The following is a 144,179-nucleotide window of genomic DNA, read 5'->3' as shown; positions in this document are numbered from 1 at the left end:
TACATCAGTCATAACCAAGTGAAAATAGGTCGACAATTACTGGTAGTGTATACTTATCTTTATCTAGCACTATTTTGAGATTATGGTCTTAGTTTGTAAATGCACAATGTTAAAATGGGCTAAAAATAAAGTTTTAAAAAGCCCTCATAACTTTAGGATGAATCAAGATTTCTTTAAACGGTTTGCGGCATTGTAATCAGGGTAAAAATTTAGTTCGAAATAATAAGTCACAACCCCACCTTTACATTTGAAAAAAAAATTTTGCATCCAATATGGCGGATCCAAGATGGCGGCCGGAAATGGCCACCTTGTCAAAATGAAGTACTTACTACCCAACAATGTTTGGAAGTGGTCTGGGATTGATAATTGAAAAAATGTAGAAAAAAGTTGGGGGGGGGGACAATTAAAACTCACCCTGTATAGTATAAGGATGTTTACATATAGTATAAATAAGTCAACCCTAAGTATGTCTTTACATTTTTATCCAAATGCTGAATTTGTGACACAAAAGCTGAATGTTTACAGCTGTTATGTTAAGCAAATTATTTTATGCCAAAAGCTAGTTTAGAATCTTAGCGTCGGCTGCTAGACTTTTTAAAAATTAAAATTTAATTTCAAATAAACTGGGACCCTAAACTAAATTTTTGGCTTCGACATTCCCTAGTTCTCAAAATTATCTTTCTTTCAACACAAAAATCATGAAAATCCGTCGAGTGGTTAATTCAGAATCGTGAAATAAAAAAACACTGTTTCGTTTTAATATTATAGATAAGGTTTACCAACACGGTAGAGCACTATTAGCACTATTATTTTTTTGCATTTATTACAACATCTAATTTGAACCAACTAGCAACAAAAATCTGTAAAATTAGAATCTAACTTTTTTAGGGGCAGTGGTAGAACATTATGGCTATGGTAGATGTTCTATAATATAGCATACCGTAAATTAAAAGAACCAAATTTTCTTAAACCGTGTCTTCTCCCATTGCAAACGCAAAGTATAACTGCAATAAGCATTTTATACATATACGCCAACCCCGTACGAAGGACGGGTTCTGCTTTAAAACCCATATTATAATGACAAAATTAATTTTGCTAATTTAAGTTGTTAAGTTTTATGGGAAAAGTTATTTTTTAGTTTGCCGAGAGCGTTTATTTTAAATGGAAACATTTTATTTATTGTCTTTTATTTTATTATCTTATGATGAGCTCCTCCTCATCATCGTTAACATAAAAACAGGCCAATGACTAAGAATATGACTTGAAGGTGTCAAATTGTTATTTGTACATATTTACAGACAAAGTTAGTGAGGGATCACAATTACGGTATATTGACTTATAATTCGATTTATTATGGTTTATTTCCCGTCTCATTTATATACGATTCGAATCCTGGTTGGTTTTCTTTGCCCTATTCCTTCTCATGGTGATAAAAGTATTCTTGCATTGCACCACAAAAAAATAAAGTCGGGATTAGGACTGAGTGTGGAGTGTTTCTTTCAGACATGAATATCTTAGAGTATGTAATACAATTTATTGGACATGTCTTTGTTTTTTTTATTAAACTAAACCGTGTATATATTTCGGGTGTTCTAATCCGTACAATATTTTTTATGTTTTTTATACATTATGTGTTAGGTACTCACAAAGCAATGCAAAAGTAGAATAGAATTTGTTGTCAACTTAGGGGGTGTCTGGAAAATATGGGAAAAGAGAGAGCTTTGATTCCCTTGTAAAGGATGTTTACCGCCTACAGGCAGGCGGATATTTGACGATAATTTCCTGATATTGTGACTGAGACGTTGCCATTCCTTCAGACATTCCGTTTTATTTACACATGCACAATGTCGATATATACAGAAATATATTACATTCGGCCACCATTTGTATTGATCAAACGTGTCATTTTATTAACCCTCATAAATTACGAATTCTGTGTTCCGAATTAAATCCCTTGTTTCTAGTAAGTTATGACTGTAATTAAAAAAACATAAATGCATCCTTACCCATCCCAACGCCTAAATCACCTAATCGGAAATATTAGCTGCTACCATTGACTATAGGATACAGAAGGCTGCTACCGCAGACAAGCTACTACTAAACTTAAATATTTTACTTGAGAGAAACGTATGGGGAAATATTTGAAACTTCATGAATAATCCAAACCCATCATTACAAAGAAATCAGAATTTCTTTCAAGATATTTATGTTGACCACCATTTGCAAAACGGAAAGGTATCACAAACGGAAGATGCATTTATGTACTCAATGGCTAATAGCATTGACTATTAGAAGTCAACGCAACGATCTTGTAAAGATAGTCATTACGAAACAAGTAGAAAATTTAAGGCACGAGCCTTTGCGATTTTTTTGTAATAAAATGTATAGTATTTGAAACAAGACGTTAAAAAATGTTTTTTTGTTCGTAAAAAAATATTGTTAAATTAAAAAAATATAGTTCCTATTTTACTACATAAATTGTATGTATGGAAACACTGGTTGCACTTACATTACATTACAAAAATCTGTAATGTTAAACAAATTAATCAAATTACCCTAGCTGTTATTGAACGTAACAAATGTCTCTGTGGGGGAGAAACCTCGAATATGAAACTTCCCGACGAAAGAATAGAAGTTAAAAAGTTGGAAATCGGCCTAATAGCGTCACTTCATCTACCTTTACGACCAAATAAAAGTCTTTCTACGTGAAAGTTCTAAAGTTTTGTCATTTATCTTAGAAACATACAGTGTCTCACAAGCCACAATATACGCTCAGCCTTGTAAATCTATATACAACAGTAAAGGGGGCATAGAAATATTATGCCGTACTAAATCAGTGTAATTCAGATGATTTATTGGCATTAAATTTTGATACTTGTAACTAGAAAACATACTAAAATAACTTTTGGAAGAGGGGGAATTATAAGGGGGGGAATTATAACCAGACATCAGACACAAAAACAGCATATAAATTAACTATTATATCTCATACTTAATTAGCCTGTTTGTTTAATGTGACATTTTTACCCAGACGACTTATCACTTTTTTTAACCCTCACAACTATAATCACATTCACCATGGTACACACAAACACAACAGATATTATTCTCGTAAACCATTCTTGTCATTTATCAAAGAATTTCCCCCTAGGGAAGTAGCTTTTACCGTAGGTGGCACCGTAAGACCTAGATACGGGATTGATTTACATTTTTATTTCGATGTCCCCAGAGGTCAAAATCACACTTTGGTCCGATTTTGATAAAATTCAGCGAGAATGGGTAGAACTGGATAAACTAGAATGAGATCGCGAACCGTTGAGATCGGGTCATGGGAATGGGGTGTGGTGGGATTCATCATTTTTTAAAAATTGTTATTTTTTAAATTTGTACCATTAACAAATTTAAATTCCTGATTTTTATTAAATCCATCGTGTGGATCCAAAAAACAAACAATATATTTTCTATTGTGTATTAAAAAGTTTTTTGCAATTTAAAGCTATGGAGAAATTGAGAAAGATACTGTTCATTTGAAACAAAATGGTATTGTTATGGAGAAAAAGAAAATGTTGCAGTTTGCTTGATTATAGACATATTTTCATCTAATTTGGGAATTTATTTATTTCATCGCTTGTGATCAAAACCCCTCTTTCCCCTTCCCTGTAGCAACAAGCCTTTTTAAATATAATTATTTAAACTAAAAAAATATAACATGTTTATGGGGATATTTTTGTAAAAATTCAATCAGACCGATTGAAATTCTCTTAGTCTGCAGGTTTGCTGTGGCGGGAGTGTAAAGTGGACGAAATACGTCACAAATTCAAAATGCAGTACTACTTTAAAGGTAACAGAAACCCCAATGGCATTTTTCACCTATTCTTCTTCAAGCTCAATTTAACTTCGCTTGCTCTGGATTAAAGAGTTAATTAAGTTAACACTTTCTATAAGACTCTCATGCTATCAGCAGCTTAGACCGTCACCTTTTGGGGTTTTAGAATAGATTTTTCGCAGTTTACCGTAGAAACTGGTTTAAGGACATAGAAAAGGATGTAAGGACTCACAGTATAGTGGTGTCCTGGGGAATGGCAGGCACCGTCTCCAGAGACAAGAACATACATCTGACCGTCGTCCTGAAGCAGAGACAACGAGACGGACAAACACTCTGACAATTACATACACTGACGAGGCACACACACACGCACACGCACAGCCACCGACACACGCGCCACATCTCACTGACGCGGTGATACTGACTGAGACTGATCAGCTGATCACAGTCAGCTGTGCTGCTGACGGAGCGCGCATGCGCACTGACCAGCTGACCATTGTTATTGTTGAGCAACATTGTTGGACAAAAGAAGATTTTATAGAATACGTCTGAATGTAACCCTTACACGTTGTTACCTAAAGTTAAATCGTGAGTGTAAAATACTACAGATCGACAAATAAAGGGACATTTTGTAAATCTACAGCCCCATATTTTAATATTTTATTTCACAAAACCCCCTAGAATTCCTTTCTCAGTGTAATTTTATCTTTTTTGACGTTAAAGTTCGCTTATTTATGCTAACGGAGGATAAATAATATGGTTTATTTTTATTTTAAATACAAAATATTATTACAAACTTTAATTTAAACAAAGTGAAAGGTCAGGAATTGAATAGGCATTAAGTTTACACTACCCGAAAAAAAACAGTAGTCTTTTACATGTGGAATCAAGGCCCAGATACCATTCAACAAAGAGATTTTGGTAGATAATGTTGAATAAAGTAACAAAAGATCTTGGTAAAAAAGCTGCCTAACACATCTCATTCCACTCTACTTGAATTAAATACAGCTGCGTCCCCATAAGTAGAACCATGATAACAAGACTCTCATAGGGATTATAAATTGAGACTTGTTATCAAGGTGGACTTCGTATCAAGGTTTTCAATAACATCTTATTAGGGGTGAACTAATTACAAGGGGATTTGAAAATGACCCTTGTTATCAAAGGGTGACTTGTTATCGAGGTTCTTGTTATCGAGGTTCTACTGAGTTACGACAAAACACTCAGTAAGCTAAGACAAATACTGAGAACGATATAGTAAAATAGAATCTTACAGCAACGAATTATGCAATAAATATAATCCTGACGCAAAACAGGTAACATAGAGCACCGTGATGTAGCATTACGCCTTAATAACATCCACCACAATCACCGTGCATAATTTATTTTATTGTTATAAACAACGGGAATTCCTGTTGAACACTGCAATTTTATTGGACTCATAAATCTTGGTAAAAATAATCTAATGACTACACGGAGCATACTGCAGGCTGGCAGAGGTCCAGACACATTCCACGCAATGTACTGTGGCCATTGTTGCTGCGTTTGTAAATCGTGCCGAGTTGTGAACTGTGGTTTATACATCTGGAGTGGATATTGTAGTGCGCTTGAGCAATTAGGTTAATTTTTATCATAGAAGTTGTGTAAAACTATTTTTTAAGCACTGAGAAACATGTAGTTGGAATCTAATTCATTAAAAGAGTTGGTATATTAAAGTTTATTGCGAGATTCATCTAGCACTTATGGTCGAAAATATAAACCCACTTTCACTTTTCACTACTTTACTTTACTTTCACTAGCGTTACTTTTCGCTACACTACAAAGACTAATTATTTTCATAATACAACAGACATTGGATATTCCTTTTTTACAGTTATGAACATTACAAAACGCATAGCATTTTTGGGTTAAGCCTTCAATTTAAAGTTAAAATTTACATTGATTGTACAGTTTGGGCTGCTGCAAATTGAAACAGTTGATGAAACAAAAACAAATCTTTGTTTGTTCACGTTGGAAAAATCCAAAAAAGGTAGTAAACATTATTTTTCCTTAGTAAACAATGTAATGATGAATTTTATTTTTAGTAACGGTAAACTTATGTTGTTGTGATGTTAATGGAAATACTCCATCAATGATTACTATTTCAAACATGCGTAAAGATTTTATGAGAAAATAACCAAGCGGTTTTCACCCATGTTTACAAACACGAATCAATCGCCCACTAAACTGACTAATATTGAAACTGTAATTTTGTATTTAAACTATAATGTAGATTTTGTATGTAGCTCGTACTTTCAGCACTGTAATTTAAAACATCACTTGACCTTGTTTGCATTTCGAAATCATTCAAGAAAGCTAATAAATCGTATAATAGTTAACTTAGACTGAGGAATAAAGAGGTGTTATAAAGGGGGGTTCCCAAAGAGCTAATTTCACTTTATTGAGAACAAGGGTTTAATCCAGCGTAACCCAATGGTCAAAATGAAAGGTAGAGGGGAACCTTAACAGTTTATTTGACTACGAAGCGAACAATTCTTAACGAGAAGTTTGATTTCACTTCACATATTTTCGGCTACTATGGTGAAACCAAAAATTACGTAACTGGTCCGAGTCGTATACTAAAAACATTAGCGTATGGTTTAGACAGCTCCAAAAGCAATATTAAATTATGTTTACTTTTGGGCCAGGAACATTATTTGCTTATGTTTATGATCCATACCAGGTCTGTTATAGTATTCGTCGACGAAACTAATTGTTGCATATGGTTAGGAACCAAGTAGAAAGACAGTGGATGAAGTAAGGAATACGGCGTAGTAGGTTTGCTTGATAATTTAAAAAAAAATTATATTCTTAATGGTTTTACGTTGTCTGCTTGGGTTCACTTATTTTTATATATACTAAAATCCAGATAACAAATCCCTAGAGTAAACGTGTGTGTGTTCAGCTTTCAATTATTTGGCTTGGATACATAATTTAGTTTGATTTTACCCACTTTCCCTCCGTCACCACTACGGCTCGTAGTGTTTACATAAACCCAAACAAACTTTACTTCACATTCCAGTGAACAAACATTGTTGGTTTTCAAACCAATACAAAGACGTTTAAACATGCGAGAAATTTAAATTGTATTTATACATAAGTGTTGTGAATTGATATTCAATTTTTCTGTGATTCAAAATACGTTTTACAGTTTGAATTTTCATACTTCGCAGCTAGTTATTTTTCTACATGTGTTTCTTAAGAGATATAGTATTTTGGTTTTCAGTTATGATGCAAATTTACTTTTTTTTACCTTAAAAACCGTTTATTAAACCAGTGATTGCCAAGTTATCTTTTTGTCCTTTTAATTGTTGATTAGTGTATTATTTAGTGCAATATAATATATATTAATTATTTGGGAAGTGGGAAGCAAGCATATAATGTATCACTTAAGATATCTTCAAACAGTAAGATTCATAAGTTTTTTTTTTTTTTTTTTTTTGTGTGATATAACAAAGCTTAGTTCCTCTTACGTTTAAGTTTTCAATAGGCATTACCCAGTTACTACCAATGATAAAAAAAACTGAAGGATGAACTTATTACGTAATACATATTTAATTTTTACATCAATGCAACTGGCTTGTAAAGGTGGATGGCATACCTATAAAAATCTTATGTATCCAAGATATGACTTTTAAGTAGCCTATACAAATAATCTATAAACCAAAAACATATTCTTACCTGTTTTAATCCATCAATTTAACACAAAACGTAAAATTATTTACCACCAAATACTTCGTGTACCCGTGACTAATGAAACAACAAAGTTTTGTCTTTTGAACAGTATCAACTTTGTACATCTCCTTAGTTTACAGCTTGGCTAATCAAATTAAAATAAAGTAACAATAAAGGGTCAAACAACAATTTCTACATTTTATTGACTTCCAAATTCTTGGTTCATTTATTTTCAAGCGCGTGTTAAGCCACATCATCTAACTGTGTCATAGGCTGGAAATAACCAAAAACGAGGTTGTATACTACTGAGATTAAATGAAGAGTTACAGTCAGTACTTAAGCCCGGAGTCAATATGTTACAGAGGCTTATAGAAGTTTTGCTCAAGTCGGTTTTCAGAGCTCACTGGACACTGGCCAAATGGTAGACCTATCAGCTATCGCACTTTCAGCAGCTGAAATACTATACACAGACCACCTTTCAACAGCTTGTGTTAACAGAGCTTATGATAACAGATAACCCAAATTCCTCAACAGCTTAACTAAAACAAATGTAGTAATGTGTACGAATTAGTTAGTATTAATTTAGTTACTTATGCGTATTTGGTATTGAATGGAAGTAATTTGTGCGTATATGCACCTTTTAGAGTAAAGAATCATACAGTTATTTAATTTAATATTTGCCATGTTAATGTGATAAAGTTTTTTGTATGAATTCACTAATGGCTTCGATTGATAATGTAGTTTTTTTTGTAAATCCGCAAATTTAAGCCTCATTGAACTATGTAAAACTTTAACCAAGTAAAGATTTTGAAATATATTTCCATTACACTTGTGCTTTGTTGACTCTGATATTGAATTTTTCAATGCCGTGTTATGGTTATGTACACAAATTGATATGTTCAATTTTGTCCAGTTTGCTTTACTTTTAAACACTTAACACTACGTTCTTTGAATATCCCTCATCTAAGAATTCTCTGAAAACCCGGTTAAAATAAAGTACAGTATGTTAATGTTTGTAAAAAGTGAACAAACTCTACTGCCTAAATTACGTTTTGTAAAAGAGTAAAATTTGAATGAGAATCGTTATCAAGTCTTAAATGTATATTAAAACTATAATGTTTTTTACTGTACGGCATAATTCAAACTATCCCCGAAGCAAAACTCAAATTTCCTACCCAACTTCCACTGATTACTTTTACTCTACGGATTATGGGAAGTGAGCTAGGCTAGTGGGAGAGCGCGGGGCTTCGGTTCCAGAGGTCCCGAGTTCAAATCCCACCAAACACCAATGGAATTTTACTATGTGATAGTGCCGCAACTCTCTACTATGACAACTGAAGTAATGTGTAAAACAGTTCCGGGCTAGAACATAGGAAATACATAAGATGCATAAGATAGGAAATTCAACACTGTAGGTACAGAATTTAAAGACATTTCTTTGCTTCAAGCGTAATCTTTCGCAGCCCGATGAACAAAACCAAATTTTTTTCAAATTCTGTAAGTAAATCTCTTGGTTAACTGAGCACGGTTTGTTTAACAAACTGTAGAGCAATATTTTGACTCGTGCCACAACCATCGGTCCCAATATATCCTGTAATTAAATCAACATGCAAATTAAAAAAAATAATTAAGATATTTAATGCTTTAACAAACTAACATTTTCTACACATCAGAACAATCCAACTCTGGAAAATATTGATTTCTCCTTGACAACAAGAATCAATAAAAATCCTCCAAAGATAAACAAATAAAAATGTTCACAATATCAAACAGCTGATGACTAATTTATATCACAAGCACACGCCCCCGTGGTGTCAACACCAGCACGACGAACATCAGCAATATGGTGTGGCATACCATCAACCTCTACACTGGTTTGTTAGAGCTGCCGTGAGACCACACCAGGCTTCCATCTCGTAGTACATAAGGAATTTTTAGGCTTGACAAACACAGGTTCATCAGGTGAAAACTCAGTTCTTAGTTGCTCGTCACAATTTACAGATTCGCCCTTACACCTCCACCTGTAGCAGAACAATCTAGAGCTTGGTGTCGACTCTTCATTCAAATCTTCTTTTGGTGTTAGATTATACCAATATACCATTTCTTGGACACTTCTTCTGGTTCTTGTTGCCATTCTCTTTATCGTTCTATGGTTTCGTTCAACGATTCCATTGCCGGACGGACGGTTCACACACCTAAAACGACGGATAACCCCCCATTCCTCACACAGTTGTTCAATTTGTTCACATCTGAATGTTGCACTATTGTCCATTAATAGTTCTTGGGGTGGACCTCGTTCTGAAAACAGTTCAAGTAAGATTTTTACTACCTGTTCTTTAGTCTCACTTGGGATCCGTCGCCAAATGCAAAACCGACTTGGACCACAATCTATAATTGTAAGAAATTTATATGACCCATAATGAGTCACATCAATCGCAAGCCTGTGCCAATTCTTGTCGCAATCCAAGTGCCCCGGCTTCCATTTGATGGGGGATGGATCAACAGATAAACATTCTTTGCATGATTTGACTACGCAGTCAACGTCCTGTTTACTAAACTCAACGGCCGGGTAACAACGCCTAACTGTGAAAAGAGTTCGATTAACACCAAAGTGATGCAGACCATGGATTCTTTTGACCAACTTTTGTTTATCCTCATCCTCTTCTTCACCCATCATTGCAATACTGGTCTTTTCCTCCTCTCTTGCCAACCACTTTTTAGGAACTCTCGTCAGGCGATCTGCTTTGTTAAATTGCGATTTAACCAGATCCATCCTCACCTTAAGGCCACATTCTGATATGAGGTCTTTTAACAAACCCAACCGTCTTCTTACAAGAGCTTCACCCATCCCATGTGTTTTAATACGTCGGTCTCCTGTTAATATGGATGTTACCCAAGCATAAACGGTGGCCGAATCTGTGACCAAGTATAACTCCTTCAAATTCCATTTCAAAGCTAAGTTCACTCCTTTCAACAAAGCCTCTAACTCAGCTAAGTTAATATGCGCCGAATCATCTTCTTTCCTTAGCCAAGACGCGTCCTCAACTATTTCACCATCAATTTCAATGCAAATACCGATCGCCAAGCTGCTAGCATCACACCACACAGTTCCTTTGTCACTAGATGACACTGCCCATTTTCCAAACACAGGATCCTTTTCTTTTACGCTTTCCATTATATCTCCTAACATTATCTTGATTCGGTTGCCCACCACATCGTCCCATTTCAAATCTGTCAATTGCCTCTTAAGAAAACTGCATGCTGGTCGAAGCCAACCAGCCACCGGGAAATGTCCGATTAACTGCCCACACAAGGAGTACACATCCCTCTTGGTCTCAATTTTATCCAAAGCTTTTATCTTGTTGTCTCTGGTCCACATCAACTTGCCATCTCTTTTTGAGACGTTAAGCCCCAAAACCCTACTTCCATCAAGTGGCTCCACTGGTTTCGCTGACAGCCCATATTTTTCCAACAACTTCTTTACTACATCACCGTCAACAATGTTCTCATTCACCACTATGTCGTCAACATAAGAGTCCGTAGCACTTCGGACTATTGGGTCCATTGACAGCACTTTATTAACAATTTTGCTCATTATTTTCGGTGCGACATTTAGACCAAACCCGAGTCGTGTTAGACAATAATTCTTATCCTTAAATCGGACCACTTGGAATTTCCATAAATGAGGAGCAATATGGATTTGGAGATATGCCTTACGAAGGTCGATAGTGCTCACATGTTCTCCTAGCTTTCTCCACATCCTTAGCTTTTCCCCACAAACCTCACTTTCTGCTGTATGGCTTGAGACATACTGATTTAATTCCCTGTAATCCATTACAGGTCGCACTTTGTCCTTGTTATGTTGCACGACCGCCATTAAAGGAATTAAGCCATCAAACTCCCCGTCATAAGGCTGGAGCCAACCGTCTCTTATCCAATCATGCACTTCAGCGTCAAACGCCTCCCTTGCCTCTTTTGAAATTGAGTATGAAGGTACTTGGTTATTTATCTTAGGTGTTTTACCGCCATCTTTCCAATTCCATTCAACAGTCCATTTTCCATCAACAAATTTCGCATTAAAGTCACAATCATTAATAGCGATCTCATCGTTGCCATTCTCCGAGGTTTCCTTCATGCACAGCTCCTTCTTGGCCTCAGCCATCGCTCCGATACCAACGTCCCTGAACGTAATAGTGCCATCTCCATCAATAGTGACACCTCCCATTGCAGTCACTGCATCCATCCCTAGAAGCATCTGATACCTTGGCAATACACTGGCAACCAAGCAACTCAGTTTGAGCGGAACACCTCTTATCAAAACTTGTAACATACATGTCATGTTACACTCAACTGATTCTCCATTCATCATTATAATCCTTTGACTTACTGGCTTCAGTTCTACTCCATATTTCACTAAACTAGGTGACACAATGCTCCTTGAACAACCTGAGTCCAGCAAGGCACAGCATTTAAAACCCGACACACTTATTGTTAATGTAGGGAGTTGCGCTGAAGAAATTGGGCCACCCGCGCAACATAAGGCAGCCCCATTCACTCGTTTTTTGGAATTTGTGAACATTTTGAGGCATAATGTCCTACCTCCCCACACCGGTAACAGGTTACTTTTGACTCACGATTTAGATGGGGACACGAACGTGCTACGTGGCCTTCCCTCTCACAAACAAAGCATTTTTTAGACCACTGTTTACCAACTTTGAAAACTTTGGCATTAGCCTGTGCAACCGCCCCAAAGTTTGACTCACTGCCCAACAGATTCCTAGCTCTTGTCATTACATCCGACAACTCCATGCTTTGAAGAGAACACGCAGCTTTCAACTGGGTTTGAGTATCTTCTGGCAAGCCATGTACAACTGCGCTCTTAATCCACTCATCAGATACAAAAGGGTCCACCAATTTTGCCAGTCTCTTCAAATCAGAAGCATATACATCTAGTGACTCACCGGGAAGTAGACGCCTAGCTGTAAATTCTGCATAAGCCTGAAAACAGTTCGCAGAAAAGGCCTGCAGCAATGCATTGGTGAGAGCCTCATAGTTACTCTTTACATTTTCTGCTAGCCCGTCATATACAGAAAATGCTCCTCCAGCCAAAAATAGGGGGAGAACTGTCTGCAAGTCTTTCACCTTTTGGAGCTTACATACCAATTCTAGTTTCTTTAACCACTCACTAAAATCACCACTTCCATCATACTGCTTAATCAAGTCTGAGAACTTAACACCAGTACCTGACATTATGCCGAAATAGCTTGTAATTAAATCAACATGCAAATTAAAAAAAATAATTAAGATATTTAATGCTTTAACAAACTAACATTTTCTACACATCAGAACAATCCAACTCTGGAAAATATTGATTTCTCCTTGACAACAAGAATCAATAAAAATCCTCCAAAGATAAACAAATAAAAATGTTCACAATATCAAACAGCTGATGACTAATTTATATCACAAGCACATATCCGAAGCAATGTTTAATCCATGCAACGTGTGCAAACTTTACTTCGCTGTAAACCAACATAAACATTTCTAGCCTTGAAGTTTGGCTCGAGCTGTAAGTACATCGTTACTGGACCGCAAGAGTTTCAGAATAGATTCCTTTTTGAAAGAACAGTATTTTTAATTTTCTTAAATTTATTATGCTATGGTTTATGCTTTCAGTGGAAAAGTTGAGCAGATCAAGTTGTCTCTTGGGTTTACAAGTTGTGTTTACAAGTTGGGATTACAAGTTGGGTTTACTCTTGTATTTTACAAGTTGATACTTGATGAAACATTATGTAGTTGTACCGGTTTCAAATACATGTTCGAATAAGAATCAACATAGTTTCAATCAATATCGTTCCACTCACATTTCAGACAGTGTTCAAATTCATATTTCTATTCAATATAATAGATACTTGAACACAATTTGAACACACATTTATGTGTGTTCGATAGCACGATAACTTGAGGAAAAACGTTACACTTTGTACAAAAGTGTAAGCCTATGTTTTTTTGTTTTTTTTTATCGAGTTCACTAACCACCATGACTGGACTATGGGAACGGGTGTTTTTAGGCGTTTAATGGGGCAAATATTAGGTTTTCCCAAATTTCACTCTTGAAGCATAAAATTTAGAAATTTCTTTCTAACCCATTTTATAGTTTACAAAACAATATAATAGCTGAGGTAACATATATAATAAACAATATAATATATTGAAGCATTTTTGTATGCCCAATGGTAACGGAGAAAATGAAAAACAGAAAATTCTTATGTTATTTTTGTGGAAACTAATTAAACTGTTGTAGTTTTATTTTGATAACATTTGGCGAATTATTTTATTTCATACTAAGCTATCAACATTTCAATTGAACAAACTCATTATTACCTTCCCTGTAGCAGCAAACCAGCGCTAATGAAAATTACTGTTTTTTTAAATTGTAAATAAATCTGACTATTTTAAGGGAATATTTTAGTAGAAATCCAGCCAGGTAAATGGAAATTCGCTTAGTCTGCAGGTTTGCTGTGGCGGGAGTACTTTTAGCGAATTTCCCATATAGGGAATAAGCTATTACCGTAGTACTCATGGTAAGACCTGGACCCGGGACCGATTTATTTTTTTCATTTTGAGGTCCCTAGAGGCCAAAAACACCATCCGTTCAAATTCATATATATATATTTATATATATGTGTGTGTGTCCGTCAGCACGATAACTCGAGCAAAAATTATCCGATTTTGATGAAATTTGGTACAAACGTGTAAACTTACATTTATTCGAACGAGTTCGCGAACCAGCATGATCGGACTATGGGAACGGGGGTTTATGGGGGGTTTTATGGGGTAAAAATAGGTTTTTCCTATTTTTGACCCTAAAAACACAAAATTTTACAATTTATTTCCAAACCATTTTGTAGAGCTTAAAAAAACAAATAATTTAGTATTCTGAAGCGTAATTGTGCGCCTAATGGTTACAGAGAAAATTCCAATAAATTGTAAATTAAAAAATCCCTATGTTATTCTTACGGAGAATAAGTCAACTGTTGTAGTTTACTTGTTTATGAACATATTTTGATCGAATTTGGAAAATACATTCATTTCTTACTAAACTATTAACATAAAAAACCACCTTTTTACCCTCGCTGTTGCAGCAAACCTAAGTACTCGTTAAACTAATTCTATTTAAATAGGGAATAAATATGATATTTTTAAGGAGGCATTTTAATGTGAAATCCTATCAGGCTAATGGAAATTCGCTTAGTCTGCAGGTTTACTGCGGCGGGGGTATTTTAGGATGAAATTGTTTCAAATCCATTCGACTTAATTAAAAATATAGTTGACACCAGCTATAAGTGTTTCCGGACAATCCAGAAACAAAAACTCACTCAGCTAAATCATTGGCAATAAACCCAATAAGGGATTTGATCTATGGTAAAACTCGAGTAGATTTATTGGTTGGATAAAATATCAAGTGATTGATTTCCTAGGCATTTGCATAACCTCGGAACATACATGGTTCGGAAGAACATGGTTGTATCGTGACTCTTGCAATTGCAAATATGGTTGGTTTACTTTCACCGTACACTACATGCATCGCCATAAGAGAACCCCTTCTTTAACATGTGTGCTGTAGAGGTCATAAATTAAACACTACTATGATTTACCATTCTTTGGGTTAAATGTAATAATGGTAATAAGTGTTTTATTGCCACCACAGTCGTTAGTTTGTGTTTTATTTTGCAAGTAAATAGTTAATTTTGTAACTCTCGTGTTAAACATTATATTTTTCTTACAGTTACTATCAATCATATTAAGTCTTTCAAACACCTTACAACACGTTTTTAAGTTAGGTTAAATCCAAACATTGAACGAAATGGGAAACGCTGCACCAGCTGATCGTAGTCGTAATATCTTTTAAGTGTTGCCAATTTATTTTAAAGCGTACGTGGATTACAGGCATAATAAAAGCACGCTGTTGTGTGTTGTTTGGTTGGAAACTGGTGTGGGACGAAGTAAAAACTGTGCGCCAAACGCTTTATCCTATACTCTAATACGAGCAATGTTTGCTTGTATGTATGTATGTATGCTTGCTTGCTTGCTTGCTTGCAAACAAGATCTCGAAAACGGCTCCGACGATTTTCTTCAAATGTTGTAAATAGTTTATTTCTGGCCTAAAAACGAGTTTACTGCAGTTAGAACTGCCAACAAAAATCTAATTACGTAGAAAAATGAAACTGAAAATCACATTTTTTTAACATTAGTCTTATGGGTTGCTAGGTAACCATGTTGGCTGAATTAAATAACAAGGAAAAAGTAAACAAAAAAGACTTGAAGTTGTAGCATGTGTTCATAATAAGCCAACTACCCACAGTATACTAGCAAATTACAAATACAGTACAAAAGGAAAAACATCGCTTGTTAATATTTAGCAAAGATTATACTGAAGATTGCTCGATACATTGTGTAGTCAAGGGTAGCAGTGCGAAGTCTGGAATCTGTTTATGACGAATAGATTAAGGTATCTGCAATCTTAAAATGCTATGGGAAGGGAAGGAAACAGGTCCGCGTCGTAGGAAGTGGTGAAGAAAGTAGTAAAGGCAATCATAAAATAATATTGGAATAGAGGGAAACAGGTCCGTGACGTAGGAAGTGATGAAGGAAGTAGTAAAGGCAAGCAGTCCGGAGTGTGGGAACTGTTTATGACGATTGGATAAGGGTATGGGCAATCCTAAAATGCTATGGGAAGGGAGGGAAACAGGTCCGTGACGTAGGAAGTGGTGAAGGAAGTAGTAACGGCGAGCTGTCCGGAGTGTGGGAACTGTTTATGACGATTAGATAAGGGTATGGGCAATCCTAAAATGCTATGGGAAGGGAGGGAAACAGGTCCGTGACGTAGGAAGTGGTGAAGGAAGTAGTCAAGGCGAGCTGTCCGGAGTGTGGGAACTGTTTATGACGATTAGATTAAGGTATTTGCAATCCTAAAATGCTATGGGAAGGGAGGGAAACAGGTCCGTGACGTAGGAAGTGGTGAAGGAAGTAGTCAAGGCGAGTAGTCCGGAGTGTGGGAACTGTTTATGACGATTAGATAAGGGTATGGGCAATCCTAAAATGCTATGGGAAGGGAGGGAAACAGGTCCGTGACGTAGGAAGTGGTGAAGGAAGTAGTAAAGGCGAGCTGTCCGGAGTGTGGGAACTGTTTATGACGATTAGACTAAGGTATTTGCAATCCTAAAATGCTATGGGAAGGGAGGGAAACAGGTCCGTGACGTAGGAAGTGGTGAAGGAAGTAGTCAAGGCGAGTAGTCCGGAGTGTGGGAACTGTTTATGACGATTAGATTAAGGTATCTCCAATCTTTAAATGTAATGGGAAGGGAGGGAAACAGGTTTGCGACGTAGGAAGTGGTGAAGGAAGTAGTAAAGACAATCATAAAATAATATTGGAATAGAGGGAAACAGGTCCGTGACGTAGGAAGTGATGAAGGAAGTAGTAAAGGCAAGCAGTCCGGAGTGTGGGAACTGTTTATGACGATTGGATAAGGGTATGGGCAATCCTAAAATGCTATGGGAAGGGAGGGAAACAGGTCCGCGACGTAGGAAGTGGTGAAGGAAGTAGTCAAGGCGAGTAGTCCGGAGTGTGGGAACTGTTTATGACTATTAGATAAGGGTATGGGCAATCCTAAAATGCTATGGGAAGGGAGGGAAACAGGTCCGTGACGTAGGAAGTGGTGAAGGAAGTAGTAAAGGCGAGCTGTCCGGAGTGTGGGAACTGTTTATGACGATTAGATAAGGGTATGGGCAATCCTAAAATGCTATGGGAAGGGAGGGAAACAGGTCCGTGACGTAGGAAGTGGTGAAGGAAGTAGTCAAGGCGAGCTGTCCGGAGTGTGGGAACTGTTTATGACGATTAGATTAAGGTATTTGCAATCCTAAAATGCTATGGGAAGGGAGGGAAACAGGTCCGTGACGTAGGAAGTGGTGAAGGAAGTAGTCAAGGCGAGTAGTCCGGAGTGTGGGAACTGTTTATGACGATTAGATAAGGGTATGGGCAATCCTAAAATGCTATGGGAAGGGAGGGAAACAGGTCCGTGACGTAGGAAGTGGTGAAGGAAGTAGTAAAGGCGAGCTGTCCGGAGTGTGGGAACTGTTTATGACGATTAGATTAAGGTATTTGCAATCCTAAAATGCTATGGGAAGGGAGGGAAACAGGTCCGTGACGTAGGAAGTGGTGAAGGAAGTAGTCAAGGCGAGTAGTCCGGAGTGTGGGAACTGTTTATGACGATTAGATTAAGGTATCTCCAATCTTTAAATGTAATGGGAAGGGAGGGAAACAGGTTTGCGACGTAGGAAGTGGTGAAGGAAGTAGTAAAGACAAGTAGTATGGAGCGTGGGAACTGTTTATGAAGATTAGATTAAGGTGTCTGCAATTCTGAAATGCTATGGGAAGGGAGGAAAACAGGTCCACTACGTTGGAAGTGGTGGAGGAAGTAGTCAAGGTGAGCTGTCCGGAGTGTGGGTTCTGTTAATAACGATTAGATTAAGGTATCTACAATCCTAAAGTGCTATGGGAATGCAGGGAAACAGGTCCATGACGTAGGAAATGGTGTAGGACGTAGTAAAGGCGAACCGTGTGGAGTTTGGGAATGGATTTATGTATCTCCAATACTAAGACTGCTTTCAGAGTGAACTAATGATTTTCCCCGAGCAAAGCTCGGTCCCCAGGTACTGTACTATAATCTGTGCAAGTAGGCTCACTTTGTCCGGGGACTGTAGGAAAAATAGTATAATAATTGTCTTAAAATATTTAAGTCATTGGCGGGGGTACATTGTGATATTCTTGTATTTTTAAACATGGTGAGTATTGTGTATTATATGTTCTATCAATCTAACACTACTGTATAGGCCACATTTGTTACGCTCTGTTTTTGAACTCTGATAAATGACAAAACTTCAGAACTTCTACGTAGAAAAACTTTCATTTGGTCATAAAGGTAGATGAAGTGTCGCTATTAGGCCGATTTCCAACTTTTATACATCTATTCTTTGGTCAGAAATTTTCATATTTAAAATGTTCTTCCCCTTTAAGAGATTGTTTTAGGTAACAGTGAATGATGGTTATTCTATTGAATTTTATTTATTTTTATTTTAAACACTACAGAATTTGTGTGATAAATAATAAAAAATGCCACGATTCGTAAGTGGGTTGTAGATGTATGTTTCCAATTCCAACAGTCACACAAACATTTTTCATTATATACTTCCATGAAGATTAATCCCCAAGTATTTTTATACAAGTTTCTTTCATAAATATTTTTTTTAGTTTTACAAATTGAAAGACATTGGATTTTCACGTATATTATTAGATGTTAGAAATGTAATAATGGTCTAGGCCTACTCTAAAAACAATGAAATCCTTACTATTACATTCAGCACATTTCTGTGGTGCTTTCAATATATAAATTTTAAAATAAGTAGAAACTCGTCAAAATAAACTGAAAGTGATGTGTTCTTGTAATTTAACCTTCTCTGGGGGTCACATAATGGTAAACACTTGCAAACAAATCTGTATAAACAAACAGGTAAACACTGAACAGATGCAGAACTGTTTTCAGAATGGTGATGGCCGCAACTTTGTATTTTGACGCTCAAAATAGAGTGAGGCGATTTGATAACACACATGACCAACAATCGTAATGACATCATAAACGTAATTCAAATAATACAGATTTTAAAATGAAGTTCAATAAACGAATGTTGTAGATGACAATTCAATTCAGAAAAATTGGTGAATATCGTTTAACAACAGGGGAAAATGCAAGTTAAATCTACAACCCAACAAAGAAAGATTCTGGTAGACTGATGATTGATTTTACCATCCAACGGACAATTTTCGGAACTCTGCATGATACATTTTTAAAGTGACGATTTTTTAAACGTTACTTAGTAGAAAACTACATTTGATATTTAACAACAAACAGATATTTTAACAATTAGTTTGTCAAATTTAAAAATATTTTAATTTATTACTAAATTGTGTGATATGTTTGTCAAAAACTAAAAATATACACAGACCATAACACACTAGTTTAAATTACATTTTATTAGCTCAGGTATTTTATTAAGACTGCATTTAATGTCTCTAAAATGCTAATAAGTGTTGGAATATTTTTTAAGTTAGTTTATGTTTCAAGTATCCTACAATAAAATAAATTTCTCTTTGATATGTTTCTTTTATCATCTTCATTAACTAAAAATCATGAAAACAAACTTATCGTTTTTGAGAACAAAATTTTGAGGAAGATTTTCGGACCTATAAATGAAGAAGGTATGTGGCGAATAAGAAAAAACCGAGAGCTCCGAGAACTGTACAAAGAACCGGACATTTTAGCCATAGTGAAGAGTAGACGACTGAGATGGGCAGGCCATGTAGAAAGAAGGGAAGAAGATAGATCGCCAATGGACAACCACGAGGCACTCGCCCGCTAGGTAGACCAAAGTGGCAGCAGTGGAGGCAACTTGTTGGTGAGGCCAAAAACCTTCTTAGGTTTGAGTGGCCAAGGAGGTAGGTAGGTAGTATGTTTCTTTTATCGTCATGGTTAAGAGACAACAAATTCATTAGGGAGGTAATAAATGAAAAATTGCAACTTTTAAATTGTGGCCAAATTTTGGGTCAAAAGTCCTGAAACCGTGCCAAAATTTAGTTATTAAATTGAATTTACAGACTTTTACACCTGGAAGTGGTTTATAATTTTTATTTTCTAAGTCAACCATTCAATAAACAACCTTCTAACAACCTTCTATATTGTAATTTTACAGCAAATTTATTTACTAAAGAGTTAATTAGTTTAGTTGTTACATGAACCATTTTGAATTTAATATTTCATACAAAGGCTTTCTGAATTTCCTACAAAGGACGCTGCTTATCCATAGAATATATCACTGTAAAATTCACAAACAGCTGGATTAAATACAGATGTAACCGCCATAACAGTGAATTATACATTACTATGTCCGTATACTGTTGGCTTAGCGCTCCCTACGCTACACGCAGATTTAGTATTTACTGGATCAATAGTAATCATATAATCTGCAATAAATAAAGCAACGAATATACGGGTTTGCTATACTGTTTATATATACACCGTGTTTTATAACTCGGTATAGATATTGAGTCTAATCGTCCGAAGTCACTTGTCACTTCAGTCAGATGATTCCATTTATGGAAAAAAGTATGCAGTTTTTTATGCAAATTTTGATCCCTAAAACATACAATTTCGCAATTTATTTCGAAACCATTTTGTAAAGCTCAAAAAAACAAACAATTTAATATATCAAAGTTTTTTGTACGGTTATTCGTAACGGAGAAAATTAAAAAAAAATTCAATTTTGAATTCCCATGTTGTTCTTATGGAGAATGAGTAAACTTGTAGTTTGCTTGTTTGTGAACATATTTTGATTAAATTTGGAAAATTCATTTATTTCATTCTAAACTATTTACATTTGACTACACCTTTTTTACCCTCCCAGTTGTAGCAAAACTAGAGTACTCGTTAAACTAATGCTATTTAAATAGGGAATAAATGTGATATTTTTAATGAGATATTTTAGTGTAAATCCAATCAGGCAAATGGAAATTAGCTTAGTCTGCAGGTTTGCTGCAGCGGGGGTATTTAAACGTTATGTTTGCTACTAAATATATAAACCTATCTCTTGAAAGTTCCTCGACTTGGAAACCGTTAGATATTACGTGTATTGTTACCAACACAACGTACAACCACAATTACAATAGATTTAAGCCTCTTCATACACAATATTGGACTATACAACATCTGTGCCTGACTGAAATCACTAGTATCATAGCTCGTTATGAGCTTCTGAATATGACAGTAAGCTCAGCGGTAAACTGAACGCCTAATAATGCATGAAATGTGAAACCAGCTCTGTGAAATATAGAGGCTATGTCCTGTCTACTGGACCGCTGTTGATAATGGATAAGTTGCACAAAGCTATAAACATTCGTAATTAGTTTTTTTTCTGTTTTTAAAAATTATCTGTCACTGCATCACTAACTTCGCGAATTACACAATGTTTGAGGTAACATTGTGTGGTGAAGTTAACAGTATAGTGTGATTTGTATGATGAGTATGTAAATTAAAGCTATTACCGTAGGTGTATTGGTAAGACCCGGGACCAATTTACTTTTGTTTTGAGGTTACCAGAGGCCATAAACACCTTGTTCAAATTCATATATATATGTGTCCGTTAGTGCGATAACTCGAGCAAATATTGTCCGATTTTGATGGAAATTGGTATAAGCGTGTAAACCTACGTTTATTCGAACGAGTTCGACTAAGTGAACTTTGTGGAAAGAAACAATACAAACTCATGGGGTTTATGGGGTGCTTTATGGGGTGAAAATTAATTTTTCCCATTTTTGACCAAAAAACACAAAATTTCATAATGTCTCTCCAAACAATTTTGTAGAGTTAAGCAAAATATATATATAGGCCTATAAGTTTGTATCTTGAAGCGTTGTTTTATGCCCAACAGTTACGGAGATAATTTAAAAAATGTTAAATTTAAAGTTTCCATGTTGTTCTTACGGAGAATAAATAAACTCTTGTAGTTTGCTTGTTTATGGATATATTTTAACCAAATTTGGAAATGTTATTAATTTAATACTAAGCTATCAATATTGCAATAAAAAACACCTCAATATGTTCCTTGTAGCAGCAAACCTAATTTCTCAAAATTAATGTTATTTAAATAAGAAATAAATCTAAAGATTTTCATGAAATGTTTTTGTACGAATCCAGCCAGGTAAATGGAAAGTCGCTTAGTCTACAGGTTTTCTGTGGTGGGGGTGTATACGTTACACCTTATTATTCATAATAAATGTTCTAATAAGCGTCTACCATTCAAGTAGCAGCCCAAACACAACAACTAAGCTTTGTAACCAAGCCTTTAAGCAACAAGTTCCTTAAGCCTATCACGGTTGCGGTGACCCACAAGCCTATTAGAGTTTCCAAACTTGGATGTTAACTGAAAATTCCAAGTATCTGATTAATATATTTAGGCTATAATATATAGAGGATTAAAATCGGCTTTCATAAAAACCAGGGTTTTATTAAATTATGTTTATATAACAAGGCTTGGGCATAATTGTTATAGTTTTGGGACAGTAAGTAACACCATGTATAAAACATACTTATTTTGTGTCGGTTAGTCTGTGGTAAAACCTTACTTGGGAAGATTAAGCTTAGACTTGACACAAACAATAATTCCTGTAACAAAAATATGTCATAGATATTTATTTAAATGGTTAATAAGATAAATAACCCCGCCGCAGCAAACCTGCAGACTAAGTGAATTTCCATTTACATGACTGGATTTCTACTACTAAATACATTCATTAAACATTGTCAGATTTATTTCCTGTTTAAATAACATAAATTTTAGTAAGTACTTAGGTTTGCTGCTACAAGGAAGATATTGAGGTGTGTATTTTTATTGTAGTGTCGATAGCTTAATTATTAAATGAAAAAAAAAAACCAAATTTGGTTTAAATACCATAAACATTTATATAATAACATTTGTATAAACATTGTATAAACATTTGTTGGGGAAGCATTCATTGCACGTTGCAAATGATTATCCATAATCAAGCAAACTACAACAGTTTATTTATTCTCCATAAGAATAACACAGGAATTTTAAATTTATAATTGTTTAAATTATCTCCGTAACCGTTGGGCATACATCAACGCTTCAAGATACAAAATTGTTTCTTTTTTAAGCTCTACAAAATTGTTTGGAGATAAAATATGAAACTTTGTGTTTTTATGGTTAAAAATGGGAGAAATCAGCCCATAAACCCCCGTTCCCATAGTCCGATTATGCTGATTCGCGAAATCGTTCGAATAATGTAGGTTTACGCGTTTGTACCAAATTTCAACAAAATCAGATCATTTTTGCTCGAGTCATCCTATCAACTCCTATCATCACATACACGGATTCGCATAAATATTGACTTAACATATTGTCATAATTAATATTGTAATTGTTTTATTTGTACCTAATACTTTGTTTAATTTGAAATTAATATTTCCCTTAAACAATTAGCAATAAAGCTGGGTGATTAATCGTAGAATGCTTTGTCTACGAGCTGCTCGAGGAAACCCTGAATTGTCTGCGATTTCTATCCCGAGGTGATTTAGACACCAGACATTGTGTAAGGTATTACAGCAAGTATCCTCATGTAATCATTGTTTCTAATAAAATAAATGAATATTCTGGGTTGTAGCATTGATTTTGCATAATGTGAAAACGACAGGGGGTATCGTATAATACAACGGAATCGTTTGGCTGTTGTGCAAGTAGGCTGCAAGTTTTCAGTAACTTATTCTACTGACCTATTTGAGGATGTGGTTTTCAGTATGGTGTATTTTATATTCGGTCAGTCTGTAAGAAGTGGTTGTGTCGAGCTTTTTGGGAGATATAATTCTTTAAAGTTATTTTATGTTTTTCATAAAATGTGTTCTTTTTACATCTTGTTAACGTTTTCCAGGCTACTTTAACTTTTCACCACACTACGATTTTTTTGACGTTTCACAAACGTTTATTAGAGGCCGAAAGCTACGTATTGCTGTCAATGCCAGCTGGCATCGTCATTTGGGGACCGAGCAAGTTTTTACATCCCTAGGGCCGAAAATCAGCTGTTCGATTACTTTCCTAAAACATGTTTAATGCATAAATACACAACCAGTATCCATAGCGTTGCAATAGACTTGTTTTATTGTCACCGCAGCCTAGCAACTATTTATTATTGTTGCTGATTGTTCCAATTATTTCTTCACATAACCTTAAAGTTGTCGATGCGTTAACTGTAAGTGTGCATTATGATTGTGGAGAATAGTGGTAATAGAGTATTTCCGTTTTTATTCTGTCTAATTTACAGCTGGTCAACAGTGGAGACCGTTTAAAAATGCTTAAAGTTTTATAAGTCTCAGAGTGTGATGAGTCTAGTTTTATCTATGATTGTTGTCGAATTTGTTAATCTAAATAAATATTGTAACTTAAAATTGAAGTTTTTGGCTACCTGATGCAATTTACGAGGTTGGCCAACTCAAAAACTCCCTCTTTTCCCAAAATCATCCCGTATGACTTCTTATAGGGTTTATTAAGTACATTGCCAACCGGGCGGGAAAAACCCAGTTCATGCAAACAGAGTTGATGAAACCAGTTTGATGAACTAAGAAAGACAATAATAAAAGCCTTTCTCTAGGGTTCCAAAGAAATACGAAAAAGTAAATTTCACAAATGGGTAGAAATGGAAAACGCATTTGATTGTTATTTGGAAAAACCATAAAATAATTGTCCCTTTTAGTTCATCAACTTCCATATTATTGCTCTGAATACAATGTCCTTTATTCTCTATAAGAAGAAATCACATGTATGTGAAAACGAGAGATCCAGTGTTAGCCAACGTTGTCCAATTGTTGACTGTATCTGCTAGTCTACCATTTTAATTTTAGGTCACAATATGCATTTAGGTTAACAAAATTCGCAGAATAATGAGAAAAACTAAGCTTTATTATTTGGCTGACAACAAAAATAGTCGTTCGTTGAAAAGTAGTGGTATTTCTAAGAAATTTTACTAATCTTCTTTGAACACCCTGTACTTAATTTACACCAAAAACTGCTGTGTTCTTTTAACTTAGAACACAGTTTTAAGCTTCCATTATTAATTCTTTAGCAAATCTAAACTGGTATATTCTATACGAAGATTTACAGGTGATAAACTGTCCTAGCAATCACAACCAATCACGTAGTTTAGTTATCGTCTATAAAATCTTAGACGAGAAATCTAAATAGGGCGTGAAAGCCACTTGGAAAGCTAAGACGAGATTTATGCCCCAATTTCTGGCGAACGTTAGACTCAGAAGTGCAATATATCTCGATACGAGAACAACCCCTCTAGTTTAACCCTTAACTGCCTCTGTGCCTTTATTTAGATTTTCTTTGTCAACATTTACGACGACCTACAGTCAATCAAGGAAGATTAAAAATTGAAAATTTTAACCATTCATACATTATGTGTATGGATTAAGTTAGGTTAAATTTAGGATAGCTAGTAATAGATCTTCAGAATTTTAGGAAATGACTACAATCACTAAAAGATTAACTTAACCGAAGTCAGTGTACTTTAGCCCACCTCGTTTCGCCAGTAATATATATTCTATAGTTATTTAATACGCAAGCAGATTTTTTGGGACAATTACTCCTCCGAACCTACTGAACCAATTGACATGTTTTTCGTGTCATTGAAAAGAGCGTAACGTGAAGTTGGGCAGGAAACATTCTTTTTAGGGTAATAATTAGAGAGTGAGGCCCTGGGGCCCTTTAAAGTTTCACATTTCTCCACAAGATTAACATCTAAAACAAAAATTGTTATGAAACTCAAGCTGTTGTCAGAAATTAAAAGTGAGAAGAGGAACATACGTTAATTGTAAACAGTCAATAAGTTTTCTAATTTAACAGGTTGCTACAAACATTTACTGACTTGGTTGAAATGAAATATTTACTATTTTTATTAGGGTTGGTGTAAATATTAAAATGGAAAAAAGCTAGAGAGCTTGAATGATTTTATATACTAAAAAGAAAACTTAAATAACACTGAGCTGCATTTCTCAGTAATTATTAAAAGAGGCGATTTGCAGTCTATGGAAACATAGGAAAGTCATAGAACACCACCATGGAGAAAGAATAGAAATAATGTTTATTTTTAGAATTTATATTCGTTATTATGGTATTGCGGCTGAGTAAGGCTATTTGTAGAAAACACTAAAAAAACCAGATCAGCTTTTGAAAAATTATAAGATATTTACAAGAAATGTTGATTATATCAATCTGTTATGTACATCTTGAGTATTTCCATAATCTTTTAGTCGAATTTTTTTAAAGTCATCAGAAACTATGACTGTTATTCGTTTTAAAATAACGCCAGTAATACTTAGCAATTGCTCGAATTCTAGCAACAGGTACACTAGTATCTATCTATATATTAATAGGCAAGCATGTTTCTTTAAAACCTTTTTTCTCAGCTCGTGTGCATCGTAGGGAAAATTTACGCATACTGTTAGAAAGCTATTTTCCTGTAGGTGTGCAGAATCCCTTTATAAATTAAAATAGGCTCAAAAATAAGCACAAAAAATAATTTAAAATTTTGAAAAATTTAACATGGATATTATGAGTTGCCATGCTGGTGACGAAATAACAACGAAATATAAACAGAAAATCAAAACAAATGGAAGAAACTCCAATCACATGTTCTATTCAAAGTGTGGAATAAAAATAAAGAAGTCTGTACATTAAATATTTTTGGTCGAGTTTCGACCACTGGACGACCTCTAGAAGGAGAGGACACGCTGTAGTTTCGTTGAAGCCAGCGTACTGGGGAGGGGGGAGAGGCAGCGCTACTCTCCCGCCCCCCTCTCATACTGCGTGTTATGCGTTACTGGAAGATTTGGTAACAGAAATATCAATTGACTATTTTAAAATTAGACTTCATCATGCTACAAAAATTAAAAAGTTAAATTCTAACCGTAATATTAGGAACCTATTAAGAGGAAAGTCATATTTATTTACCAATAGTACGTTCAAAGGTGAGTAATTTACACAACGACGACTTGTATTTTAGAATTCGTTGTCCTTGTTTTTATTTTTTTCCATACTTGTATTGTGTATTATTTATAATACTCTAACCAGAGCGCGGGACTCCGGTTTATGGGGTCCCGGGTTCAAATCCCGCCATATCACCAATAGATTTTACTGTTCATAAATTAAAACTCAAATCATGAGTAGTACTGTATGTGTATTTGAACATTTTCTTAAAGAGAAATAAAATAAGTTTTAATCCTTTAAAAGAATGATAAACGCACTTTAGCGTCAGAAGACGCGACGATTGTTGAACATTTACACTTTACATCGAAGTTTCTTTAGGCAAACAGATCAAATATAGTTCAATATGATATTAAAAAAATCAAGAATTTGATTGCCAAGAAATTGTTTTACTTTTTATGATTGTAATTTAATTGTAACGGCTGTTGGTGTAAAAAAAAGTTAGAGCGACTTTGCATTTTTTCTTAACTTTGGCTATTTAAAATCACCTGGCTAGCACATAAATGACTTAAAACTAGTAAAATATGATATTAACAAATCGAGAAAACTATGAAAAATGCAAATTTAAAATGTATTTCACCACCCGAATTAAAAGTTTCATTTTAACCTATTATTAGTAAGATTGTTTTATAAACTGGAAAAATAAAAATAAAATGTATTGTAATTATTTTTCTAAATACCACTTTTAAATATAGGTAAATATATATTTTTTATTTCGAGAATCTCTTAAGGAACACGATTAAATTGTTAATTTGTGTAGATACATCATATTTTTTTCAAAAACGTAATTATAGTAATCATATGTTCAAAGTCCAGGTCAATTCTTTCAACTTTGATCTTCAATAATAAATAATAGTTTTTATAGGAATGATTGTCACCGTTCGATACGAAATTTAATTTACTTTAAGGATGCCATCGGTGAATAACACAGGTGTTTTAGTTTAGCGGCAATTTTAATTCGAAACAGCGCGCGTCGCGTTTTTCCCTATCTCTCCCATGTTGTAGCCGAGGCTTTTTGCCACTCTACGGCTCCGCGTGCCCCTCTTAGTACAGGTAAAATAATACAAAAACACTCCATATAAACAACAAAATTTGTACATTCATGAAATTTCACCTGTGAGTTACTAATAATATGAGAAATGAAGATCCGATGAGTCCCCAAAATTTTGGGTGTGCTAAGGCCCTTTTTGGGGCCCTTTTTGTTCCGAAGGGCCCTTGTTCCTGAATAATTTTGTTTTTACGTTTAAGGTCGAGGGAGGTGTGGTTTTCGATGGTTTAAGTTTTTTTAAATCGATTGAGACTAGTTTTAAGTGTATTAAACCACTCTATACAGAGTGTTTCGAAATATTATTACTTTTTACGTTATTTGAACATTTATTCACAAAGTGATAAAATTAGTTACCTCCATGCTCTATATAAAAGGGCTATTAAGACCAATTTCAAATTGATATGTATTTTTCTAAGGTAGTTATTTAAGTTATTTTTTTACATTAATTAAAAATTAAAACAATTGTATTTGTATAAAACCTTACAACATTACATATTAAAATGAAGTACTTAAACTAAAGCTATTTTTTCTACAATTTATGTAGTATCTCTCTTTACAATTTCATCATCACAATAATTATTCTCAGACGACTCATTAACAATTTTATTATTCTTAGCAACTTGTCCATCTTTACTGATTTTGTCCAAGTTGGTGTTCAAGCAGGATTCCCCTTTACAAACCTAAAACCTTGCATATTGCAGAACAGGCAACACCAATCTTAAAGCACGAACAATGTGGTGCAAAAACACCTTTCATACATACTGACGTTTGCAACTTGTATCTTAAATTCCTCAAACTTATTTTCAATCAATACAAGTACGGGTATTTTTCGTGGTTATGACGGCCAGGACAGCACTCAGACATCAGAGCAGCATTGTCGGTACAAGCATTTTTGTCCTGAACAAAATTCTGTAACTAATTTTATTACAACCCTGAACGAGGTTTATGGGGTAAAAATTGGGGTTTCTTATTTACGTTACCCTCAAAACACAAAGTTTCCCAATTTTTCTCAAGTACATTTTAAATAACTTAAAAACAAATAATTTAGTATATTTTTACGTGTTTTTGTATGATTATTAGTTACGGATAAAAATTCTAAAATTATAAATTTAAAATTCCCGTGTAACTCTTATGTAGAATAGTGTAAAATGATTTTGTTTGTTTGTTAAAAGATATATTTTGATCAAACTTGTCAAATTTATTTGTTTTATACTAGGCTATTAATATTTTACTATAAACACACTTTATTAGCCTCCTTGTAGCAGCAAACCTAAGTATTCATTAAACGATTAGACCTCATTTCATTAAACTATTAGATTTAATTGAAAATCGGGCAAATGAAAATTCGCTTAGTCTGCAGGTTTGCTGTGACGGGGGTATTTAATATTTTCTCTTACTCCTTGAGATCCTTCCCTCTTAAATAGTAAAGAATTACAGTTATTTTCAATGATCCCCTTTTATATAGAGCATGGAGGTAACTAATTTTATCACTTTATGAATAAATGTTCAAATATCGTAAAAAGTAATAATATTTCGAAACACCTTGTATAGAGTGGTTTAATACACTTAAAACTAGTCCCAATCGATTTAAAATAACTAAAACCATCGAAAACCACACCTCACTCGACCTTAAACGTAAAAACAAAATTATTCAGGAACAAGGGCCCTTTGGAACAAAAAGGGCCCAAAAAAGGGCCTTAGCACACCCAAAATTTTGGGGACTCATCGGATCTTCATTTCTCATATTATTAGTAACTCACAGGTGAAATTTCATGAATGTACAAATTTTGTTGTTTATAAAACCCTATTTTACCTGTACTATCTAGTGTTCTGCTAAAGCTGGCTTCACCGCAACACGTGTATTCCTATTCGCGTGCCCTCTCCTTAATGTTTAATCCTCCTAGCCTCTAGTATATATTAATAGGCAATCATGTTTCCTTAAAACCTTTTTTCTCAGTACGTGTGCATCAAAGGAAAAATATACGCATACTGTTAGAAAGATATTTTCCTGTAGATGTGCAGAGTCCTTTAAAAAAAATAAAAATGTGATCGATCACTGGACGATTACTAAGAGGTCTAAGAGGTCGTCCAGTGGTCGAAAACTCGACCAAAATATGTAATGTGCAGGATTCTCTATTTTAACCCCGCGCGGTAAATGAAACATGTGATTGGAATTTCTTCCATTTGTTTTGACTTTCTGTTTATATTTTTTTTTTTCGTCATCAGCATGGCAACCCATAAGGCCCATGTTATTTTTTTATTTAAAATTCTTTTTTGTGCTTATTTTTTGCCTATATTAGTTTGTGAAGGGATTTTGCACATCTACAGGAAGATATCTTTCTAAATGTATGCGTAGATTTTCCCTGTAATGCACACGTGCTGAGAAAAAAGGTTTAAAAAACATGTTTGCCTATTAATATATAGATTGAATTTGTATTTACTGTAAATAAATTATTAAAACCAACCTATGGAATGTATCTCAGACACACATGACAACGCAGTCGTTTAGGTGGCTAACCACTCATTACAGGGGCTTCCTTTGAGACAAAGACTCTCCATTAATTAAATTTACGTCAAATACGCACTGACAAAGGATCTTCTGCACGTGTAATATCGGTGTTCGCGTTCAACTGAGGAAACCTGCTTACTCGTCGTTTGCGTTCTAGAGATGTGGAAATGTTTGCAAATTATGTTATGAATGTTGAAATGTATGAATGTTGATATTACAAGTGGGTGGTCTTTTTTTATTTTGACATCCACATGGGTCTTAACGAGTACACGTGGACAACACTTTTCAAATTTTCTTGTAAAAAGCAAATTATAGTACAATAGTTAGCTGTATTGGTAGATTTGAAGAGGCGGCTCACGGCATCGCTAAGAGTTTTCTTTCCGTACAATATACTATTCCATAGTCCTCTTCCCGTTGCAAAGCACGGGTATAGCAGCTAGTGGTAATAAAAGTTGATAAAATCTAGGATTTCGTCAACCCAAAAGGCTTAACCTCTAGTTCCGAACAAAACGTTCGATAATAATCGGATGACATATCCGTTCGATATAACTTATCGAATACAGTTTTCTCGTGGTGTATAGATTGTATGTTTTTAGAGAATATTTTTTTCATACTGGCTGGATATCGATTGAAATATTTCCATCGATTACATATAAAATCATTTTGCGCACATGTATATCACAGCAAAATAGCGTGAACAGTTCTGAACATAAACAAAAGCTTATCTGTCAAATAAAAAATATTCTAATGCTAAAATGTTGTAATTGTACAATTATTCGAAATCCGAATAATATATCGATTTATTCTAAATAATGTATTGTAGGTACTCTGTGGAACCTTGGATTCCTTATAAATCAGGAACATTGAAGGGTTTACTGTTCTTTGTATAATTGACTTCTTATCGTAATGTACATTAAGGTAATGTACATTGTGTACATTATGATCACGTTCTAATACAACGATGGACGAAGCACGTGACTTTGGTACAATATGATCACGTTCTATGACCCAAATGACAGTTTGATACATTAGATGAAATGGTGACGCAGAAGCGGAGTATTACAATATGAGTAAGACGAGAGGAATGCATTAGTTTTGACTACACAGAACTGTTTTAGTCCTAAAATGTTGTATTCTACAAGGAAGTATATAACGGGAAACTGTTCGAACTGGATAAAAATTATTCATCTGGATTAAAAATATATCCCAAAAGATCTACTGTGTTAGTATGACTACAAGATTCAAATAGAAACATGTTTGAATGAAGAGTGTTTTCAGCTGTTTCGCAATGTTCAGTTGGACAACCGTTTGGAATCGAACCAACGACCTTAAGTCTTTAAGGCGAGCACTATAACCAATTGGAGACCTAACAGACAGGGTAAGAGGACACGCACGGTTAGGATGACTAAAAAATTATTAGTACTGTGCAATTAGCCAGAAAAAAGCGTAAGAGTTCTTGGAGCCTAGACGTTGGGTAACTCATTAAACAATTATTAGTACTGTGCAATTAGCCAGAAAAAAGCGTAAGAGTTCTTGGAGCCTAGACGTTGGGTAACTCATTAAACAATTATTAGTACTGTGCAATTAGCCAGAAAAAAGCGTAAGAGTTCTTGGAGCCTAGACGTTGGGTAACTCATTAAACAATTATTAGTACTGTGCAATTAGCCAGAAAAAAGCGTAAGAGTTCTTGGAGCCTAGACGTTGGGTAACTCATTAAACAATTATTAGTACTGTGCAATTAGCCAGAAAAAAGCGTAAGAGTTCTTGGAGCCTAGACGTTGGGTAACTCATTAAACAATTATTAGTACTGTGCAATTAGCCAGAAAAAAGCGTAAGAGTTCTTGGAGCCTAGACGTTGGGTAACTCATTAAACAATTATTAGTACTGTGCAATTAGCCAGAAAAAAGCGTAAGAGTTCTTGGAGCCTAGACGTTGGGTAACTCATTAAACAATTATTAGTACTGTGCAATTAGCCAGAAAAAAGCGTAAGAGTTCTTGGAGCCTAGACGTTGGGTAACTCATTAAACAATTATTAGTACTGTGCAATTAGCCAGAAAAAAGCGTAAGAGTTCTTGGAGCCTAGACGTTGGGTAACTCATTAAACAATTATTAGTACTGTGCAATTAGCCAGAAAAAAGCGTAAGAGTTCTTGGAGCCTAGACGTTGGGTAACTCATTAAACAATTATTAGTACTGTGCAATTAGCCAGAAAAAAGCGTAAGAGTTCTTGGAGCCTAGACGTTGGGTAACTCATTAAACAATTATTAGTACTGTGCAATTAGCCAGAAAAAAGCGTAAGAGTTCTTGGAGCCTAGACGTTGGGTAACTCATTAAACAATTATTAGTACTGTGCAATTAGCCAGAAAACAGCGTAAGAGTTCTTGGAGCCTAGACGTTGGGTAACTCATTAAACAATTATTAGTACTGTGCAATTAGCCAGAAAACAGCGTAAGAGTTCTTGGAGCCTAGACGTTGGGTAACTCATTAAACAATTATTAGTACTGTGCAATTAGCCAGAAAAAAGCGTAAGAGTTCTTGGAGCCTAGACGTTGGGTAACTCATTAAACAATTATTAGTACTGTGCAATTAGCCAGAAAAAAGCGTAAGAGTTCTTGGAGCCTAGACGTTGGGTAACTCATTAAACAATTATTAGTACTGTGCAATTAGCCAGAAAAAAGCGTAAGAGTTCTTGGAGCCTAGACGTTGGGTAACTCATTAAACAATTATTAGTACTGTGCAATTAGCCAGAAAAAAGCGTAAGAGTTCTTGGAGCCTAGACGTTGGGTAACTCATTAAACAATTATTAGTACTGTGCAATTAGCCAGAAAAAAGCGTAAGAGTTCTTGGAGCCTAGACGTTGGGTAACTCATTAAACAATTATTAGTACTGTGCAATTAGCCAGAAAAAAGCGTAAGAGTTCTTGGAGCCTAGACGTTGGGTAACTCATTAAACAATTATTAGTACTGTGCAATTAGCCAGAAAACAGCGTAAGAGTTCTTGGAGCCTAGACGTTGGGTAACTCATTAAACAATTATTAGTACTGTGCAATTAGCCAGAAAACAGCGTAAGAGTTCTTGGAGCCTAGACGTTGGGTAACTCATTAAACAATTATTAGTACTGTGCAATTAGCCAGAAAAAAGCGTAAGAGTTCTTGGAGCCTAGACGTTGGGTAACTCATTAAACAATTATTAGTACTGTGCAATTAGCCAGAAAAAAGCGTAAGAGTTCTTGGAGCCTAGACGTTGGGTAACTCATTAAACAATTATTAGTACTGTGCAATTAGCCAGAAAAAAGCGTAAGAGTTCTTGGAGCCTAGACGTTGGGTAACTCATTAAACAATTATTAGTACTGTGCAATTAGCCAGAAAAAAGCGTAAGAGTTCTTGGAGCCTAGACGTTGGGTAACTCATTAAACAATTATTAGTACTGTGCAATTAGCCAGAAAAAAGCGTAAGAGTTCTTGGAGCCTAGACGTTGGGTAACTCATTAAACAATTATTAGTACTGTGCAATTAGCCAGAAAAAAGCGTAAGAGTTCTTGGAGCCTAGACGTTGGGTAACTCATTAAACAATTATTAGTACTGTGCAATTAGCCAGAAAACAGCGTAAGAGTTCTTGGAGCCTAGACGTTGGTTAACACATAAAACAATTACATAAGTATGAAGGAAATTTATAATCTCACAGTGCACTAGATATTTAAATTACAATCACTTTCAGCGGCTGTTTGAAATTAACAAAATTAACATTGCTCTTGTGGCAGGCAAATCCAAGATGGTTTCTGCCCTCCATGGACTTCCCATCTATGTAATAATAACTCTACTAGATATTATACATCGATGGGACTGCCTTGGAAAACAATTACAAAACTACGAAGCACATTTCTGATTTCACAGTGCACTAGATGTTAAAACTTCAATAATAATATTGGTAGCCAATTTGAAAATATATTTTTGGATTATATATATAACCCTTAGAAAGCTGTTTAAAGTAACCCAAGATGACCGCTGCCTCCAAGGGCTCTTAAAAATACTATACACTTTTCAATAATTCTTAACGCTTTAAACATCCCTAGACAGCTAAATATTAAAAATAAATAAAACAAAGACAGAGCTACAAAACTTATAACAAAGTCACTGGTCTTAAAAAAAAATTTTAAAACATTTCAGTGACACGCTACCTCTTCGGGGGGACGCCCGCTAGGTATCAGAAGAGATCTTAAGGTAAGCCTTGATCAATATGCAAATAAAAATACAGGTATTTATTAGTAAAAAAACAACGCCGCAAACCCGAGCTCAAACGGACAACCGAGTCAAAAATGGCAGCATTGCGAATACAGTTATTGATAAAATAGCAACAATAATTATTGAGGTAGATTTTTAAACATTTAAAGAGATAACGAATGAATGAGATGTTCTCAGTTATCTTATCGGTTAAAGGTCCCTTATCGCCGAACGCCATTCATTCGCGACATCGTTCCAACGATTACGTGCCGGAAGCGACCGTGCCAGAAGCGACCCAGCAAATATCGTGCCAGAAGCGACCCTGGTAGTAGCGTGAGTGCCACTAGCGACCCATTGTTTGATAATGGATTTTACAATGTTTTGTTCAAATCGGTGTTGGTGTTAATGGCTTATAAACAAATCCTATTCTTGTTATAGTAATATGTACCCCCTGGAAGAGCCCAATATTCACCTAAAGAGCTATTTTAGCATCTCTAGTTTCCAGCTGCTAGCATAGGCTCAAGTTATGTGTGCTAACTTAATCAAAAAGTTTTTCTTGAATTTTAATAATTTTATAAGAGCCAATATAACAATTACCTTTTCTTTATTTTTCAACTAGTGTACCTGTTGCTCGAATTCGAGCAATTGCGAAGCATTACAGTCGACTCACGAAGATTATGGAAATACTTACGATCCACACAACAGTTAGATATAATCAAAATCTTTTGTAAATGTCTTATCTTTTCTCAAAAAGCTGATCTTGTTTTTTTAGTGTTTTCTACAAATTTTTCCCTCTCATAGCCGCATTAGGTTGTCTATGATAACGATTATAAAAGAAAAAAAAAAACATTATTTATATTTCTTCTGCTTGGTTGTGTTCTATGACTTTTTCTATGTTTCCATTGTTTACAAATCAGTTATTTCAATGATTGCTCAAGAAATGTAGAGCAGTGTTTATTCAGTTATATTTTTAGCCTATATCTAATTGTCCAGGATTTCTGGTTTTTCCATTGTAATAATTTCACCAACCCAAGTTTCGTCGACAGATGCAATAACCTACGTACAATCTCCAAGAAGTGGTAAAAAAAAGCAGAAACCAAGCCATACAATAGATATAAGTTAACCCCTTAAGAAATAATTTTAAGAGTTACTGTGATATTAGGATTTTCCACTGATTTGGTAATAGAACATTATATTGCAAAACATGACACGACGCAGAATAAAATCAATTTTAAAATCAGAACTGTACTTCATTTTGAAAAATTCAATAAATCACAGTTTAAATATTAACAGCTGTTTCATTAAAAAGTAGGGTTGAATTATGCATATGGTAAACAAATTTGAAGAGGCAACTTTAAAGGCTTCTGGGGCAGAGCCCCAAGGGAAGTTACCTCGTTCCTCTTTTGATGGCTCATCTATAGACCAAGACCTTTCTTTAGAGACCCCTACCAAGTTTCTACGCCCAGCCGTACTCTCAAATTAGCTGGGACAAAAACCCAGTTTTTCCTCCATAAGAATAACATGGGATGGGAATTCAAAGGCCACTGGGGCAGAGCCCCAAGGGAATTTACCACGTTTCTCTTTTGATGGCTCATTTACAGACCAAGACCTTTCTTTAGACACCTCTACCGAGTTTCTACGCCCAGCCGTTCTCTCAATTTAGCTATGACAAAGAAAAACAGTTTCAAATTAATATATAGATTTATTATCTAAATATGTAAATATGAGATGGTGGATGTGTGTTTGTTTGTATACTACTTAATCGCACGGGAACCATTCAAAAGATTGAAATAAAACTTCACATGGAGGTAGTTTATCAAATATACCCCCGCCGCAGCAAACCTGCTGTGACTAAATGAATTTCCATTTGTCTGAATTGATTTTCAATTAAATCTATTTAAATAACATTAGTTTCTAGGTATGAGTATCTAGGTTTGCTGCTACAAGGAAACTAATAAAGTGTATTTTTTTAGTAAAATATAAAATAGCTTAGTATAAAATAAATATACATGCCAAGTTTGATCAAAATATATGCATAAACAAGCAAATTACAACATTTTATAATATTCTCCACAAGAATAACATGGAAGTTTTAAATTTACAATTTTTTTAATTTTCTATGTTACCAATAACCGTACAAAGACACTTTGATATAGCCTACTAAATCATTTTTCTTTTTTTAGCTATTTAAAAATATTTAGAGAGAAATTGGGTAATTTTGTGTTTTGAGGGTCAAAAATGAGAAAAACCACTTTTTACTGCATAAAACCAAACTCCCATGGTCCCATCATGCTGGTTCGCGAACTCATTCCAGTCTATCCCGCCTTACACGTTTAAACCAAAATTCATCAAAATTGGACAAAAATTACTCAAGTTATCGCGTTTGCGGACATATATAAAAGGATATATTAAAATTTGAACGAATTGTGTTTTTTAGCCTCTGGGGACATCAAAATGAAAAAGTAAATCAGTCCCGGGCCTAGGTCTTACCGTGCCACCTACGTTAATAGCTACTTCCCTATAGGAATATTCGCTAAAAATAAAAAAATAATGTTTATTTCAGTATGTAAAATACTATGTTACAATAGGTACTTTGTCAGTACAAATTTCATAGTTATGCCATAGTTATGTAATAATATACTGTCATAGTCATTAAATGAAATCCCTCTCACATAGGCTACTGCCCGTGCGTGAGAAATTTACTTTATCAGTAAATAAACATTATAAATATAAATATAAAAAAATATATATATTTATAAAATGTGAGATGAAAGTTAATTGGTAATAATTTGGTTGAAAGAAAAAATAAAGAATAACTAAAATAAAAAATAAAAGGTATACAAAATAACTGGAAGACAGTTTTATTATTTGGATAGTTAGTGCAACTTGGACTAATAAAATCCAGACAAAATTCAAAAAGCAGAAACCATTCGAATCGTCAAACTTTTGATGTTTGCTACTAGCCTGTTTGGAGATAGTGGCTTCGTAGAATTTAATGAAGTAAACGCGTTAACAATTAATTGTTAATATATTATGTTTGGATTAGGATTTGAAATAGATACTTGGACTCTTTCTTCAAAGTCCTGTCAGTTGCAAAGTAAAATTGCAACAGCTTGTTTTCATTTAATTTTTTTTTCTTATTTCATTACGTTTAAAATATCCCCCTTGAATTAGTAGAGACGTCTTAGTAATTTTTCGTGATAGCAGGTCAACAACATCAGGGGTTGTAAGCTGTCACTATGACTAGAAACCTCAAAATATTCTTTATTTAGTTGTGCTAGTATACTCTTTTCCATATAGGGAATAAGCTACTACCGTAGGTCTCATTGAAAGACCTAGACCCGGGACCTATTTCATTTTTCGTGTTGATGCCCCGAGAGATTACATTCGTAAAAAATATGTAATTGGTAACTTAAGTAATTTGGTTTTAATTCATTTCCATTCTAGCTCCTGAGCTGTTATATTCAATGTGCTAAATAGGTTTACATACCTTATAATCCGACAAACAGCTCAAATAGAAGGCTGTTTACATGTTTCGGCTTGTATACGCCATTGTCAAAACATTACAGTTGGGAAAAAAAATTATCATTGTTTACTAATGTCCATAAGCTTTCACACACACATACCTACAATAACGAATAAAAAATAAATAGGCCAAAAATAAATGCACCTGGAGTCTACAAACAGTTATAGTTTGCTTATTTTATTTATGGATATGTGTTGGTAAATGTGTATACTCGTATGAATTATACGGCGGGAGTATTTTGTTATGTATTTAATGTAGCAAATCGCTTTCATGGTTTTTAATTCGGTTTAGTTTTTGTTAAGAATATAAGTTGAATCGGCGATAGTTCATATCTCGCCTCCCGCTCCAAATTCTTGGGTCGCTAGCGGCACGGTAGAAAATTGGTGGGTCGCTTCCGGCACGGGTCGCTTCTGGCACGGTCGCTTCTGGCACGACACCGTTCCAACGATGTTGCATCGTTCTTGGGTATCTCTACCATGGAATGTCATTGATTTAATTTATACTTTTAAAAATCGTAACTTCCAAACGAAACATGCTATTGGAGTCGGGTTTTCGCCGTTGTGTTCAGCTAAGTAAAATCTTCAAACCAAAATTTAGTTTTGTATCATAAAATATTCCGGATATTTTAAAAATACACAAAATTACTCATTTATCTGGTTTTAATCCTAGTTTTTACTGCAATGTAATTATCTTCACGTTATCAACTAAACCATTGCCAAACTTGTTTGAATTATTTTCCTAATACCTCATTAAGATTCATTAAATGTATAGAAAGGCTTTAAGAAAAGGTTTATGGGCAAAACATTATTGATGAAAGCACTCATGAAGTAAACCATTGGAAATTAAGAATTTTAAACAAAGATATAGAACTACCCTAGCAAAGAAAATAATTATAAAGAAAAATTATAAAAATATACAATGGCCAAAATGGAACAACATCAATTCAGGCCTTTTCACACATAATAAAACAAAATTAATTTAAATGCATGCACGCTTCATGGTCGTGGCACGTGCTAGTTATAATTAATTTGTTGCTAACTTGTTGCAATACATATACATAAAGTCAACACCGGTAGCACAAATTAAATTAATATTTACATATTTATGGGTTTTTTTACCAAGCAACCTGGTGTTAATTAGTTTTGTGAGTACACATCTCCGTTTCTTATAGTCTTGAGTTCATAAATTCTGTTACTGTATTCTTTGGTGGATTTTGGGTGATTATTTCACTCCCTAGTAATCATACATACATTGAGGAGAGCAAGCTGGTCTAGTGGTAGGGGTTTCAGTCCTAATGGTCCCGGGTTCATATCCCGCAAACCACCAATGGATTTTACCTATTTGAAAATGCCGAAACCCTGTAGGATGAAGTAATAGGATGTTCCAAACTAAGAAACCCTGGCCAAATATAATCTAGCATTGAAATAAAAAGATAATTTTATCAAACATTCCTATGATAAATCTTAAATGTTTGGGGGGAGCGGTACGCAGGTATGTTCATTTGGCAAATTTTATAATTCCTGTAGCCTTAACACAAACTTGTTATTAAAAACCCCGTCAAGAGACAGAGCTCAAAATTATATTTTCTTAGTACTATAGGAACATGTCACTGAGTTTAAAAAATGCAAGCTTTTCCTAGCCTACCACATAGGAGAATTACAAAAACTTGTGATGTTTTTCAAACCCCCAAATACAAGACCTATACAGGGTGTCTTGCAGCCATATGAACAAACTTTTGTCATGGTATTCAGCATGTCAAAAGAAACAAAAAATATAATATAACATGTGTCCTAACTCATTCAGTTTTCAGTCTATCTGTCTGTATGTGATTTTTACAAAAACATGTTCTTAACTGTTTAAGCTACAGCGTTGAATTTTTGTAAAATTGTTAACCCCCATTTTTAATCGGTTCAAGGGATTTTATTCATATTTTGCACGAAAATAGTGGTCAATAAGATAACAAATTTTACAGAATTTCAACGCTACAGCTTTAACAGTTAAGGAGATGTGAATGTCTTTGTAAATATCACATACAGACAGATAGACCGAAAACGGAACAAGTTAGGACACATGTTATATTACATTTTTTTGTTTCTTTTGACATTCTGAATAACGTGACAAATTTTGTTAATATGATTGCAAGACACCCTGTATATGTAGTACTGTCATGCTGTTTTGGGAAGCAATTAGCACTAAAGTGTAACCAATATTAGACTTAAAAACCATATCTTTGAAAGGACATGATTCTTAAGTTTAGGTAATTTGAAACACTACAGCACCCACGATCTATCCACCCGCGTGAAAACTCCTAACCCCTTTTCTTTAATCAAAGTCCATAAACCGAGTTGCTATACCCTTTGAATCATAATGCTGCCGGTTCGAGCCTGAGCAGACACGATTGTGGACCCAGATGACATTTCTCGTTCAGCTATTAATTAATTGTGCAATTCAACACACAGTTGAAGTTAGATAAGGCCAGAGATAAGACAGTTTTCACACAAAAATCCGAAAAACGTGACACACCAATAAAAACCCCAAGTAGACCTCAAAAATTGTAAAAATTAAAAAACATCTGTTTGGAATTTAATGTAAAAACCTTGCAACTATACACTGATGAAAAGCACGTTTCATTATTATAGCGTCAAAATGTGGACCTATCAATACAGCATCAGTTTACCAACACAGCCTGTATTGTGAGAAGGGGTTAGATAGGTTGGGGGGTTAGATATTGGGGGGGGGGTGAATTGGTTAGTTGAGCTTGTCAGTTATACTAATGGACCAGGATCCAATTTTCAGCTCAGTTAGTCACCTGGATAAGCGGCTCGATTTTTTCGAGAATTGAAAAATTGAATCTACTTCGATCCAACGAGACTGGCGTTCGTCAGTGTCAAGTTTGTATCTTGCAATAATTGCCTAATACTATGTAAAATCAATACTAAGAACTGACATTTTCCATTTAATATTAACTACGATAGCGTAAACATTTAGTGGTGTAATTCAAGTTATTATGAAACTATAATAATGTTGAGGGGGCTTTAAACAGTTAAAATTATCTAAATTAAATGTCTGCTACAATTGTCACAAATCAAAACTTTTCTCTTAACCCTTTTTTATGTTTAAGCGCTGTATTTAAGATGTTTACACCGAATGATTTTTATTTGGGAGATTATCACAGAAATTTAGTTTTCTTCTTTGAAAAAACTTTTCGATTTCTAGATGAAAAGCCGAAAAGAGCACTGCGTGATCAAAAATAAAGTCTTCAGTTTTAGCCTGTATACCAACTACTGACATAAGTAATTAAGGTCAAATGCACAACTATTAGTAAATATATATTTTAACTAGTATGATTGGACAATAATTGATTGGGCCAGTCTAATTTACCCGAATTTTTACAACCAATCATAATTTCAGGAAATTTTTTTATCGTAATTTTTAAGTATAAAAATCTCTGATTTTTGCCCGGTAAAAATATATTTACTTCTTACAAAAAACCAATCACTGGCAACAGATATTGTTCTTTTTATCTACAGTTATAGATTTAAACTTAACTATATTTTATTTTATTTATAGGAAACAAGACTGCTATGAATGCATACTATTTTGTGCGACGATTAATGAATCTATGTTCAACCCAATACCAGTTCCAGGTGGATTAACGTGATATTTCCGTTCGGACGAATGGTATGATTGAAACTGCATTCAGGCGTTCAGCGTATTGTTCGCCCTATAAAATCACTACCGTATTCAAAAAAACATTTGTTTTACATGCTCTTTATATAAATATATAACCAGAACGGTTAATCAAATTTTTTCTAGACTGCAACGTCTCAAATTTTAAACAAAAAGGTCAAATCCAAACAACCATATAAAACCAACACACAATTGTTCATCAAGAAAGTCCGTTTTATATATATATATATATATAGAATACATTGAACGCCTTGCTGCAGTATCTATCACAACATTCGTCCGTACGGAAATATCACGATTGTCCACCTGAAACTGTTATTGCTTGAGATACCACACAAAATAACATGCATTCATAACGGTATTGTACCAATGAAATGGTACCTGGGATCAAGCCATGGCTCGGTAGTTTATTTCCATTGCACCCCTTTATCAAGTAATCTTCAGTGTAATCTTTGTTCAATAGTAACAGCTGATGTTTTTCCCTTGTACTGTATTTTGTAGTTTGCTAGTATACTGTAGATGGCTTGTTATAAACACATGTTACAAGTCTGTTTTTACCTTCTTGGTATTTTGTTCAACCAACATGGTTACTTGGTAACCCATAAGGCCAGTGTTAAAATGTTTTGAATATTAATTTCATTTGTTTACGTTATTCGGTTATTGTTTGCGGTTTTAACTGCATTAGACATGTTTTTAAGCCAGAAATAAATTATTTATAACATTTGGAGGAAATTGTTGAAGTCGTTTTCGAGATCTTTGTACAATTAATTACATAAAAGGATACATAAAGCAAAAATTGCTCACATAAGAGTTTAGGATAGTATATAGTTTGCATAGTAGCAGATTATTAATAAAGAATATTTCATGTCTTGTCGGAGATTCCAGATTCGTTAATTGAATGATTAATTCCTGGTAAACCATCTGTATAAAGTACTATATCGACTCTTACTAACCTTACTACTTACACTTATGTGCTTACTATTTAAGCACATAACTCTTCTGTTCGAAAAACGGATCAATAGTAAAAAACCCCACTTATTGGATCCAACCCCCTTTACGTAGTTAATAAGAGTTAAGCCTCAGGTCTGAAGATATTATAACTGGCCGTAACATTCAAAGCCCTTTAGCCGTTTGTAAGGGTTGATGCCATTAGTTAGGTCTCAAAGCACCGGCTTAGGCTAAGGCGGTGAAAATTGTTTACGCGGGGCTCACTTTAATGTGGCTCATAAATTCTATTTACGCGTCTTCGCCCCTCATACGCCGGTTTGGATCGCGATGCTTTTGAGGCTTATGATTTATTGGGTGTTCCATGACATGTTCTCTTGGAAATTTTATTTAAAAGTCCTATGTATAGAAATATGCATATTCTAAGCCAGGGTTTTTAAAAACTTAATGTCAATCCACAACAGTGATTTAATATTGCCCCAAAACTCTTTTACTTACATACAAGGCAGATTATGATAGTTTATGATAAATAAACGGTTTCAGAAAACTGACTTGTATTATCTCCAATTAGTTTCTCAACGGGCGGGCATTAATTGCGCCAACTGATCTGAGTCAGGTAAACGGGTATTCATGAATTGCGCCAACTACTCCAGAGAGCCACCCGATAGTTCCTTAAGCCAAGTGGCGGCCATCTTTGACTGTATAATTGAGTAGGTTGGGTTAGGTTGGGTTTTAGGTTAGGTTTGGTTAGGCTAGGTTAGGTTAGGTTAGGTGATTGAGGTAGGCAAATCACTCTTTTAGTAGTTTCACTGATCTGATAACTGTCTTAGCAAACATATTATTTTATAAACATATAATTTCAGACTATTTTATGTAAAAATGTATATGTAATGTATCCTTTTCTGAATAAATTGAATTGAATTGAATATTATATTTTCATCATGACATGTAAAATGTCTTCAATGTAAAATTTTCCAGGTACGAATCTATTTTTCAAAGATAAAGATACATTGCATCATCGCCTATACATCATAGACGAGTTTTAAACTCTTTTAAATCAATTTTCTGCACCGGTCCAACTTGTTCATTTTAAAATCTCCAACTTGTGTCTTACACTATTTATGAAGTCAATTAATCAACCGGTCCATGAGTTATAGCTCATAGACTCATTACTGTGTCATGTATGAGGTGTAAATTGGTCAATTATTCACCACAGATTACCCTGTATCGGCATCTGGGATGAGGTCTCACAAACTGATAGGTTCACGCTGTGTGGTCCATTTCAAATATGATTCAAACATTTGCTTTTAATCCTTAGGTTAGGCTCAGGCCCGGGTATTGTTTTAGAAAATTATTCAGGTTAGTATGTAATAAAGGATGAAAGTTGTCAATGCCAACGTCGTTTTGATTGAATTGAAATATAAGCAATTTCTAAATAAATTTGGGCATATTCATAATGTTTCCGACATAGCAAAATTCCAATTTTGTTTCTTAAACTAAGAATGCTAAGGGGAGTCCAACGTTCCTATACCACGCATGTTAAATTGACAAACTTTAGGTAAATATAACTCTTAGAATACTTGACTTATCTCAATGAAACTTTGCATGCTTGTTTATTATGGTCTATTAACAATTGGGTAAACTATAATTATACTCGTACGGACAATAATTTTTTTTGTATAAACCACATTTTGTTTTCTTTCAGATGATTTATCGATTTATTTGTTATTTCTAACACAAATTTTGCCTAATCTTAAAAATTTTAGGTCCAAAGCTGTATTAAGTAATGACCAAGTGGCAGTGAAAATTCCATAATTAATATCTAATCATAAATGATATCTCAAACGGTTTTAGAAATATGCGTACCTAAGTGAAAAAATATGGTTTTTCAGAAATCGCAGAAAACCTGTTATTGTCAGAAATTGCAGGGCACCAGTAGCCCTGTTTTGATGGGCAATTGCAAAAAAGGTGTCTGAAGATAAACTTTTAAACATTAATCTATGATTTTCAAACATTTCAAACCTTTATAATTTTAGTATAAAAATTCCAAATTTACAAAAACTACAAAAAATAAATTTGGATAAAAATACTTTTTTTGGTGGATTTCCCACAGTGTAATGCACCAACTCCGTGAACCAGCATCCTATAAATGAAAGTTGAATTAGTTTTGGTTAGAATAGGTTATTTAGCATAATTTATTTTGAATCTGTAATTTTAAATTACCATACACATGAAATTAAAGGAGAGACCTATCCTAACCTAACCCAAATTTCCTTTTAAGAATTTGGAGGCAGCTATCCATTTTATGACAATTTACTGCGTGATTGGTTTCGACAAATAATGTTAAATAAAGTATTCTAAAACTAAATAGCACAGTAAAACGTGGCCAAGATTAATGTAGTCAAAAATTCCAGATTTTTCGAAAAATATCGACAAAACGTATAATAGTTAACTTTCTTCTGATCTATACTGATCAAAAGATGTGCGTACTTTATATTCGTTTCTTGCCCACTAAAATGTCTTCCTACTTTAAAAAAGCAGTTAGAAAAACTCACTTCGACTACTCTTTTTGTAAATATAAATAATACAAACAACACTAATATGTTAGGATACTAATTAATTAATTACAACACTGCTACAAACAAACAAAAGTAGATGAATGTAACCAAACTAGATGCACATGACGCGACCAAACAGGCACGACTAGACAGTATTGTTATAACAGTGGATCAGCTGTTAGTTCAATCAATGTGATAATTAAACAGCTGATTCGTCTGTACAATCTCCTATGGTGTGTTCTAATTTTACAGTTAGTTAGCCTATTTACATTTATAGTGTCAAAATACATTTATGGCATATGTTAAGGGATTAAAACCTTAAGATTAGTTGGATATTACTCATTGATATTTGCTTTACTAAATTACGTAACTAATCTAAAAACGATTTATTTCGTAAACAAAAATAGGTAAAATACTTAAATATTAATAATTTTTTATTAATACTGTACTAACATATTTCCACTATTACAATTTAGACATTTTTATGGTTTTAATAGGGCTATTGAAGAAGGAAATGTAAACTCAATTTTCTGAATAAAGAAAATAAAGATACTACCAGAGACTTTAGGGACGCCCTGGTAGTAAGTATATTAGATATTGAGATAGGAACTCTAGTTCCAATAACATGGCTCATTGGATGGAAGCGACCTGTTGAAAATCTGCATTTTAAGTCCCTCTGGAATTGGAAAACGTATGGAGTCTATGGTATAAAGTATACTATTTTTGTCAAACTATCTTAATGCGTGTAACTAATTTGTGTTTACGTATTCTCCTTTTTTTGTTCGATTTCTGAAGGATACATTATTATCATGCAAAACTCAAAACGGACACTGTAGGCCTTCACGAAAATATTATTTTAGCAACAAAGGCTAAAAAAACCTATTTTTGTGGATTGAAAGAAAAGTCTTCCAGCTTAAAGTTGAAATAAATTTTTAAAGAAACGTTTAGGCTTACTAGATGGATGTAAATTGTATTAGTAGGCTACAAATCTATTATTTTTATGTGGCAAAAATGTGACAGCTCAAGAATATTAGAGAATAAAAATAAATTGTTTACGTTATAAGAAGACACATGTCTTCTTATAGAACATTTTAAAGCTCTTTTTAATATACAAGCATTTTTATGCAATCATTGTTCAACTATTTCTACTTCTTTTTCAATGATGGCTCTTCAAATGGAATGTTTTTTACTATTTTGAGTTCTCGTTTTTTCCCTTGAAAATACAGATATATCAACAACTCACATTCCTCATGAGCTAAGCTTTTTGATATGCAATATTACCATATTATTATAAAGCATAAATTTAACATTTTTTAGGTACATAAAACAATCTAAACATTCAAATGGGATATTTTATATACCAGTGCGTCCTGCAATTAAATTATTTTACATTTTTCTTTGAGGTTGGTTTAGAGGGACATTTTTAATTTCCTCATTGTAGGATGAACGATTTGTCTGAAATCAATAGTGAACACATTACACGAACACCGTTCGCCCTGTTAAATCAATGGTTATATCTAGTAAGTCCATGCTGTGTTCCTGTGTTCTGTCCCTCATACGATCTACCAACGACACGGTTCTCTATTGCAAAGCTCGGTCCCCACAGAGGTCAGTGCCCATATTCCCGGAGAGAAAAATACGAGCGTACATTTCGCAGCGGTCGCTGCTTTATGGGCAATAATCCACCAGATTCCCTCGCCGGGCTGTCTACAGCTGGCATTAACTCATGCGGATTAAATCAGCTCTTGGAACAAAATTTTGTTAATTATTAGTAGGCTACTTTTCTTTACGTATACGTGTTATTTTATGAGATGTGTTTGTAAATTTCAAAATTCCCCCATGCATTATGATATATTTTTTTTAGATCAGATGCCAAACAAGTCACAAAACATCACAAAACGAACGCTGTCTGGTCATGCAATAGCACTGTCATATTCGTGTCCAACAACATGGACTTTAGACTTCTCGTAAGATTTACCAAATCAAAATTGGGCCTTCATTCGAAGCGAAAGACGATTGAAAAGTTCGACAAAATTGTAGTCAAAATTTCTTCGAAAGAAAGTAGTGGAATTACGAAGAATCAGTAGATGTAATGCATTTTAATATGGATACCTGGAGGTCATTGCGGATGAGATAAAGAGAACATTTTTTTAGGAAAGAAGTTTCTAAGATGTAAATAAATAAGAAATTTCAAATATGCTGTTATATTGTCTACTGTATGATAGGCTCATTGAACTATGTAGGCTTCAACCGGTGCACATAGCTACTCCAGCATCCAAAAGACAATGGAAATACCATATCTACCCAAAAATCATAAGAAAGTTAGCTTAGACGTAGTTTTATTTTAAGAACTTTACTAGATTCCGATCACAAAGTACACTTAACAGTGGCATTAAACAGTCAGACCACCTAGTTAGCCTCCCTCGTTTGTATTCAGATGTCCCACGAAATCAGCACTTGACACAATGTTGGTGAACCATCCAATCAGCATAATGTTGACTTTGGCGGCAAAATATCCTCGAGCAAACAGCTGATTGGACAGTGACAACACAATCAGCTGGGAGCGACGATTTAACACCAACACTGTGAAGTAAGATCAAACCTAACACTTGCTATCATTCATTTCATCATAGTCTTATCTCATTCTACGACGAAGGTGTAATCAAACTAAATGACGTTCAATATATTCACTGGACTGTCTAGTTGGGCTGGTTATTATTTTTGTAGGTTGTGAGTTGATTTACTTATTTTAGTTTCATAATCAAATGCCATTAAGTAAACTTTAAAAATTTAACAACCAAAATAATGAGATAACTTTTGAGTCTTACTGTACTTGAATATTGACCCAAAGTTTATCTTTCATTAACCTAAAAATTTGAACTAAAATATATGTCTAACTAACAAAAAAATATATTAATACACATATTATAAAATTGCTTGCATGAAATGGTTTTTCTCAAAAACTCAAAAATATATTTAAATTTTAAAAATTCTTATTTAAATTTTCTTATATTCAAAAGTTGTCAGGTCTCATTAAATATGATGATTTAAAAAAAAATTAAATCAGAACATTTAAACATTGCCTTTAAGGAACTAAATAGTACAATTATCTGGGATTTTATTTGGGGACTACTATACTACGGTATGAAATGTATACTGCAAGAGAAGGAGATTTAGTATGATTGTGTCTCAAATGTATAGATATTTAACATCATGTTAAATCATATCAATACCATGAAATCGTTCAAACCAAATATTTGATATAAAATTGCTTGTAACTCATTTTGTAAACAAAAAATATTCTACGTATTTTATCATGCCGCTCAGGTGGAGTGGAGATCTACAAACAGCCTTAATAACACGCTCCGTTACCATCTAGGCCGACCTATTGGATCCGAGCATGGATATCTTCTTTATCTCGAAATGCAAAAATGTCACGTGAAAAATTATTATAGAAAAAAGTTTTGTTAAACTTAATAGTACTTTGTTTTAAGGAGGATAAGCTATGTCTGAAATGCAAAATCGATGGAAAATTCATTTAAGCTGTTTATATCAATTGTAACGTGTTTATAAATTGTACTAAAGTTGATTAACTGTAGAACTTCGTCAAATATAGATGTTAAAAGCAGTAAAAAGATCCATTTATTGCTGTAGGTAGATTTAGAATAAAAATTAGCTAGCTATATTTAGCCTAGGACAGAGTTTTCTTGTACCAATAATAATGATTCTTTTACAATGAATTAATTTAATTTATCGTAAATTAGTAGTTTTATTAATCTAACTGTCTTAAAAGGACATAATCTTTGAGGGGTAAATGAAGTATTAGATAATTCGTTTAGACTGTGGAATAGTTTTTTACTCCTAAAATTCACAATTCGCACATTATATGAATAGTCAACTGGTTAATACAATTAGATGAAATTTGTACAGCAATTTAAGATGGACCCTCGTTATAACTCTACCTTCAGCTTTATTCAGAGGATCCTACGAAATTGACTTCCCCATTCCTCATTTGTAAGGTAATTTCATCTTAATTAACCTCCATACCACTTAATCACACATTAATGGCGGACAGAGGCAGGGCATGCAAATTAGTTGGCGTGTAAATTACACAGCTATTATGACAAACCGACACAATCCCTTGTGCGCCTCCCCTGCAGCTCTCTCCGACCCTTCCTCTTTTGTGGCTCGTTTTATAAATAAATTAAATTTTTGTTTTGATCTGTTTTGTATTCTTTATGAATGCGATGTAAATCTCAATACAATTGGTGCAGGGATTTTCCAATATGGAGACAAATAATCTATTCTGAAAACGAACAGTAAAGATAGTAACAAAATCGTGGACACTAAATTACTTTTGAACAGGGAATACTATTACTGCGAAATTATTCCGTTTAACTCCAAACACACTTATACCTAAATGTAAAGTTGTTATAGCACCTAAACCCTTATAATTTGTGTTAATACTCTGTGTTCAGTACTTATAATCAGTTCTACATCATCTTATAAAACTCTTTGATTTCCAGATTTATTAATTAACTAGCTGTTGTACCCGTGCTTTGCAACGGGAAGAGGACCTGAAATCGAAACATTTTGATCTTTACATCTGTTGTATAAAATATACACACTCGCCTTTGGCTCGCTGGGGGCTCCGCTTTTGGTTGGGGGTTAAAAGAAATGGGCCATGGCGCAAGACTGCCCCAAGGTAAACAAACCTATCCATACCCTTAACACATTTGTTTTTATATATTTAGTACTTATTATTTAATTTACACATGAAATTGAGCATTTAAGATGGCAGACAAAACTGATGATTATCAAAACATCAAGATCAAGGACGAATAAAATGTAGTAGTAATACGGTATATGTTTCATTTCATCTATAATTTTACCCTACAAAATATCAACGAACAACATAATATACAAACCAGTTCTTTCATTTAGTCAGATAGTCCTTTTTCATTAGGTACATTTTCACACTTACCATTGAGTAAACATAGTAACAGACATAATTGATTTTAGAAACAAAAGAACACTGTGTACAGCTAAGTTTTATGATATTTTCCTTAGTTTGATTTAATCATTGGTGTAGCAAAACACAATTACTAAATTTACCTAAATAAAAAAAATCTATGTGAAGTGTAAGTTATGTTAAGTTTATCCAACACATGTTGAGCAGTTCGAAATTATAAAAAAAAATGCCTCCAAATTCATACAAATCATCTAAACATTGTAATTTCCATACTGTTTCCATGAGTACATACCAATAACATTATTTTCATAACTACGCTTTAAAAAATCCAAAGCAGAGCCGGAGTTGATACAGCAACGGTTATAGAATCTTTTCTATACTCATTGACATAGTTTTAGAATAAATAATCCATGATAAAACTTGAGATTAAAAAACCTACCTCATAGTTATGGAAAATATTATATTTAATCTCTTTCTATCAGCTGTCTGAAATTGTGAAATATGCAATTTAGCAGTTCTTCTTGTTTACATTGAAATGTCAAAGCAAATGTAAACAAACATTATTAGTGTTCTAATCGCAGCCATGGAGACCAATCAATATTTACTTTTAAAATCCTCACCTCAGAACTTTTAAAGCTAAAGGGGCAAAGCCCACGGTCAGTATCAAAGTGTGAAGTCCTATAATGGTCCTTGGTATGGTAACTATATTTTTGTAAAAGTTAAGCCCAGTTGGTTCAGTAGTTTTTGCACCTATTAGTAATACACATACAGACAGACACCATTAGATTTTTATATAATAGTATAGATATAGATTATTACTTAATTACCAGGTGTTTAGTTGTTTATATTCTCGTTCAACATGTTTCTTTCATTAAATGCAGTTCTGCTATTTTTTTTATCCAAAATTATTTTGTTCTTACCTATAAAATGCATTCGAATTATCAATTTACCCACAGTCTGTTTCACGTGATAATTAATAGTGATGTCACATTTATTGTGTTCGCTACGGGGAATGTGGCGTCGTCCTATATCCAGCTACTAGGTGGTCACGATTTGTGGATATTTATAGGCAAGCACCGTGGATGCGATGCTCCCTGGTGTGGATTAACGTCCGCACTAGTGACTATCCGCAGTACCTACTATCCTGATTATTAGACCAATTCGTTAATTACAATGGAAAAATATAGTTCGGATTCCACTATAAGCTGTAGGTCCTGGAAAACTTTTTAATAGCTACGCAAATTTTAATCTGTAAAATAAGATATTTCAAAATGTTTATACAAGCCATAGATTACTCGAAATTCACGGACGAATCATTTCTACAATCTAATTTTTAAGGGTTGAGGGTTAAGGGGGGGGGATTCATAATATTTAGAAACAATATTTATCTTAACAACATAACGTATTTGTTGCAGCAAAAATGATTTGTTACTCTTAGGTACTTGTTGGTAGCTACTTAGTACTTTAAAAAAAATTCTTGTTTTACCCAAGAATATACGGACGAAAATAGCCTAAGATGATTAACTTAATTTGTCCATTTAGTGAGTATAAAGTTGAGTTAGTGCGCAGCTGCCCATAAAGTGTACCAAGTCGTTGGCCTCTATTAGTTTAACGGCTACTTCATCCGAGAACTTACGTCAATAAAGCAATGAAGGTGAAGTCCGCCATTAAACTGCAGTTACTAGAAGTTGCAGCTTCTTCTAGACTTAGAAGAGTGGTATTGTTATAAATTGGTACAGTTAGTGAGATTGATTTCGCCATAGTATAAAGCAATATCTAGACCATTCCATTCGATAGTAATACGACAAAATGCCACAATTATCTAGTAATTTTTTTTGAAATGTTCAAATCTGTCAACACAATAAAACATAGAATATGGGAACTAATGCAGCCTTTTGTTTGGCATCATTAATCGATAGCCCATTGACAAATAACATAGCCTAAGTTATGGGTTTACAGTTTAAGTTTATCTGCACACTTATTTGCGCTAAAGTGAGCGCATGGATACAGGGTGTCCCAAAACTCTCTGCCAATATTTTTCAACATTGCTCATGGGTAAGAAAACATATCTAAATATCGTATTTAAATTGTTTTCGGAAGTCCTTAGTTACTCACGGCTGTATGAGTAACTAATAACTTGACTTAAAATAAGAATAACTTTTCAAGGCAATTTAATTACAAATAGATTGAATAACTTCATGATCAGCATTGTAGGTTACGTGTTATTAAATTCACGTAAATAGATTGACACCTTATTTTTAAGATTGTACAAATATTAACTGATTATGGCAGCTTTAGTGGTACGTGATCGCAATCTCTCAAAAAAATTAATAAGTGAAAAAAATTGTAGCTGTGTGAGTAACTAAGGACTTACCGGACAATTTAAATGTGATATTTAGATATGTTTCTTACCCAGGAACAATGCTCTAAAATATTGGTAGAGAGTTCCAGGACACCCTGTATATCTTAAGAAGATAATATGTCAGAATTGGTGTAAACGTTGAGCAGGGTGCGTGCTCAGGATAGATAAATTGTGTGATTGAGTTTATCTACTGCAGTCCCTAACCTCCTGAAGCTGTAAAAACATCTGCTGCAACTTCTACTTCACTAAACCGAGTTGCTTCAGTATGTGTTTGGGATTTCATTTTAAACATTCCATTGACTTTCATACTGTAAAAGAATACTTCCCCAACGGATGTGGGTTGGTGAATTTCCCGTTTATGGAACAAACTATCACCGTAGGTCTCATGGTAAGATCTAGATACAGAAACAATTTATTTTTTTCATTCTTGTGTTTCCAAAACTGTCTCAACAAAACATCCTAAAAAAGGAAAATTCTCTCCAAGAAAACTAAAATGTAGGTATATAAAACTATAATATTACCTATAGTATACATATGGATCATAAACATGGGTTTCGTGCAAACATGATAAAAAGATATTTATAACTTTTGAAAATAAAATACTTAGAAGGATATTGGGACATATAGTGGAATATGGAATATGGAGGATAAGAACAAACAAAGAATTGAGAGACGTTTATAAGGACCCAGACAAGCTTTAATGAAAAGCCAAAGACTAAGATGGGCAGGACACATCTATAGAAGACCAAGGTGGTTAAATTTAAGAGTGGTTTTAGACGCAGTTCCTCTAGGCAGGCGACCACTGGGCAGGCCGAGATTGCGGTGGTGGTACGAAGTCCGAAAAAACATTAGAAGAATTAATGTTACGGAATAACTGATGAAGATAGCGATAAGCTGTTCGCGAGACCAAAAACCTGCTTAGGTTTGAGTGGCCAACTAGGTAAGGTAATTCTGATGTTCCCAGAGCTCAAAATCGGCTCAAGCAAAAATCCTCCGATTGATAGCATAAGGTACAAACCAAACGCGTACACCTACAGTACGTTTAGTCGAGCATTTCAAAAACCAGTATGATCGGATTATGGAAATAAGGTTTTACAAGGGGTAATGTAGGTTAAATCGGTTTTCCCATTTTCGATCCTTCACATTAAAACATAAAATTTTGCAATTTCTTTCTAACAACTTGTTAAATTAATAGACTACTAGGCCTATCTGACAATTATATATGACAGGAAAATCTGACAATTATAAGGGAATATTCTGGTGAAATATCTAGCTAGTGAAATGGATATTCGTTTAGTCGGCAGGTTTGCTGCGATGGGTTTACAATACCTACAATACCTATTGTCACCGTTTCATTTAAAAGTATTATAGTAAATCTAAAATCGACTTTATGTTTTATGGCATAGCATTTAAGTGATAGCTTGAAGAAAAAACTGAGTCCATTATTTAATAATTAGTGGGAAGTAAAACCAAAATATCTCCCTAGCAAATTTATCTACTAAGAAGCCATCTTAAAGCTGCAACTAAGAAGAGAAAACTAACCTATTAAAATTAGTTAAGTAAACTGTAGTTACCGGTGTATCAATTTAGTTGCTCTTCTATCAGGTTAACAATTCGTTTCTCCAAACACATGACACAAAAAGTACCAGTCACCAGCAAAATCTGTCCTAAAACAGCACAAAGTGCACAAACAACTAAATCAATCAAACTCAGTAAAACATTACACGGAAAATTAAATAGACACTTTTCATGTCACCACATGACCACCAACTAAACTAACTGAAGCACAACAATAATTAATCAGCTGAAACTCGACAGCTGATAAGTGCTGCATCACTGTTTTGTGATTGAAAACTAGTAATCAAATGGTTTTATTAAACGATTATTTTGTTTAGTTTGTCTAAATTACACGTTTATTATCACAAAGTAGTGTGCAGGTGAATATGAGATAAATAAGAGTAAATAATAAAATGATAGCTTCATTTATATCTGAAATAGTTAATTGTTATGCAAATGCCAATTATTATAAACATTTCAATGGCTATAAATATAATGTAAACCGATTGTATGGTAAATTCTATACCACTAACTGTTAAGTCTTAAAGTTTATTATATTTTGAATATCATTTTTCATTTAATTAGAAATTATATCTATAATGCACTTAAAATTTGTAACGAATAATAATTTTATGTACTTTTGAGCCTAGGTAGGTTTTGTTGTTCAATAAAGGTAAAGGCTGTTATGATTCTTTCTTTAAACAAACTTTAAGCTAATAAATTACAATAATTACAAGATTGTTATTGAACTAAAAACCTGACAAGGTTAATAAACAATATGGATATAGGCCTACTTAACTTTTGTACGTTTTAGCGAATTACCCTATAGCTATTACCGTAGGTCCCATGGTAAGACCAAGGCCCGGGACTGATTTACTTTTTCATTTTGATGTCCCCAGAGGCCAAAAACACCATCCATTCAGAATGTTATATATGTATATATGTGCCCGTAAACGTGATAACTAGTGTATTTTTTGTCTGATTTTGATAAAATTTGCTTTGAAGGTGCAAGGCGGGATAAACTTGAATGAGTTGCGAACCAGCATGATCGGACCATGAGAACAGGGTTCTATGTGGTAAAAACGGGTTTTCCCATTTTTGACCCTCAAAACATAAAATTTCCCAACTTCAGTCTAAACCATTTTGTAGAGCTTAAAAAAACAAATAATTTAGTATATTGAAGTGTTTTTGTACAAATATTGGTTACGGAAAAAATTCTAAAAATTGTAAATAATTTTAAATTATTATGTTATTCTTATGGAGGGTAAAATATAATAATAGTCTGTTGTAATTTTCTATTTATGGATATATTTAGAACAACTTGGCAAATTTATTTATTTATTTTTTTTCCTAGGACGCTAGGCACGAGCCCGGAATTGTTTCCCACCTTACTTCAGGCTATACCAAGGGTATACGACATTATCACTTAGATCAAATCCATTGGTGGTTTGGCAGGATTTGAACCCGGGACCCCAAAAACCGGAGACCCGCGCACTAACCACTAGACCAGCTAGCTCCCCTAGACCAGCTCGCTCCCCCTATTTATTTTATACTAAGCTATCAACATTTCAATAAAAAAAAAAACGCCTCAATACCTTCCCTGTAGCAGCAAACCTAAGTAATCATTAAAATTATTGATATAGGAAATAAATCATCTAACAATTTTGAGGGAATAATTTTGTGGAATTCCAGCCAGGTAAGTGGAAATTTGCTTAGTCTGCAGGTTTGATGCGACGGGGGTATTGTAGGTTACAATCTTTTAAGGTGAGAAAACATTGGCTATTGGTCTCACGTTTAAAGAGTGTCAGTTACATATTGAACTACCCTTTGACACAAGGGAAATGGCACTAGCAGCGGGGAATTCTAAAATTTCCCTTACTTCTGACTCGTAAATTGTTGAGAGTTTCTGAGGATGTTTATTTCAGTAAATAAACTAACTAATTACTACTTCTTGTGACTATAAAATTTGGGTTGAAGATTTTTTGTAACCTTACAAAAAACATTTACTTTGAAGGTAGAAAGTAGATTTATCACTATACTAAAGTTGTTTTGATATGTTTGCTTAGTTTGTTAACACTTTGAGTGTGATGATGTTTCCAATTTTTTTTGTGGTTAATTTTCAATGTGCAAGGTCATTTTTTCAGTGTTTTCCTTTACTTTTTCCCAAAATATTTATGATAAATGATAGATTATTTATAACGTAAGGCCTACAAGTAAATATAGTTAAAATCGTCAAAATATCAAATAGTAACAAATTATAAATACATTTTAATCGTAACCCTTCAATCAAATTGATATCCAAATTTTATATCACGTAAGCAAAACAATTTTTGCTAATATTGTTTTCCCACTTTCTCTCTGATTAATGTGAATCAAATTGGAACCAGGGATATTTTTTATTTGTGTATTAACTAGAGTTTCAAGTTTGTAGTGTACTTGATAACTCTGGCATATTATAATTCATAAACAGCAACACCTTACATACATACCTACTCTAAAAACATATAATTTTGAATAACTGTTTCGCATTAAATTTATTAGAGACTGCAATTTAGGTGGTATAGAGGAATGAGATTAATTTTGATAACACTCAGGGGTTTTGAGACTAACAACAATTGTATTTGTTCAGTGTTGTGTGTGTTTAATAACAATAAACTAAACAGAAAGACAAAATAAATCACTAGTGACAGAAGGTCAAATACGTGAGAAGTTAACTTGCTGTAATAAATCCAAGCTCAATAGCTAACCAGAAATACTTTTCACTTTTCTTTGTTTTTAGTCAGTATTTGTTCTGTAGACAAATAATAAAACTAACAATTAAATCAAAATTTTAAAATTCACTATTGATTGCCACAATTATTAATACAATTCTATTCATCAACAAGTCATAGAAAATATACCAAAAATTTGCGTTTTCACCGTCAATATACCAAAAGTTATAACACCCAATTGACTAAGTCTAAATTTGATCCTAGACTAGGACCTAAAACTAGGACCTTGGCAAAATTTTACAATATTTATATATTTGAAGTGAATATTTTTAAATGTCTCTATACAGCAGCCTTTTATTTTGTAATAAATTTATTCAATATATCTTCTTATTTATGAAAATGTTAATTTTTATAATCGAATTAAAACCTTACAGAAATTTTCTAATCCTTTAACTTAAAAATATTCCATCTAAATTGCTAAACTCCCATGATATTTACCTCTGAAGAGAATATATTCCAAGTTTTGATTAAAGAATAAAACTGTTGTTCAGAGTTTGCTGCAGCACAATATCCCCACATTTGAAAGTCAGATTGAAACTGAAGTAATATTGCAAAAATTTAAATCTCAGCTTTTCTCAACAACTCTCAACTTACATTCAGTTTTATATTCTTCGACTTTTAACCTAATTACCAGGACCTGTTTATGGCTTATTTTTTTTTTAATTTTACAAAATTGCGTTTACTTCGCAGTACTTAACAGCTGGAATATTTTAATTTTACACTTTAATTGTTGTAAATTGTGTGTTTTTTTAGAAAATGTTAGAATTTACTAAATTATCTATTAATTATTATTATTTAAGTAATTATCTCTGAACAGAGGTATGACCATAGACAAAAAGAATTAAATATAGATATAGACCGACTGCAGTTCTGTGGTTAGCATATGTTCCGGCGCCCACCGCTAGGAGTGCCGTGTAGTTACGGCGCACACCGCTGCAGCGTCTGCTGGTCGCATACGGCAGTGCGAGGGGCCGACGACAGTAGCAAATCGAACACCGGTAAGCTCTAGCGGCACATCGCGTAACCTTCCTTTGACAGTCAATATTAAATATAGGTAATAATTTTTATTTATTATTTTTATTATTATTTTTTTAATTATTATTATTATTTATTATATTATATATATTAAATATTTAAATAATTAAATATTTAAATATTAAATATATAAAATATTAAATATTTATTATATTATCTATATAAATAAAATTAGAGTTTTGTCTGTACATTGCTCAGAATCATAAACTTTAAGGTTATTTTTACGTTTTATACATTAAAGAAACCGAAACAAGTCTCATCTAAATTTCTGTCTGTCTTCCAGTCTGTTACGGTCCAAGAGCCATTTTACGCGGCCTTCTCCTGAAAAACGAGAGTACCTATCAAGTTCCAAATCATTTTAATCTATTAACTGGATTGGCGAGATTGTCTTTAGCCATTAAAATATAGCGTCACTACTTTGTAAATAAAATGACGGACGTTTAAAAACCCTATTTTGTGCGATTTTTTGTAAAGTTTTCTCCCAATGTTTATTCATCTATGAAATAACGAACAGCTGTTCGAATCAAGATTATTTCTTCTAGCTGTCACTGATATGTTTACATTGAATGTTGTTTATAAATACCGCAACCATTTCCGATCACGTTTTGAAAGCAAATCCAAACCAAGTAAGATTAAAAACGTGTTTCCTTACATAACGGATTTAATTAATCGCAAGTGCAATAATTTGTAGGGTAACCGTAAATGAAAATAGAGATTCTTTGTGTATGAAATTGTTCTTGAGTTTTGATAACCGGGAAAAAGACCTTGAATCAGTGTTGTATATGGCTGGGAAACTTACATTTTTTAAATGAGCGTTTTCAGTCGAGACTCGGCACACTACCGACGCGCGTCTACATGTCCATAGTAAAAATAAAAGTAGGCATACCGTGTACTTATGTTTTATTCATCATGTGTATAAGTGTACAGTTCGTGTATGTGTTTTAAAAACTTCAAGACGCACCTAATGGGGAAGCTCAAGACCTTATATTAGGACTGATGATGGCGATTTAATTTCGCCGAAATGCATCTCCTGTAATAAGATACATTAGGATCGACCGGCGGACACAGGTAATTTATTAACCTTTTATTGACTGTCATACCGTACCGATTCGGAAAAACAACAAACAGCATAAAAGAAGTTATGTATAATAGTTTTGCCAGCATATCTGAAAATATGCAAACCAACTGCTGTTCTTTATATAAGAAGGTTTCAACTGAATACTATAAGATCCCCGTGCGTAGAACGGGTACACAGCTAGTATATTATATTATTATTATATTAATTATTATTATTTTAATTATTATTATTTTAATTATTATTATTTTAATTATTATTATTTTAATTATTATTATTTTAATTATTATTATTTTAATTAGTATTATTTTAATTATTATTTTTTCTCTATGGTATGACCAAGCTTCTCAAGAGAAACATTGCAATTGCCAGTGATTTTTAATTTATAGTTATTGGATGCTAATCCTACCTATTTATTCATCTTGTGAATTTTCAAATTTTGCTGACGGGCTACTTTACCATAAATCAAGCTCAAGTCACTTTCAGAATCAAGCATACCATTAACCTCGAAACCGTTATAAGTGACAATCGTTTAACTTTGGACTGGTGTGAGATAGAACAAGACATTTTACACAGAGTTTTGAATGAGAAGCAGCTTTTTTTATTGTGACAGGAAAATCCACCACAAAAGTAGCATTTGGAACGCACAGCTACAGCAGGGTAGTGACTAACACTTGTGGTTTCATTAATAACCAGAGTCCTTGGTCAATAAGTATTTTGAAACAGCATTTGTTGATGCACAAGGAGAGACATCCTGCAATGTTGTTGGGCCAACTCCAAAACTCGAGCTTGAGCATGAGCTTGAGCATGAGCATGAGCTTAAGTCAAATTTTCGTTTTCATGTAGATGTATTACAGGACTTAGTAGATCTCTAATAAATTAGTAACGAATACAGTCATCATGATTGCTTTCGGCTGTAACTGCTTTGGATTGGTCACGACTAAGTATTCTTGATTCTAAACACCGGTCAACAGACTCATTTGGTTCTTGACGGCGAGAAAACAATTTTTGGCTAGGAAAAACTTTGTTTACAGGTTTAACAGATACATTTTTTAGGACAGCTTTATTGTAAGAATTGCATTGTCTTGCGTATTTATAAAATGTTGTAGGTGATAAATAATTGATAAGAAGACAAAATTTGTCTTTCTCATAAGCATTGGTATTTCTAATATAATTTTAGAACCTGTTTTGCCAGTGATTCCAAACTGCAGATGGATTTTTATTCTGGATTTAACTCTACTACATTTTTGTGAATAAATTATTATAGAAATGGGAATATTTACCTGAACAGAATGAGGCTGTTAATTCAATAAAGAATCACACTCGAAACATGATAGGAGCTATTTACAAACAGTCAATAAATAAACAAAATAAATTACATGTGATTGACAATCCATAACACAAAGTAAAGAAGGAAAGGCAGAGTATAAAATATTATATCTACAGTATATTATATATTCATAAAAACCTGATGGAAAAGGGACATTAATATTGTAGAAATTCAGTGCAACAACTTATTATAAAAGTTTGCTTGATTTCTATAAATTGGGTAATCATTCCTAATCACAAGTACGGTAGTAGATCAATATTGTTAAAAATATAAAACGTGTTATCAATTAAATTGTGGCTTACACTGTAATATCATATCAAAGGGTAAAAAGGTATTTTGAAACTGTTGATATCAAACTTTCTAATACCCTTACTTTTACATATTTCCAAACTAATGACATTTTCAGAATAGTTATTACACTTATTAACTAACTAAAAGCACCTAGTGTTTTCTTAGTAAATTTAAGTTTTTACTTATCAAAGTGAATCAAATCGTGGATCAATTTTTATCAAAGGGATCTTATCTCTACCTTACTTTAACTTTCTTCTACAAAGTCCTAAAACTGTTCAAATCTTAGAACAACTACATTCTTACCATAATTGTTCATAACAAAAGTTCACGCTTAATTTAAATTTGTGTACACTAACAGTTATTGCCCAGTTTTCCGAAAACTAAAACATTTGCTTGGCAATTTAGCTTCGCTCACGCTTTTATGGGAAATCAAATCTTGATAAGACATTTAATGGTGTATATGTGATAATATATTGGTTGGTTGTTTGAGCTCACCTCCCTTTTTGAACAATGTTCAAGTTAGTACTTGTACTTCAAGTACTTGGGCTTTCCTTCTGCTCAGTTCGAGGTATTTATGTATTCTAAACTCTCTCACATTCTATTTTGCTAGATTTCATAACAGTGTTAAGAATTACAATACCAAGTGTTGTAGCTCTACCTTAATTATTTTTTTTTATATTTAACTGTACAGGGGCTGTTTTTCTACCCTGGAAATACAAAGACATCATGTATGTATATTGATAGAAATGCAGGTGACATCCCTTTCCAGTGTTCACCTTGCAATCAAAAGGTCGCCAGATCAATCCCGAGAGAAATCAGTAGCTTTTTGATGGTTCAAAACTGGACCCAGCCGTCCCTGATCATTATGGGCTTTAATAATGATCCTGACTAATGAAACAGCTGATCTTAGTCAGTAACAAAGCTACAGATTATCCCACACTAATCTACACTCATCCTTCATTCATAATTGGGTTAAAATACGCGCCTAGATAGCATCCTCATCTCAATGATTGATACTATTGATTATATTGATAATGATATAAGCTGTAACTGTCAGCCTCAGGATGAAGATTAAATTAGAGAAATTGAACGAAGTAAAACTGAAATACCATTGTATTGTATACTATAGCATCAACTATCACAGAATAAGTTTTTAAAGAAGATCGAACTTCTACAGAAGTGAGAAATGAGAAGCTCATTTAACAATGCTTAATTTGAACCAGAAAATGCCATTTTTGGCCATATAGTTAAGATTTATAGTTGAGCATCAATGTTAATGATATAACTGTAACACTATAGAAAGTTTTTAGTATAGCTTTATACCCCTGTTCCAGGATGTAGAGAAGATGAGATCCAATGCCCCTCTGGTCATTGTATCCTGGGGAAAGCTTGGTGTGATGGTTATATTGACTGTCCTGGAGGAGAAGATGAACGTGACTGCAATCTAGGTGTGTTTTTGTTTTTATAAAAAAATATGAAATTGATGCAAGAGATAATTGTTTAAAGCCTTAAGCTGGGTTTTCTAGGCGAGGAAGCAGAGTGCAGAGAGCGGAGTCATTTCTTCTCTTGTCTTAGGTAATTTAATGGTTTTCCCAGAAGTGGAAACCGCCAAAAATCTATTCTCAGTGGCACAAATGTTTGTGAATAGAATGTAGTTTATTTTGATGTAACTCTCAAGATGCCACACAATATCATGAATTGTGCGTAAATAAATTAATTGGGTTTATACACAAGGTAACCAACAAAATGAAAGGTAACTTAATAAAAAAGTTCTTGAAACCGGGTATTTTGACCAAGCAAAGCTGCTGCTGTGAAAGATTCTCATCTCTTACTTTTGATCCTGATGGGAGGAGCAAACAAAAAGAGGGCAAACGACATAAAACTGTTCTGGCCGGGGAAAGATTGTTGTTAGGTATCAATCGTTAGGAAATCCCCTCATCAGCTGCGTAAATTTGAAAAGACAGTTTTGTAGTTTCCCTCTTAGGAAGATAAATTGAAAAAAATTTCTCTGTTGAAAGTAATCAGTGATAACTGAAACTTATAAAATGTTGAAACCCTTATTGTGCTGTGATTGTGAACATTTATTCTTGTTTATCCTTTTCCAAACTGTGGTTGATTAGTGATGTCTCGTATTATTCCCACCCAGGACCATGTAGAACAGCAACAGACCAGTTTCAATGCACATCTGGCCACTGTATCATGAAGGCTGTTGTATGTGATAGATATCTTGATTGCCCTGGAGGTGATGATGAAAAGGACTGTCATTATAAAGGTATGTTTGGTTTTGGTAACCCTAAAAATATTTTTGTTTAAAACACCTCCCCTTACAATACAGAGTTTCTTCTCATGACATTACAAGAACTTTCTTGGAAAACTAGTTGAAATACCTGCATCAAATAAAGCCATTTTTTTATTTTTTTTATTTTAGGAGGATGAGAAAAATCGGGTTTTTCAGAAGGTTGTCATTTTTTAACATAAAAGAATAACCTACGCAGAAACGAGTTCAAACAAATTTTGTCATTCAACGTGATTCGGATGCTACATTGAAAAATTTATCTTCCTATTAGCACATTGATTAAATAAAATTTTTAACTATAAACCATATTTCTGCTATGCATGAAGGTTGCCTTTAACATTCAAGATTTTAAACTACTGAGGCCTTTATTGCTCTAAAGATGTTTGTTATTGTATGTACGTTTTGTTTAGTTGTGAATGTTTCAAGAATAATTTCCTGCAAGCAGACAGTGAAGACATTTTCTTTCAGTCAACCTCTCAAAAAGGTAGGTCTAACCCTTATTCAAACCACTCACCACAATATAAGTTGCAAGTCCGTAGACTAGACTAGCGTCTAGACTGCCAGTGCAAGTCCGAGGATCGGACTCAGATCAGGATCGTGGATCAGATCAGTGGATCACCCCCCACCACCGCACCATGTCGTACGCTTCCGAATCATACCGGCGCATCAGCATAGCTTATCTAACTGTTCGCGGAAAATTGTTATCTGTATCACTGTCGCTGTCAAAACGTATAATTTTTAGATTAAATTTGAACTAAATATAATTAAACTATCATAACCTAACCAAACTTGCTGATAATGATAAACTCGAATGAAGGTTTACTAATCGAAAAATAGCTCTGTTCTAAAAATAAAATTATAAATGTCTCAAATTCAATTTTACAATCTTTTAATTATAAAATTAACTGTCATAACCTAACCAAACCAACCAAACTTGCTGATATGAAAAAAATTGTTGACAAAAAGTTAGTGCTCCCGGTGGGATTCGAACCCTGCACCTTCAGATTATCAGCCCGACACGCTATCCACTTCACCACAAAGGCTCATGACTCAGTTCCGTATCGTTGCAGAAATGGTTGACGTCACGCCATCGGCACTGAGCGGTGGTGGGGGGTTTTTCGATCTGATCCACGATCCTACCGATCCTAGGAGTTGCACTGGCAGTCTAGATGCTTATGTAGACTAGTGTATAGTCTCTTCAGCTGAGAAGCCTTTTCAGCTGATTTGATTGGCATTTAAATCAGGTACTGGGATTTACTGACTTTACTGAAGCAATCAGATTTATGGTATAAACATAAATTTACTGAGAGTAATTCTATAGAATTATCATCTATACTGTATGTTCTGACTGAGTAATCCGATATTGTTTTGCACCACTCAGAGCCTGAAGTAGATGAAACATTCAATGGTGCACTTAAGTGGTATCTAGCACTAGCCGCTGGTGTCTAGCACTAATGCCTTTCTAACCCCCCTTGCCCTCATTTACTACTAACTACAAATACGTTTCACTCATGCAAGAGGAAGACCTTTGTACCCGTGATGGGAACTTGCCAACTTGTGCACTATTCTCGTTACTCTGGCTCTTCCATATAGTAATAGTTACTCCGGCACAACATACTAGAGCTGAAAGAGCACGGTCGCCCCACAAGCATGGTTCCTCTGTGACTAGAGTAACATAATGCTAAGATTGATGCAAAATATTGAAACAGTATTAAGACAGAAATTGTGTTTACATTGGTTTTTCAGGTGACTTGGAATGCTGCTAAAAAATATTGTGAAAGTAAAGGGAGGAAAATGGCCACTTTAAAAAATCAGAATGAACAGGATCAAATTGAACGATTGATGATTACAAATGGTAAGTTACACAGATTAAGTTGTGGCGATTCAAAATAGTTTGTCTCCTTCATCCTTCATGGCACTTTAAATTAAGCAAAAAAAAATTTGAATACCACCCTATATTAGAGACGAGAGGTATAAATAAGAAGATTGAAGATTGGCAAAATTAATTTTGCCAATGTCTCCCCAGTAAAGATTTATATACAAGTAGCGTTGACCTTCTGTAGTGTTCTACTAACACTTGTTCAGAGAAACCATTTTTCAATCAACAAACTAATTCTATTTGGAAACATTGATTTTCAGGTTTGGCAAATGAAAACGTTTGGCTTGGACTTTCAGACATAAAGGAAGAAGGATTTTTTAAATGGGAAGATGGAACAGACCTGAAGTACACAAAATTTGAAAACTGGAAACCAGGGGAGCCAAACGATTTTCATTACTGGAGAAAAAATCCATTAAACCTTGAGCATTGTGTGCAAGCCAATGGGAAGGACAATTTTTGGCCGGGAAGTAACAAGTTTCAATGGAATGATATGCCTTGTGATCAGTCAAATAATATCCCTGGGGACCATTTAAGTTACATTCTCTGTGAAAATATAGAATGTGCAGAGTAAACTCATATACATGATTAAAGTTTTATAATGCATTATGTTGCACTGGACAGCATACATTTGTTTTAGTGTCAATAAATTCCACTTGTTCTGTTTTATTATTTAAAATTGTTTCCCCAGTCTCTGGTATAAACGATGCATTATTCAGGTCTATACTACTAGGGGTGACGAGAATCTGCAGTTGACGCGGCAGCCAATAGCAAGACTGGACTAGCGCGACGTTGCAACATCGCCCGTTCACTAATTATTTTTGACACTAATAAAAATATACTAAACAGTATTTTTAAATCAGCTGGTATTATTAGATTTAGCAACACCGCACTGACCTCATTGGCTCCTTCGAAGTCACGTGGTAAATATGCTCCTCCCATAACTGCAGACTCTCGTGGACCGTACTGTAATGATTTAAGACTATACAATAAAAATTGTGTTTTTAAATATACCAACAACACTAACACCTAACTTACCTGGCCCTGTCCTGTCCATAATATATATACAATCATCTCTATATCACACCTATATTCCACCTTCCAAATTGCACTGACCAAGTGAACGAGGAATGGAATGATAAACTGTGGTGTACGGCGAAGCTTCATGTGTATGGCTCTACCGCTGAGCCACAGTGAAAGTACGGCAACGAAAGAGGGAACAGACGACATCAAAAAAGTGTAAATATGTCATTCATCCTGAAGTGAAGTGTTTACTTACATTAATTTTAGAAATTCGTACCATTTCTTTTTTTTATTATTAAAATGAATCGTTAGCGAATTATATTGTCAGCCAACAGTGTTATTTCTCTATAACCAGCCTTCTTGAAGTTTATTCAGTATGATGTTTATCATACTGAAGCTGAGTGAAGAATTTTTGGGAGAAGTTCAAAAGAAAGTTTGCTTGAATAGCCTGTCTCCAAGTTTCTAATTATTCACAGTACTGTTCTGGTAAATCGGAAAATACAAGTTCATTTTATTCTCCGTAAGTTCATTATAGTAAACCTAACATTCTAATTTGCATGGTTTATAAATAATTGCTGAGTCAAAAACTAAGAGGTTAAAAAATATTTGTCATTATGTAATCCATTCTCGAATTACAATGTAGGCCTAGTTATACAGGTATTGAAGTAAACTTATATAAGGTACTGTATTCATTAAATGATTGACCACTAACAAAAAAATTGTGCAATAGGACCTAGCCTAGGTTGTGTAAAGGCATACCGTAACTTAACCTGCCGGTTAGAACTCATACATAATTAAAGGTAGTTTATAAATCATCAGAGATGTTTCCTACAGTTTGCCTGATAGGCCTCTAAATAACATTGTTTTCAAAATTTAACAATAAAAAGTTAAAAATTACCTAACTTATGTCTTGAAATTGCTAGCAGTGTTGTTAAGATCCATATTTACCTGAAAGTCATTTTACTCAATCGCCTTTATTAGGCCTTAATTCAAATGTAAATTAAAGACTCGAAAAGCATTATTTTATTTTATAATAAATTAGTTTGGGTCCCACCATAGAGAAGTGAGGTACAGATGAAACTTGCTTATGGGACAACCCTGAGCTTTCAACTTGTGTGAACCTGGCAATAACTTGGCAATAAGTAGTACGCCCGCCCGCTAAAATCTATTGCTGGCCGTTTTGCGGCAAAATGCGACCGCGTAACATGAAACCGATGATGTCACCAGATAGAGGACAGTTTAACGGACACAACAGTATCAATATCATGTACCTGAGGAATAAGAAAGGGGGGGTAAAGTCAGCAATAAGTAGTGGGCGCGCCCAAAAAAATCTATTGCCGGCCGTATTGCGGAAAAATACGTCCGCGAGCAATAATAACGACGATCCCAACAGATAGAGGACACTTCAACGGACACGACAGTATCAACATCATGTACCTGGGGAGTAATTTAGGGGGGGTAAAACCAGCAATAAGTAGTGGGCGCGCCCGAAAAAATCTATTCCCGGCCGTATTGCGGAAAAATACGTCCGCGAGCAATAATAACGACGATGCCAACAGATAGAGGACACTTCAACGGACACGACAGTATCAACATCATGTACCTGGGGAGTAATTTAGGGGGGGTAAAACCAGCAATAAGTAGTGGGCGCGCCCGAAAAAATCTATTCCCGGCCGTATTGCGGAAAAATACGTCCGCGAGCAATAATAACGACGATGCCAACAGATAGAGGACACTTCAACGGACACGACAGTATCAACATCATGTACCTGGGAAGTAATTTAGGGGGGGTAAAACCAGCAATAAGTAGTGCGCGCGCCCGATAAAATCTATTGCTGGCCGTATTGCCGAAAAATACGTCCGCAAGCAATATTACCAATGATGCCAACAGATAGAGGACACTTCAACGGACACAACAGTGTCAATATCATGTACCTGGGGAGTAATAAAGGGGGGGTTAAACCAGCAATAAGTTGTGCGCGCGCCCTTTCAAATCTATTGCTGGCCGTATTGCGGAAAAATACGTCCGCGAGCAATAATAACGACGATGCCAACAGATATAGGACACTTCAACGGACACGACAGTATCAACATCATGTACCTGGGGAGTAATATAGGGGGGGTAAAACCAGCAATAAGTAGAAGACACATACATTCTAGGCCTAGCTTAGAATGTATGAAATTAATTACCTAATCAACTACAGCTACAACTTATTGCTTTAAATTCAAAAAGGTGTAACTTAAGTTACCTACTTACCTCATTTCTCAAAAAAAATTCTGAACGTGGGTTAGCATTTAAGTTAATAACTTACTTTCAAGGGTTGCTGTTTCTGACCTACACATCACCTAGTACATTAAAAAATCTCTTATTTAAACTATTCTTTGTCATTAATAAATCCGTTGAAGTGTCCCCTATCTGTTTTACCCCCCCTAAATTACTCCCCAGGTACATGATGTTGATACTGTCGTGTCCGTTGAAGTGTCCTCTATCTGTTGGCGTCGTCGTTTTTATTGCTCGCGGACGTATTTCTCTGCAATACGGCCAGCAATAGATTTGAAAGGGCGCGCGCACAACTTATTGCTGGTTTTACCCCCCTTATATTACTCCCCAGGTACATGATGTTGATACTGTCGTGTCCGTTGAAGTGTCCTCTATCTGTTGGCATCGTCGTTATTATTGCTCGCGGACGTATTTTTCCGCAATACGGCCGGAAATAGATTTTTTCGGGCGCGCCCACTACTTATTGCTGGTTTTACCCCCCCCCCCCTAAATTACTCCCTAGGTACATGATGTTGATACTGTCGTGTCCGTTGAAGTGTCCTCTATCTGTTGGCGTCGTCGTTTTTATTGCTCGCGGACGTATTTCTCTGCAATACGGCCAGCAATAGATTTGAAAGGGCGCGCGCACAACTTATTGCTGGTTTTACCCCCCCTAAATTACTCCCCAGGTACATGATATTGATAATGTCGTGTCCGTTGAAGTGTCCTCTATCTGTTGGCATCGTCGTTATTATTGCTCGCGGACGTATTTTTCCGCAATACGGCCGGGAATAGATTTTTTCGGGCGCGCGCACTACTTATTGCTGGTTTTACCCCCCCTAAATTACTCCCCAGGTACATGATATTGATACTGTCGTGTCCGTTGAAGTGTCCTCTATCTGTTGGCATCGTCGTTATTATTGCTCGCGGACGTATTTTTCCGCAATACGGCCAGCAATAGATTTTTTCGGGCGCGCGCACTACTTATTGCTGGTTTTACCCCCCCTAAATTACTCCCCAGGTACATGATATTGATACTGTCGTGTCCGTTGAATTGTCCTCTATCTGTTGGCGTCGTCGTTATTATTGCTCGCGGACGTATTTTTCCGCAATACGGCCGGGAATAGATTTTTTCGGGCGCGCGCACTACTTATTGCTGGTTTTACCCCCCCTAAATTACTCCCCAGGTACATGATATTGATACTGTTGTGTCCGTTAAACTGTCCTCTATCTGGTGACATCATCGGTTTCATGTTACGCGGTCGCATTTTGCCGCAAAACGGCCAGCAATAGATTTTTTCGGGCGCGCGCACTACTTATGGCTGGAAAAAGGCTGGAGTTATTGCCAGGTTCACACCAATGAGCTTTCAGCTCTATTATGGTGCAAGAAATACAGTGGCGGCGAGCTAGGGGGCCCGTAAGCCCTGACAGGGATTTTTCAGGAAATTTTACCAGGACACGGACCCGCGATTGTGCGACAGGCTCAGCCACACGGGCCCCAACCTTCCATAACAATATTTGGTACTTCAGTATTAAACGGAGGCCACATTTTGTCAGCGCGCTGCGGCGGTTATGTTAGGTTGGGTTATCGTAAATATTATGTGTGTAGGACTTTCCTCGCTTCGTTATGAATCGAACGATACTTTCTATTATGATAACCCAACCTAACATAACCGCCGCAGCGCGCTGACAAAATGTGGCCTCCGTTTAATACTGAAGTACCCAATATTTATATGAGAATTAAGTTACCATATGTTTTTTATGACAAAAATTTGTTAAAACCAGTAAGGGCACTAGAGCAAGTAGTTTACAACAGCTCAACTGACACTATTATTTGACCGATCGATATACATTACCAACCTAAGTAAAAAAATTGTCTTCAGTCATGCAAGTTGCATCAACTGTCCTTGTTGACTGTGTGAAGGCGCCATAATAGGGCTGTATTTAGAACCAATATGGCCCCCGGCCTAGGAGGATAAAACATTAATGTTATCCTCCTAGCCCCCGACGGGTCACACCAGAAAGGGCCCTCTCCCTCTATAATGATTAAACTAAATGAACTTGATATTTTTTTTACGTTCAAATCGGCGAATGAACCTAGGTGGCTAGGGCACTAGCTAAATAAATAATCCCCCATTCTTTCATTGATGCTAATGAAAGATTTTCATTTAGGCCTAATTTCATTTCTTACTATTAGGAGGCTGCACTTTGGATTTGTTTACTTCGTAGGCTTGCCGTTTACTTGGATTGCCTAATAGCAGGTATTTGAACCTTTTTTAATATTATTTGGCAATCCGGAGGCTAATGTCCACAATAAAAGTAAAAGCTTTTTTTCTGCGAGGATCACGCTCACGAAATTGAAAGATTAAGCCTACGCTTTTGCCGCTATCGCGGATATCGACGAGAACATTTCCCTGCGAGTGTCGATGACGATGTCTCTGCGGCCGCAGGAGATATTCAAAATTTTGCCGCAATTGCGGAAGACAATAATGACGTTTCATTTTCCTCGAGACCAAAACATCTAAGATTAAGTGTAGGCCTACTCCCGGTACTGAAATTAAATTAAATGATGCAATGAAATTAAATTAAATGATGCAATGAAATTAAATTAAATTTATTCGTCTATACTGAATGTTTTCTCTGTACCTTAAATCTCAGTGGTCCCATAATGTAGACCTACCAACTATTTAGCTAAGCCTAAACAATAATTTAACAATTGGGTAAACGATTTATATAGGCCTAGAATATCATATGCTATGAGATTAGGTCTGGCTATTTTGTCAAGATAATAGTGCTCCTATTGGCCTAGTCCGTTTCTTATTTTCACTTTCCGGTACGTTTAAAACTCATACATAAATTCTTTTGGTAGCTTTTGGGCCTAGTTACGTTAGCTAATCTAGTTTTATAGGTACCTTGTTAAAATAGTGTAAAGGTTAAATCAGTTTATTGTTATTTTTGTTTGTAGCCATTAAGTTACCGGTAGTTTGAATTGACATGCAGCATTGTCATGTAACAATACCAAAGAAAATTTTTGAACATAGAATATATGTGTTATAGCTTATTTCATCTGTAATTCCAGCAATATGGTATCAGGCTTAAAGCTCGGAAGAAATATTTGTAAGCTCTGCTTGAGAAATTTCCACAAGTCTGTGGAAAATGAGAAGAAGAGTGTTTATAAAAGTCATGTATGGAAGTACGCAGCTGCAGCAACCTTGGCCGCTGGTGGTGCGTACTACTACACTTTAGATACCCAACAGCAAAGGCTCTTCAAAGTTACGGCTGGTGGTGTAGTTAGGTTTGTAAGGTAGGTAATCAATCTTCATACAGTATTCATAAAAAATCTTTTTTTTTGGATAATGTAAATCTCAGTGTGTACATCGTTAAAAAATGTGGTTTCAAAATGCATTTTTAATAGTGCCCGTACAGTGGTCTTAGTTTATCAATCAGTTGTTGGAAAGTAATACTGGTACTAATGAATAACATAGCACAAAGAATAAAATTCAATGCCAGTGTATGACAAATTATAATGAAGACGTAATTTTTTTAGAGGTTGACCATCAAAAAATGCTCTTTTAATCTTACATTTGTGTAACCACAGGCCTCAAGCTGTTAAGTGGAACATCTAGCAAAAAATGTGTGAGTCAGCAAAGTGTTTGAGTGAACTGGAACTGATAAAATTTAGTAGTGGACATTGTCGTTGAGGAGAACTCACGAACCCATGGGCTCGTAGTCTGTCACTCTACCAACTAAACCAAGGATTCACCTAAATGCTAATGTAAGGATTAATATGAGTGAAGGATGAATGAAACATTCTAAATAATACATAACAAAAACTGTAACGATTTACCTCAGGAATAATCAATATTCCCTATAAGTTTCATGAACTTAATTTTATATTAATTCTTAATTCACATTGCCTCTTGCAGATCTTCCAGGATAGGTCTGGTGGTGACGTTAGACTACTGGTGGTCTCTGCTGGGGCTAGAGGAAGGCAGTCAGGAGTACGAGGAGGCAATAGATAAAGTACACCAGCGCTCGGCAGACCTCATACTGTCCGGATGTCTCAGCAACGGAGGTCTCTACATCAAGTTGGGGCAAGGTCTAGTCTCCATGGACCATGTGTTGCCGCGTCCGTATATTGTCACACTCAAGGTAAGCGACATGGACTGCCACAAAATGTTCCTACTTTGCTTATAAAACTTGATTTGAACACGTTATGAAATTTTTAAATGTGAAACTAACTTCAGTCTTGTTTAGAGGGAGTGAAACAGACTGCAATATAGTTTCAAGGTTTTTCAACTGGTCGAGCATTAGGTATTTTGGGTTCTACAGTGAAATTCAATTTTATTTTTTACAATAAAAATTGAATTTTTATTTTCTGACATCAATCTACGGTTGCAAGGGACAATAACGATGTCCCGTTATCGCGGGAAATGTTAACATTGTAGGTGGCAATTATAGTATCCCTGTGATTGAAGGAGATGTTCTTGAGGAGATGTTGTTGTTTTGCTGCAATTGCGGCAAAGTACCACCTGGAGTTGGGAACGTTCAGGTTAATTTGGCCTAAGGTTGCAAGTACCCTAAATCTGGCGCTGATCAAGAAAATTGAAGATTGTATGATTTCTTATTAAGTGCAGCATTTGCTGATTATATAAATTTACAATGAACTGTACCAGAAAAGCTGGAAGTAGGGCCTACAATGACTTAATTTTAATGACAATGAAGCTCATAAGGATTCAACTTTCTCGTAGATGTCATTTATAAAAAATGATTAATAGCTAATGACTGCAATTCAGGCTCTTCAAGACCGATGTCTAACCCGAGGCAAGGATGAGGTTCGGCAACTGTTTATGGAGGATTTTGGAGTTCCACATACGGACATGTTTGCCACCTTCGATGAAGAACCAATCGCAGCTGCTAGTTTAGCTCAGGTTTGTGCAAAATATTAAACATCTAAGAATTCTAATAATGAAGTCATGTTACCCCACTGCCGGCCCAACCAAATGCACGCATGGCGACTTTGATCTAATTAATGTAAATTAATTTCATCGTGATTTAGCCTCCGGATAACCAATATTTCAATAATTAATTTAATAATTATGCATACCTGCACAAAAGTTATCCAAAATGTTGCTCACAGCAACCAGTTTCAATCCACAATAGGGATCTTCATCAGGCCGATCAGGATGTCAAAACATTTTTTATCTTCTTGTGAAGGTCGTCAAAAGGCTTAAAAAACATGCACACTTACTTACTTACTGCCGTGGCTCTTGGTACCCAAGGTGGTACTTTGCCTCGCCAACACACTGCCTCCAGATTTGTCTATCCATTGCCTCATCTTCCCTTCTTCCCAGTCTTCTTAGGTCTTTTCTAACCTGGTCTCGCCATCTCAACTTGGGCCTTCCTGGTGGTCTTCTGCCCTCCGGATTGTTCAAAAACATGCACACATAGTCACAAATACGAAACATGGACATTTAACACTAAAGACACGGCCAAAATTATTGCGACGACTCATCCCCGGCGAAGGTATAGTCTAGACTAGTCTAGAATTAATGAGTTATTAAATTAATTTCTTAAATGTGTCCTGTAAACGTGTGTTTTGTGTTTTCAATTTTAAGTGTATGACAAATTGTATAAATGGATGAACCTGATGGTTTGGCAGTTGCCACAAAAGATATAGTAACCAGACAAACAAGGCTATTGTAAGGTAACACAATACTTTTGTCTTTTATTAATGTAAATTTTAAATTCCCACGTTATTCTTATGGAGGGTAAGTCAATTGTTGTAGTTTGCTTCTCGATGAACAGATTTCGCTTTAATTTGGAAAATGTATTTATGTCATATGAATATTAACATTTCACTAAAAAAGCCCCCCTACCCCCTCCCTGTAGCAGCAAAAACTTGTACTTGTTAAGAGGCATCCTCACCCCTGAAAAACACGTACAAACATACGTTGTCTATTCTCCCATTTCGGACGCCAATTTTTAAGTTAGAACTTTGGTATACGTCTTAACTTGTTCACAAAGAGTATCTGCTTTCATGTATAACCTTAAACTAAGAGTTTTTTACATAGATTTTTGTTAATACAATGTGAAAATAGGTCAATTTTTCTAAAGTTTGGTAACGATTTCGACCGTAATAAAGTTTAAATGTTGTAATTTGCTTTTAATAGAAAAAAAATTAAACCCTTTCTGTAAACAATGGTAAACATTTCATGTAAAATGGGTGAAAAACAGCGTCCAAAACAGGAGAATAAGAACGCATGTTTTGTAGCCTGAGCGTCACTTGAATCTACCGGTAAACTCGCTACTAGCCATCCTATAAAACTCGATCTGCTTCTCTGACATACGCAAGGTCGCTCTGCTCACTGTGGTAGTAGAACTACTGTCGAAGTCCAATCTATTACTATCATCATTACCATAACTCTTACGTATATAGAGTCTATTTACTGAGTCATTACGGAAGATAGTAACTACAATCTTAACATGAAAATGAGTGGTTCTTATTAATTTTACCGTTTCATTCTCTAGGTATTTTGTCCTTTGAAAATATTTTTAAAATGGGAAATCGAAATAAAACAAATGTAGGAAGTTACCGAGGAAAATTAAATAAAACTGTTGTCTGTACATTCGTTATCATTTTATTTTATTTTTGTTTCGATATGATTGTTTGAAATAACGCTGAAACCAAGACCAACCTTGAAAAATCATAAAATTTGAATGTCTATCACTGTCTGTTACGTTTTTGATTATTTTAGTTTCGTTACAACTCAAAATTGTCTAAGATAAATCAGCATATCCTAGTCAAATCAAAGTAGTAATGTATAACAATTTAAATAATAGGGTTAATTATAATTTGTTAACAAGTTACTCTAAACTTTCTTAGCAAAGCACGAGTACACGGCTAGTGCAATAAAAATTGAAAATTTGAGAAATAATATGGTGTTTACGTAAATGGTGTTTATTTATCCCCAAGGGGTCATTTTTAAGTGATTTTCCAAATAGGGAAGCTATTTTCTTATGTCTTGTGGTAAAACCTCGACCCGGGACCGATTTACTTTTTTGAGGTCCCCAGAGGACTCCTATTTCAATGAAAATCCAATCAGGAAAATAGAAATTCACTTAGTCTGCAGGTCTACTGAGGCGGGGTAGGCCTATTTATGTTTAAAAAACCTTGTTCAACAAGATATGTCCTTTATTTCAGCGTATGCCTAAGGTCCAGCGTTCAATGGATATCGTGGACATGCGAGGGTCGTGATGGTGATGTGAGGTTATATGGATCAGAGTGTTGAGTGTTTTGCGTACATTTTTGTCAAATTCTGGGAACAGCGTGGATAGGCCTACGCCCTACAGTGAGTCATCACTGCCGCTGCAGTCATTGGCCGTCGGCTACACCTGCACATCACCTGATCTAGTGATCTAGCGCTAGTAGTCCTGCTAACGGCTTTGATTACTGCATCGTGCGATCCTACTGCTAACATTCACCAGTAAACAATTTACGTCGTTTCGTACTTTTTATGTCTACTTGTGTTTCTTCTGCATTATGGGAAGAGTCTCGAAAAAAGGCAACTTATTTTTGAGTGCTAAACACAAGAAAAGAAGTGTCAACGTTGGCCTGATGAAATGGCGCCTTGAAAGAAGGTAAGTAGTAAATCATCCTATCATATCATACTAGTATATAAAAATATAGTGGTGTCTGACTCTTACTCTATCAAAAGAAAACATAAACTACTGAATTGATTAGGCTAGAATTTGACACACAGGTAACTTGTACTACATCTAAATTCATAGTTCTATCTTGGTTTTTATATATTACACCATTTCAAGGTGGTGGTAATATATTAGCTACCATATCTGTGGTAAAACCGCAGTTAAAATATTTTTTTGTGAACGAATCTTTATTCCAAGCCACATAAAGCATGATACTTTTCGTTTACAGGAACGCAAGGCAGGTTGACGGAGTTGAAAATGTCCATGATCATGACCCTCCTGCTCAACTGGAAGTCACCGACCCTTCATTGGGCAATTCTCAACCATCAACGAGGATGGATATCTCACCCCTTAGTGAAAAGTCGTGCGACAGTCAGTTTAGTGCTGGAAACTCTGATCAGTAAGTGTAGGCCTAATGATGAGTGAATTTTGTTTTTATTTTATTAGATTAGAATGGCAAGGTTCCTATTTTAATAATTACCTGATTTTGAGAAAACCGCTGTCAATATTTTCAAAAATCTACATTTAGAATCTTAACAATTTAGTTGGAACCTTGCTATACAAATTCCAGCTATTTTCATATAATGATTTTTTGTTATCTTATATCGTGTGAACAACTTGTCTACAGGATGCCCAAATTTTATTTCAGGCTTATTTTTAGAGGCGTCTGATTAACTATAATGAGTTTACTAATTGAAAAAATAGTTCTGTTCATAACATACAATTATACATGCCTCAAATTAAATTTTAATTTTTTGTATTATAAAACTAAACTGTCAACCTAACCAAACTTGCTGATGATGAAAAAGTCTAATGAAGGTTTAATCGAACAATAGTTGATAAAATAAAATAAATACTTGTTCATATAATTAAACTATTAATGGCTTAAATTCAATTTGATAATGTTTTTGTTATTAAATTAAACTGTAATAACCTAACCAAACCAACCAAACTTGCTGATAATGAAACAAATTTGGACAAAAAGGTAGTGCCACCAGCGGGATTTGAACACGGCACCTTCGGATTATCAGTCCGACACGCTATCCACAAGCCCACCAAGGCTGGTGTCGTCTCATCGTATCGTTTCGGTAATGGTGTTCCCACAGACAATCAGAAGCCTTCAAATGACGGCAAAACTATCCTGAAATAATAATACAGCCACCAGCACCCAGAATTGTAGTAATTTGAGAAATTTGAAGATTTTTTGCTGTCATAGAATTTTTTTATGATACCTAATGTGTTTTTGATAAAGTGAAAATTTAAACAGCTACTGGCTTTTGACATAAATAACTAAATGCATAAAAAAAAGATATTTGATTGGTTTTATCAGTGTTTATAATATATTTTATGTTTTATCATTACAGATTCAAGTGCAGTACCCCAATCCAACCCAGAGCCCGAAGAAAGTTGTGCCTAAGTTCTATAGATATCCACGTTTCTTCCGTTTTAGCTGATGAAGCAACACATGTTGAAGATCAACAAAACATTGATGATAAAATTAGTGTGGACGATTCATCTGACTGTTCTGCAGATGTTGTAGGGAGACGTGTGATAGACGTACGAAAGTTTTTAGAACAAATAAAACAAATGAACGACCACAATGAAGCAATGGGATGCACGTTTGGTAACATGATCCTAAAGAAGGAAACACGATTTGGGCTTAAATCGAACTTATTGTTCAAATGTAACATGTGCAACCTGGAATACACACTGTGTACGGACGACGCGAGTGCCGTAATGGATATAAACTCGGCAAGCGTGGCGGGGGCCATGGCAATCGGAATCGGACATTCCCAACTCGAGGAGTTTTTTTCTGCCTTAGAGGTCCCATCAATGTCCTACAACACGTACTCAAAGTACCACAACAGTGTGTCAGATGGATGGGAGTCAACTGCTCTACAAGAGATGGAGGAGGCAGCCAAGGAGGAGATTAAATATGCGCTGGAGGAGGGTAGCGTCACAAAGGACGGAATACCTATCTTGACGGTTGTGGCAGACGGCGGGTGGGCCAAGAGGTCTTACCGCACTAACTACAATTCACTATCGGGAGTGGTAAGATTTTCATCCCACTATTTTTCCTAATGTCTGGGACAAGAAGTAGCAAAATATGTTGAAAACTGCGCCTTTTTATAAGCTTTCCAACCATATGGTATAGGCCTACTATTGAGGTTTATAACTTCGTTTGTTTTAGTAACTTGAACACTAGAAAACAGGAATTTCTTTTACTGATTTTACTGTTTAAACTGAAACAAAAATACAAGTTTTTCTGAATACCTGCTATCTGACATATTTTGCTACATTGTTGTATACACAGAAGTATATGTTGTAGGAACATTCTATAGACCAATGTTTATTTTTTATTTTTGGTATATAATTTTTATAATATTTGGAACTATTTTCGATGTAGTTTTTACTATTGATCCTCTATAATTTTCTATTATTCCCATTCAAAGTTTAATGTAGAACACGAAAATTACATCATCTACTCACACCCACTTACAGGTAATTGAGAAATCACTGTAATATGTTTAAAAACATGGTTATTCTTTCACAATTTAAAATATTTCGTTGGGATACATATATACATATATATACATGTATACATAGTATATGTACATAATATATATACACTATATATTATAACCAAATGAAAAGGAATTTTTTTCCAGGCAGCTATCGTTGGAGCTCACTCAAAGAAGGTGATTTTTCTTGGAGTACGCAATAAGTACTGTACTATCTGCGCCAGTGCAACTGAGAAAGGATTATCTGCATCGCCGCATCCATGCTACAAAAACTGGACAGGTTCTTCACCCAGCATGGAAGCTGACATTATTTTCGAAGGTTTTTGTAGGAGTATTGAAATGTATGGGGCCATTTACGGGACTGTCCTAGCTGATGGCGATTCAAACGTCTACAATAAACTAATCGAATGTAGGCCATACGAAAATTACACAGTCTCTAAGATTGAATGTACAAATCACCTACTTCGAAATTATTGCTCAAAACTAAGAGACATAGTACTGGACAAAGGCGCCGGTCCAATAACTCTAAGAAACGTACTTAGAAGCAAGGTCTTCAAACTTAGGTCAGCTGTAACAAAGGCAGCTGACTACAGACAGAAGGAAAACCATAGAGAAAAGACTTTGCGTCTACAAAATGACATAAGAAATTCGCCAAGCCACGTGTTCGGAGAACATCTTAAATGCGAGGAAATCGGCTACTTCGGATGTAAAGGGAGAAAGGATGGAGAGATAAATTACATCCCTGAGATGAAGGCGAGTGGCATCTACCACAAGGTGATGAGGCATGTGAGCTATCTGTGTGACAATGCCAAAAGCTTGATCATAAAGCAAAACAACAACCCTGCCGAGCATTTCAACTCGAAAGTTGCCAAGTTTGTTGGTGGCAAACGAATAAACTTTGCCAAGAAAAGGTCATACCAGGCGAGATGTTCTGCTGCAGTTGTATCACACAACTCACAACTCGCACTTTACAAACTACATAAAAATCTAGTTAAAAAGAGTCCTGGGAAGGTTTTAAAGACCCAGCAACTTAGGCGGGTACAAAAGGTTCTGAGAGAAAGACGAAGGAGGGAAAAGGTAAGGAGGTCTAAATTGAAATCTAGCAACAAAGATAAAGCCGAAAATCTTAAAAGCTATGGACCAAATTCGCAGAAACCAGACCTCCCAAAAGAAGAATACGAACTGAAAAAGGAAGATTTTCTGAAATCTCTAAAAAGAAACAGGAATGAACTTATCTTGATTGAAAGACAAACCGTTCTACAGTCGGACAGTGGCCTATGGAAAGAAGAAAGGCGCAAGTTGCTCACCGCATCTAACTTCGGTACGGTCTGTAAACGTCGACCAACAACGGGCTGTGGAAACCTCGTAAAGACACTACTGTATAGTGATGTCGATTGTTCAGCGACAAGATATGGAAAAGAAAATGAACTTAATGCCATAATGAAAATTGAAGAAGTATTGGGGGTAACTGTTGAAAAGTGCGGATTGTTCATTGACGAAAACATCCAATACTTAGGCGCCAGTCCTGACGGTCTAATTGGGAATGATAGCATTGTTGAGGTTAAATGTCCAGAGTCATGCAAAAACTTAACCCCAGAAGAATCAATAAGATCAAAAAAGTTCCCTTTCCTAAGCTTCAATGAGGACAAAATAGAAATAAACAGGAAACACAAGTTCTTTTATCAGATCCAGGGACAACTTCACATATCAAAACGACAAAAATGTTACTTCGCCCTGTGGACACCTCATGGAATCCAAATTGAAGAAATCATGAAGGATGACGATTTTTGGCAAAACCAGATGGAAGAGAAATTGAAAAGGTTTTATGTGGATTGTATATTACCAGAGTTAGTAGATCCCCGTCACCCCAGGTCCATGGAAATAAGAAACCCAGTATATATACAAGCTGCGATCAAAGAACAGAAGCAAAAACGAGACCGGAAAAATAAATTACAATCAACAACTTAGGGACGTCCTGAATAAACATAAGTGATTGATTTAGTTTTGAAACCTTCATTACTCTGATTTGGACAGATATTGTAAAGTTTATTCATTACGATTTGATTTTTACATTAATGTATTGACTATTTTTTGTATGTTTAATTTTGTAACTATAATTAGGTAATCGTTAATCTGTATATATACATCATGGTATTCATACAAGCTTACCGTAAAATGCGTTAGGATACATATTATTGTGAAATGCTTTTGTACTGATTTTTTCTTAGAATATATTTCAATACCTGTACATAAATTAATTTACTTGCCATTTTGAATTTGTATATTATTATTATTTGCTGTATTGTAATTTTCTACCTAGATAAAGGTATTACTATAATTATTGTCATGACAAAGAGAGTTTTTGTATTACATACATATAGCATATAAAACATTGAATTATTGTTTGTTACCATCATTGTGTGTGTGTTGTAACTCTGCAAAACATTAACAGAAATATCTTCAGTAACGAAATGGTGGCTATATTGTTAACTCCTTAAAATATCCTGGTGTGGTACTGTACTGTATTTTGTTCCATTGGAATAAATTTGTTTACTATTTTATTTTATTTTATAAGAATAAAAGAACAGAGAATATAAACTTTTATTAAATGGAATGATATCAATGAAATTAGTAATGCATTTAAAAATAATTTATCACTACCATTTATAATATATAAACTCTCTTCATGTTTAAGCCGTTTAAGGAAGCCGCCAAATATATATCTTGAACATGTACAGTAGAGTATTCTAAGACCGACGCTAGGCAGGGCAGGGCGATGGTACTGCGCGGACTCGTGGCAGTGCGCGTGCGGTGACGGCTAAAATAACGATGTTTTTAGAACGGCATGAATACTGACCCCGCATCACTCCCCGCTCACCCTCATCTACCACCAAGTCATCCCCCCCCAAATCGCAAACAGAGCAAAGGTGATGATGCCTCTTAAATCATTATTTAAATAGATAATAAATCTGACATTTTTGGGGAGATATTTTAGAAAAAAAAAATCAGGCAAATGTTAATTCGCTTTGTTTTTAGCTTTGATGCAGCTGGGGTATTTCAACTAGCAACACAAATTTTGAAACCAACAATTTGTGAAGAAATCTCAATTTTGTCGCAATAGATAATGATTTTGATTTTGTTCAAATGATAATGATCCACTGTAAATGCCCTAAATTTTATCTTGACCTGTATCTTATGATTTGAAATAGATCTGTCACTTTTTTTATATTTTTTATGATATTTAAGTTTTCATTTGATAGTGTCACCTTTTTGCCAGTTGCGCAAAAAACATTTTGGTTGATCACTGAAAATGTATATTTATTGTGTTGATAATATTATGTATTATGAAAATGAAAACGTACCCTAAATAAATACTTATATACTGACTAGCTAAGCTACTTTTGGTCAAAAGAGTGTGATTTGGGTGTACTAATCGTCCAAAAGACAAAATGCATTTTTTAGCTATTGAAATTAGGGAGGTCTATAGTTTAATACCAGGATCGTAACCATTACTGTTATAGGTGGAACTACAATTCTTATTCTAACTTACAAAGTTCTTAAAGGGTTCACCGAGAAATCCAAATCACTGGGCTATTGAGTGCCTAGTTTACGAAACGTTACTGCTATTGACAAATTTATTGTCGACAGGTGTTTCGAGCCACTACCCATGAGGGAGCAGTGGTCGCTGTCAAGGCTCAGTACATTGACCTGCAAGACAGATTTGCGGGAGACATAGCCACTGTACAGTTACTGCTCAAGTTCGGAGGCTGGATACATCCTAAGTTTGACTTTGAATGGGTCCTTTTGGTAAGACTTGCTTGGTTGATGTAAGTTAATAATGAACGTTGAGACTTAAAGAATGGAGGTACAATTTTGTCATAGATTTGGGGTAATTTGTGTAAAAAACAACGCAACACTACTGTCCACTGACGTTTCACCCTCGATGCAGTGCCATCGTCAAGGTGACTTATATTTTGTACAATTGTCGTAGGAAGTCAACCACACAGTTACGACAACTGTCAACTGTAGCAAGTCACACAAAGCAAACTAAAATACCCCCGCCGCAGCAAACCTGCCGACTAAGCGAATTTCCATTTGTCTTAACTGATTTTCAATAAAATATATTTTAATAACATTAGGTTTAACGAGTACCTAGGTTTGCTGCAACAAGGAAACTAATAAAGTGTGTTTTTTTGTAAAATATTGATAGCTAAGTACAAAATAAATAAATTTGATCAAAATACAAAATATATCCATAAACAAGCAAACTACAACATTTGACAATATTCTCCATAAGAATAACATGGGAATTTTAAATTTACAATTTTTTTTATTTTTCTCCGTTACTATTAACCGAACAAAAATACTTTTATATACTAAATTAATTGTTTTTTTAAGCTCTTTAAAAAGGTCTAAAGAGAAATTGGGAAATTTTGTGTTCTGAGGGTCAAAAGTGAGAAAAACCAATTTTTACCCCATAAAACCCCCCGTAAAGCCCCGTTCCCATGGTCCGATCATGCTGGTTCGCGAACTCATTCAAGTTTATCCCGCTTTACACCTTTAAACCAAATTTCATCAAAATCGGACAAAAATTACTCAAGTTATCGTGTTCACGGATGTATATATATATATAAGTCTATATATATATATACTAGCTGTGTGCCAGTTCTACGCACGGGGATCTTATAGTAGTCAGTTGAATGTGACAAAAATCACACAATGTTGGGCTTAGTACCGGTATCAAAGATCGTCCTCGAAAAGGTTATTATGAAATAGTTAGGCGTACGTAACCAAGAGATGGACTATGGGCCTATTGGCTGTATGGTCCAGCGATTGCATCACACGGTGAATAGAAACAGAAAGTGTCACATTGGAAAAGCGAGTTTAGCATCATCCGTATACCTCTATTATAAAAACCCATTGCAATTGTGATTTTTTTACTTTACACATTACACAATCGCCATTGAAATGAATCTTGATTTCTTGAATCTTGATGTTTAATCATTGATGCGCCGTCAATGAGTGGAAACCTTGTTTGTAAGCTATTGGCGACGATCATTAAGTGTCCCAGCCCTATACAACACTGATTCAAGGTCTTCTTTCTGGTTATCAAAACTCAAGAACAATTTTATACACAAAGAATCTCTGGTTCCTCACCTGGATGATGCCTAGTTATTTAATTTCATTTATACGGTTACACTATAATATTGCACTTGCGATTAATTAAATCCGTTATGTATGAAAAACGTTTTTAATCTCACTTTGTTTGGGATTTCCTTTCAAAAAGTGATGGGAAATGATTGCGGTATTTGTAAACAACATTTGTAAACATATCAGTGGCAGCTAGAAAATATAATCTTGATCCGAACAGCTGTTCGTTATTTCATAGACGATTATGTGATAAAAATTGAACGAAAACTTGGCAAAAATCGCACAAAACTGCATTTTTGAACGTCTGAAATTTTATTTACAAAGTAGTGAGGCCATGTTTTAATGGCTAAAGACACTCTCGCCAATCCAGTGAATACATTAAAATGACTTGGATCTTGATAGGTACTCTCGTTTTCATGGAGAAGATTGCGTAAAATGCCATCTAGAGTGTTACAGACAGACAGACAGACAGACAGACAGAAATAGAGATAAGACTTGTTTCTGCTTCTTTAATGTATAAAACGTAAAAATAACCTAAAAATATATAATTCTGAGCAATGTACAGACAAAACTCTAATTTTATTTATATAGATATACATATATAAAAATTTGAACGAATGGTGTTTTTGGCCTCTGGGGACATCAAAATGAAAAAGTAAATCGGTCCCGGGTCTAGGTCTTACCGTGCCACCTACGGTAATAGCTACTTCCCTATAGGGAAATTCGCTAAAAGCAATCTGTATCAAGGCCGAAATGTCAGTGGACAGTAATGTTATGTCGTTTTTGACACGGTCTATCCCAGTTAGTGACCACGGAAGCCTAGATCCAGAAAGAAGAATATTAAATAGAATGCAAAACAATATTTGGATAAATTACGTTAATCAAAGAATACTCTCAGAGTATACTAATGCTTTTCGCCAAGCAAAGCTCGGTCCTAAGGTACTTTATGATAAAGTGTCAGTAGGCCTAATCTTTCTGCCTGACATTGAGTAAAAGAATTAAAATTTTGTTAAATGGGTATGATGACTACTATGAAAATCAACAGAACAATTATTACAGGAACTGAGGGATACCTTGGAACAGGAGTTGGATTTCCTTCACGAAGGAAAGAACGGAGAACGATGCGCACAAGAGTTGAATCGTTTTCCGTTCATCTACGTTCCAAAAGTGTTTTGGAATCTGAGCAGCAAGGTATGTGGTCCGTGTTTTTCGGTTTGTAAACACTTGTTAACATGATAAACAAGAATTTATTGGTCTGAGAACATATTACAATTAAATGTGTCAGACCTTGTCAATACAATATTAAACTAAGTATATCTACAACTACAATGTAGGATAATGGCAACAAAGACTAAGGAAGTACATTTTTAGTTTTAATTGCACTGTTTTATGTCATAATTACTGAAACTTAGCAATTTATTATGTATTATGTATTGACAAACCATATTGCACTGTAAAATGTTTAATGGGTAATAAAGATTCTTATTTTTATTATTGATCATGATTACCAGTGTTGGGGAAGCTACTTTTAAAATGTAGCTAGCTACAACTACTGCTACATTTCCAAAAAAGTAGCTTAGCTACAGCTACAGCTACAGTTCCGAAAAAGTAGCTAGCTACAACTACAGCTACAATAAAAAGTAGCTACAGCTACAATTTTAGCTGCTTTTCCAAAGACGTTACTTTTTATTCCACTCACAGGTAAATGTAAAATTAATTGCAACTACATTTTAATTGAACAAACTTTTAAACAAAAAATGTCAGTATTGTATCTAAGTTAACATTACTTGGAAAACAAATTATTCCTAGATTGTATTTAATTTATTGGCATTATAAACCTAACATTACAACAACAGAACCAAATAGTTGGGTGTCCCATCATATTTAGTACTTATTTTTAAATGTTGCTTTATTTTTAAGCTTTGTATATGTAAATTTCATTAAGTTCAAAGGACATACAACCAAACTATATTTTAAAAGCTCATTTTATTTATTTAATATAGATTCATTTATAGATGTCTTATATCAACAATTAGATTATTTAAAAATACCTTTTTGTGTTACAGAGCCTAGCCTACTGAAATTGGAGTTTATTGCCTTTCTTTACTTTAAATGTTAAAAACGACATTGCTATAACTTTTAACCATAGTGATAAGTTACTTGTTCTATGAATAACACTTTTCAATGTCAAGAAATCATCCTTTATAGTCATTATGCATAGGGCAAATTGTGCTTCAACCTAGTTGGTACAGAAAGCAGTATTCAGCAACTTATCCTGAAATCGACTTTTAATTTAAACATGTCGAAATTTGTAATGTAAAAATAATCAAATCAAATCAAAATGCCTTTATTCTTGAGCGCTTCTCAATACAATATTGGTTTACAGAATAACTCACGTCACTAAAACTAAACATTTAAAAGTCAAATATCTAAACAAATTATGTACAAGAATAAAAAATCAACCAAAAATTACATGCCTGCTTTACAATGTATTTTAACCTTTTTTTTGAAAGCCAAGGCCGAAAGGCTTTTGATCTGATAGGGGAGGTCATTGTAAAGGGTTGGGCCAAAATAGGAGAACCCCCTCCTACCTATTTCCAAATTAACTTTTGGAAAGTGGAGGAGGGTGTCCTGCCTAGTGCCCCGTCGAGCAATTGCTCCACGTGTCACAAGTCTCTCCACCAGGTATTTTGGTTCTCTGTGAGATAATACCCGATGGATGAGACAACAAGTTTGCACTCTGCATACAGCATCGGCTGGCAACAGACCAGCAGAATCCCGGAAAGAGGATATGTGTTCCCGCTTATGAAGTCCGTAGACAAAACGAACTGCGGTGTTTTGCAGCCTATTAAGTCGGTTCATATCCTCCCGGGAAATACTGTTTCCGTATGCAGGAATGCAGTAGTACATCACTGACAACACCAGAGACTGAACTAACTTCAGTTTTGCAGTCTCTGGAAGAATCGAACGGAATCTGTACAGTCCTCGCAGCCTTCCCAAAACAATTTGAGAAACGTAAGTGATGTGGTTGGAGAAGGTAAGGTCACAATAACATGTAGGCCTACTTCGCTATGTAACAAGTTGGCTATAGTAGGCTTGTTCTTGCAAGGATTAAACAGATATATTCCTAATAATTGAACTTGGAACTTGGTATATTCGTCTTAAACCATAGCATAGCCTAGGAATAGTCCTATACAAGAGCTGTTAGCAGGAGCAAACTATGCTATTTTTTCAATGTTAGTTTCATGTTATATGGAGTTTTTTTCGTTACAATTATCATGTAGTCTAGGCATATCTTAAATCTCATCAGGTAATTTCCTCTTTGTTAATTTAGTAAACCTTTGAAAAATCTTCGTAATCTAACCAAGGAAGGGCTTATGATGATAAACCACAATCAACAGCTGAAGCAAATGTTGATAGACCAGCTTTCTCATTATTTTAAGGTTTAGTGTTGGTTTCCATTAAAACCCAAGTTGAAACACTATCGATATAAATAAAGAAACTAAATTGATTACTAATTTCCCTGTCAATAACTTGCAAGTATTCAATAGCTTCTCTTGTCACCGGTAACGTTTAAATGTCGTCTGCATCTAGCGATTTTATTTTATCTGACAGTAATCATAGAGTAGTAAATAGGAAATGAGAGGCAAAAATGTGGATAACACTCATTTAATGGCCGCCATGTCCACACAACGTTGTAATAGGGAATGAAACGGCTGCAACCAGCTGTATGAAGCCAAGAAAGTAGGCCTAATTTTTTTTGAAAATCTCAGTTTGAAAGAGGTTGTTTCACGTAAGGTTGAGGTTATGATAAAAATCACTATCTCAAACAATGATAATGTAGCGAGAAAAGTAGCTAAAATTCCGCTACAACTACAGTAGAACCTCTTTAATCCGAACCCCTGTAATCCGAACGTCCACTAATCCGAACCCCTCATTGCTGTACTCTATACACAGTAGTACAGAAGTTCTTTATTGTATACTCTATTTAATATTTTAATTTACAGTACTGTTTGTTCACCATGTTTACTACTGTATTAAATAAACACTGTATTTTACTTTATAAAACATTTTTCACTTTTCCCAAAATAATGTTGGTCAATTTTAGCCATGTTTTAGCTATTGTTATGTAAAAACAACAATATGTTCTGTAATCCGAACTATTCAATAGTCCGAACTACCCCTGGTCCCAATTAGTTCGGATTAAAGAGGTTCTACTGTACTTTAAAAATGTAGCTAGCTACAGCTAAAGCTACAAAATCTTAAAAGTAGCGTAGCTACAGCTAACGCTACTTCCCAACACTGATGATTACGAACCCATCATATTATCCCCTGCAATCGCAGGTTATCTTGACCTTTGGATCGCTGGGGGCTCAGCCCCCAGGCCTCCTTTTTATTTTATAAATCTGTAGTAAAAAGTGCTACTGGGGGCAGGATGATGTCGGGGATTTTTTTCTGCGTTAAAAACCATTTATAACTTGGCTGTAGCAATTTATTACACAGAGGGTTTGTTTATGGGGAATAACAAACAAGTCATGTCATGTTATAGTTTATATGTGGGTTAGTGCTCTAATAATTGAAATTAGCATTAACTGTAAAACTAACTTCAGTTTAATTAGTAGAGCAATAAAGTTACAATCTTTGGAGAAAGGAGGAGTGAACAATATTTTAGTTAAAAACCATCTCAAAGTCAAAGTTGGCATCTTAACTACCGTGGTGGTGGGAGATGATTTGAAGAAATTGGTCGGAATCAGTATGAAAAATGCCCCGCTTCGGGGGCCTACCTCTTTGTTGTGAATAAAACGTAATTAGTAAGGTAAACTTTTTTGAATAGAAATGTCATTATTATTATGGTTATAAGGATTCTTATTCTTATTATTGATCATGATTACGATACCATCATATATTACCCCCTGAAATCGCAGGGAATCATCATCATTACCCACCATTTGTATATAGCGTACAGTCATAAACATCTCTGTAACATACATTTTTCTGGAAAATTTCCTAATCTTTTGAGACCTGGCCATCTTTAGTTGACTTATTTTTGGACAGAAACATGTAAAAATCTCATTTCCTTACTGACAATTTCAGAGGGTATTGACTACGGAGTTTATCGATGGCATCAAGATAAATGAGAAAGAAGCTTTGACCAAGGAGGGGCTTTCATTGGCTGACATCGACTACAAAATGTTCAAAGCGTTCTCCGAGCAAATCTTTCATACAGGTTTTGTCCACGCAGACCCTCATCCTGGCAATGGTAATCAATGTCTTTTATTATAAACTCTTTAAGATTTCAACATGGGGACATTTAAAAAATATTTAACCAACTTATTGTGCTGAACTGAATAAATATCTATATACTTATTTAATACGCAAGCAGGATTTTTGTGACAATTACTCCTCCGAAACTACTGAACCGATTGACATGTTTTTGGTGTCATTGGAAGGAGGGTAACGTGAAGTTGTGCAGGAAACTTTCTTTTTAGGTAAATAATTAGAGAGTGAGGCCCTGGGGCCCTTTTAAGTTTCGTATTTCTCCATAAGATTAACATGGGAAATAAACATTGTTTTGAAACTCCAGCTGTTGTCAGAAATTAAATATTACATTTGCTTTGAAATTTAAATGTAAACAACCAGAACTGTCAAATGCCTGAAGAAGAACACATGTTGTTAATTGTAGACAGTCAATGTGTAAATTATCTATGTTGTATTAAAAATGTGTATAGTTTTGGATGTTGGTTTGTGTTTAATGATATAAGTTATTAATTATTGAAATTTTATTTTAAGGATTTGGCATATGAGTATGCCTATGATAAATAACTCCATTTCAGAGTTCTGCCAGTTTTTGCCTAACTCTGTTCTGTAGAGTTTAAAGTAGCCTAAACCCCACACCTACAAATTGGCTAAATAACTAAGGTAGGGCTACTGTACATTATAAAAGCTGACAGCCTTTTTACTTTGACTTAAATTGTAAGCTTACCTTTTCCCGTCCATGGACAGTTTGATAGTTAAACATTAACCCTTTAAACTGGAATAGGACTGTTATGTAAATTGTGAGTATTTTTATCAGTTAATAATCTTTTAGTTGACTCTTTTAAAATCATCGGAAATTTGTTATTAGTTTTTAAACAAGTCATTTGTTTATTTGTAACTCCTCAACTCATGTACTTATTTGAAATTGCTCGATTTCGAGCAACATGTACACTAGTTTTTTGTTAAATAGCATATCTTGTATGTTCCCATTAACATTCATATGGAAACTTAGGGTCATAGATACTCAACAGTCTCATTTTATAAGGGGAGTGAGCTGATCTAGTAGTAGAACGTGGGTCCCCAACGTCCTGGGGTTCAAATTCCACAAAACACGATTGGATTTTAGCTAAGTGATAATGCCGCAACCCTCTCTAAACCTAGCCTGAAGTAATGTGAAAAACAATTCTGGGCTAAAACCTAGAGGAATAATAGTAAAATGAAGACTATAAGAGACTCATTCAACTAACTATTATCTTCTATTTTGATTAGTAATAAACTAGCAACAGTTGGTTTATTTGGTAGTAATATAAGTCGACTTTAGTATCCTCAGTCATTGGCTGTAGTTGTTCATATCTGTTTTTGTGTTGGTAGTGCTGGTGAGGAAAGGGACAGACGGACGTGCACAGTTGGTGTTACTGGACCATGGACTGTACGAAGTTGTACCTTCGACAATCAGGCATTCACTCTGTAACCTGTGGAAATCCATCATACTCAACGATCATTCCGGCATGCGAAAACACTCTAAAGAACTTGGCGTTGATGGTAATACAACATGTTAAATTATTATAGTCTGTATGATGGAACCTGGACCAGCCCAGGCCTTAAACCATTGGCCAGTCCATAGGTAGATGCAGGGTCAGAAGACAGGTTTCATCATACAGACCATATTTTTGAATGTTATCTCTTGGACATGCATGTCATTGCCATGTAGGAGCCCAACTGTCCTTGATCATTGGGCATTTAAAAAATTATCTTGTCTTAAAAACCCTGTTGGTATAGGTTATCCACAAAGCTGCCAAGGCATCTTACTCCATTCTACATTCATCTTACAGTCATTTCCAGCTTAAAATAGACAATGTAATTTTGCTGTCCTTGTAAAATGATAGAACTTTTTTAGATTTAATTTAAATTATATTGGACATTTGTGAAAAACTACATAGAGAAAAGCGTTCAAGCTGGACTGAACAAGCGCACTGTTGGATAGGGGTTCTGGTAAATCGTAAAACTCAAGCCCAAACATATTGCTACTACTGTAGAACCTCTTTAATCCGAACTAATTGGGACCAGGGGTAGTTCGGACTAGTGAATATTTCGGATTACAGAACATATTGTTGTTTTTACATAACAATAGCTAAAATATGAATAAAATTGATCTAAATTATTTTGGGAAAAGTGAAAAAAAATGTTTTATAAATTAAAATACAGTGTTTATTTGGGCACTCCGATTCCCATTTAAACTCAATGGTAGCTATAATACACATTAATAAAGTTTAATAAGGACTAGAGATCTAATTTTTGTTTCTAGTGTAAATTTGTCCTTGTTTTAGTTCCTTATGCAAGGGTTTTAAAAAATAACAAGGATTTGCCGAGAATTTTTATTTTTTTTAAATATATAAAAATTGTTTTAAAAATATTTATTTGAATATTTTTTATTATTGTTATTTTTAGAGGTAATTTTAAAGTCTTGTGTAAGGAACTAGATATTGTTACTATAAACATGTGGTAAAAATTTGGTTGAGATATGTGTAATAGGTTTTGAGTCAAGTGTAATATAAGTTAAAAATTAACAATTTTCGGGGGACGGCCGAAATGCCAGGCAACTAAGCGTAGTACATGTAAAAAGGAACTCGTTCCTCCAAGTAATGTGAATCATTTTAATTTTTTTACAGATGGAAATGTTTTTTTCCATACCTTATGTATTATATCGTTAGAAAGAGGATTTAATTTAGAAAAATAATCATCAATAAAAAAAAATTAAAAAAATTAAAAATTTCAGGTCAGAGTGCCTTACAATTAGAGCAAGATTTTTAAGTTTGAATCCTTGAAAATTAGACAAAATTTTTGAAGTACCGGTATTGTTTTTAGGTGCCTTTTTTCATAGTTAAGCTGCATTAGGTTTCTAGTGCAATACACACACACTATCCATAGAACCAAATTTTATTTTGATTGCTGTAAAATTAACTGACCAATTTATCTAATCTCAATAAATTGTATTAAATTTGAGACATTATACTGGTAAGGATTTAAGACTGGTAAACCTAATGTGTATTACCTGCAGAAAGTCACAAATTTAAAAAGTTGAAAAATTGAAAAGTTATTACAGCTGTCAGTAATGGTTGCAGATGACAATTACCGGTTGTTTTGTACGGCGTTGGTGCAGCGTTTTGTGGCCAGAGACAAGAACGAAAAGGGGGAGGACATTTTGGACTTGTTCTTCTCACCGAAGGGCATTCGTCTTACAGCCAAAGTGTTCAGGGGTTTACCGGAAGAAGAGAAGGAACGTCTGAGAATTGAGATAATGGCCATCCATGATCGATCAATTGAGATTTTCAAAGCTATTCCGAGCAAGCTTATGCTGGTCACTAGGTACCTTTAGTTTTGTTTAGTGTGTGTTGTTCTTGGCTTAAGGTATTTAGCATGGGACTTTGTAATTAGTACATTTTAGATTTTTATACCCTTTTTATTGCTTTGCTGTTGCGTTACAGTAAAAGAAAAAATAAACAAAGTGACGCTTGTAGGACGAAGGGGCGCAAGTTATAATCTGATATGTACTTACACTTCTTCGTCTTGCAAGTGACGAAAGATTTGTGCAAATAAGAAATATTTTTGTCAGAGCAAAATGTAAGATCCAAAGTAGGTGGACATTGAAGCTCCTGATCGAAATATTTTACCCAAATGGTTTTCACCGTCCAACTCAAGAATAACGGGTTAATTTGTTCACAGACTACCTCATGCTTGCTGAGATGGTAACACAAACTCCATTGCGTTTTAACAATTGGCGACTTGGAACTCAATTGTCCCAAAAAGAACTTGAAATTTTAGCTGCGGGCGCTAAACACCATTTTGATATGGTACTCAACGTTTTGAGAGCGATGCCGAACAAAGTGATCCTGGTTATTCGGTGGGTTTTGTTATAATTCAATTTTGTACAATTCCAAATAAATGTAGTTAATGGTGGTGGGTTTGTAGAATTTAATTAGCCTTGAGGTTGTGGTTTTTTCACTTCTTAAATTTGTCTAAGAAAAGTTCAGTAAATTATGAGAAATCATTGATTTATTTACAAAAAAAAAAAAAAAAAACAGAAAATTTGTTGTTCATACAATCAGAGAGAATGCAGACATCAATGATTAGTGAATTTTAAAAATATGTTTGTTGATTGAAAAGATTATTTGAATTTTACATTTAATAATTAGCCTAGTCTTTAAAAGTAATAAAATATACAAGACAATTTACTACTTTTGAAAATCCTGTCTGTTGCAGAAATTGTGGTGTTGGAGCCATTTTTAGAGTTTTTTTTTCAGCTTTTCAGTGTTTTTTTTCCCACCCTGCTTTCTTATTTACTTTGAACATGTCCAACTGTTATGGAATATGGACACCATTGTATTTTCTTAATGAAACTACAAATACAAATAAAGAATATTTTGATTTGATTTGAATAAAAGGGTCAGACAGAATTTTAAATAGATTGCTGAAAAGTGAAAAGTATAGGGTGTGTAGAATAAGGCTAGTTCTAGTTAAAATTGAGCTTTGGTCTAAAATTAATTGGACAATCTCAATTTCAATGAGTTGTGTGCAGAACTTGCTAAAAGTTACTAACAGTAATCTGATTATGAATTTTTTTTTTTATCAAATTTCCTATATAGGGAATAACCTATTAAATTTTATTACTAGGCTATTTTGCTGGAAAATTCACTCTACGAACCTCCTTATAATAAATTATTAGTCTCATTTAGCAATGACTTTGTTAATCTATGTCAAAGAATAGAATCCAAAATAGGTATAAGCTACAAAATTAATGATTTGTAAGTTTTGTAAGCTTTTCAGTTCAACCATTTATTTGCTCATTAACTCCATAATAACGAACCAAGGTGCTAAATAAATACTAGCACCATTAATATCCAGGCCTACTGTTTTTTTTGTTTTGTTTTTTATTCAATATTAACATTCAACTAACATTTTTAAGCTGTTAAACAATGATTTTCTTGCAGAAACATCAACACGATTCGCAGCATTGCGAGAGGTCACGGGGACCCTGTCGATCGTTACACTGTGATGGCAAGAAGCGCGACTCAGGGTGCGTTTGTGTCAGAGACCTCCGGTCTGAACGGACACTTACGTGGACTGCTGGGGCGACTGCACTTTGAGATCAGACTGTGGTATGTGATGACGACTGTGGTTATTTCCCCTAGGACGCCCGGTCAAAACTGTTTTCAGATTACTTCAGGCTAAGCCTAGCCATTACAAAAGGCTCCACTTTGCACCATACACAAAGTATTGTATGCCTTTTCTCTTAATTTCTTACCTTACTCTTACTTTGTTATAATTGCTGTCAGTGACAGTGAAAAATATTCTTATGTTTTGTGTATAGTGTAAAGTTTTGTGTACCAGTTCAAGTATGCCTGCTAAACCTCACAAAAAATCCTAATAATTAGGTTCTTGTGCTTTCTGTTACATCCTTAACCTCAAATCAATCTTAAGGTTGGATGTAGGATCCTTGTAATGTAATAGATTATCCCTCATTTCATCCCTTTTCCCTGAGGCGCAAAGTGACTCTTTTCAACCCTAGTTCAAGTTTCAAGCCAAGGGTTTTTTGCCCCTCTGATCAACTATATTTTTTGTCATATTACAACATAATTGAACAAATTAAGTTAGAAAAAAATACTTTAGTACATATAACCTCTCATAATGACTTTCAACTTGTTATCAATTTTTTCAATGCAAACAAACAGCAGTTTAGTAAGTAATTCAATCATTTTGTCTATTACGATTGTTTGAGTGTACATTATACTAACGATATCTCAAACTATTGACAAGAATGCAACACTAAGCTACAACCTATTAAATCAATCCTAATTTTGATACATGTGATCGCTTACTCTCAAAGTTTACAACAGCTGACTTTTACACCCTAGGGACTTAAAAGGTTTTTTACTATTTAGAAAAAAGCTACTCCGCAACGCTGTATACAAAATGGCTGTTTTTGTGGCTGTATGACGGAAAAATATATGAATTGTATTTAACAGTTGCTACTTTTACAGGTGGGACAATGTGAGAATGTTGTTGATTCGGCTGTCACTCAGAACACTACAAGTGGTGGGTCTCGCCCCAGACATGGCTGTCATCATGGATCAGTCCTTTGACAATCCTCATTAATATTATATACACAACTTGATAGTATTATTTGTTATATATTTTATTGTTGGAGTGTATATACACATTTTATTTTATAATATGTTGTTTTTCTATCCCCCCTCCATTTGTAACTAACAATGTACAGTACTAATTACAAAATATCTGTAAGCCTATACCACGAGTATAAGCCACTAAGCTAGGCATTTTTTAGGAACGAATGGTCTTAAGTCTCTCTTCATTTAATGTATTGTTTTAGGGGTTAGAAATCTTTTAACCCTGCATTTCTCCTACCCTATATGTCTTGATCAAGGTATGTGTGTGAACCTAACATGTTAACATTGTGTTAAGCTTACGAAGAAGCGAGTATGCATGAGCGTTCATCTACTTTTACATTAGGGGGGTCGGAGTTACTTGGGTACTAGCCCCCAGCAAAGAGAGTGACAAAGAGGGGCCTCCCCAGGAATATGGTTAAAATTTAGGTACCAGAATGTTTCATTTTACACACTCCTTGGTCATGTAAGTGAGTTAATTTTATGTTTTATCTGCACAATCAACAAAAAATTAATTAACATGGGAAATTATAGGGAGGGCTCGAGCCCCCTCCCCCCAGGCCATATTGATGCAAACCGGCATAACAGTGTAGAAATGAACTGTACTGTACTGGATAAATTTCAAGGGACAGGACACTGGGACCGGGTATTAGAAAGACATCACTACATTGGTTTCACATTTCTCCAATCGACTGAGCCACCAAGACCCTATGGATTGAATTTTTAACACACGTGCACTTATTTTATAATAACATTTTGTGTTTCTCAATATAATATATCAATCTTGAGGTGGGATGTAGGATCTTCCTAATGTAATATATTATCCCTCATTTCATCCCTTTCCCCCGAGGCGTAAAAAGACTCTTTTCGACCCTAGCTCAAGTTTCAAGTCAAGCCAAGGGGTTTTTGCCCCTCTGCCTCTGATGTTTGATGAACTATATTTTTTGTCATATTACAACATGTTTTACAAAATATTATCAAGATTTATGATGACCTTATAATAATTGAATTTGATTATTTAAACGGAGATTAAATAAAACATGAGTTTGGATTAATTTTTTTAGAATGAACAATGATAAGATGATGTAGGTACCTATGGTAATTGGATTGAAAATTAATGGTGGATCATGGTGGATGTTTGATTGCATAGAGTAGATCATTTTGATGGGAGCAAGTGTGAACTATACATAGACATGTATGGACAGTTATAGAATACCTATATGGACCACCGGAATACTCCCCCCAAGCAGGTTCCTACGTCATGTTGACATCAGAGATCGGGGAGGGGCAGTTTTCCAGTCACGAACGAACACTCAAGTTTCGTTGTCATACAATCACACTGTTCAATGTTCAAAACTAACCTATTCTAAGTAGGTAACCAACCAAACCAAACTTGCTGTAACATTTAAAATGCTGTATGATATTCCCCACGTGCCTTTTTGTTATCAAACGGAATTACTCAAATTAAAATTACATAGCATCACATTTTGCCCAGGGGGGGGGGGGTATTCCAGCCTCGGACCCGGCTCTCATCTTGGTTAGTTGGCAGATTTCATGGTCACGTTTCCCCTTTGGGGGGGTCCCCGGGGGGAGGGGTAGTATTCCGCATCCTCGTACCTACCTATTATATCCACGGCCGCCTTTAAGGTGGCCGTGGTTATATCGTGTGACAAGAGCTGAGTGGAAGATTGTTGAGTAGGCGGGGCTTATTGTTGAGGGGATAGTGCTGTGACGAAAACTTGCTGTTATGGATCGTCCATCCCTAGACTAAAAAGACTTTTGTGAATACTTTAAAAATTGGCTTTGCCGTTGGAAATACAAAATCAAAATAATAACACTGGAAGCCCAACGTGTATTTGGATCCAGGATCAATTTTGCTCAGGATCGGACCAGCAGCCTCCAGATTTTAAGACAAGAACTTTGACAACTAAACTGACCACGAATTGAACCACTGAGTTTAGTTTTTGTGAAAAGAAGTATTACCCCACCAGCACACTTAAATACAAATAATCAACAGTATATCATATCATACATGTATACAAAAATGTGCTACTTTAATTGTGCATCAGAATTTTGACTGAAAACTTGCGCATGTGTTGTGTTGTGTCTAACCTGCATTGGCGTCTGTCTCTGACTGTCTGTCATCTTGAAAGCTACCAAAACTCTGTCCATGTCGGTGTAATAAGGAAAATTGCTCGAAATAATGAATTTATGTTGTAAAATATTTATTCATTTTGTTGATTGATTATTGATTGGCGTTAAGACTCTCAACAGTTCATTGATATTAGATCTATAAGTTTATAGTCCGAAAATGACGTGGGGATTTGTTACTTGTGGTCCTAATGAAGCTCTTGTCGTCTCTGGTAAGTTTACTGTCATTTTGTTGGGGGGAGTGGTTTGTTTATATTTCTTAATATTACTGGATTCAAGAAAAGTATGTTAAGCTTACAATATACTTTTTATTTAAACTCTTGGTTAAAGATTTCAAGAACTCACATTTCAAAATTGAATATCTTCAGCCATGCCATACATAGACTAACGTGTGTTTTATTTATGCTTCAGCTTAGTTATGGAACTGCAACTGAGTGGCCCAGCAATATTTATAGATTAAGTTAGGCCTACTAAGTTAAGTTTAGGCTTACTTAGTCCACTATAAAAAATTAGAGAACCGTATCATATTTTTTTAAAGTTTGAATGAAGGATAGGTCTAGCCCTAACTTAATTCATATTGCGGGAACATATTATTAACTTAATCAAAATAGGCTAGCTGGTTAGCTGAGTAAAATATAGGCCTAACTTATTCGATTGTTTAGTAAGTTAATAAGTAAGTTAGATTGCTGGTTCAATCCTGAGACAACGTCTATAATATAATATTAATAAGTTAATTCAGTGTCTTATTAATAGTTCGAAACTGGACCTTCATCATTTGGCTTTTGATAAATAATCCTTGCTAGTTAGGTACTAGCTGATCTTCGCCAGTAACTTAACAAAGCTGTCATCTAATTTATCATACACTCATCGCTCATCTTTGCCTTAAAATATGCACCCTTTTGTGTCATTTCTGTAAAAAAAAACTCTCTAGGCTATTAGGCCTATCTAACTTATTTCTCTCTTCATCTAATGTAGGCCTATATATCCACTGGCCAAATCAAAGCAAACCAAAAAGTGTTTGGTAGAAAAAGAGCAAACTACTCACTCAGGTGAGGCCATACTACTCACTGACAGAGTAGGCCTACTTTGAGGAGGAATGAAAAGGGCCAATATTTTTTACGACCACGGCACAGGGACGCTTCCAGTGGGGAAAAACAAAAACAAATCCATGCAATAGGCCCAAAGCCTTATTTGCAGGAATGTTAAAAATTCCCCTATTGAATTGTAGCTAGGTACATTTTTAACAAATATACCTAATATTAAAATGTTACAACCCTCCCCCCCTTCCCAAACCAAAAGGATGCTGGAGCACCTTACAAATTTAACCTAACATTTTTTCTAGGATGCTGCTACAACAAGCCTTTGCTTGTGCCAGGAGGACGAGCCTTTGTATGGCCTACCATACAATGTGTTCAAAGGTAAGGAATTATTTATTCTAGCCTTCTAGTATTAGGCAAAAAGAAAGCTGACATTAATTTTTTAATGAGTCAAAATCTTACTTTGACCATCTTGTTTTGATGTACCTAAACTTACACATTGTTAATGAGAAATAAGAACAGAGTAAAGAAAATTAAAGTTCAGCTGAGTTTAACCTCCTTTTTATTATCTGAAATTTAAACAGAAGGGAACTTTGTGTACTAGAAGTGCCAACTGGTGTGCCGATTCGGTAATCTTAAAACCCGTTGGTTGCATTTAGGGGTTTTAAGTGTATCTACTTTGAAAATGGCCTTAATCATATAGCAGTCTTAAAATTTTTGGTTTGGTGAGCGGTGTTAACACTTCGGCCCAGTAAAATTTCGGCCAAACTCAAATTTGTTAGCCTGCCATAAATACCTCATAAGGGTGTTGTCAGGCACCTTAAACGGCCTTTTAGTAAAAAAACTTTTAAACCATCATCCCCACTTTCTAAGTTTTCAATTAATAAATTGGTGATATGCACCAGCTATTACAACAACTCTTCATGATGCACTGATGTAGATTTAGCGTAGAGGGCAAAAGACGGTGCTCAAAGTGAAAAGAAGTTGGCTGATGCTGCGTGAACTGCTTGGAATGGAAACGGCGCGCCAACATTGTTGGAAGCTGTGCTCAAATCAACTTGAGCTTAGCTCCCAACAGTGTTGGGACAAAATGTTTAAAGGAAACGGAGCATAAGATTGATTATTGAGCATGCCCCTGGTACTTTATAAAAGTATACCTATTTATTTACAAAATTGCACTAAATTTTTATTCCTCGGTTGAACATGGCAGCTTTTTTCCAGACAAAAACTTAATTTGATTGTTTCCAGAATTTCCCTCAACACCATGACACTACAGGTGGACTCCCCGACAGTGTACACAAGTCAAGGCGTTCCGATCTCAGTCACTGGCATAGCACAGGTAAATACAACCAATGAAGTGTTGATTTATACTTTCTACCCTATACAGAGTATAAATTAGAAACGTCTAAGTTTTGGGTGGAAATACACGTTTTGGGCCCCCCTGAGCCAAAAGTGGTTTTCCAAGTCATGTTTGTGTGTGTGTTTGGATGTGTGCAGAGCTACACATGTGGTACAATTTTGGTGAAATTGTATACGTAGTAGGCCTACTAATCTATTTTTTTTTTTTTTTTTTTACAGTTGGCCTACTACCTACTGTAATATTTTACATGTTGGAGTTTTAGTTATGATTTTACCTTCTAAAATATAAGTGTTATTTTGTCTCCATAATTAAGAAGTTATTTGTTTCACAAGATAATGTTCCATCTGTGCCGTGAAATTGTCATATCATATCATCACATTTTCAAGGTGAAGATTCAGGGACAAAATGAAGAGATGCTGATGGCAGCTTGTGAACAGTTTCTGGGAAAGTCAGATCAGGAAATTCAGCACATTGCGTTGGCAACACTGGAGGGGCATCAGCGAGCAATAATGGGCAGTATGACTGTTGAGGTTGGTAGCATTGCTATCATAGCAGTATCTTTTACCTGACATATTAATATAGATTATAGACGTAACTGTGTTATAAATATTCGTAGAGGCAGTTCCCCTGTAGTTTTTAAAATTCTAGAAGAAAATATACCTATTCTCTATTATGTGTAATGCTTGATATATTCAGTTCCATTTAGACAGGAGGATGGACTGGCAGTACAGTACAGATTCTGTTTAGGTGATTATTCTATTTACCATTGAGTTATTGATTAATGCTATCTAGAACAAAATATTGACATAGATAACAAGACTCGTGGTTTGATCTGTTTCCCTTAGAAAAAATGTAACAAAATAATAATAACAATGTCTTTATTGCTGTCAGACAATTTTAGACTGTATAGCTAAATGCCAATTTTGTGAGTCTTTGGCTCAGTCGGTAGCGCTATGGACTTTGGGTCCAAGGCAGCGATGTCACAGGTTCGTATTCTGGTACTCGCCACTACTTTTCATCAGTACACTTCACCCTTGTACGGCTCACTCCTTGCTTTGCTGGATACGATTCACTCACAGGCCCTTAGGCTATGTGGACGGGCACATGCAAGGTTGAAAGAGGCCACCATACTAAAAAAAATAAGCACTTAAGCTTGGCAACATTTCTTATTGATAAATCTAAAAAATACAAAGTTATTTTTTCAAAATTATTTTTTACAATAGGCTATATTAAAAGTTGGTTACATTTTTTCTTTTACAGGAGATCTATAGAGACCGTAAGAAGTTCAGCAAGCAGGTGTTTGAGGTTGCGTCGTCCGATCTGGTCAACATGGGTATCACCGTGGTGTCGTACACGCTCAAAGACATCAGAGATGAAGAGGTTAGTGCTGTTCTAGTAACCTATCTGATTCTGTATTTTTCAATATATTTGTTGTCGTTAGATTATTAAATTAAAACTTTGTAAAAATCCATGGTCAAATTAATAAAAACAGTGGTTACTATTGCCATTGCCTACTAATTTTGTTTGTAATCAAATACAAAAATTACTGTCCTTTGAAAACCCTGCCCAAAACCTTATGGAATGTTAAACATTGTGTTTGTGAGTATCCTGTTTATAAAGAAAAATAATTTGTGTCCACCCAATTCAAAACCCCTCCCAAAATCAATTTAACTTCTTTAGCGTGCAATTGGTGATGGTATTTTAATGTTGAAACGAAACCCTAAAGAATAAATTTTGTTTAAGAAGTATCCAAAATTCTTAAGAAGCTGCTAAGATGTTGATCAATGCTAAATTATAATGTTGACATAAGAAACAGCTGATTAGTCAGTAACATTGCTACAAACAAATTTTACCCAAATCACACTATCCTTCATTAATATGTCGGAGCATGTATAGTTGCACCCTAATCTCTGATTGTAGTTCAGCGATAAAACCTAGTGATATCTGTACAAAACCGCATGCTGAAATAATTATTTCTGTATTTTAAATAATTGTACAATTTGATTACTATCACAATTTGTGTTTTTTTATTGTATTATAAATTGTATGTCTTAATAACACGATGTACTTACACTTACACTGTATTCACATAAGTGAAAGAAGCGTGATGGTCTAGAGGTATATCACAAGGTCCCTGAGGTCTCGGGTTAAAATCCTGCCAATCACCAATGGATTTTATCAATGTAATAATGCCGTGGTTGTCTAAGCTAAGCGTTAAATGTGTAGAGTTGATCTGGACTAAAACCTGCACCTAAAGATGTGAAGGATCGGGCATAAAAAAGAAGAAAATACATAATGCTACATATAACTATGTACCTAAGAGTCACCTATTGCTTTAGAAGATGATTTCAGCTATACGATCAACAGACTTGCACAACGGAAGTGAAGCATCTCTGTTTACAGAACAGCACCAGACACGTGTAGCCATTGTGATTTTCGCTCTATTATCCAACGCTTCTGAAATCTTATTTAAAATTGAGTGCTCACTTTTAGAACAGCGCAATTAAGTAAGACATCGTACCCGTTGGCAGATAGACTCAATCTCTTGTACTCAAACCACAATTTGTGGTCCAATAGTAGTGCTCTGTTACTGCTCTTGTGATTGCCGTCTACAACAGGGGTAAGACCTCAAGTTACCTGTGTCTTACACATACCCTAAGAACATGTAGTTATGTGGCTGCTAAAGCCTCTTATGTAGTCTAGTTTAAATTTAGACCGTAAAAAAAACAATACATATTGTACCGCTTTTAGTAAAGAGTGCTCTCCTGCACATAAGATTTACTGGCTTGAGGTATTTAGTCTCTTAGGTTTTCAAAATAGGTGGACCCACAAAATCAAGTGTGCCCCTAAACACCTTGGACAGTCAAAAATAATTTTTGATTGGCAGAATTTGAACCCACGACCTCAAGGACAGAAGTCCCACACTTTAACAACTAGGAAGCGCCTCTTTTGCAGCTCCATAAGACTATGTCTTGCATAAACTTTAACTAGTTTCAGTCTGTTTCATGTTGAAACAATACTTTTACAAATTTAAACACTTTATTTGGTAACTTTTGGAACCTGGAGTTTCTGAGGCAAAGTTGTTATGTAACTGCAGTTGGTGAAGCATGAATACTCAAATAAATATTTGCATGCAAAGTGTTAAGAAATTCAACTTAAAGTTCGGCTTTTACGGTTTTAAGCATTTGTGCATTAATATAGTTGATAGCTTAGATTGCATCTTACAATTCACAAGTATCCCGTGCATATTTCTTTTTGGTTTGTTCCTCCACACAAACTTAAATTCCTATAGTTTAATGCACAATTTTCTTTTAGACTCAGTAGGCAAGTATAATGTAGAAAACGTCCTTGCCCTTTTTACCATTTTATTTTCATCTCACATGATTTGTATTAAAAAAATCATAAGTCTAATGGTTTTGTTGGTTGATTTTGTTTTATGTTTTCTCGCTGCGGGCAGGGAGCGAAGGTATGTTTTCAATTCTGGGACATTGTGGCTGTGGTTTAGGTTTATACTTGCCTGCTCGTTTTTTTTCACATAGTTTTTTTTTTGGTGATTGGTTTTTCTTATTAACAATCTTTTATTTCTGTCTAAGATTGCACAAAGTCATTAAAGCTAGGCAAACTTGGATATTATGTCATATTATTCTAGAAAATGGAGCTTATGCCAGTCAAAGTCATGAACATTATTTATTTGTTCTTAATAATGTTCATTACCAACTTAATCACTTAGACTTTAGAACTAATTTCACCTTTAGGTTATGTATAAAACACCCTTTTTTTGCTTTGCTACTAACAGTTTTAAGCTAACCACTAATTAAACATAGGCACTTACAGATTTTATCCGTCAGCTTTTATTTAGGTTCATTGTACTTTGAGATTAATGCAACTAACTAGAACAATATTGATACAAATGTCTGCTTGTCAGTTAATTGCAAATTACATTTGTAAAATGGACCATAAAGAAATAGAGAGGTTCACAGTTGAATAGTTCCACCGAACAATGTTTCAAGTGACAAAAAGTTAATAGTTTCAGAAAAAATAAAAACATTTGTAATGCCAGTTTCCTGCGCATTCAGTGCTGCCAACCTATCTGTTTTTTAAAAACAAAATATCCCACGCAGTAGAGTGTCTCATTTGCATTGTTGTTATTAAAAAATCTCAATTTCACAAATTATGTTGTTTCATTCAACAGTCAACATTGAAACTGTCAAACAACCGAACATGAAACCCACATATAGATCAGCTTTAGTCTGTACAAAATGAATGTTTACTTGCAGTATCCAAGGTCAACAGTCAAACCAAATAAATAGCCTTGGTTCTGTGAATCGTATTTAATTTGGTCTGAATCAGCTAGGCAAGATAAAATACACAAACAATCTTACTGGGATATATCTTACTGTGTGTGTGTTCAATTGTACATAGCTGACAAGTTCTTAAATATCCATCTCTTGGTTTGATCATAGATAAAACATACCCTTAATAGATTTGTCATCCTTATGGAACACTGACGCCAATTTTATTGTTAGTTCTGTGTGTCGCACTATAGAGGTCGTGTTTTGTTTACAAATTGTTTCTTGTTATTTCAGTCATTTAACACCTCATTTAACCAAATAAAACGATCTTATTATAAACAATAACTGGTCCCCTTGTTATTATGTATTTAACTAAACCGTAAAGCACAAATCATTAAATAGTCCTAAAATAATGGAAACAAAATTCCGTCTACACTAGCTATCAGTGTCGACGTACATGAACTAGACACGAAAAACTCGCTTAAAAATTTACAATGGGATGAGAAGTCTAATGGTTTGATAGACTCCCAAGAAAAATGTGCTGTTTGTTTTGCATGGAATAATGAGCTAACTTATTTTCCTTTCGCTTTGTTTAAATTGTTATAGACCCCTTGGGAAATCCTCTGTCCACTTCTTAAATTTTATATTACGGCAAAACTTTTACAACCATCATGCGAAAGAAAGCTATGGCTACACATTACAGAGTAAATCATCCGTGTTTCTATTTTTGATCTTTCAGTTTTGCATACTTTCGTAACTGATGGGGGATGTGGTTTACAGTTTTCCCTTTTAGTTTGCCATGATTAATAAGTTCCAGTAAAAATAGTATATTTCATCACTAGAACTCTTTTTGACCCGAGGTCAAGTTTTACGATCGAGGCAAAGCCGAGGTCAAGTTTTACGATCGAGGCAAAGCCGAGGTCGCAAAATGGGCGATGGTTAAAAAGACACTTTTTGCCTGTGTGGTGAACTATTTTTCGTCATATTGTATCATTATTATAAAATACTAAGCTTGAAAACGAAATAATTGTTATGTAAAGATAACCTCTCAAAACGATTTCCAACTTGTTTTCAATTCTGCTAATGCAAATCAGCAGCTGTTTAGTAAGTGATTCAATAATTTCGTCTATTACGATTGTACACTATACTAGATTATATGATCGATATGTCGAGCTATCGGCAACAATAGGCTAAAACCTTCCCTAATGAATCGATTGAAAAATAATTTTGATCAATACGATTGTCACAATCAAAATTTTCTAACTGTTTACAACAGCTGATTTTCACTCCTTAGAGACTAAAAATTATTTTTACTCCCTAGAGAGTAAAAATGCTACTTTAGCCCCGCTACACATGCATTACAAACAGCTGTTTTTGCTGCAGTATGAAAAAAATTATTTTTGTATACTAGCTCACTCTGACAGTTGCTGAATTAAACTAAATTAGTTTTACTTTTAAATCGGCTACAAATTTAACACGATAAATGAACACGACTTCACACTAGTTTATCTTTATATAAAACTGTCCTGTTTAATAATGTTCAGACATTTAATTTAACCATGGTTTTGCACTGCTAAGATGTTATAATGGCTTTGTAACATTACATTAGAGCTTAGAGCACTTTGTGGATAGATCATCACTTCATGTTGTGTCCTCAGACCATTGTGTCATAACCCACTAAAGCACATTAAAATACTAGTTTGGTGATTCATTCGGTGCTGTCATCTTTTGACCTATGTTAAACAATATTCTAATGATTTTAGAGGGGGAGGATATTTATACTCGATGACATACATAGTTATACCTCATTTTCAATTGAATTACCGGTAGTTTACATGCAGATTTACTAAATATATAGGTTATATTATAAAAGATTGGCTAGTAAGGAATTTTTTAAAAAGGAATCAAGTTCGGCTGGTTTACCTGAGAAAATTCAGAGTTCAGGGGATCTATTGTAGTAGATACACAATAAAAGACACACAACATAACTTTGATATTTTTTCCTGATGTAGGACTTTGTCAAAAAGTAAGTTGAAAACAAAATCTGATCATAAAATTGAAGAAAATTTTCTCTTCAACCTACTGACTCTGAAGGAGTCCTAAATCAGGAGGAAATACCAGGGTTGTGTTTTGTGTTCTTTTTGTTGTGTAGCCTATACAGAGTGTTCAAAAAATTTGGGGACATGATTTAAGTAGTGATTCCTTGGGTCAAAATAAAGAGGAAATCATAGAAAAATCTAAAAGATTGAATAAGAAATACTGTAGCTGAAATATTACAATTTTAGTTGTAAACAGGGGCAAACCTGACTAGCTTCTGCTTTATTCTAAACAACTAAAAATCGTAATAGTTCAGCCATTTCTTGTTTGATTGTTTTAAACTTGGTTTCGTCTGATAGTGAATCAAAGATGCTAAATAAAAGTGTTCTTGACATTTTTTCATAAAATCTGTAATTTTTGAGTACCTAATTTAAGTTTAGAAAATTAAAATGGCCGCCATTTTAAAATTTTAAGTTGAATCAAGGTGATTTTTTTTTCTAACATGGGTTTCTTATACATTAACATACTAAGTTTCATAAAGATCGGTTGGAAAAATTTTAAGGTAAAAATGTTTAGACCTAGGTAAAAAGTACAAAATGGCGCATATCTTGTTAACAAAGCGATTTTTTGAAAAAAATGTTATACTTGATTTTATGCTAATAGCATGGGTAAACTAGCAGCTCATAGCAAAAATTTATGAAACTAGACACAAACAACTTTTGGAAATTCCAAGCCACAGATTAGCTTTGTTTCACAATGGACCCTATTATCAATGCATACAAGTCTACAACAAATTGTCCTTTTATTTCACAGACCAGTCATTGAGCCTTAATAATTTTAAAAAGAAACTTTCAGAAAAACTGATTGCACTTTGTCCTTATGACATGAATTCATTTTTATCCTGTCAACTGTAATCTTAATATTTGTATGTATTTATTATGTGTAAACTATTTATAATGCATGATTTGTACTGACATGTCACATATTCATTGCTGATATTCAGCCTCTGTACTATGAATTTTTGTGATGAATAAATTGATTTGATTTGATTTTATTTGATAATTTGAATGTTATTTTGTTACTTAAATTGTATACAATGATTATTCAATTGGTTATTTTTCATTTAAATTTGGTTATTCCTGTAAACCCACTTTTTTGGGAAGTCTGTGGTGTTTACTTTTGACTGAAATTGAGTTTGTGCGCCACCGAGGTGCATGTCGGAATTAACGAGTTAAGTGTACAGATAGAATGAGGTTGAGATACAGTTGATTTTAGAAATTTATTTCTCTTTATCTTAGTTTTATATCAAGCTTCAAATGTAGGTTTTTTAATGGTTTATTTCACATTAATGGAGGTTAATGAATTCATTAAACATGTTTGTAGTTTGTCAACATTTTTGCATACACATTTTATTCAGAGTATTTTAATGGACAGCTTTAAGGGGTTACAAATAAATCATATCAAGTGTAGAGTGAATTTTAAAAAATGTTTAAGTGTTGTGTGTTTTCCAGGGATATCTGAAGAGTCTGGGGATGGCGCGTACTGCTGAGGTCAAACGAGACGCAAGGATCGGGGAGGCGGAGGCTCGAAAGGATGCTCAGATCAAGGAAGCCATGGCAGAGGAGGAGAGGATGGCTGCCAGGTAAACATTGCTTCTACCAAGGTTATGTTTACCCATTGACATACCTAAGTTGCACTGCCTTAAAACTTACAAAAGCAAATGTAACTTCCTTATTCAATTACTTTGTCTTAAATTATTATCTTCCTCCTCACAAAGATTGGAAGACAACCCATAATTATATATACCGGTATTTTTCACTTGATCGTAAACAAGACAGTTGCGGCATTTTGACACAAAACATAACCTCAATACTCTCACTCGTTTACTAATGTTTTCCCAAAACAATTTAGGCAAATAAAGAAACTAAAAAATATATACACAATAATTATTGCAGATAGACAGAAAAAGATTATTGACCCGATAAGTATTTTTTCTTTTTTGTCCTAGGACGCTAGGCTCTATCCCACCATCATTATTCACATTACTTCAGGCTAGCCCTAAGGCTTGCGGCATTACCACTTAGATAAAATTTATTTGTTATTGGTGGGATTTGAACCCGAGACCTGAGGGACCGAAGTCCCACACTCTACCACTAGATCAGCTCACTCCCCATTGACCCGACTAGTGATCCCTAAAAATTCATGTTGAACTAGCAATATGCCAACAGAACAGTTTCCTCAAGGAATGCCAGAGTGCATTAGCAGCGGGACAGAAATGTTCTCGTCAAGTATGCCAATGGGTTAAGCTTGGCAACCCACAGTTCTACATACTTCTGTTTTTGTCAGTCTCTTCAGTGAGTTGATACAGAACAATTATTGATGGATTCCAATTGCATTTGTGTTAAACCTAGCATTTCACATAAGGTTAAGGACGCAGCCTTGAAGTAAAGTATACTTTGTAGCTTTTTCCTTAAAGCTTTCCTAGGAGAATTACCAGTCTCCTCTCCCCCCACCAAATTACTATACACCTCAGGTCACATTTTGGTGAAAAACTATGTGTTTTGCAGATTCTTGAACGATACTGAAATAGCAAAGGCACAGCGAGATTTTGAAATCAAGAAAGCAGCATATGACGTAGAAGTTCAAACAAAGGTAAAACTTTTCTTTATATTTATTTTTTGTAATTAATAAAAAAAACATTGGAGGATATTGTGAAGAGTGCAATCATTTGTTTAAAAATGTACAACCTAATGAAGTTAATTATTCAGCCTATTAATATTAGCCTATTTGTCTTTTTCAGTAAACAGTTATATAGACCTTGATAACAATTCTCTTATAGGAATCATCGAATAAGACTTACTAGTGTATCGGTTGCTCGAATTTGAGCAATTGCTAAGTATTACAGGCGTTATTTTAAAACGAATAACAGTCATAATTTCTGATGACTTTAAAACATTCAACTCAAACATTATGGAAATACTCAAGATGTAGCCTACATAACAGATCGATATAATCAACATTTCTTGAAAATATCTTATCATTTTTCAAAAGCTGATCTTGTTTTTTAGTGTTTTCTACAAATAGCCTTACTCATAGCCACTGTAATATTTACGCCAACCCAAATTCAAATGGTTCAACCAAGTCAGTAAATGTTTGTAGCAAACTGTTAAATTAGCAAACATATTGACTGTTTACAATCAAAATATGTTCTTCTTCTCACTTTTAATTTCTGACAACAGCTGGAGTTTCATAACAATTTTTGTTTGCCATGTTAATCTTATGGAGAAATACAAAACTTTAAAGGGCCCCAGGGCCTAACTCTCTAATTATTTTCCTAAAAAGAAAGTGTCCTGCTCAGTATAACTAGTTTTCTAGGTTATAGACAATACAAGATGGCCGCTAAACATGCTAATGTTCCTGAACATGCCTCTACGGTACAAGCTCTCAAAATTCTAAAAGTAATTTGTTTCCAATGATTGTGTGCTTGTTGTGCTCTTAACATATCAGAGCTTGCAGTGGGTGGAACAAAAATAATTTTGAAAAAATGTCAATATTGTTTCCACAATAATTCTGGATTGCTTTTTATATTGCAGAAAGCTGAGGCAGAAATGGCGTACGAACTGCAAGCAGCAAAAACAAAACAGAGAATCAAGGAAGAACAGATGCAGATCAAGGTTAGTCGTTGTTTGAATACCTTTGTAATAATTGCTTTTTCCCAAAGACTTGACACTGTATTTCACTGTATCTTCAAGGGTTTACAGGCAAGCTTTCTACTATGGTTTTTATTCTAGTCTCAATGTTTACTATTAACATTGCGCAGGTGGTAGAGAGGACACAGGAGATTGCTGTGCAGGACCAGGAGATACAGAGGAAGGAGAAGGAGCTGGAGGCGATGGTCCGTCGACCTGCGGAAGCAGAAAAGTTCAGGTAAGACAAACGGGATTACGCGCCTCTTGTTTGCCTTATACTCTAGATCTGAATACAATGATAATATTTGTTGAACAGGGTAGCTCAGTAGTGTTTGGATGATAAGCGAGACTGTAATGTCTTATACTGCATCTGCAGTAATCAGGGCCGGTTTAACCCATACGCGAACTACGCGGCCGCATATGGCGCCACAAAAAAGTGGCGCCGACGGAACAATTTTTTTTACGTGAACAACGTATGGTAATTTTGTTTTTTTCGCTCAGAGTTCAAGTTTTAAAGCACCACAATGAAGGCATTTATTCTGTTTGTACCAACAGCACTTGAAAAATGTGTATATTTGTACAGCACTACAACTCAAGGACTCAATGCCATTTTCAGTTTTGATTGTAAAGAGCTGACGCTAGGCAGCGTACGGCGCGGCGCCTGTGGGTTTCATTTCACGACTCACTCATGCTCGAGAATCGAGAATGATAAGCAAGCGCGCAGCGCCACTTGTCACAACAAGAAACTTCCCCCTTCCTTCTGCCTCTTAGTCTTATCCTAGAGCAGAGCATTACGTTGTATTGCACTCTTTTAGTTTTATACGTATACCGTATCGGCATCGTATTGGCATTAATTTGATGATTGATGATTGTTGATAAGTGAATGATTACGAGTGTTTTAAGTTTAATTTATAATTAGTGCATTAAATAAGAAGAAAGTATAAACTGAATAAATGAGTAAAACATCTTGCGAGCCGATACTAAGAAAACAATGGCAGAAAAAAAGAAAACGTCTGGCACTTATTATAGAAAGCGTAAGGCAAATTTGGAAGAGGAAGATAAAAAACAAGCCAAATCAATGAGTAGATTTTTGTTGGAATTATCTGGTGGCGAGTCCAGTCAGCCCAAAGAAGTCACGATAGAAGACGGCAATGACGAATTTATTTATTTTCCAAGGAAAGATTAAAACAGGCAGCTGATCACAAACGGCAAACATTACGTCATTGCCGTCTTCTATCGTGACGTCTCATGCTTGACGAGCATTACTGACTGTTTTTTTAATGTGGCCTTGGTTTTGCTAGTTTATATGATGAGTAAAAGTGTAAAAATGTTAAATTTCTGCGAATAATAAACAGTCTTTTATTGCAAGTATTCTTCTAACCTAAACTTATAAAAAAGTTCTTCCAAAAATTATTGGGAAAAAATTCACAAATACGGTTAAGTTATGTTCATGGGTTGGGGGAGAGGGGGAATTCTAAGTGGCGCTGATTCGGGTGTTCGCTTAACTCTGAAAAATTCCTAGAACCGGCCCTGGCAGTAATCACTACTATGGTTGTATAAGTTATTTCCTAACCCGAAAAGAAACTTTACTCTAGACCAGAGGGTCTATGATGATTGGTAGTTGAGTTTGCGATATACTTTTTAGAATTAAAAAAATTGAAAGTGTCTTTCAAGAACTAAGTAGTTTGTTTAAAGGAAAACTTGGCTTTAGATTTATTGATTATTGTTAACGAGAAAGGAAGAATACACAACTAACTCACCTGAATCAAGAGCCCCAGGGGGTTAACAGAACACATAACTACACATTAAACTGGTATGTGTTCTATTAAAACCCTCTGGGACTCTTTATTCAAGTGAGTTAGTTAGTTGTGTATCCTTCCTTTCTCCTTAACAATAATTCAAGAATTAATTAGTTGATTTTAGCGAATTTCCCATATAGGGAATAAGCTATTACCGTAGTACTCATGGTAAGACCTGGACTCGGGACCGATTTATTTTTTCGTTTTGAGGTCCCTAGAGGCCAAAAACACCATCCGTTCAAATTCATATATATATATCTTCTAATATATAAAATTCTCGTGTCACAGTGTTTGTCTGCAAACTCCTCCGGAACGACTTCACCGATCGTTATGAAATTTGGTGTGTAAATTCTGTAGGTATGCGAATCGGACGTAAACTATTTCCCGTTTCGAAATTCTTAAAAGGGCTCCGCCCTAGTGGCTCTGGAGTTTCCCATGTTAACCTTATGAGAAATGGAATTAATGAATCTTAACAGCTGTTTCAATTAAACAAGTTGGTTCTGTTCTATGATGTTCAATAGCATTAAAGTTACAAGGATTACCAACAGGGTGCAGCACTATTATTTCTTTTACATTTATGACAACAGCTAATTTGCAACCAAAAGGTGAGTGAGCGTAGCGAACGAACTTCAACCTGGAGGCGAGTTAGCGTAGCGAACGAGCTAACCTGAAGGCAAGTGAGCGCAGCGAACGAGCTCCAACCTAAAGGTGAGTGAGCGTAGCGAACGAGCTCCAACCCAAAGGTGAGTGAGCGTAGCGAACGAGCTCCAACCTAAAGGTGAGTGAGCGTAGCGAACGAGCTCCAACCCAAAGGTGAGTGAGCGTAGCGAACGAACTTCAACCAGGACGTGATTGAGCGATGCGAATGAGATCATCTTGAAAATTAAACGTAACGGTACTTTCTATCCATCGGTCTGTCTTAGGGGAAACCTATAACTTAGGTGATACGAAGTTCGCCGGGTCAGCTAGTATATATATATATTTATATATATATGTGTCCGTTAGCACGATAACTCGAGCAAAAAGCATCCGATTTTGATGAAATTTGGTACAAACGTGTAAACCTACATTTATTCAAACGAGTTCGCGAACCAGCATGATCGGACTATGGGAACGGGGGTTTATGGGGGGTTTTGTGGGGTAAAAATAGGTTTTTCCCATTTTTGACCCTATAAACACAAAATTTTACAATTTCTTTTCACACCATTTTGTAGAGCATAAAAAACAAATAATTTAATATATTGAAGCGTTATTGTGCGCCTAATGGTTATGGAGAAAATTCCAAGAAACTGTAAATTTAAAATCCCCATGTTATTCTTATGGAGAAAAAGTCAACTGTTGTAGTTTGCTTGTTTATGAACATATTTTGATCGAATTTGGAAAATACATTAATTTCTTACTAACCTATTAACATAAAAAAACCACCTTTTTACCCTCCCTGTTGCAGCAAACCTAAGTACTCGTTTAACTAATTCTATTTAAATAGGGAATAAATATGATATTTTTAAGGAGGCATTTTAGTGTAAATCCTATCAGGCTAATGGAAATTCGCTTAGTCTGCAGGTTTGCTGCGGTGGGGGTATTAGTCTTGTGTCCATTACTCTAGGTGGTACAATAATACTTAAACTAACTTTGACACTTAAGAGGAAGATAAAAAACAATTGCAACTTTGTGCCATACCGCTTCTGTCCACAATCATTGAATATGAAGCTACGATAGTTCTAGTGACTTAAGTCTTGCATAGGAACCTTTTCTGATCCTGCCACTTATTGTAATTGTAAAGTAGATTTTGTTGTTTTTATAATAATATAAACTTCTATGCACTATTTCTGTCTTATCATAATTTGGTCTCAATATTGTGAACAGGTAATAGAAGTTCTACTTATATACTGTTTTAATATCTAGAGTAAAAAAATTGTAGATTCAAAATTTAACCGTCCTCTATTGTCCTCAGGCTGGAGAAGATGGCTGAGGCCAACAGACTGAGGGTGGTGATGGAGGCAGAGGCCGAAGCCGAGTCTCTGAGACTACGAGGAGAGGCCGAGGCATTTGCAGTGCAGGCCAAGGCCAAGGCAGAGGCCGAGCAGATGTCCAAGAAGGCTGAAGCATTCAAGGAGTACAGAGAGGCTGCTATGGTGGAAATGCTGTTGGAGACACTGCCTAAGGTGAGGTCTATAAATTTATAATCTTCAAAGATTATTTTCACCTGACATTTGATTGGTTCATTTGAATTATAATGTCAATTTTTGGTGAGGATAAGTATATTGGTAAGTATATTAAGTTGGTCAGTCTCGTTTCAGTCACTATCTTGTATAGACATGTACAAAGTGTTCACCTCCCCTTTATTCATACTCATATTATTTTCTTTCAGGAATTTTTGTTTTTTATTTTTACTACCCTTCCTTCTCTGTGTATTTTTTTATTTTCAAGCTTTGGCAGGGTTTGTTGACTATGTTTGATGTACTTTTTCACCTGATAAGATCCAGATCCTGAAACTTTGTAAACACTTTTTTACCAATTTTTGTTTATTTCCGCAGATGGCAGCAGAGGTGGCTGCGCCGCTGTCCCAAGCCAAGAAGATCACGATGGTGTCGGCCGGCAACGGTGAGGTTGGCGCTGCCAAGCTCACCGGAGAAGTTCTACAGATCGTCACCAAAGTGCCGGAGATGGTCAAAAACATGACCGGGGTCGACATTATGAAGGTTCACTTAGCCAACTTTAAGTAGGGTCATCTTCACTTCATTCATCAACTGCACGGATCGTCTGCATACCATCTCATAGCCGTAGAGTAGTTTTGACTGTTGCAAATATAAAATGATTTTAAATTAGTTAGGTACCCGTATCTTTGTTCTATCCCCAATGTAAGCGGTTTTTTAATTGAGAAGAGTTTTTTAAACTATTACTGCTTGGTTTTACAATTTTTTCCCTTTTTGAATAAGTAATTTGATTTTAAATGGGCTTGTTTTCTTTAACGTTCATATTGAAGCAAAAATATTTAAAAAGCTATCATAATTTGCTATTATTCATGCTTAACTTAATTTCTGATAACCATTCAAAATTAATTCCTTAATTTTGTTTATGATCAGGCATTGATTTTATAAGTATTTTATATTTGTAACAAGTGGAATAGTCATATACTAGATACTTTATTATGTTTTATGTCAAAGTACAATTTAGCTAGTAAACATACTTTAGGTCGCCTTATCAAAATAGGATATTAAGTTGTGTCTGTATGTTGTTTTCTTTTAAGTTTTCTTCTTCCTTTTACCTTTTAGCTGTTCAATATATTAAGTTTTTATAAGTTTTTTGTAGTTGATTGGCTATTTTTTTTTTATCTTTACATTTTGTATTTTAATAGCAAATCCTGATCAAAAAAGATAATTTTAACTAAATGCGATTGGGACTAAGTTATATTTTTACAACAAAAACTTTATATAACTTTAGAACTAGAATATCGCAAGAACTTTTGTTCTCTTTACATTATTAGTTAAACATATTTGTCTTAAATTATTTTAAAATTTAAAAACGACTGTTTTAAGATTGATGGATTTTCAAATCTTCAGAACTAATTCTGATGTTAACTCTGGTTTCTGACCTTATTTTCCTTTTATTTTGAACTCCTATTAATACATAGATATTATTTGTGTGTTTGTGTTGTTATAGTTTAGATATTGTATAGATTGAACTTGTAGAAGCCCAGTATCAAAAATCATGTGCCAAAATAACTTGTATTTAGTTTAGTTTTTAGTTTTCTTTAGAATAAGTTAATCCCCATGACCTTTATTGATTATTTTGTCTACAACAGTCAATATATAGTCATTCATAGACATTTGATTTTAGGTTTTTAAAACTCCATGCAAACTATCGTGGATATATCTCATCATGTATATTTCCTATAATTGTTTTATACAATGTTTATCTAGTTTGTTTTACTATAAATCATGAATGAAATTGTAAAGAGTATTATTCGTAAATCTATTTGTGTAGTAAATAAGGTGACGAGGAACAGTACAAATAAATATTCTACAAATATCTACAATAAAAAAAAGATTTATTGAACAAAATTTCTTTTTTATCGCCAAACCTTTATAAAAACTATGCTGATCTTTAGTAGTTGGGCAATGGTGTTAGTTAAACCTGAGGTATGTATCTTTTTTGTAGATAACAAATTTGTAAAAAATTCAGAAAAGTTTAATGACCCATCTTTTTTATGCATTTAAATAACAAAAGTTGTTACAAAACAAAAGATGTTATCAGAGGTGATTATGAAATTGTTGTATCCGGTACTCTTTTATTTAAAATAATAATTACCAAGCTAGAATATTTATAATGTCTAGGTCAAAAAGATTGACAGGAATGTAGATTTGTTTAAACCACATGTATGTATTTTTGAGCATGAGCGTAAGAACTGTGTGGATAGAATACTGTTCAGGGGTAAAATAATCTTTTTACTTGTGAAATATTGTGAAGTTTAAATCTGTAAAAATCTGTGAACCTCATAGCTCAATTCTCGTTTCCTTGATCCTGATCCATATTAAAAACCCAACCCTTTAATCGTGTAGAATTTAGTTTGAAAGAGGTTTGGCTTTTTTGCGTCTTTTTTACTAGTAAAAAGACTAGTGTTGCATGTAAAAGGGTTTAAAATGGTCACTGAATGTCTGAGACATTTTAAAAGTTCTCAATATATCAGATTAGTCTATTTGTAGCATACTAATCATCCATAGAGGCCCAATTAAATAACTTTTTTTTATAATTATTTTGCTTTATCATTAGAACTCTGCAGTATTTTTTTCAGTTTTTATGCAAACATTTAATAATTTACATTGCACTTCATTCATAAATCATCATCAAACATAACATGTCATATTTCATCTCCAAATATTTTAAACATAACCTCAGTCACAGAAAACATACTACTATAACCCAGAATGCGAACCGCATGGTAAAAAGCATTAAGTACTTTGAGAGAGCTTTGCCTGTCAATTCGTAGGCAGCGCCACCAGCGTTGCTATGCACTCAGCATAGCAACGCTGGTGGCGCTGCCTATGAATTGACAGGCAAAGCTCTCTCAAAGTACTTAATGCTTTTTACCATGCGGTTGGCATTCTGGGTTATAGTAGTATGTTTTCTGTGCTTTAGTTTACGTTGGGGAGGCGTAGTTCCTATCTTCGTAATGTTAATGTAAGGAACATTTTCTCAAAAAATATTTAACAGAGTTGACATTTTTACTTAACATCAGTCACACCTTAGTATATGTGCTGAGTTTTTATTAATGTCTTACACATTTTTTTTTTAACAAATAATAAATTTAAACATTTTTTAATAGTTTATATTATAATATTGACAGTACATAGGGTGTTTCAAAAAACTAAGTTAATGTGAACATTTGACCTACAGACTGTTTAAAAATTACAAGCTGATATGTAAAATACTTTTGGAGAAAAGGTTCCTTTTGTGGCAAATATTAGGATTTTCGGAAAACAAGTATAAACCTAACTGTAGCAAATGAATTACTTACTTTTAATTCATTCCGCTCATATAGGCAGGGGTTTCTTTATGAATTTTTTATTCAATGAAATGAATTGCAAACCTATACAGTGTGTAAATTAAGTCTGGCACACATTTTTTATCTTTTTTTCCATAGTAGATAGAAGAAATCAATTTGCGGGACTGATTAATAACAAATGTTAGGCACTTTTTACAAATTTTGAAAATAAAAATTCCCTTAAGGGCAAGGGGGGGTGGGGGGTAACTAAAAATTTTCAAATGACAACCCCCATCTTGTGACCCATCATTTTAAAGGTCATTGGAAGACAAATCCAAAGATGTGTCTGAAAAAATTTTTTTTGCACCCTATCCAAGATGGCGGTTTAAAATGTACTTAGGGTTGAACGGGTAAATTTGGTATGGCACACATTTCTTATCTTTTTCACTCTTTGTAGATTAGAAGGAATTAATTTGCGGGACTGAGTAAGAACAAATGTTTCACACTTTTTGGCATAATTTTGAAAAAAAATTCCCCCATAGGGTAAGGTGGGGGCGGGGGGTAACTAAAAACTTTCAAATGACAACCCCATCTTGTGACCCCTCATTTTAAAGGTATTTGGAAGACAAATTTAACGATGTGTCTGAAAAAATTTTAATGTGTTTCAGACTTAATTCACCCGTTCAACCCTAAGTACATTTTAAGCCACCATATAAGACAGGATGCAAAAAAAACTTTTTCAGACACATAGTTGAATTTGTCTTCCGAATACCTTTTAAATGAGGGGTCACAAGATGGGGGTTGTCATTTGAAAATTTTTATTTACCCCCCACCCCCACCTTACCCTTAAGGGGAATTTTGTCAAAATTATGAAAAAGTGCCAAACATCTGTTCTTACTCAGTCCCGCAAATTATTTCCTTCTATCTACAAAGAGTAAAAAAGATAAGAAATGTGTGCCATACCTAATTTACCCGTTCAACCCTAAGTACATTTTAAACCGCCATCTTGGATAGGGTGCAAAAAAAAATTGTTCAGACACATCTTTGGATTTGTCTTCCAATGACCTTTAAAATGATGGGTCACAAGATGGGGGTTGTCATTTGAAAATTTTTAGTTACCCCCCACCCCCCTTGCCCTTAAGGGAATTTTTATTTTCAAAATTTGTAAAAAGTGCCTAACATTTGTTATTAATCAGTCCCGCAAATTGATTTCTTCTATCTACTATAGAAAAAAAGATAAAAAATGTGTGCCAGACTTAATTTACACACTGTATATTGTATGTCAATGGACTCAGAAAGACTTGTAATTTCATAATATGCAATAAAAAAATATTGAAAATTTTTTTGCCGTACGCCTCCCTTTTTTTATATAAGGTTTTACTAGCTGACAAATATACTGTTAGCTGTATTATTTGTCAGCCAATGAAAGCTAATACATTTGGAAGGAAAGTTTTTTTATCTAAAAAAAACTTCAAATAGCCTAGTAGAACTTTCACTGAAACAGAAAAAAATTAAATGCCATTTCAGCTGAGTTCTGTTGCCATTTTTTGTGAGTTGTATAGTTAATATTTTGTTCATTTAAGTTACAGTTTGCTCTCTATGATCCGACACACTTGGCTATCGTATTTGTGTTCTGATTGGACTGGATATTGATCAATATCAATATAAAATGTCCGTTTCCTTGCAATATTCTGTGACAGGATAATAGGAAGCTACAAGCGTACCAACATTTTATACTTTAAATACAGGTTACTTAACGATATTCAGACCTATAATCCATTGCTGTATGCAAATGTTGATAAACTAAATTAAATTATGTGATTTTTAAGAAATCAGAAATCTTTAGATGTGCCTATAACTAATAAGTTACCCACTAGTATTCAAAGAGTATATAAAGGAAGGCATTATCATTAACTTTTATGAGCTTATAGGTATTTTTGTCAGTAAACGGATACAGTAAATGCTTAAACTGAATAATTTGAATCTTTAATAGTCAAAGTAAAAAGTAGACTCTGTCCTTGGAGGCTAGTGGCCATCTTTGATGATTTCAAACAGCTGCTGAAGAGTTAATTATCATCCAAAAAAAAATAGCTTTTAAACACCAAAGTTATTATAATTTAAATATCTAGGATACTGTGGGATTAGAAATTTTCTTTAGGATTGAATTTTTTCCAAGGGAGTCCATGGAAGCCAACGGCCATCTTGGATTTGTCTGCCTTTAGAGCAATGTTAGTTTCAAATAGCCGCTGAAGAGTTAGTTATTTACCATATCAAAATATTATTTTCAAATACCAAATGGTTTGTAATTAGCCTCACACATAAGCCCCCACAAAGATTTAAGCTTCTAACCCCACAGTGCACTGTGAAATAAGAAATTTTCTTTGTAGTTTTTTAGTTGTTTTACAAGTTAGAATGTCTAGGCTCCAATAAAGACTCTATAACCTTGTAGTTTAGTTTTGTATTAATGTCAGTAATACACCTTGTTACATTATCGGTCCCGTTAGTGTCGGATTGTTGAGAGTGAACTGTACTTTTCATTTAGTGTTTCTTAAATCATAATCAGCTGATACGTTTAAAACAATCTTGTAACCATTTTTTACTTAATTTATAATAAAATTGTAACTCACATCAAACATGGAGGTGGTACACAGTTGCGGTGTGTGTTGCAGTCGGTGCACGTCGTGTAGACGCGAGCGTAGACCCGAGGACGAGTGACTAGTGCTGCCCTCGACCAGCCGATCTCTCGACATCGCGAGTGATTACGACTCAAACTGAACTGCCAGCCCAGGTCTGTACTGTTGGTCTTCCTTGCCTTTAGAATGTGTGAATTTAAAATTCCTGCCAAAACGAGTACGAGTTGTTAATTTTTTTAATGTAGCCTCAAAACTGTGACCTTACGTTTAAATTGGAAACTATACAGAGTGTTTTGCCAGATTTTGTGTTTTCAAGGGGTATAGTACAGGCATACATCCATTGGAGTTTTAAAAGGGTTTTTACCTACGACTGTTTTTTTAAGTAGCCGTTTCAGTACAGTTCTTAGAATTGAAAAGTATCTCATATCAGCATTGTTTACTTTCATAACAGCATAGTTTTACCCATAATAACACGGGTAACGGACCAATAAGGTTCAAGGATTGAGAGAGAAGAAGTTTAGTTGAATCAACTAATCAGCTGTTCAGGCCAATTTAATTGTTGGGTGGTGCAATTAGTGTTTGGTACAATGTTTCGTTGCATCACTGTCAGTAGCAATGAGAGGATATAAAGTCAAACATAACCTCTCTTAGAAGTTATGAGTAGTGATTTTTAGTAATTAAAACACTGTCGTAGGTAAGTAGTTTACGCAACTCGCGTAAATAGGTTCATACCTTAAATTTTCTACTCGTATCGTTAGCACTATCTTTACCCAATCGTTGCGTATACTACTATAAATCCAATGTTACTAAATAGGTATTTTAACCTTTAACCTAGCATCAAAGCGATGCAGAGGGTAAAAATGATGCTACTATTTACCCCAAATCAACACTGACAAGGCCTATAGCAGTCAAGATGGATTCTGAAAGTATGGGTGTACCATTTTTGTACTGTACCACAGGCTTAACATATAGTGGATATTGGTATACATTTTAAAACCTTTCTCATAAATAAAAAAAATATTTCTCACAAAATCTGACATTTTTTTGTCTTCATTAGTCAAATCAGGGAAAATATTGAGGCCTTCTGGAATTTAAGAGTAAATACATGGTAAATAATTTAAAAAAATGTTGGGATTAAATCAAATCATAAAATAGTAATTCAGCATTGTTTTCGAAAAGTTACTGTCACTAGTGCAGTTCATCTACTTTGGAGACATATAGTCTGTATGATCGAATCTATCTCCTCACCAGAGGTTTACCTGGGGAATGGTCAATGGTTTAAAGACTGACGGTAAGGAGACAGGTTCTATCATACAGACTATAGACATCCTTACTGTGTAAATTGTGTTTTTGTGTCACAAAAAGGATGTAGTTGATAAAAGGATTAGAACAAACTGAAATACCTCTTGCAGGTTTTAATATAAAGCTAGGTACAACCTAAATATAGCAGTGGGATGCCTACTTCATGATAAGTGTTTCTGTAATCAAAAAATTACTGAAGACTAGGTTTTAAGGTTATCCACCAAATTTATTCACAGTTAAAGTATAAATTTTCAAACTGAGCATGACACCTAGCACCGAAGTACCTTAATCCTTGATTATATGATTTTATAACAAATTTCCTATAAATTACTTGTGAAGACCAACAATACAGATTCTCTCCTTCCCAATCCTCTATTACTTTGATGATCCTCACTTCAGTTATGAGCACTGAATTCTATTTTCGTATTTAGAGTCCATAGGAATAGGATCCAGGACACGAGTATTTTTATATCTAGATTGTTAATTACTGCTAGCCTATTGTCATTGTTTAATTCAACAACTAGATCAATGAGTAGTAAAACTGAGGTCAAATTTGTAATTCCGAATTAAGAAACCTAATTGTAAAAAAAAAGAGAGAGGACGTTTTAGTACTGTTGTGTAGCCAATGGCACTAAATGTTGTGTCTACAAATTGAGATGGCAGTTTCTCCATCTTTGTTTATATCGGTGTGTCGCACAATATATTGTAAACCATCACATGGCCGAAACATCAACCCCATATAAAACGTCCTCTGTCTTTTCTTTTTCTGTGACTCGTACACTTTCCCCACTCAAACCAAATGCATATTGAACTGTATTAGTTATCGCTACTAAATGATCAAAATGTTTAAATGTTTTTCCAATTTTGTGTCAAATTCCCTTGCTTGTGTTTTGGGACCATTACCTGTTATATGTTCAGTGTTTAATTCCTTGTAATTGTTTGTAGCACCCTACAAGTGTGTTGATGTAATGAAATTTGTGTTATCCCCACTTTTGTGTAAGAGACCTGTAATAGTAAATGAAATATATAACTGCGCTTTGAAAATTAATTAGTACTAGGAAAAAATTGGGTTTGCTACTAAATTTTTACAATACCTGGACTTAGCAGGTTAAACATTGTTATAAGTTCCTGTATATGTCACTAAAGTGATTGTAGAACTAAGACCTTAGCAAAATATTGGAAAATTAAATTACAATTTTCTCTTTATCCCCATTCATTTTCATTAAAATTATCTTATGTAATTAATGAGATATAGCCATCATCATGATGTACAAAACATTAAAACTAGGCCCTTGTGCTCTATGCTACACCCTTATTGTTATAAGTTCTTATTTTCCAAACTAAAATCTAATATATCTTTATTAATGAGTTAGAAGAACTTAGTTTAATGATGGAACAAGGTATTCCATCCCCACGTTAAAGTTGTCGCCAGTTTCAATATCAAAATGGGCCACGGACAGATTGTGATGTAAATTAATAATTTTTGTGACAATATGCAGACTTTTTAACTATCTCATTCTGACAACTTATTGTCAGGTATAACATATTTTATGTCAGACGGATTTTAGTAACGAGGTAGAAAATATAATCATCGTAGACACAAAAGCAATCTTCTATTGGCTCCTGGACTAAGTCCATTTTAATAAAAAAAATAGAACTAAAGTGATTGTAGAACTAAGACCTTAGCAAAATATTGGAAAATTAAATTACAATTTTCTCTTTATCCCCATTCATTTTCATTAAAATTATCTTATGTAATTAATGAGATATAGCCATCATCATGATGTACAAAACATTAAAACTAACTAAAAATTTAATCTGAAAAGCATTTCTGTTAGGTTAAATATATTGTGGTGGAAATGTATTGATTGATCAAGACTTTCAACCTGATTGGTTGAAGGATTTTACACTGAAACATGTAAATTTCGTCCATGGATGTTCTAGCGTACTAGTTGAAGACAATAGTACAAAGTTTAGGGCCGTTTGCAGCCGTTAGATGTGTTCTATAGGTTTTGTACTGACCCATCATGAAATCCATTGGTGTTAGATTTTCTAGTCACAACTGAAACTATTTACTACTTTGATTTCATTATGCTTTCAAGTTGGTGGGAATTTCGATGACTTTTATTTTTAGTTTTGTGCCAAACATACTTGAAGTAGGAGATGAAATTTGTTTAAATTCTAGTCTACATGTACAGTAATGCTACTTTTAGTAGTTTGCGGGTTAAACAACTATGGTCATTTTAATTGAAAACCCCTAAATGTTTGCTTGAAAAATTAGTGGTTAATTAACTAATTAAGTGTTGACTAACATTTTTTATGAAAAATAAACTGAATGGTGAGAAACTTTTATTTTATAATACAAAAAATATTCCAGACTTCTCTAAAATGTTTTAGCAATAAAAGAGATCTGATACGTAAATGTAAAATTGTTTTGTATTAGGTTTTATTCCACAAGTATTTTAAATTGTTTTACCTTTATGAATTCTATTAATAATTGATATGGATCTTTCCCAACTATTTAAAGTTGTATGGTGGAATGGGACATGAAAGGTTTGCTTCAAACAGCTGACTAACACTCAACAGCTGATGTTATTGCAATTGTTGACACATTTGGTAACGTTTTGTCAGCCATAAGTCATTCTAGGTACCAATGAATATTGTAAAATTAAGCTTTGGCATGTGCTAGTATAATTGTTAATACGTTTGCTGGAACGAAGACGAAGTGAATAATTCCAAGTTAACAACTTTTGCTGAATGGAGCAATAAATTTAATGTAAATAAAAAACTATCTATATTTTCTTGTGAGAGGGAAAATTATTCTAAAAGTGTGTATTATACTATTTGCTTGTTTTAATGTTATTACTCTTTTTAAGATTAACTCTTCGTATAACATTGTGCACATAACCTCTTAGCTTATGTTAGATGCACATTACTCTTGAAGTTTCTTATCTCAAATTCATGACTTGCGCATTGTAGTGAGTTTAGTTTTTATAAATTTTTACATGACGTTATTTTTCATAAGTAATATATGTAGAACAGTTTTGAAACAATGTCAATGTAAGGATAGTGAAGTTTTGACGTTTTTTCTAGTTTTATTATTCTACCACTGACTAAATCTTTTAATGAATGCATTTGATTATTTTTAAGGTTTTATTTTAAATAAACGATATAACTGACATATTTAGAAATATTCCTTATTATATTTTTATATTTAGTTGCACTGTCATTCCTAGCTTAATGCTGGGGATTGGTAATGTATTATTTTATATTGAAATAGAAACTATATACATCTTATATTTTATTTTATTAGTTACCAATTTCAGTTGAACAATTAGCCCATAAGTTTGATGGTTATGTGTTTGCCTACCCAGATTGGAAACTGTTGAATAAAGCTTGATTGTTTACTGTGAAACAAAGTTTAATTTTCATCCCTTGAAATTAACCCTAACCCAATGACACCAGGAATATTGTGATAATTTTTAGGGTATGTTCTTTTGTGTCTTTTTCATAAGGATGTTTATTTCAACACACTATGTCCATATTTAACAAAAAAAATGGGAAAAATCAGCTTCTCTATACCAATGTAAAAATTAGCAAAATAGGTGTGAGCAATCCTTTTAATAATACCGCCAACTTCCCTCCAAGCTGACACTGTTTAAGGAGAGCCTCTCCTACCAGCTAAGCCACTCATTATTGAGCTTAGTATTGATTGCACATGTATGGGATTTGAACCCGCGCCTGTTGAAAGACCTCAATGCTACACTTCAGTAGCTTCAGCCAACTCAACTACCATCCACCATCGGCCTTAGGGCTTAAAGTGTTCATATAAATGATTATAAATTATGACAACAAGTGTATTCCATTTGGTTTGGTGATTTGACATTGGCTTTTAAAAATACAAATCCGTACTTTTACTCTTTTATTTTTATAAATGTGCTTTTAAACATGTAATATGTTAAGTAATTCTATGTAATCATGATTTTCAACCTGTGTGCTTTTAAACCTGTGATTAAAAAAACTGCACTTAGTGGATAATTTAGTAGACAAATAAATAGTTATTTAAGAAGACTTAAGTTTTTATACAGTAAATAGTTAGTCATTGATTTCTTATAATATAGAGTTAATATACAACATGTACCAATTATGTACGGGCTACGATATCAAGCTTAGTACAAAATGAAAATATACATAACAAATCTAAATAATGGCATAACTTACAATACAGTTCAAAGATTATTTGATTCAAGACAAATTTTTCCGCCATAAATATTAGACCTTGAATTAAATTGAGTTATGTTACAAAAGAATGTTCATACAGTTTTTCATCTACCTACTACATATTATGTGAAGACTCTTTTAAGTAATATTATGGATATTATTTAAGTTATCAAAAGATTTAACTACAATGTTGGTATGGACGTAGTAGATACATAATACGGCAAGTCATGAGGATTGAACAAAACAATGTTGGTAAACATGTAACTGAGGAAAGTAAAAACTTCTGTCTCGTCCCACGATCCATCCTGAGAGTAACAAGAAGGACAAGCGTCTTTGGTCGGAAACTAGACTTTGTGATGTCTGGGATCTTCTGTTTCATCTCCTGCCAGTCGTAGATTCACGTTGTTGTGAGCTTTCCACAACCACATAACAGCATCTCTCTGTGATGTTACGTTTCCGTCAATGGTTTTTGCCATTTGATTGAAATGCTCAGCGCACGGACTGCAAGAGAAGAAGTTCCTGATGTAACCAGTCATCGCATTCAGAGCCTCTGATTGGAGTTTAGTAGAGAGCCTTTCTTGAAGATCTTCTTGTACGACTAAAGTGTGAAACAAGGTCCATAAACTACAAGGGTACCCTCGGAGTGTTGGTATAGTCCCTCGACATCCAACCCATTCTAGATTTGGCATAAACGGATGGTATTTTTCTTCTAACTTTTTAAAGGTTCTGAGAAAATCTTCTCCACAAACACTATCCTTGTTATCCAACTCAATTTCCTTCAATTCTTTAAAAAATTGTTTCCCTTGGCCTTGAAAGGGAAAATATTTTATCACAGCTGACATAAAGTTTCTCAATGCTTCCAATTGAGATGCGGTAATGTTTTGTTTCAATGTTATTTCTCCCTTCAAGGCATATTCTAAAGCTGATTCTATATCCATTTGGAAAACAACTGAGGACAAATGTTTTACGTTGAGTTCTCGTTTCAGCACTTCTTCCCTCCTCATGGCTTCCTTGATTTCATCAACTGAAACGTTTGTGTGAATGATTGGCGTTTTAGGTAACTCTGCAGCTATATCGACACCGTGTTCACGCAAGAATTTTCGTACTGCATTATTCAATCCGTCCCTGGTAAAGTTTTTAGTCTCTAACGGAATGAACTCGAACTGTGAGATATTTGTTATTTGATTAATATCGTTGGCTTGATCAGCTTGTGAAGATAATTTAATTTCTTCTTCCAACACACTCACATTTAAATCTTCCTTTGGTATATCATTGTTTTCTACTAACAAACCTTCTGAAAAGTTTGAATGTGAATGTGTAGAGAGTTGATAATGTCTTTGTAAAATCACTGCACCACTCTTACCCTCCTCCATACCAACCAAATGTGTAAGGTTTGTGTTTCTTGGATGCACTAATCGCACTCTTATCTCTGGAGTTCTAGAGACATCCAAAGCTACTTGAGCTCCAACCAGAGAATCTTTCGGCTCAAACACAAGCATAAGATAAGTAACTGGAGGCATCATCTCGCTCCGTAGCTTTTCTATTTCATAATGCTTAAAAAGTTCCAAATTTACGGGTCCGCTGATTTCCTTCTGACTGTTATGGTAGGATTTGAGTATCTGGGCAAGTTTTTCTCTCATTTCAGAAACTGTAGTCTCTGACCCCTTTCCGAACTCTAATCCTACAAAGTTTTCTTCTGAGTGTGGAGGAAAGATTTTGATTGACGGTACTCTTTTGATTTCATGATTTCGGCAGATTTGATTGTTCATTGAATTTGCACAGTCGATAGTACCTACCTTGACTACATCTCGCCAATCTGCAAGTACAATGAGAATTATTAGATTGTGTGAATTAATTAGAATTTGATGTTTCCATCTTAAGCATCATGTGGTCATCATCTGAACACAGTCGTATAACACAAAGGGTATCACAATAGTACTTACTTTTTCAGTGCATGTGGTACGTAATCCTACAATCCCTTTTTTTAGTTGGCTCAAACTGAGTGATAAGCTAAAAACAAATCAGAACATGTCTTTCATTTTAGAGTGTAGGTTTGAGAAAGGGTATCATAAATTTTCAAATTGAATTTTTGTGAGACATACTGTAGAAAAGGGTAATGTGAAGTTGCCTCAAATAATGTAAATAACAATCCCAATAATATGAAAGCTTCTAGGGATAAGAATTGAAATTGAGAAGTGGTTTTGAAAATACGTTAGAAGTAGTTTTTGTAGAAGTTTTTTTTTAACATTACATTTAACATTTTCTTTAATGAAGAATCCAGTCAAAATATTAATATTATATAGTTTGCTTTTTAGCAACAAATTTGCCTTTTAGCTTTTTTTAAAAAATTGCACTTCTACAATATAGTGGTGTAAGTGGAAAACAATGTATTAGAAAGAATTGCATACATTAATAAGATCTGTGATTTTACACCGCACTACACTGTTATTTTAACGAACTTCCCATCCAGAAAACAGCTGTTTGCCGCCAGCAATCTAATGGTGTTTCATCACGTACTAATGTACTGTAATGAAATTTTACTGGACACCAACCAGCTTATATTATTTATTTGGTAAGGAGTGAAAACATAACATCTCTTTGAGGTTATAAGTAGTGTTTAGTGCTTTAGTCGGTGGAAATATATTAGGATTTTTACAGATTTTTTATCGTTAAGTTAGCTTATGGTATGGCGTAAAATATCATACGTCACTCGTCCAAAATATATTTACCGGACTCGTTAATCCCGCACTCGACATTGTCTCGCACGTGAATGACCACACTTGTTCGGTAAACACTAGAACACTAGGTTTCAGGACTAGTAACGTAATATACAATTACGTTATTGTTATCTAGTTATCAGAATGGTCATGGCTAAAAATTGTTAAACTTGAATTACAATAAAGTTATTTATATTCTAATTGAAAGCCAATTGGCTGGTACAAAATTTCTTGAAAAGGAATAGAGTTCATCCAGCTTACCGGAGGAAATTAAGAGTCCAGAGTAACTTCTTTAGAGATTTGGTTGAAGAGAAATACTCTCTCAAGAAGTTCTACTTCAGGAAGAAATATCACTGTTATTTTCTGTGTTCTTTTATTGTGTATCTTTTTGCCCCTAGACTTTTTTTCAGATAAGCTACTTGAATTATTTTCTTTAAAAAAATTCCTTAATAAAGTTAAAGTTATTTACTCACCGTACACTTCAGTTGCAAAAGCCTTCATCACAGCTACAAATCGTATACAGTAACCGCACCAATGGTTGTAAAACTCCACCAGCCATAGTTTATCCTTCTGTTCTTGATAAACTACCTGGTTGAAGTTAGTGCTATTTAATTCCACCATTTTGCAAAATCCATTGTACAAGCTTGCACCATTAGAATCATCAAAATCACTTTTTACATCTCTGCGAACAACATATGACTCTGAAAACTCTATGAAAGTAAACCAGATCAAAAACAGGATTGTTGGAAATTTCATGAGTGCTAACATTGCTCAATCAGTGATCAATGAATTTTTGTGTTAAACGCTTTTTAAAAAACTTTTTGATACACTCATAATCCCAAACTGAGGTTATCTTTTATTAAAACAAGCGGGTCGCGGTTTAGTGTCTGAATTTACATGATAAGTTTGTTAATTACATAACAGTTCAAAGAATCACAGGGTTATTTTGTTATCCTAAGAAGTTGAGTTTAGTGAGCAGAGATGAAAAAGCGGAAGCTTGTATTTTGGCTTTTGAGCATAAATTACGTCCTTAGTAAAAAATTATGGCACATAATTTCAGAAAGATCTCATTACAAGTCTGGGGGTTGCCATCTATTGAAAGACCATTAAGCAATGATGTTTTATAGCTTTGTTGATTCAAATTGACAATAGTAATTTTAACTATTTATCTCGTAAAGGATTTAAATCATATGCCAAAGGGGTTGAGAATCAATAAATTAAAATGTTTGGTTTCAAAAGGACATTGATGATTCGTTATTTTTACTTTCAAATTGTTTCCGCCTCTGGTTTGGTTTGTCACTGATGTAAGGCTAATTGAAAATCTTGCATTAGGCAAGTGCATAGATGTTAATCATAACAAAACACAACTAAAAGTAACAAACCAAACCTAGAACAGATATTGTACCTTCCTCTTTAGAAACTTCACCTAACCATTGGAATCGGATCATGCAAAATTGGTATAAGTTAATAACTCAAATTAACTATCTACTAATTATTATTAATTATCCGATGAAAATAAAAATCAGCACAATCACAGGATTCTTCTACATTAGATATTTTTCTTTTGAAATAGCACTATCACATTATAAATTTAGATTTTTGACAGATTGTTATAAGTATAGCTACTTCAAGAACCAGACAATGTATGGCAGAGTGTTTGTGTATTCAATACAAGATAATTTGCCAGTTAGCATGTCATCTTTCAATCATCTTGGAAGAGATGATTGTCTATTGTTGATATTCAGTTGTACTTTCATACATAACATGTTCAAAATGTTGGTTCTAAGGAAAAACACCAATTGAATCATGTTGGTAATGTAGTAAACGTTTTTACAGTTTACCAATTTCAGAAATTTGATTTTTTTCCCTTCTTTTACAGACTAATGAATTATCTTGTGCTCTATTTCAAGGTTAATACAGTATACAGTACAACAATTGTGAATCATTGCTAATTATTTCATATTTTTAAGTTTGTATTTAGACCCAGGATTTCTCTTTTTTAATTACATCTCAAGCGATGATTACTACAGTAATTTCCAGGCTCATTTACAGACAGTTGCTCAAACCACTAATGCTAGTACAATGACGTTAATGGATGGGTTTCCCGGATGAATTTCTCACGAAGAAGTTAATGGCGAGAGCTCTGAGAAAGATTATTGTAATGTTTTTATTTATAAAAGTGTTTTTATCAGTTTTAAGAAACTTTTGTTATTGAAACAATTGTTTTAATTTTTTCTGGTCTTACTTGTTATTGCTATAAAGGCTGAACACCTTAACTGTGCCACCAATGGTACCTCAAAAAGGAAACTATTAGATTTAGAGAGAACATTAAATGGAGAACTTAAACTAGTTTTTAATGACGTAAACAAAATTTATTCAAATGTTTCAAAAAAGGGCCATAATTTTCCAATGTGGCGGGTAACTTTAAAATGTCTTATGGAACACTCTGTATTTTATTATTGTTTTAGATTCTATATGCAATTTTAATACTTTTTTACTCTTGGAATTTTCTCTCTATGCCTACTTGTTTAGGATCTACAGCATGTTAAACTTTGAAAAATTAGCTAATAAATGGCAATGACTATAATGACAAGGCAAACTAATTTTTCAAAGTTTAACACGCTTTAGCTCCTAAACGAGTACGTTTAGAAATAAAATGCTAAGACTAAAAAAGTATTAAAATTGCATCTAGAATCTAAATCAATCATAAAATACAGGGTGTTCCATAAGAAATATTTAAGCTAGCTGCCATATAGGAAAATGGCAGCTATTTTTGAAACATTGGAATTCATATTTTTTATGACATTGAAGTTCTCCATTTAATTTTCTATCTAAATCTAATAGTTTCTGAGATACCAAATGTGGCACACCCTGTACAGTTTAGGCTAAGTATAGTTTGTGGGTTGTGGTGGTCTAAATTAGTGCCGATAAAGATCCAAATGGCACAGCGAAGTTTCTGTTGTGGTCAAGGTGAAAATTTCTTTTGAAATGAATTCAAACCCTTTAGAACTTTTGTACTGGGTTTTTAAAGAATATCTCCGCTTTCGGGGTATCATGACGCCGCATCTTTTCTTCATCCAAAGGTTGGGTTTTTGTTTTTAACAATAGCAGTACACACTTTTAAAAACTCTTTGGACTTTTTTTTAGAAAGATTTGAAAATAATACACCATACCAGTATAGTCCATAGTTTATTATTAATAAAATATATAAATACAAAAATCACACTTACTAACCTGCAAACCACTTGATAACAATAAATTAAAACATACGGCAGATCCTTATATTAAAATAAAATATCTACAATCTACAAACCATGCTAGAATCTCAATTCGGAACAGGCCAAATTAGATTTTTTCATGCATTTGTTCATCCTAGCAAAATTTGGAATGGACAGTTATAGTTTACACGATCAGGTACGATACAATACAAATTGGTAACACTATTCACCTAAATAAAATAGAGAGATTAGACGAAGGGTGTGCTAAATAGATAATTACTTCTTTATATTTGTTCATTAAGTAGACACAACTTTGATTACAATATTTAAACAAAAAACTGCACACAATTCTGTAACTGTTCCTCGAATAGGAAAGTCATTCATTTTTATCAAAATTAAAACAAAGCAACACAACCTCGAATTCAAATGCTGCACATTCGTATAATTAGGTTTAAATAACCAAACATATAAAATATAAACAATTTATAAACATAAATAAAATTCACAATATTTTTCACAATACGCTAAATTTGTTCGTAGAAGAAAGACAAGATAGATTGAATTTTTTTAAAATATGTGATGTTTTTATCTAATTCTAAAGTAGGCCTACAGGTGATTTCCAGCTGTTGGTCAACAATCAACAAAGAATTTTCTGATTAATCTGAACATGTTTAAAGTGACTCTAATACTCTAATAAACAATTATAGTTCTCAATATTAATTCCCTGGTGACAATGTTTCATCATTTATTTATTGGGTGTCATAAATTTTGAACAACTAACAAAACTTAAAATATTGAGTGTGTGTAATTTGAAGCTGCCTTGTAATAAATAGCCCTTAGATCATTCTATGATTTATTAATTTATGATTTATGATTTTATGATTTATTTCTATTAATGGGTTTACATTTTCTAGTAGATATTTTACATTGGACGGTATCGTAAAACTTTTGAAATTTCTATGCGAAGACTTTACTCTAATGTAGGCTATTATGATTCCCCTCAAATGACTGCCTATTGTCTTCATGCTTTACCGCAAGTTAGATTATTGTATTGTTTATTAAGTTATATCAGATAGGTAGGCCTAGTAACAATAGTTTATTCTTTTAAAATAGTAAATTAAAGGATAGGAAGACTTGCTACAAATTTTGATTGCTACTCAGTTGATTTTAAAAGGTTTCACAAAATAGTAGAATTTCAAAGTACCGTTGGTTAAGGGAAAAATATAAAACTTAACAATGGCTATTATAATATAAAGGCAAATTACATACACTGCACTGCGCTTAAATATTTTATTAAAATTGATAGATAAAACAGTAGTTGGGTAACATAACACAAACTCAATACTTGTGCAGCCCATGGAATGTAACGGTAAGTTTTCAGTGAAATCTCAGACTTTACTCAAAATATCATGGATGTAATGCTTCTTTCTGTAAGATCTTTTGAAAACAAACTTGATGCAGACTAAAATTAAAATGGCTACAGAACAAATATACAACAATACACATAAGCTAATATCAAAGATGTTGAAGCCCCACAGTGTTCTGGAAGAACTGTCAATACGTTGATTTTTGAAGCCTCTGTCGTCTCCGTACATCTCGTGCCTGAGGTTCTTATCGTACTGCGTCGCGGACGGCACGCTTCCAGGAGCAGGTGTGGTCGTACTGAGATCTTCGGGTTGTAGGTAGACAACATTCGAGTACATGTGACTAAGGAAGTTAAAGACTTCGGATTTGTTCCAAGATCCCTCCATGGTGTAACAAGAAGGACAAGCTTCTTTGTTTGGAAACTGAACTTTCTTGTGCTGAGGGTCCTCAGTGGCGTCGCCTGCGAGACGATTGTTGACGTTGTTGTGAGCCGACCACAGCCACATGACCATGTCATGCTGGGTCGTCACGTTCCCAGCGATGGTCTTTGCCATCTCAGTGAAATGTGCGGAGCACTCGCTGCAGCTGAAGAAGTTCTTGATGTAGCCCGCCATGGCTGACAGGACCTCGGGTTTCTCATCTGTGCTGTTCCTATCCTTGAGCTCCTCGTGGACGGAGAGTGTATGGAACAACGTCCACAGACTGCAAGGATAACCTCTGAACTCCGGAGTACTACCTCGACAGCCGATCCATCCTTGATGAGGAAGAAACGGTTTGAACTCATCCTCCAACTTCATGAAGACTTGCCGAACATCTTTGCCTGAAACATCCACCTTGTCATCTAGCGCTCTCTTTTTCAACTCTGTCAAAAACTTGAGTCCTTGCTGTCCGAAAGGGAAGTACTTGATGAGCACCGACACAAAGCTTTTCAAAGCGTCTAGATGTTCCCCGCTGATGTTTCTGTGTAGAGATATCTCATTTTTCAACGAGTACCGAATAGCTCCCTCCAAGTCCAGTTGAAAGACCACTGACGAGAGAGCTGTCGTTTGCAGTTTCTTCTTGATGTCCTCCTCCATTTGCATGATGTGCATGACGTCGCTCAAGTCTACGTCGGAACTGAACACAGTGGGAGTTTCAGGTAGCTCCGCTGCAATGTCCACTCCGTGTTCTCTGAGGAATCCTCTAACAGCTTTGTTGACTTCTCTCCGGGTGAACTCCCCCACTTCTATTTTCGTATGGGTCAAATCCCTGTGTATAACAACAACAGTGTTAGCGCCTTGGTCTACGTTCAGTTCTCGAGCGAGATGTTCATTACTGTAATCTACCACTCTTGTTGTTACTTCTTGAGCAACCGCAGAAATGTCCAATGCCAACGTCGGCCCTACCACTGAGTCTTCAGCTTCAAACACTAGCACGAGATATTTTACTTCTGATGGGGTTTCTTTCCATAAATTTTCATCTAATTTTGTCGCTGTCAGAGGTTTCAAGTTTAAATTCTTTCTTTCTTCAGGTGAGTGGTTGTTGTGGTGGCTTTTCAGCTTTGTAACAATCCTGTCCCTCATTTCGTTGATCTTTCCCTTTTCAAACGCCTCGCCCAGGAAGCTTTCATTAGAGTGTGGAGGGAAGATCTTGATCATCGGGTAATACATGACCTCCAAATCTCGACACAGCTGATTGTTGGCGTCATTGGCACAATCAACGGCTCCAATCTTTACCGAGTCGCCCCAGTCTGAAACAAGCCACTATCAGATAATTTATGATCAACTGAGGGGAAAAAATCAGTGCAAAGTATATTACTGTTGGTAAATATTACAAAATTCATGGCTTTTGGTATTCACAAAAACCATTTAATGTCACAACTTTTCAGTAAAAAGTGGTCAAATTTAGATTTTTTTGAAGCTTCGAAAACTGTTGAATTGTGATTGCAGGGGGTACATCAATTAGTAACTAAAACTGTTGCTTCTAGTCCTTGGCCATAACTGTAAAAGAAACAATAAATTAACTTTTAGCGAATTTCCCTATAGGGTAGTAGCTATTACCGTAGGTGGCATGGTAAGACCTAGGCCCGGGGCCGATTTACTTTTTCATTTTGATGTCCCCAGAGGCCAAAAACACCATTTGTTAAAATTTGTATATATTTATATATATATATATAAGGCGGGATGAACTTGAATGAGTTCGCGAACCAGCATGATTGGACCATGGGAACGGGGTTTTACGGGGGGTTTTGTGGGGGGAAAATGGTTTTTCTCATTTTTGACCCTCAAAACACAAAATGTCCTAATTTCTGTCTAGACCTTTTTAAAGAGCTTAAAAAAAAAATAATGTTGTATATCAAACTGTTTTTGTACATTATTAGTAACAGAGAAAATTCAAAAATTTGTAAATTTAAAACTCTCATGCTATTCTTATGGAGAATATTGTAAAATGTTGTAGTTTGCTTGTTAATGGATATATTTTGATCAAACTTGGCAAATTTATTTATTTTATATTAGGCTATTAATAATTTACTAAAAAATACAATTTATTAGTTTCCTTGTAGCAGCAAACCTAGGTACTCATTAAACCTTATGTTATTTAAATAGGTTTAGTTGAAAATAAATTCAGACAAATGGAAATTCGCTTAGTCAGCAGGTTTGCTGCGGCGGGGGTATTTTTACTTAAGTTTTCATCATCTAACACCATAACTGTGTTTTGATATAGCCATGTGACGGTTTTAACATGCTGTAATTTTTCGACCATCTGTTGAACTTCAATTAGAATAGATTAACCCTGAAGTGAGGTGATTGAGTCACTTCAACTGCTAACATCGATCTATGAGACCAACTTTTACATAGGCCTAAGTATTTTTTACATAAACTAAATAATTATTGGAATTATGTTTTGGAAAACATTTTGAACATTATTGTTGGGCACCTGGATTTTGTTTTCAATTTGTATGCAGCTTATTCATAAAACAATTAATTATTAGATTCAATTAGCTTGACTGTTGAAAATAATTCTAGAAAAAAAAAATAATTAGTTGAACCTCCTGAGCTAACAATTGAATTTATAATCAGTTATTGAAAATTTTATTCAAATTGGGTAGTAGCCCTACTACTCTTTTCTAATTTTTAACTCCCCAAGAAATTATTACTACACTTTTCCTTGTGTTAATTTCCCTGTTAATGTCTACCATCGTGTCGTTAATGTTGTGAGGAAAGTTCAATATAATATAGCTTTACTAACTATCAGTTGTACCAACTTTCAAATTGATGAAAATCTAAAATATTTGCTACGACCTGATTGGTTACTCGCTATCGCTGTTATCTGTGTACGTGAGACTTGTACGTAATGGCATTATGCAAATGACCTTCATGCCTACCATCTATGTTTGTACTTTGATTTCCTTTAATGTCACCTCGATACGACATTATTACCTTAAAACACATTCTGCAATGGTGGGGATTTCAGCGTTGTACCAAATAAAACTTAATACTAATTTGATCCAGCAGAAAGTTTTAAGAGCTTTTTGTAAGAAACAACAATTTATTCTGTTAGGTTTGTATGTTTTAGGATATTTCCCGTCTCGTATGGGAGTAATACCCCTGCCACGGCAAACATGCAGACTAAAGAGATTTCCATTCGTCTGATTGGATTGTTATTAAAATATTTATTTTGTTATTAAAACTCGTCAGATTTATAGGCCTACCTTATTTAATTAACATTAGATTTAACGGGTACTTGGATTTGCTGCTAAAGGGAAGGAAAAAGTTTTTTAGTAAAATATTATTAGCATAGTATTATAGGTAAAGTAATTAAATTTGATCCAAATATATTAATTTTTAAACCAGCAAAATATACTAGGCCTACAGTTTACTTTTTCGCCATAAGATTAACAAGAGAATTTTAAATAAATTGTTTAGGCTATAGATATTTATTCCAAAACTTTAGCCCACAATTTAAGTGCTACAATATACAATGTTAATTGTTTTTGAGCACTAGACAATGTTTTCTTTTTTTATTTTAAGTTACCAATTTTAAACCTCATATAACCTTGTTTCTATGGCCCGATTTTGCTAACTCATTCATTTGTATCTAGCTCTACACGTTCATGCCAAATTTCATTAAAATGAAACCAAAATTATTCAAGTTATCGTTATAACAACACAATTTTAATGAAAATTTTTTTTGCTCTCTAGAAGAAAATAATAATGAAAAACTCAATCGGTTTCAGGTCCCTCGGTCTTTCCGGGCCACCTACAATAATAACTTCTTCCTTATAGGGCAATTGGCTAAAATTTTTAAAATGTTTTAAGATATTTCCCAATTTACATTAGAGGATAATGCAACACATTATCATGCTGGAAAATGTTTCAGATGGTTTCAGAAATACTAGCACTTAGATTTAATATTGAACATGAAGATAAAACACCTTAACATTTATATCAGCTTCCAAATCAACTTTTACTTGACAAAGACATTAAAGGAAACGTGTATAGGCTAAATACTGTAGATTGGAGATAAACTAAATTAAGAACTAAATTCACAACAGCAGATTCCTCTTCAGGAAAAATAGGTTAAACTTGTCTAACAAAACAACCAATCAAGATAAGTGGTTTAACTTAATGAACAAAAGGTCCAAGACAGCTTTCTTGTAACAGCATTAAGTCGATTGTCTTTGTTCTGTCTGCCTTCGTTACAGTATCTTATTGTTATTAAAACCTTCAAATGATTGCTGTTAAGCTTAATCTTAAATTGAACATGTGTTTTAATACATTTATTCTTACTAATCAGCTGAGAATTATAATGTTATTTTCCTCTCCAGTAGACGTAGTCAAATTTATTTTTATTTCTTTTAATTTTTCTAGCTTTATAACTGTTTTAACTAAACTGAACTATTTCGAAAATGTCGCTTGTCCTTTACCTAAAATACCTAATATTGAATATTATACCTAAAATAAGGGAACATTTTGTCCATCAACCTAATAAAACATATGGAACATGAAGCACATAAAAACTATCTTTTAAGATTTAACAATAGGATAAAATGTCGACTTGTAGTATTTAAAGTGGGTGCTGGATTTGCGGGGGAACACGCCGGAACGGATCAATGATCAAGAACAGAAAATTTCATAAACTGTCAGGGTTCGGTTTCAATAGCAAATATAGGCATAACATAAGAAATATAATTGGCTAAACCAGCAGGCTTCTCATTATTACACCCAAGGGACACATATTATTTACAAGATCTAGGTAATTGTTTTCCTATACAAAGAAATTACCAACGGAAATTGATTCAGTGTCAGTTTATTATCTTTTGTTTCATTCAAACCAATGAGGTAATGATGTGACGGTAGAGATAACAAAATCAGAAGACACCATCAGTAGGTCTGTTGTATAAAGTTTTATTAGAACATGACTTGCGTCATTTGACAGTCTTTCTAAAGGTTACGTTTCCCTTGCAATTACCATAAGAAAATACTTTACTGTCATTATAATTTTAAATAAGATTTTTATGATTGCTTATTTGCAAAAGTGTTAAAGTAGGCTAATATTATAGCATAGCTCTATGGTTTTAGATCTTGCCAAAGAGGAGATAGTAAGGGTAGCCAAGTGATTACGTTACTGTGCTCGCCTTGAAATAAGAAGGTCTTTGGTTCGATTCCAGTACAAGAAATACTGCACTAAATTATTTGCTTTAGGCCTATTAAGCTCTAGAGCATAGTTAAGAAATAAATTGCTAAACTTTAAGTTTTGAAAGAAAAAATTGGGGAAAACCAAATTTTTACTCCATAAAACCCTGTTCTCATAGTCTAAACAGGCTGGTACCCGAATCCCAAGCATGTTTGAATTAAGGAGATGTTTGTGCCAAATTTTGTAAAATCGGACAATTTTTACTTGTGTGATGGTGCTAACAGACACACAACTAAGTATAGTATGAATTTGAACAAATAGTGTTTATGGCCCTTGAAGAGTCAAAAATGAAAAAGTAGTCAGTCTTTGTATTAGGTCTTATCATGAGATCTACGTTCTACGTTGTACTGAAATAGATTATTCCCTATATGGGAAATTCACTAAAATGAGGAGTAAATTCCAAACATTCCTGGCATTGAAATAATTTATAAAATACAAAAATAGTTTTTATAAAAGACATATTTGTAGATATGGCCAAATAGTGGGCATCACTCATCAACAAGGTATTATTGGGCATGAGTCAACAATTTGACATGTCTAGATCTGCAGACGTGATTAATAGGCCTACAGCACTTCTATAGATTGTAATCAACCAGTGTTATTTTGTACACAATGGGCAAGTTGATAAAAATAAGAACACATTTAAAAATTAAACTACGGCACTTATTTAGGCCTATTAATGAATTTAACTAACTATTTATATGAGAACAAACACTAGGCCTAAATAATGATTTTAAACACTGGACTGCTCCAAATGCTTATTGGGATTAAAAGTTAGAAGTCCAAATATGAAGTCTTAAGGCAACAATGAAAAAATCTTACATTACATACAACAACCCTCTTTTGATAAGTAGGCCCAAATAAACCTTTTCAGACTCAACCCATAATGCTTGTCTTTAAAGTCGACTACAATCCAAAAAATAACATACCGCTGCTGACAGACTATTAAAGAACAGTAAATTTATTTGACTCTTTGACTGAAACCTTAAAGTGGCAGCAATACAAATTTACCTAGGTTTAATCAGTTTTTGTGATGATTAATTAACCTACATACATCATTTTTAACTTTCATTCAAAAAGTGTAAAAGGGAATTATCTTAATCCTACAATGTAATTGATTAAATTCCAAACCATTTCTACAATGTATTTTATTTTGGGTAATGAAATTACACTCATCATACGAGACTACTCTTGACACATTGGTATCATTGAAGCTAGCACACTTCATCACCTAAAACAATATTTGATCAGTCAACGTGACAGCGAGTTTTAACAATGATGAAGGTGTTAAGTACGCCTGATACTGTTTACATTTGAAGAAGTAGGCACATTTGTTTTCATATGTTTACCTTTAAAGACATGAGTACATTTGCTTACTCTGTCTAACATTAGATTATGCCTTAAAACTCTGAATTTAAAACAGTTTTCAGTTTGCTATCACCACTGCTTAACATTTACCTATAGCTTTTCTAAAAACTGGAACTAACTTAGTGTTATATGTTTGTAAAAAGTCTTATTAACTATCAATCAATTGGTACCTAATGGCTATGAAGCATAATTTGTTAATAAGTTACGGGATGGGTTCAGAAACGATCGACTACTAGATTCGCCCTTAAATAGAGTTCTTTCTGGCCGAGCGGCAATGACATACTTTGTGCTCTTAATAACTAACTTATTTCAGTGTTTCCTAGCTAAAGAAGTTACACCTGTTCTGAGTTAATGACACAACTCTTCATTATTAAATTGAACCCAGTTCCCCTATTTAATTTGTTCATGACTTTGTAAAACTGTAGTGATTGTGTTCGGAAACAAGATGCATATATTTTCTCCTTAAAGATAGGTACCCTGATTCTCGCAATAGGCAGAGTAATTTTTGTTGGTATGTACCAGGGTTGTCTGTAGGGTATCCATCAAGTTCTGTCGCAGCTAAGTTACTTTCTAACTGGTTTACCACCAATATGGAACGATTAGGCCTAGTCTTGCCAGTGTTTGAAAACATTGTGAAAGTAAATTGGCACTTCCGCCAAGTAAACTTATCAGGTTTTTTATTAGATTTGTTTTTATCGTCAATAGTCTAATTCAACTGGTTCGCTTGGCTGTCAATGGGGACCTTAATTTGTTTTTAGACATTAATGACACATCCGTCTAATTTTGTATACAGTAGGCCTAAGTTACCAGTAAACTTAGGCTTGTATAAAAAAATAATTAATAGGTTGATAAGTTTGCATACAAGCCTCGATGAAACTAACTTTAACTTTTCTACTGTCTAGGGATTGGTTCAAAAAATCAAACGTTTTAAATTAAAAAAAGTTAAGTTAGGAAGGTTACCGTACAAGTAATTTTCCATGCAAAGACACCATGGTTCAAATTCATCAGATTGGCCTATCTCCTCAGCAACCCGGAATAGAAGTAGAAAATAATGTTAACTACAGTCTGTTCTGTTCATGTCGTTTTGTAGGAAACTTAGGGGTCCCATTCCCAGATTTCTTTTGACACACAATTTAAAATAAGTTAGTCTGACATTATTTTAGTCATTTGATATTTATAAGAGGATTCAATTTGTACACCCCGGACACACGTGGGTGTATATTTTTAGATAAAAATGTTGATTGAATATATGTTAGTACGTGTATGGGGCTTTGGGTATTTCACCTATAGTAAAACCAGGTACCTACCTAGGCATAGGCCTAAGCTAAGTTAATGATGTGGTATTTTTTAGTTCTAATCAGTACTAATTAACTTAGACTCACAGTGAACCCAACAAAAGACATAACTTAAAGATGAAAGTGTTTAGCCTACTTACCATAAATATCTACTGCTAAAGCTTTCCATGTTGGAGCAAATCTGTGACAATGTCCACACCAACTGTTGTAAAATTCAACCACCCAAAGTTTTTCTTTTTCTTCATTATAAACAATTTTCTTAAAATTACTACCACCCAATTCAGTTATTTCATTAAAACCATGGTACAATCCACGACCAGATGCGATATCGTGATACAATCGTTTACTGTCAGGTGAAATATTAGATGTAATAGAATATTCAACAAAAACTATTAAAAACAACGCAAGCAAATATTTAAAATGACTGGTATCCATGTTCAGATCATTAGTAAAACTATCTACTTGGTCGCAAGACTTACGGTTCTCTCAAACCAAAAGAATTAAAATTAGAAATCTTGTTTTCACTTGTTAACCCCCATCTGTCAAGTCAAGGTAGCTAGGCTTCACCACATTGATGTCATTCCGATTCCATTCCTGCAATATTTGCTGTCTGCTAGGGAAAACCAGAACGTCCAGAACAGAACAACAGAACAGAACTGTGCTGTGCTGTGGCACAATCAAACTGCAAGCTGATTGGTTGTCGGGGAAAGTTTGTCAGCTGGAGCTAAACTCTGCTGTTTTTGCCTGTAAATTCAGCAGACAGGAAGGCTATGTACTGTCATGTTTTGCAACAGAAAGCATTCATAGCAAACTGATGTTGTTCAGCCGGCATAAACGTACGTGTATTAGCGAAAGTTCCCTTCCCTTTAGGGAAGTAGTTATTACCGTAGTTGGCATAGTAAGACCTAGGCCTGGGACCGATTTACTTTTTTTATTTTGATGTCCCCAGAGGCCAAAAACACCATTCGTTCAAATTATATGTATATATGAAATGAAAACTTTATTTATCCCAAGCCATGTGTATGTGTGTCCGTGAACACGATAACTTGAGTAATTTTTGTCCTTTTACTTTCTCCCCCTATACCATAGTATATGGAGAAAGTATTGTTTTCGTCAAAATTTTCGAGTTTGAGTTTTGAGTGGATATATTTATTTTGGGTCCCCCTGGACCCAAAAAGTGGTTTTCGAAGTGATGTCTGTGTGTGTGTGTGTGTCTGGATGTGTACAGAGCTAGAGACTACACCTGTGGTCCGATTTCGATGAAATTTGGTATGTAGGTTCTAATCCATGGTATCTCCAGGCGTTTTTTTCATTTTTTTGAAATTTTGATTTTTAATGGGGATTTTCCCATAAAAACCCATAAAAAACCGGAAAAATAGAATTTTCTCAAAAATGGCCCGAACGATTTTGATTAAAATTTAGTATGTTGTAGCCCTTTAAATTCTGAACAAAATGGTACAAATCCCATTTCTGTAAAAATTACGGTTCAAAAGTTATGGTAAATTATGTTATTTTCCCATTAAAACCCCATAAAATAACCAAAAATAGGATTTTAGACAAAAATCCAGTTTTGATTTAACATAGTAGGTTATAGTCCTTACAATTTCTGATAGTTTTTTTTATTTTTTAGAAATTGATTTTAGATGGGGATTTTCCCATAAAACCCCATAAAGTAACGGAAAAATAGGATTTTCCCAAAAATGGCCCGAACGATTTTGATAAAAATTTAGTATGTTATATAGTCCTTTAAATTCTGAACAAAATTGTACAAATCCCATTTCCGTATATTTACTCTCACCGCTTACACATGATAAAGGTTGTTGACAAACTTATGGGAGATAGTATGTGTCAGAATGCTGATACCGTTTATTTTTATGAAATTTGGTTTGAAGGAGTAAGGTGGGAATGCGAGGAAGGGGTAAGGGAGGAAGGCGCTTCGCGAACCAGCATGATCGGACCATGGGAACGGGGTTTTATATGGGGTAAAAATTGGGTTTTCTAATTTTTGACCCTCCTTAACACGAAATTTCCCAATTGTTCTCCAGTCAAAAAATCATTTAGTATATCAAAGTGTTGTTGTAAAATTATTGGTTATGGAGAAAATTTTAAATTTAAAATTCCCATGTTATTGTTATGGAGAATATTGTAAATTGTTGTAGTTAGCTTGTTTATGGATATATTTTGATCAAACTTGGTAAATTTATTTATTTTATACTAAAGTTATTAATATTTTACTGAAAAACTAAATTGTTTACCCTCCCTGTAGCAGCAAGCCTATAGGTACTCATAAAACCTAATGTTAATTACATTTTGTTGTGAGAACAGTTTATTTCATAACACCTGTTAATTTCTATTAATTATTATCATTGAGCGGAGCGAGCGAAGCTCTTATACATCGACTTTTATGCATTTCGTAATACGCAAACTCCTCCTAGACAGCTCAATCAATCGTTTTCAAATTTTGCATGGTGATAAAGACCATATCGGTGAGTGCCAACATCTATATGGCGTTAAAAAAGTCTCTCAGGAATCCGCCCCACTGGGTCTCAAAGTTTCAATGTAATCCTTATGGAATCAGTATTTGACACATAAACAAAGACATATGATCAGCTGTTGACTTTTGAATGCAGTAGATAAATAAATAGCTGATAGAATTATTCCACAGATATTAGAACATAAACGGTGGTATGGATCATAAATATAATCAAATGACGACACTAGCTTGAGGTCAGTGACGTAGGAAGTGGCGAAGGAAGTAGTAAAGGTGAGCAGTCTGGAGTGTGGAAACTGTTTAAGACGATTAGATTTAGGTAGGTATCTGCATTCCTAAAATTCTATGGGAAGAGAGGAAAACGGGTCCGTGACGTAGGAAGTGGTGAAGGAAGTAGTCAAGACGAGCTGCCTGGAGTCTGGGAACTGTTTATGACGATTAGATTTAGGTAGGTATCTGCATTCCTAAAATTCTATGGGAAGAGAGGAAAACGGGTCCGCGACGTGGGAACTGGTGAAGGAAGTAGTAAAGACCAGCTGCCTGGAGTCTGGGAACTGTTTATGACGATTAGATTTAGGTAGGTATCTGCATTCCTAAAATTCTATGGGAAGGGACGAAAACAGGTCCGCGACGTAGGAAGTGGTGAAGGAAGTAGTCAAGGTGAGCTGTC

General features: G+C 34.5%; 5 protein-coding genes and 1 pseudogene across 8 annotated transcripts; 3 read left to right on the top strand and 3 right to left on the bottom strand.

Moving 5' to 3' along the window:
* Positions 1-9,419: 9,419 nt before the first annotated feature.
* On the bottom strand, positions 9,420-12,790 carry LOC128995536 (uncharacterized). The gene is made up of 2 exons (XM_054420554.1): positions 12,250-12,790; positions 9,420-11,860 (listed from the first exon to the last, which is right to left on the bottom strand). The coding sequence occupies exons 1-2, from the start codon at positions 12,788-12,790 to the stop codon at positions 9,420-9,422; spliced, it is 2,982 nt and encodes a 993-aa protein (XP_054276529.1).
* A 48,817-nt stretch (positions 12,791-61,607) lies between these two features.
* Positions 61,608-65,919, top strand: LOC128995535 (sortilin-related receptor-like). The gene is made up of 6 exons (XM_054420553.1): positions 61,608-61,665; positions 62,432-62,545; positions 63,244-63,369; positions 63,804-63,877; positions 65,140-65,248; positions 65,533-65,919. Exons 1-6 carry the CDS (start codon positions 61,608-61,610, stop codon positions 65,841-65,843), a joined length of 792 nt encoding a protein of 263 aa, XP_054276528.1. The 3' UTR covers positions 65,844-65,919.
* Positions 65,920-66,538: 619 nt separating this feature from the next.
* LOC128995919 (uncharacterized aarF domain-containing protein kinase 5-like) lies at positions 66,539-95,421 on the top strand. Of its 3 annotated transcripts, none has more exons than XM_054420970.1 (11): positions 66,539-66,812; positions 71,632-71,856; positions 72,479-72,704; positions 73,349-73,483; positions 82,433-82,591; positions 84,995-85,126; positions 89,030-89,195; positions 90,563-90,733; positions 92,915-93,092; positions 94,180-94,347; positions 95,230-95,421. In XM_054420970.1, the coding sequence occupies exons 2-11, from the start codon at positions 71,636-71,638 to the stop codon at positions 95,342-95,344; spliced, it is 1,671 nt and encodes a 556-aa protein (XP_054276945.1). In that variant the 5' UTR covers positions 66,539-66,812; positions 71,632-71,635; the 3' UTR covers positions 95,345-95,421. The 3 variants fall into 3 exon arrangements, with proteins under 3 accessions (XP_054276945.1, XP_054276944.1, XP_054276946.1); XM_054420969.1 differs by lacking the exon at positions 92,915-93,092 and adding an exon at positions 92,314-92,557; XM_054420971.1 differs by lacking the exons at positions 94,180-94,347; positions 95,230-95,421 and adding an exon at positions 92,314-92,557 and having other exon boundaries at positions 92,915-93,061.
* A 2,098-nt stretch (positions 95,422-97,519) lies between these two features.
* On the top strand, positions 97,520-120,073 carry LOC128994396 (flotillin-1). 2 transcript variants are annotated; one of them, XM_054418942.1, is made up of 12 exons: positions 97,520-97,736; positions 98,867-98,942; positions 99,810-99,900; positions 100,308-100,451; positions 101,182-101,301; positions 107,762-107,892; positions 108,818-108,902; positions 109,844-109,924; positions 110,071-110,177; positions 113,693-113,903; positions 114,276-114,440; positions 119,893-120,073. In XM_054418942.1, exons 1-12 carry the CDS (start codon positions 97,685-97,687, stop codon positions 119,908-119,910), a joined length of 1,281 nt encoding a protein of 426 aa, XP_054274917.1. In that variant the 5' UTR covers positions 97,520-97,684; the 3' UTR covers positions 119,911-120,073. The 2 variants fall into 2 exon arrangements, with proteins under 2 accessions (XP_054274917.1, XP_054274916.1); XM_054418941.1 differs by lacking the exon at positions 119,893-120,073 and having other exon boundaries at positions 114,276-114,691.
* A 5,488-nt stretch (positions 120,074-125,561) lies between these two features.
* LOC128995534 (sulfhydryl oxidase 1-like) lies at positions 125,562-128,846 on the bottom strand (annotated as a pseudogene).
* A 2,426-nt stretch (positions 128,847-131,272) lies between these two features.
* On the bottom strand, positions 131,273-141,649 carry LOC128995275 (sulfhydryl oxidase 2-like). Its single transcript, XM_054420236.1, has 2 exons — positions 141,159-141,649; positions 131,273-134,408 (listed from the first exon to the last, which is right to left on the bottom strand). The coding sequence occupies exons 1-2, from the start codon at positions 141,451-141,453 to the stop codon at positions 132,703-132,705; spliced, it is 2,001 nt and encodes a 666-aa protein (XP_054276211.1). The 5' UTR covers positions 141,454-141,649; the 3' UTR covers positions 131,273-132,702.
* Between the last annotated feature and the right edge of the window lie 2,530 nt (positions 141,650-144,179).

Source organism: Macrosteles quadrilineatus, unplaced genomic scaffold, assembly GCF_028750875.1.
Source record: "Macrosteles quadrilineatus isolate MER2022 unplaced genomic scaffold, UCM_ALF_1.0 Scaffold_5__1_contigs__length_97177068, whole genome shotgun sequence".
Lineage (NCBI taxonomy): Eukaryota > Metazoa > Arthropoda > Insecta > Hemiptera > Cicadellidae > Macrosteles > Macrosteles quadrilineatus.
This window is presented reverse-complemented; position numbering and strand designations above follow the sequence as displayed.

Excerpts from the sequence above, each read along its gene's own strand:
- LOC128994396 (XM_054418941.1), top strand. The coding sequence starts at position 97,685 with ATGACGTGGGGATTTGTTACTTGTGGTCCTAATGAAGCTCTTGTCGTC. Across the intron at positions 97,737-98,866 it reads TGAAGCTCTTGTCGTCTCTG|GATGCTGCTACAACAAGCCT; the intron begins GTAAGTTTACTG and ends CATTTTTTCTAG. Across the intron at positions 113,904-114,275 it reads TGTTGGAGACACTGCCTAAG|ATGGCAGCAGAGGTGGCTGC; the intron begins GTGAGGTCTATA and ends TTATTTCCGCAG.
- LOC128995919 (XM_054420969.1), top strand. The coding sequence starts at position 71,636 with ATGGTATCAGGCTTAAAGCTCGGAAGAAATATTTGTAAGCTCTGCTTG. Across the intron at positions 73,484-82,432 it reads CAGCTGCTAGTTTAGCTCAG|GTGTTTCGAGCCACTACCCA; the intron begins GTTTGTGCAAAA and ends TATTGTCGACAG. Across the intron at positions 92,558-94,179 it reads AAGCTTATGCTGGTCACTAG|AAACATCAACACGATTCGCA; the intron begins GTACCTTTAGTT and ends ATTTTCTTGCAG.
- LOC128995535 (XM_054420553.1), top strand. The coding sequence starts at position 61,608 with ATGTTCAAGTTAGTACTTGTACTTCAAGTACTTGGGCTTTCCTTCTGC. Across the intron at positions 62,546-63,243 it reads TGAACGTGACTGCAATCTAG|GACCATGTAGAACAGCAACA; the intron begins GTGTGTTTTTGT and ends ATTCCCACCCAG. Across the intron at positions 65,249-65,532 it reads ACGATTGATGATTACAAATG|GTTTGGCAAATGAAAACGTT; the intron begins GTAAGTTACACA and ends ATTGATTTTCAG.
- LOC128995275 (XM_054420236.1), bottom strand. The coding sequence starts at position 141,453 with ATGGATACCAGTCATTTTAAATATTTGCTTGCGTTGTTTTTAATAGTT. Across the intron at positions 134,409-141,158 it reads TTTAGCAGTAGATATTTATG|ACTGGGGCGACTCGGTAAAG; the intron begins GTAAGTAGGCTA and ends GGCTTGTTTCAG.
- LOC128995536 (XM_054420554.1), bottom strand. The coding sequence starts at position 12,790 with ATGTCAGGTACTGGTGTTAAGTTCTCAGACTTGATTAAGCAGTATGAT. Across the intron at positions 11,861-12,249 it reads TGCCAAAGTTTTCAAAGTTG|TTTTGATAAGAGGTGTTCCG; the intron begins GTAAACAGTGGT and ends GTATGTTACAAG.